The sequence below is a fragment of the Solea solea genome, chromosome 19 (assembly GCF_958295425.1).
Source record: "Solea solea chromosome 19, fSolSol10.1, whole genome shotgun sequence".
NCBI lineage: Eukaryota > Metazoa > Chordata > Actinopteri > Pleuronectiformes > Soleidae > Solea > Solea solea.
Genome location: NC_081152.1, coordinates 15544716 through 15666611, shown reverse-complemented (window position 1 = coordinate 15666611; position 121896 = coordinate 15544716). Strand labels below are relative to the sequence as shown.

Genomic DNA, 121896 nt, shown 5'->3' with positions numbered 1-121896 from the left:
CCCGCACTCTGTCAAGCCAGCGACCCCCTTAATTAGAGTTAAGCTCGGACACCAATGGGATCAGAGAAGAGGATCTGATTCCTCTGCTCAGCTTCCGTTCCCTCTTAAGGCGTGTGCGCGCCGCAACCCGACTTCCGCGTGCGGCCACGTTTCACGTTAGAGATAAGGAGTTGTTGCAGCAGCTGCGGTTAATCACTGGTCCTGTGCATCTACAAGGGCATTCCAAGGACGTTCCGTTGAGCAACTGCACTTATCTGTCCGCATTAAAGCGGTGGTATTCATCACTGCCCAAGGCTCTGCACTGAAAACTCTTCCGACGACATTTTACGGAGACATCAGGGTCTAATTCAAACTCTCAAAGAGGAAACCCACATATACATAAGTCGAGTGCACAGTCTTTATTCACAGTGGTCTTCGTAAACCGCTGCGCCGTACAAGCGTGTACAGAAGGTTTGAAGTGCAGATTGAGTCATACAAAGACTTGTGATGCATTTATTAACTTTTGATTATATTTCCATTTACAATGAATGTGTTTTTATTCTCTTTATCCTGCTGGCACCACACCAGAACGCAGCTTAACCTCTCGTAGGGATATTGATTGCTGTTAAAAAAAAAAACATGTACAAATTATTTTGTGGTGTGAGGACTTAAGGGCATTGTTCACTCTGTTCACCACTTTCTTGCAGACTTTAATATCTCAAGAACTGGTTGGATTTCAGTGAAATGTAATTTTCCTCAAGTGCAACCGTGATGTTGATAATCAAGGTCGAACTCGGGTGCATGGTTTAATCAACCGCTTTAAAAAGGAGAAAGAAAAATCCACTTCCACAATCCCAAACGATCGCAACTCTACTCAGATTTAGATTTCAGCGATAACATAGATAACACATTATGTATTCATTGTTTCATCAAATGTCAAAGTGTGCAGGATTCAGAGGTATTTACGGACAAAGATGCAGATTGAAAGTAAAGGAACATGCCTGTTCCAACACATGTTGCTTTAAATGTGTTTTATACTGTTCTAATTTCAAAACAATTTCCATTAAATTGTTAATACAAAATTTTAACATGCAATAAATTGTAAATAACTGCCAGAGGTTGACAGTTATTCTGGACAAATGGGCCAAAGCACTTAGTCACACAATTTTCTGGCACTTTTATGGTTAAAATAAGCAAAAAAGATCCAGACAGACATTTTGAGACTTAAAAAGAGAGACGATCTCAGAGATGATAAAGCAGGTATTGTTTTAGTCTTCATCAATTAGATTATTAAAATAATTAATTGGTCATGAGGGGACGGTCTACAGAAAAAAAAGTGGTGGGGGGGAAACAACTGTTCAGTAGCCTGTGAGCAATATCATCTCATAACTATAGCACAATATTCAATCATGATTTTACTTTTTACTTTTTTAAGATTTTCATGGTGTTATTCTTCACAGAATTTCAAAGTAAAAGTGCATGTTTTTGAGATGAACGGCGTGTAACTTCACAATAAAAACACGCTAATGATGCAAAAATAAATCAGTAATGATGACAGAGTGACAGATGTGTGAGTGAGACAGCTTCAAACAGGTTAGAATGTGATTGAAAACACAAAGACGTGAGAAGTGGATTCTACTGGTCCAAAAAAATCCTGGATTTTGACAGCTAAACTATTCTTGCTGCTGCTGAATTTACAGCATTAACGCTCCCTCTGTCAGGTCTGATAGTGTTGCTTGACAAAACCCTTTTTTTTTTACAAGACTGATGCAGTATATATACATATATATAAAGTGACATCACATCTGTTCACAGAGACATCAAAAACAAGAATCACCCTAACTTACATAATGCAGCTTTAAGGGTCTGACGTTAAACATTTTCTCGAGCTAAGGCCATAGTCCGACTACGACGTCAATTGGATAACTTGCGCAGTCCGAGTACGCATACGGTGGAGAAAATCGTTTTATTGGCCATGTACATCTGACTCCGCCTCTGTAAGTAGCGTTGTATCGCTCTATAAGCTTGTGTGTATTAAATCAGTTTCCTGTTGATCTTTACGTAACAGAAAAACAAACAGCGAATGGTGAGATCGTGCTGTAGTTCTGTAAGTTTCATATCTGTTGTACATGTCTATTCGTCAGTCCAAACGTGGGTTCTCTCCGTTACTTTCCCTCTCGCAGACGCCATTTTGTTGTTGTTGTTCTTTTCCGAGTACTTCAGTTTATACGTTGTCTCCTTCCACATCCGTGTTTAAAACCGGGGAAGAAATTTTGGTGCATGGACTCCAGTTCGACTAACCACATTCAGGAGTAATCGGACTATGACTCGCATTGTCCAGGTATGTTAGTCTGACTAAGACTAGCTCAACTTGAGTTGGACTAACGTGTTTACATGACATTAAGAAAGCCAAATCATTGTCTTAGTCCGACTAAAATCAGACTTTTAACAGATATATAAACACACTGACTGGCATCTAATGGTGAAATTTGATTTAAAAGCACTAAAACACTGCTACAAACATACTTAGGGGTAGTAGATTCACTTTCTGCCAATAAACCCTCCTGAATGGACCTTTAGAGAAGCCCCACAGGGCTCCTTGAGAGCACTGCAGCATATTACCCACTTCCATGTGTCTCTCCACTGCATTCCTGTGTCAACTTTAGACCTTTGGTACTGGCTTGCACACACTCCCAAACCCCCCAGGCTGTGTTAGAGTCTTAAACACCAGCATTTCACTACTGTCAGTCACTTGTATCTCTCTTCTCTGCAATGAATTGATCAATCTGCCCCAGCTTTTTTTTCCCTCCCCTCTGGCTCCTTTCACAAAGACGTGACTTTTACATATATATATATATATATATATATATATATATATATATATATACATATGTATATACATATATATATGTATATACATATATATATACGTATATATATGTAACTGATGACATCGAAAGTTCCGCAAATATCACATTTTGGAGACTATGTCCCTCTAGACCTGGTGCAATTATCCAATAGCAACGACGTTGATCTCGCTAATCAGGATGTTTTTTATTACCAGTTTAATCAATTAAGTCTAATTCCGCACTTCCACTCATTTAAAACGACTTCACCTGAAAGAATCATCTGAATTTCAAAGAGCACAGTTACAGCAAAATCCATGTATCCATCAAGATTATATTGGATTAGATTTGACTTTATTGATCCAACACTCTGGAAATCCACTAAAATAAAAAGCAATATCATTTCATTTCAATCAATTTCAATTGTAAATACACTATTTTGACATGCAGTAAATTGTAAATAACTGCCAGATATTGAAAGTTATTCTGGAAAAAAGGGCAAAAGCACTTTTTAATGGCCCTTTTAGGATTTAAATAAGTGTAAAAGTTTTATGAGAAAATATCTTTTTGAAAAAGTATTAAAAAAAAAAAAGGTTATTTAAATAATAGACAATATTGACTTTTACTTTTGGAGCATTAGCATATTAAAATGCAGCAGCACTGAATTATCACACAGGGTCTATTTCACAGTTTCCAATCGTGATACTATGCATGATAGAGATGTATAATATTTACCAGGATGTAAATGAATTAAAGCTCAGGGCGATCCATCAAACCCCAACCCTGTGAGGAATGTCATTTGCAGTCATTAGTCAGCTGGGACTTCAGTAATTACAAGGTGTTACAGGAGAGACAGAAATGTCCTGCGTGAGTTTTACAACTAATGAGGAACCCAAGGTTTCAGGATGGAATATTGTTTAAAATGTGGCATTAATGAATTATATGAATATATATGAAGACACATGTAAAGCCTTGTCATTTGCATGATGCATATATTGTTATTGGTAATTGCATTTTTTAAATTATTGTCAGTGTTTTCTGGATTTCTGCCAATAAAGTTTTGTCGAACTGTTCCCCCCCAGCGCAATAATAAACAATAAAGAATCTATTCGATTTTCTGGCTTTCTGGAGTTTTTCACCATGAATTTAACACCCATACCAATTAGCTTTAATCTGATTGCAGATGAAAGTTTTATGCCTCTTTGTCTGGCTTTGTCTGGTGGATCCAAGTGACTGCACAGGCTCGACCAGGACGGCAACATAAAACACCCCAGGGATCGTCCGAAAGGGATCAGCCAAGAGTAACAGGACAGTGGGTCATTACATACGACAGTTGTCTCATGGGCTGTGGAGCTTTAGTGGAGAAGAGCTCCACTTCAGCTCCAAGTCACTGCTTTTGTAAAAATTCTGCATGATAGTAGCATGTTAGCACTTTTTTTTGGTCATTACCCTAAAGTAATGGAATCTTATTTTGGCACGACTCAAATCTACTCAGTATCAGACAAGCCACTGCTCTAACCCTAACCCAGTGCTGTCGCTAAATACACCAGACTCCTCTGTTAAATAGTGATATATCAGAAACTTTCATTAAGGCTTAAGAAATTAAGCCGAGTTGAGCTGAGTAAAGTGAAAAAGCGCTAATAGTGTCAGATCTACCCACCATCAAGCCTTAAACTGAGTTAGTGACACTTTGCTGATCATGTAATTGATAAGTGGCACAGTGGATATATTGTAAGTAACAACGTGCAATGTGCAATAAATATCTATAACTACAAAACATGTTTCAATAATCAAAATAAACCAAATTTTAGAGATTTTAGAACATGACGTTTTTGGTGCCAGTCTTCCAGACTGGTCTGAGTAGTTCAGAAACTGCTGATCGACTGGGATTTTCCTACACAACCATCTCTACGGTTTACAGAGAATGGTCCAAAACAGAGGAAACATCCAGTGAGGAGAAGCTCTTTTGGTAAAAAAAAAAAACCTTGTTAACACCAGGAGAAAATGGTCAGACTAGTTGGAATTGATACAAAGGCTACAGTAACACAAATAACCACTTGTTACCACCAAGGTTTTGAAGACGACCATCTGTGCATAACACAAGTCCTGTGTACCTAATAAAGTGACCACTGAGTGTATAGATAAACATTTGTCAGGTACTATCAATATGAACAATGACATATACACTTTTATGGAGCATTTGCCATTGTAAGTGTAATACAAACATAGTTTTGAATGAAGTGCTTGCTAACTGCAAGCAATACAAATAAGGTGTTTGTATGAATTTTATATGAATTTTTTTATTTTGCAAACCACTGCTCACATACTGTAAATGTAATCAAATGAATGCAATATAATATTCAAAGAGTTTGAGTACAAGAACTGTTTTTCATGAAGAGAATTGATAAAAGCAGCATTTTTTTTATATTACTTAAACTTTGTAATCAACATCTGGATTTGATCTAAAAAAGACGTTTCACTCATATTTTAATGACTGAATGAAATGACATAAGGCTTCAGTTTCTGATTTGTTTGCCGTATAACTCACAGGACCACGATGATATTTTGCCTCACTTCATTGTTGACTCAATTTCAGGTTGACGTCGTCTCGGCCCCATGAATAAACAAACAAGCTACCAGATAGATATTTAACCTGAGCCGAACCCAGGAAACATGTACAGGAAACATCATCATCTCAGTCTGACCCTCTGACCCCCTGACAGTCTAAGCAGCGGGCTTACGGCCTTCGGCGTTGTTTAACAAGAAACACGAGCTGTTTCCTCTGCTCTGCCTCTCTAATTAAGTGCTGACACGGCTGTTAAAATCTCAGAGGTCCTTCTGTGAGAACCACAGCTGGTCACAGGCAGACTGAGACACGGCTCAACGTACGGTCATATTTTAACTGGACAACGCCGTGTATTTATACAATAACAGTAATATAGAAGGAGAACAGCGGGGTCAATGCAGCTGTCATCAGGCAGACAAGAAAACATAGAAAATCCATAATCTCTGAAGAAAACAAAGAGGGATTCAGTGTCATTGCTCTATAATTGCTTTGGTGGTGGAGGTTTTCTCTCTCTCACACACACACACACACACACGTGGTGGCTGGCAGGGAACTGAGAGGGGCCACCGTGCCTGCCAGTCAAATTGAAGCTCAGACAGGTTGCAACCTCACTCTGTTTTGAGTGAAGAGAAGCTGATGTGGAATATCCTCTGCTGTGTGAGACATATGATGATCAAAAATAGAGAGCATGACAAGGAGAGAGACAGAGAGTCATGGTACATTATTTTTGGTACACTTACAAGTTACTTAAAAAATGCTGTGAGATGACATAAAATAAAGTCATTTGCATGAATTGGGGAATAATGTGGACTGTTTTCTTACTTTTCACATTAGCATTTTGTGATTAAACTAATGAATGATCAGTACCAGAGGAAAAAATGACAGGTGAACGATGAGGACAGGTGAACGAAAAGGATAGGATGATGATAACAGGATGATGAGGACAGGTGAATTGGCGTTAATTAAGGTCCCTGAGTGAGTGAGAAAGTTACAGTGTTTGTGACGTTTGACCCATTTTGACTGATTTGTAATTTGTAATTTTTGCACGACACAAGAAAGAACCCCAGCCAAGTAAAAAGTACATTTTAAACCAACTAATTTTTACTTTAACTTGAGTACATTTTTAGACCAGTACTTTTTCTTGTACTTAAGTAAAATGTTAGCAAAATAGTGGTACTTTTACTTGAGTAGAATACTTCAGTACTCTTTCCACCTCTTCTATTTTGTGACTTCTGCACAATTACCACTACGCAGTTTTTTTTTTTTTAAGTCTTATATATCAAGGGTGCAGGGGTTTAATGAAAGACAAAGAAAAGAAGGTAACGCTTTACAACAAGGTATGCAATGATGACTCATCTTTAGATAATCATTCCCAAAAAAGGAATACATACGAAAGAGCAAAAACTCGACCACTTTAGGACATCCTTCAGGATTCAAAGATTTGAAAATATCAAGGTCCCGTTTGCAAACCGTCCCATCTGTCAGCATTCGCTTCATCCATTTGAAAATTTTCAAAAGCCTCACCTTGAAACTGACCTTGAATGAATTTGGTCCTAAAAAAGTAAAAGCTCCACTATCTGAAATCGATACAAGATTGCAATATATCACGCAGAAACAATGTGTCTGGTACACAAAAGGCCTTTGGAGTCGGAGGTCAGAAGGAGATGAATACATGCAGCCCACGTGCTCCTCAGTAATTCCTCGAGAGTAATAATGCTCATAATTAAGAGGCGTCAACTGCTTTCACCTCGTCAACAGGTTTGAACTCAACAGAAGGGAGCAACCACTCTGCTTTCATTATAGAAAATACAAGATGTGACTCAGCAGTGCCACGGTAAACTGTCCTTAACCACGTCTATTCATGAAGGACTATTTGATAAAATAAAATAAACTAAAACCCACGTGCAAGAAAGAAAGGGAAATAGGATGCTACAGTGAGAGGTGAATATGCTCCCAGTCAATAACAAGAATCCTCACATCCCAGCACATGCACAGACACAACGCCAAAATCCTTCAGCGGTAGAAAGACAAAACAAACTCCCAGGCTTCAGGCTCAGTGGCCCATGGTCAGGCATTCAGCCTCCTTCTCTGGAGATCTTTTCCAATTACAGGGGAACTGCCTGTGTCACAGTTTTTCAGGGGCCATTGTCCGCAGAGGTCTGTCCATGTTCCAGAGTTTTGGGCCCCCCGAGAGGACTGATAGGACGGTGTTTGTGTTTTAGGGGAACAATGGCTGCTCTGCACCGAGCGTGAGTGCTCAGAGAAGCAGGGTGATAGTCTCTGAGAACATGCCAGGAGACTGAAACAGACGGCAGGAGTGGAGAGGAGTGAGGAGCGTAAAATCCGTAAAACAGGAGCAGCACCTTTTGTTAGTGTTGTTGAAGCTGCACTCAGGCCTCCACTATGTGAGCATCCTTTCCCCCCTGGTTTTTGCTTCCACAGTTCAGTTTGAATGGCCATGTCGCATTGAAAAGGTAAAGAAGGGACACAAATGGAAGATAAATGGAAGATTAGCAAGATGACATGTTACTGGAATCGGCAAAACTGCTCTAAGATAAAAAAAAAAAAAAAAAACCCAAACAAGCCTGAGGAGAAAAACATGATAATGAATAACAGTTCAAAACACACACACACACACACAAAAGCGAATTTTGAAAAGAGGATCTCGGAACGCGACATGAGAGAAAAGTCCATTCCTAATGTGAGCTAAAAGTTCAAATGTGAGAGACCAAGTTGTGAGTGCTTTTAAAAGCACCAGGGAAGACGTCTCCCCCGCTGCGGCGCTCTGCTCCGCTCATGACAAACAGACGAAGCATGTACTTATATGCACTCAGCTGCGACAGAGATACTGAAGGGAAATGTAAAGGTACAAACGGGACATGGCACTGACTGCTCTCAGCTCAACTTACACGTGTTAAGTGTGTCACAGTGTGTGTTTGTGTGTGTGCTCAGGTACAACAGCGTCAGCGTTCGGTACGTTGACGACAGCGTCACACGTTCAACATGAGCCTGGATGAGGCTGAGCAGTGAGAGTGTCAGTTTTATTGATTTTTGTTGTTATTATTTTTCCTCTACAACATTTGGCGCTTTTCCATTGCACAGTTCTAGCACTACTTGGCTCTACTCTACTCGGTTTGGTATCAGACACGTCATTTTCCATGACCATAGTACTTCATCAAGTGGGCGAGGGGTCGTCATTGCACGGCTGCACAAAACCGCTGTGGCGTCGCTTTATACGCGACACAAACTAGTGACGAGCAAAGCAGTTGTTTTCAGTGTAACTCAATCATTAGTATCAGTTTATTATCAAAAAATAAACTGATATTATGTTTTATTATCTAAAACACAACTGGCAGTTTCTGATTCAGCTGACGATCGCCGGCTTTCAGCAGAGCTGTCCCTAAATACATCAGACTCCTCTGTTAAATATTGAGATTTTAGACATTTCCTTTGCTAAATGTTGGAGATTAACGCACGTTTCAGGGATTTTTTAATCTTTTTAACTGATCTACAGTTCGACATTGTTTGGTTTGATTCCCGTGTCGGACGTCACGCTCATGACTCATCCAGTGACGACACTCTCTGACACTCAATCAGTGGCCGACAGTCTGTCAACGTCACATTTCAGTATCGAAAAAGAGAAAAGAGTCAAGCAAAACTATCTGACCTGACTGAGGGAGCCGTCAGGACCTAGTGGGGACAAGACGCCTTTATCCAGTCAAACTGCTCAATGAGCGGGTTTTTTGAGCAGAAGAATTAACTTTTCGTGGACACTTCTCTGTGTATTTATTCACACTCTGATTAACTTATTTGCAGCCATCTTGCTTTACTTGCACAATGTCACTATCTTGACCTAAACTGAATCACTTCCTGTGTTTAGTGTGGGAATGTTACCATGATGTGACACGAGAACTAAACCGTCAGTACTACTATACTGACAACGACAGAAAGTTGTATTATATGAACTCAAATTTGGTTGTTGTTATCGATCAATAATTCATTTGTTACCTCCTTCTAGTGTCATTTTAAAACAACGCGATGTGAGTGAGCGTCTTCTGTAAATCCTCTTTCCTCCGTTATCAGGCTTCGGGAAATCTGACAAATCTGGCAAATCACTGGACCGTGCAGAGAAAGAAAAGACGGCTGTTCTGCTCAGCAGCAGCAGCAGCAGCAGCAGCATCAGCAGCAGCAGCAGCAGCACATGCACGTCTTTTAGGTGATAATGAAGCTGTTGCAACACCGACTCTATAACGCAGATGAAAAATTTTGGGGAAAAAAAACAACAAACACAATGTGTGTCAACATCTTTGGAGCAGTGAACGGCTATCTTATGAAGTGCTCATGTTTAGACTTAGAATACATTCTGCTGACTTCAGCTTTAAAATATGACTCCATAGTGATATTGTTATTACAAACCAACATTGATTTACTTCCTGCACAACCATCCCCTTTAAATCATAGTCGCCGCTTTATGTCCCACCAGTGGAACCACATGACCTGTGTCCTCATTATCTCAGTAATATCAGTTGCATCACCGCACTGTTAGTTTTCCCGCGTCTCGTTGTGCTTTTGTAGGATTCGACTCCTCTGCACATTGTTTACATGTTTTGAAATAAGAGACAGAGGCAGTTTATTTTTGCATCTGCCTCCCGAGCCGCGCTCTCGGGGTGCCTTGTTTTTGTGTGAACCCTGACACAAAGTGTTGTATGTCTGCAGGCAGCTGTGTCAACACCACTTCACTGTCGATACGTTCGCTGTGGTAATTTGGCAGCATGTGAGCAGGAGCGGGAAATAGAGCTGAGACGATTCAAAGTGAACGCAGGTGAAGATGCCAAGCCTTGGCAAAGGGGAAAGGGGGGGGGGGGTTCCACAGCGCAACTTTACACTGCGCTGTGGTTTCAAGGCTGCTTTAGTTAAGACATGTAAACCAAAATGTTGTTCAGAGGAAAAGGTAACACAGTCAAGGTCAAATCCACTGTGAGCTTCCACGCAGTAATTTTCTGAGGGTTTTTGGCAGAAATTGAACACAGTATACTGATAAGTATGTTTGTACTAACTGCTTAAAAATAAAAATGATTTCGTTTTAATAGCCTTAGAATAAGCCTTTTATATGTACTCTACGGAAGGGGCGTTGCTTTGCATAGATTACCATCTTGTACAACTGGGATTTTTCTAGCACTTTTGTGTTTTGAAGTGGATTTTTACTGCTTAAACAAAGAGGAACGGCTCCATCCTCGTAAACCCGCAGCGTAAATGAATATAAAAGAGGGAGGGAACAGCGGAGTGATGAAACCAAACGAGCTGGTGGAAGAAAATTATGTTGCAGTTGTCACTGTTTTTGTATATTTTACTTTCTCGTCTCTCTTAGACGATACACCTGGCGAAATAAACCATATTGAGGAGCAGTACTACTTTTTAAAAAAAGTAATGATCGATACAAACATTAAATGTAATGCCTATGCTAACAGCCAGAAGAGGAATACGTACTGTAACATTGAATATGGTGAATTACATGCAAAACTTGGAGTAGACAAAGAATAAATTTCTGTTTTCAACCCCCAAAGAACCCACATGCATTGCAGAGTTGTTTGATTTGGTAGTGAATGCCAATTAAACACAATCCCTCTGATAAAAAAAACGCTTTAAATCAGGGAATAAACAGGTATTTGAACCAGTGGGAATGATGTAACTCACTTTCAGTATTAATCTGGGCGTCTTAAATAATTTACTCCAGTCCAATTACAATATCACAGCAACAAATCCTTCTTGCAGAGTTCAGTTTACTCTGTTAATCCAAGGATTTCGTTCTTTGTGTTGTTGTGTTGGATTAGCGTTATGCTGCAAAATGTATAAATGCACACTAAAGCGTGAATGAAGCACTGCTGCTTTCTCCCTGGAAGCCTCGACTGACTCACTGACCTTAAGATTAACGTCACTGCGGCACTGACATCAAGACAAATCACTGTACTTTTGCTGGACATTAAGTTTCAGTGTATGAGCCAAACCCACAGCACTAATGAGGGATTTATTTTCCCTCTATGTCACACATCCCCCCTGTCCATCAATCCCATATCCATAGCCTCCATCTCTTTCTGGTTTTCAGAGCTTTCATATGATGCCACTCTGGATCACAATCAGGGATCCGTCCTGCAATTGGACAGAAAATTGACACTGGAATGAATCAAACTGATACTCTATTCTTTTCCATGCTGTTGAAAAGCATTGCAGTCACACAGTTAGGGGTTTCATTGTAAGCGGAGAAATCTTACAAAACAATACGAGTTCTGAAGTTATAATGTGGATATGTGCATAAATCAGAGTATATAGATCAGAGAGGTAGTCAAACACTGAAGTCTGCATGAATGTAAAGCACAAACCAAAGTAAATGACCTGTAATAACATCATTTCAATCACAGTCACAGCAAGGAAATAAGAACTCGACCGAACTGGATCCACTTTTACTTTACTATCCTCAACCTCCACATAGCAGACTTTAATGTAAAGTCATTACTGTCTTACCTGAAGCCTCTTCTGTTCATTGACAGCTTCCATCAACAGCAACGGGCAGCAGGAAGAGTAGACCATAATTTGCTTCCACTCTCTACCCCGTTTTCCATGCCGTTGCGAAAGCACAACAAGCTTCTCTGTTTTTACGTTGGTGTGGCAGATGGGGATCGATTGTTGACTAGCAGAGACAAAAATGTCTCGTATCTGTCTTCTAAGACTTGTTGCAGTGGTTATCACCGGTGCCCCACAGCAAGAGGAGCCTTGGTTCGACTAAGGCCTTTCTATAAGTAGTGTCCATTGGCGTGTTCTCCATGTGGAACACTTTTTCTAGCGGTGCGTGGGAGTGGGGCAGCCACCAAGCTGTCCTTAAAGGCCAGGATCCAATGCCATGGACACCAAGACAATTGGGGGCACCTCTCTTTGCTGCAGTCTTCTTCCGCCTTTGTGACCTTGGTGGAGGTCCTCAGCCACCACCATCATCCGCCCACTCTGCCGTTGAGGGTCTTCTTTGGATCGCTCTTAGTCTGGATCCTCCCCTTCGACCTTGCCGTCATGGGTGACCCTACCAGGAGCCGCGGCTCCAGACGGCATCGCTCTCAGGTTCATTGGAACACACAAGGCTCTCCACCACGGCAAGGTGGCGATCCAAGAGGAGAGCGGATGTGGAGGATAAAGTGGTAGATGACAAATGAAAGTGTTGGATGGATAACATGGAAGTCCAGTGTTTTATTGGCAGACGTTACCCAACTTGCTTGGGAAAGGGTTCATTATCATAGATGTCACTCATTCTTGGACACTGGACCTTTAAGACTCTATAACAGGTTGTTCCAGGACTCGTTTTTTATCAGGAGATAGAGTTGGTCCTGTAGAATTGGAGCTGCTCAAAATGTCCACTACTCTGAACACGTAGAAGTTGGGATTGAAAGTTCATTATATATATACTTTGAAAACATAGTCGGGGAAAGCAATCTCACCACAATTCAACTTTTCAACAATCCTAAACTTTTAGGATGCAGCTTCGCGGTCTGAAGGAGTAATGAGAGACCACACCAATCCTCTGGATACATAACGATAAAGAACATATTGAGATTTTGTTTCCGCAGGGATGAATTGTTTGAATTAATTGACGAGTTATCACCGCAGCAGCAACGTGTAGTGGATAGGTTATTAGAAAGCAGCGCAGGGATGATGCATAGCTACTGTTTATAGGCATACTAATGACTTTTTTTTTTTTTTTTGCTTGTGGATTATACTGCTTGTGCAGTGAAATTTAGCACGGGCCTGAGAGAGCATGCACCGTGATGTTGTGCAGCAGCTGTGCGACTCAACATTTGCATAACCAAGAGATTGCCTCTCCCAGTGGAGGACTTGGGGACCAGCAGAGGAAGAGGGTAGAATACACGACAAAACAAGATGTGGCCACTTGTCTTATCAGACGTTATGATTTGGCCACTGAATGTGAATAACAACAGCAGGCTTATTTTAGGCTATAGAATCATTCCCATTATTCAAATAACCATGCTGTTCTAATAGAAAACAACATCTGTATACAAAGCATCCATAGACAAGTACTTCTTTACCATGTTTAAAGCTCCAGTGCAGAAACTCTATTGCCCCCTGTGGACTTCTGAGTAATAACAAAAAGACTGCAGCCTCTAGAGGTGTTTCCATCATAGCACAGTTCGGTTTGGTACAGTATGGTAAGGTTTGGAACGGTAAAGCCATGGGTGAGGCTTGCGTTTTTTCTGACAACAGTACCTTGGTACTTGATAGGCGGGGTATGCGCTGTGCCCTGATGGCCGTGACAGCAAGATACGTAGTGTAAGCTTGTACCGCTGTGACATCGAACGCAACACAACGCATTGGATAACAAAGGAGGACATCCAGCGGCTCTTTTCTTTCAGCTCGGGTTTGTCTCAACAAGACGTCAAGCTTTGAAGAAACACCAGTCGCAAGGAAGTGGCGCTTTTCTGTCGGTCTAGCTGGAAGGGTACCGAAAAATGGAACGGTTGGGGCTGGTTATTATAGTACTACTCTAAATAGAATTGCAAAAAAATGTGTACCATAATGTGCCGAACTGTTTCGCTTGGTGGAAACCTAAGCCTTTTGCTTATTTCAACCATAAATGGGCCAGAAAAGTGCTTTTGCCCATTTTTCCACAACAACTTTCAATATCTGGCAGTTATTCACACAACTACAAGTTTTATTGTACAGTAGTTGTACATGAACACCAGATTTTCTGTGTTAAATTTTGAAATGTGAACAGTGTAAAAGATATTTAAAATAACATTTGTTTGATGCAGGCATTTTTCCAACCCTCTCCTCTCTGATGACAAAGACGCTGATTCGCTGGCTTCCTGCAACAGTGCGAGTAAAATTACCGTAACAACCACATGTTGATTTTTACTTGCAACTTCTGAGCTTTCAGAAACCGTTGGAGCTTTTCTGATAGCACAAAGCATTGCGTAATTACGGCAATGCAAAGTGTGCTTGCGCAAACGTGTCGTCTTCCATAGTCGCACATATGCACACACAGAAACATAGAAAGAGAAGAGAGAAAGATTGACATTAGCATTTTCTCCAGTACCTCAGTACTTTATTTGTTGTTCCTCTGTCTTCAGCTGTATTGTTTTGTGTCCAAACTGCATCCAGAAAACGTAGTGATGTGATGTGTAGACAGACTGACACATGCAGGCAGCCGGGCCTTTGTTTTTCTGACAGTAACATTCATGAGAACCTAAGATTTTGATGTGACTGTGAACTCCCACTTAGCATCCAGGGGTACCACTGCTGCACACACACACATGCTGATATGGGTTTAATCACCACTGTGTGAACTCTTGACAAACACTTTGAATGTGCCAGACATTTGTTTATGTTTAAACGTGACACACTACAGCTTTAACGTGCCCTTTTTAAAGTGTCACTTGCCTGCAATAAAACGGCACATTATAATTTGCCGTGCTCCCAAAATGCCGACGATGACACGCCGTTGGCGACGGCTCTAGCTTTACTTTGCCTGGTGGGAAGACAACACAAAGGGAGTTGTAACAACAGGAGTTGTCACTTCTGACAGAGTCTGCTAAACTGTACAGCACCAATGCAGCCAAGGTTAGATCGTACGACTCGCGATTTGAATGAACTCACAGTAATTAGGCGGTACAATCAAGTGTCAGTGATGACAGTCCTCTTTCCCAAACACAAGAGCGATTGTTGACTTAGATTCTTGGCAAACACTCGTTTATTTGTCCTCCACATCACAGTTTTTCCCGACCCTTCAATCTAAAAGGAAAACAAGAAAAGATGTGTTGACTGTTTGGATCCGAGTAACTATTATCTGGTTATTGTTACAGGGAGAAAGGGATACAAACAGATCGACAGGTGATTGTAATTGTTAGTCTCGCTGCTGCAGTGGAATACAAAAAATCTGTCTGTTGCTCCGCCGATCTGTGAGTGAGCCATTTCTAAACTCGTGTCATTTCATTTCTGACAAATTGGACCCAAAGTGGTCGATAAAGCGTGCAAAAGCAATTGCAGATGTTTGACTTTGCTGGTATTCTTATCGGGATGAGTTTTATTTATTAATTTGTTTGTTTGTGTTCACTTAAAAAGTGTCACAGTAACAAGAAAAGACAGGTCGAACAAAGATCTGTAGTCCGGACCGGAGGAAAAGGCGTAGCAGTTTGTCAACAGAAAGCGTCTGAAGGTACGTTTCATATGCCGTTTGTAAATTAGACCTTGACGCCAGCATCGTAAAAACACAAAATCAGGGGCTACACGTTAAATAACAAGGCGGTTTCTCTGCAGATCTGCAAGTTTCTCAATCCTCAATCAATCATAACAGAAAAAAACAACAAGCAAACAAACAAACAAACAAAGCTGGAGTGAAATTGAAAGAAGAAGGTGATGGACAGAAGAATTAGACTTGAAAGACCAAAATGCATATTTAGATCCTAATATCTGCCTTTAAAACGCAGGTGCAGAACTCACTCTTACATGCTCTCATGGACATGACGATTAAATTGGAAGATGAAATAAGTGAAGATGAAATAACCTTCTGTCAAATTAAGTAATAACCAATCTGACAAGATGCAAACACATGCCCAAAACACAGCCATAATTGAAAAAAGAGACTAAGCACAACCCCCTTGAACCATGGGTGGCTCTAAAACCCCAAACTATATAACTATACCTGTTGAAAACAGCAAAAAATGTTTCTGGATAAAAATGACTTACTTTTTTTTGCACTAAAAAAGTCAATGTTGGTGGAATGACATGGCACCCGTTGTGTTCTTCTTCTGTTGTAGCCCATCAAGACTTGAAGTGTGGTGCGTTGGGAGATGGTTTTCTGCAAACTATGTAAATAAAGAGCGTTTATTGGCGTTTCTGGTGCCATTTTCTAACCAACCTAGCATATTAAAAATCAGACATTTTTACGGTAAAGGTTTAATGAAATCTGGAACTAAATGTCTCACATTAGCACTGTTTTAATTGAAGAAATTCTCAAATTTGCAATAAAAACATTTTTCATTTCCGCAAGACTGACACGTTTGTGCTCAGGACATCTATGACTATTAGCATAGCATGGAAATAATACATTTTTACTGTACAGTTTTTGAGAAATTTCAAGTTAAAAGTCCCATATTGGCACTTTTTTATTGAAAGAATTGTGAAATTTGAGATGCAATAAAATCTAAACTTTCCATATGTTCTGGACAAGACTAACTAGGTTGGTTTCAGGACACCTATGCCTACTAACCTACTAGAAATTAGCCATTTTTACTAAACAGTTATGGAGAAATTTGAAAGTTAAAAGTCCCACATTGGAAGTGGCAATGTGTAAAAAGAACATTTCTCTAAAACTGTATGTTAAAAAATGTCTAATTTCCAGTATGCTAGTAGTCATAGGTATTAAATCACCACTTTGAACTTGAGCAGCTTGTCTCGACTGTCTCATCAGCAGCTATGCTCACCTCCAGGACTCCTCCTCTCGCCACATGTCGTAATTAGACCCGTGCATCTCTGTCTGTGTGTGTGGCCAAGGTGCCCCGAGTCCCCACGTGCAGCAGCAGCAGCAGCAGCTCCTGCTCCACGCGCCGGCAGTCCAACCACATCTATCAAAGCCACGGCAGCGCGCCATGAAACAAAGTGACACTGTGAACCTTGAATCCGTGAAAACACAAGTAGTATTTCTACATAAGGACACAAAAAAATGCACAAGGAGGTGGCGATCCCATGGTCGATCAGATGTCACGTTAAATGCTACATCATGGACTCCACGGTGCATACGCGTAACACTTACTCACAATAACATTAGTCTGAGGAGTTAATCATTTTAATGTTGTGCTATAAAGCCATAAAACTAAGGCCTTATTATTTTTAATAAACATGAATTGTGTCGTGGAATGGAACCCGTCCTCTTTATATGCCATTTCTTTCGTCCCGCCTCACATGTCTTGCTGAATTACGGCGCATTCAAGTCCCCGCAAACCAAACAAATCACTCCCCTGCCCTCATGTTTCTCTCTACCTACTTCCCTGAGTCACTTTCTGCTGCCCCACACACTCTCAGTGTCTCTGTGTCTCACTCACACACACAGACACACACACAATCTGTCCCTGCCAGCATGAGTTAATGAAATTGCAAATGCCAGGCAGCAATTTAGTCTGGAATCAATCAGTGCAGATGTGATGAGCTCGATTTGATTACATATAAAATTGTGATTTAATGTTTGGCTGGGGCCTTGAGGTTATTACAGCATCTATTGAAGGGGTGAGGGGGAGGGGGGTTATGGAAGTGGCCATTCACATGACATATTTGCTTTTTAATGACTCCTAGAACTAATAAGGGTTTATTGTATGCAGCATTTAAACTCCACCTTTGGGTGTTTTTCCCGTGTTTTGGTCCAACAACGCTTTCAAACTTCTAGTTACAAGATTAAATGTTTCGATATTGTGGCAGATTATGGATGTCAAGGCTCAAGTTTAACACAGAATGTCTGGATTCATTTCAGGTGTTTGATGTTTAATTGGCGTCAGGCTCACATGAGCAGTGAGTGAGTGAGTGAGTCTGGTGCTTTTGATGAATGCTTTCAGTATTTCAGTGTGTGATAAGTGTCTTTAAAAGAAAGAAAAAAGTAGATAAGGCAACACGTCACTCTCAGGACGTCACATTCAAATGCTCGCCTGACTTTTCTTCAATTAAATGGGTTCTTGTTTAACTTGAAGAGGTGATTTTTTTTGACTGAACATCATCATTTTCATATTTACACCTGGGATTTTCCTCCTCCTGTAACCAGTCACAAGCTACACAAACTACGTCTAGGCTTTAGACTTGTAGGTTTGCCATGGTTAGGTCTTAACAGTTGCTTATTTCCACATGCAACAGGAAGCATTGGCTCTCATCTGAAACAGTGTCTGGCCACGGATTGATGTGATTAAAAGACTATTTCAAGATAAGGCGAGAACAGTATATATTCACCAGTTTGTCCCGAACGTGCATTTTAAACCTGACATACAATCATTTTATCGATTGTCCTATGCTCTAAGTTAGGACTCTCTATTTATTTTTGGTTCACTGTTTCCATGACTTCTGACTTTTCCCATTACCTCATTGTCTGTCAATCTGTTTGCCCTGTGGGGATCAATAAAGTTGTCTGACTCTCTGAATCTGAACCTAAAGTTAGCAGAGCAGATTCAGTCCGCCATTGATAGGTACAAAAGCTCATTTTTGCAGTAGTGTAATATAGCCTTACTTCCTGATTACTTTCAACTGGCAAACTGAAAGACTTGGTCCACTTTGGTCTACAGCTTAAACACATAAATAAGATTTGATTGGCCAGTGCCTCTGCTGGGATATTTGCATAATGTGATTAGATTGGCCTGTGCTGGCGCCGCCTCCTAGAAGGAAACATTTCTCAACTTCTGCCAAACATGAGAGTAAAAGTGAAGCAGCAGACAACCAAATGCAGTCCGGAAACCTCCACCTTCAGAGTGAAAGGGGTTCAAAGTGGCTGCTGTTGTTAAAAAAAACAACGCTGAAAACTTGCTGCGGCTTTATCACCGTCACAGGATTTAAAGAAAACAGGTCAGGACGTCCTTGTTCGTCCATCACTCAGTGCTGCTCTCCTCACTTTCTACATCTTGGTGCCAACATATTACAATCAACTCTACAAGCATGTTTTTAACCTTGCGGGCCCTATGCGTGATTCATTGCGACAGTTACAAGAAAATAATCAGTGCTGCGCCATTTGGCAACTATGATGCTAAACATATAAAATGATTTAAAAGGTTGAGATATGCCGAGGCAAACAGCAGGCGACTGCACCAGCGACCTTTTTCGGGTCCTCTCCTTTTGACACCTGAAGTACAAGTACCCGGTCAGTGTGTGCCTGCTTTGTTACCTATAGCTCTCGCATTTCTTATCCTAATATCATCAAAGTCGGCACTGCACATGCTGGTGCCCTTAGTGAGTCATCTTCAAAGTTTGTGAAGGGATCTGTTGGACTTGGGTGCCATGATCGATGACCAGTTGACCTTGTTGCCCGGTCATGTCGCTTTGCACTATTCAGTGTAAGAGAAATCAGGACGTACCTAACCCAACAGGCTTTCCAGCTCCTAGCACAGGCTTTGGTCATCTCCCACCTCGACAACTGCAACGCCCTGCTAACAGGCCTCTCAACCTGTGCTGTGAAGCCGCTACAGATGGTCCAGGACGCGGTGGCACACCTGGTCAATCAGCCTTAAAGGCACATGTCACTCCTCTGTTCATTGAACTCCACTAGCTACCCTTAGCTGCCCGCATCAAATTCAAATCATGATGCTAGCCTACAAAGTGCTAGTGCTGGGTCTGCTCCCACCTACTTAAATGCTCTCATAAAGGCTTATGTTACCCCTCAACTACTCTGTTTTTTTAAAGCATCTGGCGGTGCTAATACCCCACTCTTTTCTGTGTCCACACTGGTAGAATGACCTATGGAGTGCTACCAGAACAGGGGCGTCCCTGTCTATCTTCAAGAAGCTCTTGAAGACCCAGCTTTTCCAAGAGCATCTTCTGTCCTAGTTACCTTACCCCGTCTCCTTCTGCACTCTCACCCTCTGTCAGTCCACTGTTCCCATCTAGTGGATTTCTTTCCAAGACTTCTTCCATGTAGCTTTTTCCTCTTTTGTAAGTGGCTTTGGATAAAATGTTGTGTGCGATTAACAGTCAGACAGATGCTCCGTGCATTTACAGATAGATTCAGCCAAAAGAAACTGAATTTCAAAGTATGATCTACTTTGCTAATCAAGGGACACAGAGCTAGGCTCATCCCCTTGTATAAATCTTCTTCCCGACACTGTTTGACTCACACTTATTTATTTCCTTAGTGGTAGCACACAATTTCCCAATGAAAAATGCTGCATAAGGCATCACTCGTCCGCCTTATCAAAGCCAGTGCAGCTGCACCGACAGATAAAGGGCAAAAGTAATAAAATAAGTGTCTTTGTGTTCACTCTACTCCGGCCTGATGAACCACTTGCATTTTGCATTTTTGACCTTTGTTTCGCAACGGTATCGGAGCAAGGCACTTGCAGATAAGAGGGAGAAATGCCAAAATATCTGATGTATTTTATTTATCAGTGCGTGAACAGATGATGCGTTTCCCTTGTCAAAGTCTGGACGCGGCCGTATACCACAAAAACCCTATTGTGCACCGCCGTACAGTTGAGACTCGACTGAACTCCAGACACTGTGGCTTAGTCTGACATTTTATAAATGAATGGATCAAAAATTCCTCATTTATCTGCACCCCTTTTGTCAAACGCGGAGCTCTTCATCATTTCTGTGATTGATGCCTTTCCACGTGCAGCAGGAATTAAAAGAAATGTATTATTCATGGTCTTTGCACAAGCGTATTAAAATGATCCATCTATGAAAAACGCGAGAACACTTATTAAATGACCACGTTGTGCAAAAGGAATTATTCACAGTCATGCAGGGAACCTTAACACAGAAAAGTCCAGGCTCCTCGGAGGAAGGCTCATTAAATGTGATAAAGAATGTGGGACAGTTCGCACGCTCGCTGCTTTATTCTCAGCTGAAATGTTCAAGGTTGTTGCATAATCATATCCATAATCTGTGATGATAAAGCAGATATTTTGCTCGCAGGATAACAACAACCTGCTTATGAATCTGGTATAATGTGGTCCTTGGAAAACCAACAGGTAAGCTGAAGGCTGTTTGCAGTACATTAGGAACAATGTTCCTTTTTTCCTGGCACCTCAATGAAAGACCAGGCGAAGCTTTGTACGCCCCTCAATCTCAGTGGTCTGTAAATTTGAATTCATAGGGTGATGCAAAAGCAACATTGCTGACAATGACTTACAACAGCGATCTTTAGCATTTTAAATGGTCTCTACTATCCAATACTTTTCAAGGCTGTCCAACGTTTCTCTGTCTGTACGTGTGTGATTGAATGATTGATATTCGTCTTGTTTGGGGATAACAAGTGAATTACTTGTAACTGCTACTCTATCTTGCACATCTTATTGTATGCGGTGGATTTTTTCTGCAGTAAATTGGTCTAAGCTAAGCCGAGACCCGGTCATGGACGAGTAAGTGGACATACAGGCTTGTTATACTACATGGTCCGACCTAATAAGTGAATATTTACATTGCGCAGAGTTTTGTTCCAATCACACCTTACCTCTTTTTGCCAATCGTGGAGGATTCAAATGTCCTCGTCATCACATCACCTGAAAATAAAATAAAACATGTGAATGGTTATACTTCAGGGAAGGGAAGACAGTAATCAATGTCTTCCCTACCTACAGCTATCTGTGCTCTAACAATGTTGGACAAGCTCAGAGCCGTAACTCAATTGTGTTGTTCTTTCAAATGAAATGTATGCATTTTTTTTTTTTTTTAATAAGAAATAGACCGTGTCTACATGGTTGGTAGTTACATGCAGTGGCGGCTGGTGACGTTTTATATTGAGGCGGGGCAATCGGCAAGTCAGTTTTTCAGATGGACTGTGGTAACATAGTCCAGTGGTGATATGCACTGACCGCATATCACCACTAAAACACACCAAAGCACCATTCTCAAGCCTGATACCGTCATTTTAAAAGATTCACTTAAATGAAACTAGAAATACACAACAAAAAGTTTTTTTTTCTGTTTTCAGGCATTTGAATTTTGCCTCCTCTATCACTCCTTTGTTAGCATAGCATTTATGTATCCTTGTCTGTTTGTGTTTATTATTATTATTATTCAGAGAAATGTTTTAAGTCTGTATTACCTGTCTGAATCTAGGCTTGTTCAGTGTCCAGCATCTGAAAGAGGAGGCAGGGAAAACAAAACATGGCACTGGTCTGAGTGCAACCAGTTAGCCACTCCTTCTTCTCATACCAGCTCCTGTCCTTCGTTTGCTGTTTTACGGCGACGTTCGGCTGGTCAGGTCCGAGTTATATAAGCCGAAGCTTTTATTCTATGAAAGGGCTTTTTTGTTTGCAGTGAGAGAAAGTTGTTTGTACTTTTTTCCATGATGAAATCGGCAATTAAGCGCTGGTAAAGTTAGCACAACTTACAGAGAAGCGAACGGAGGCATTTCCGTTTCCGCCGGCATTCGGCCATGTCCGCTCGGCCGTGGGAGGTACTGTGATGCATCAGTGCGTATGACGAAATCACGTTGGGGCGAGGCCTCCCGGAGCTTTTTGGGTGGGGGGTGAAACTCAGGATGCTGAACGTCACAGCAATATTCAGGCTGCTGATTGGACAATGTTATTAAGACTTAGACCAGCAAAATAAACTGTTTTTTCTCTCTTTCTTTCGTGTGGCTTAAGGAGGGCGGTGCACTGTCACCTACTATGGGCCAGTCGTCCCTGGTTACATGTTACCACATCTCATAAGAGAAAAAGTGGAGACTCGTATCTCCATCCATGACTCTGCTCCATTTCTGACTCTACTTGTTTACTTGGATCCAACACTTGAAAAACACACTGAAAAAGCTCTGCACTTATCTAACAGGCCAGTGTGTGGAATCAATAGTCTCAAAGGTCGCCCCTCAAAGAAACCAGGTGTAAATGAAAGTGCTGTCAGATGTGAGGCTGTTGTTGGCTTGCGCCAGCATTCCTATAACTCGCTATGCTATACCTTCCTATACCTTGCTTCCCCCCCCCCCCTCAGATTCAGCCCTTTTGCTCAAAAGGTAAGAAGAAGAAAGGAGGAGGAATGGAATAACAGAAAAAAAATCACTATTGTAGAGTGTGTCATGGGCTTCAGCAGGTCAGGCACTAAATGGCACAGAGCCTATTATCGTTCCTTGAGCCTGCAGTGCCTCAAACATGCTCCGCTGTGTGTTTTGGTCTTAACTACACCGATCAGCCAATCACATGGCAGCAACACTATGCATTCAGGCATGCAGAATGTGAAAGGAATGGTAAATGGTTTGTATTAAATGGTGGTTTTTAATGACTCAAAGCTGCTTTACACTACAATCTTACTTTGTATTCTCTCCTCTTTTATACCCATTCGCAGGCAGCCGTCAAGAACAACATGGGATTAAATGTAGACTAGCAGAGCCAGGAACTGAAACCACAACATTTGAGGTGAAAGATGACTCTTTCTACCGTCAAACGGAGACTTGGGATGGGTGATGGTTGTTGGTGCCAGACGAGCTTGTCTGATATTTTCAGAAACTGCTGATCGACTGTGATTTTCACACAAAACCATCTCTATTTACAGAGAATGGTCCAAAAAAAGAGAGAATATCCAGTGAGCGGCAGTTGCAGAGAACGTAAATGCCATCTCTGAACGCACTAAACATAGAAGGCTTCCTCTGTACCTAATAATCTAGAAGGTGAGTGCAAACCCTTTGACTTCTTTACCTTTAAATCAGCCAGTATTTCATTTAACATTTAACATGTTTCCTCGATTTCCAGTCATGTTCATTATATGTCCTAATACAATCACTTTGACCCAAAAAAAACGACCAGAATGTGTTTGCTGCCGTATGAACTCATATCTATAAGATGATACTGTGACTTTTGCCATATAGCTCATGAAGAGTGAGGCGATATATTGTTGGGAGAAATAAGAACAACATCAGCTGCAGCCAGTGTTTGTGTCAGCTGCTTATGTTTGTCAGAGGGAAAGAAATCTTCAGCATCGTCATGGCCCGAGGCTCGGAGCACTTCTTAACTCTGTTGATGTGTGCAATGTTCTCGCACAGTTTCCCTGATGGTGGAAAGGAGATCTGACTATTGCTGTAGTGAGAGGAGGTTCGGACCACGCTCCAGGTCAACAGAGCAGTCATGAGTGTTTTTGATGGTTTTTAAAACAAAAAAAACTAAAAGAAGACGGAGAAAAGACCACACTGGGCTTTTCATTACAGAGAATAAGCAGTTAGTACGTGTGTGAAGTCAGGTTGGCAAGGAGATTTCTTGACTGTCAGCCAGGTTTCCTCTCTCCATTTTGCCTGTATCTTAATTTCTCTTCTGCTTGCTTGTTTTTTGCTTCTCAGAAAAGAACTTTAGCGATTTGAATGAGCGTATTTCACCTACTTTAGAGTCTTCTTGTTTACTTCAGAATTGATTTTGACAATTTATTGATTGCTTAAAGGTTCTGTATGGCTTTAAAAGGGTTCTCTGTCTGAACATTTAATCTCTTATGAGCTTGTACTCTGCCTGAGGTCGACTTAACAATTTCTACACCTCGGTGAAGGAGCAGCAGCAGCAGACAACCGGAGGATATCAGCTGATCAAATGTTATATTTGTTGAGATTATCAGCAGTGCTGCTACTGGAACACTAAACCTGGCACAGTAAATGGAGGTGAAGGCTTGGGGGGGACGGTAAACAAAACTTCCTTCATCTTATCAGTGTACAGAAAATTAAGGACAGCGATGAGACGGGCAGACATATCGAGTGGTCGAGTCTGTTGTCGAGATTCAAACTTCATTACAACATACAGTCCATCGAGATGCAGAAAATAGTCGGGAAAAAACAAAATGTCCTTGATAAATGTAAAAGTCGTAACCACAAGTAAATCATAATTGAAATTTTATTTACCATTTTGGAGTAGAAAGTACTTCCACATTAGATCTATTACAGTACAAACCAGAGACGACAACAAAAAAGGCCACGCATTTAGAGTTTGAGGGGCAGAATAAAAATTTAAAATGGCTTTCCGAGCGGCTGCATGAGGCGCAGAAGAGAGGACGCGGGTGGGTGGAGGAAATAAAAAGGGAAGAAAACAGCAGACGGGGGGGGGGGGGGGGGGGGGAATTAAATGTTCAAAACAACGCAACCCTTCATAGAAGGGGAGAATACAGACCTCCGGCAGCTTTACGTAATGCTGAAGAGAACGGCTGTCGGCACGTGGGAGAGCGGCTCCAAACATGATGCAAAATATAATTGATTATTTAAGTCTCGCTGCACTAAAATACGTCGACGGGCTGACTCAATGTCTCAGGCCGGGTGTTCCTGCTTCGGGAGAGGTACCACGGCCAAACTGAACCTGTTGTTGTTCAAATGCAGATGAAAAGGTAGTCAATCAAATGACCACAGGAGGAAACGGGATCCAGAACACGTTACATCTCCAGGAAAATTGGAGAACGAGGCTCACTGATTGGCTGAGGCTGTCGTGACGAAGACAACACTGTGTCCTTTTTTTTTATGACTGGGGAGGCTGGAAGGTCTTGGAGGTGGCGAGCATGGCTCTCACTTTGGCCATAAGATCCTGAAAAGAGAGGAGAGACAGGTGATTAACCGGTATGAATGCACGGCATGAACAATTTAACTGAAAGCCTAGTCTTACCGATGCATTGTGGGTAAGGACTGATAACACTGGCAGGTTTGTTAAATGTCTAATGGTGTCAAACTTGCAAATTACAGGGGGAGAAAAGCAGCTGCCAACGTGACGAAGGTCTGAATCACTGCTAGTGTCACTACCCGACGAGACTTGCCTCACAGCACAGCTTTCAGAAAGGACAATTCTAGGTCCATATTTCAAATGTAATCTTTCAACATTCATATCTCACAACCTTGCTCATGTTTCAGTGAACGGGGATGAATTCCTTGACCCTAAAGTTCAATGTCTCACATGACGAGCGTAGCGGTCTCTCTGCGTCACCACAGACGCAAAAACAATGCTGCGTTACTGAGAAACAGGGAGTCAAGTGTGAACCCATTTGACAATAGTAACAGACATTTGTTTACACGCTGCAACTTTAGATTCAACTCCTCAAATAAAAAACTGCTACGAAAGAAAAAAAAGTCTGGTTGATCTAAAATCCACATCTGTGCCGGGGACTAACGCAGTGCATTAGAATTACTGAGGGGAAAAGCTACAAGCAAATGATTACTATTTTTTTTTAGGTAATTGCTGAAAGTGATTTGGTTAATGCTGTATTTTTTCTTATTCCCAGTTTGTCACAGCTTAATTAAACAGGACGTCTGTCACATTTAATCAAATTAAGAGTCTCAAACACCTGTTGGTAACCTTGCTTTGAATGTGATTTAATTTCATTACTGGATGCTTTTACTTTTGTTTTGTGCCATTTTGCTTTTCCCCCCAACGACTGCATGGCCGCCAAGGGAAAGTAAGGGTTATGTTTTTCATGTCCACAGAAAGAAAATTTGGCATCCGATCCATTCCAATATGTTGTTTGACCACTTGCAGGAAATGTTAGGAACACGCAGATGAGAAGTATCTACAGGTGGTGACTCCTTACTTTTACCCGCTGACCTGCTCAGTAGCAAATAAGATCTATTATGTAAGTAATTAATGATGAGGGGGAGAAAAGAAAGCTGAAGTGACAAAAAAAAGTGGAGTTCATAAAGAATATAATGGTGAGCTTCCAAAGTACAATTGTTAGCTCTCTCTCTCTCCCTCTCGCTCCCTCCTTCTCTGGGTAAAAATGCAGATGTTTGCTGACTAGGGGGCAAATGCTCGTATAGCTGAATGGGAAGCGTTGATTTGCATACCGAGAGTGATTCAAACGCACACGGACAAATACCCACCCCCTTGAGCTTTCCTGACAGATGAGACGAATTAACAGCGGTAATCACAGAGGGAAGGAGCCGTCACATCAAATCACTCAGAGGCCATTTTCCCCTTACACTGCGCGTACACTGAATGTGACAAATAACGCTTCAGATTATCGTCGACTCAGTGGAAAGAGGCTCAAATGCACTTGAATTATTGTCACAGAATTACAGCGCAGATTATATCACAAAGCCGTCACACCTGGAACAGTTGAAGAAAGTTATTTTAAGGCATGTTTCCGCCACAGGAACTAGCGTCTTTCCCAGGAGCTATGTGTGTTTCCAACTAGAAGCTAAACGGAGGAACAGGGCTGTTTTTAGGGCCCTGCTCTTGGTGCAGTACCTCCGGATAGTTGAGGAATAATTGGGGTGGAGCTTGCAGCCGTATATTACCGACAGGGTCAAAGCAATTGCTGCACTCACCATTTTTAAAAGTGCTGAAGATACCTGGTTGTGCTTCAGCATTTTATTTCTGCTGACTAATCTCCACAACAGCTCGTGAATTAAACGTCCAACCGTACTCGGGCTGCAACCAATTAATCTGCAAATATTTTCTCAATTAATCGAGTGAATGTTTGGTCCGTAAAATGCCAGAGAGTCAACAATCGGTGTTTTCCGAATGGAAATGACTCAAGTCTTAATGATGTCTTTGTTCAGGTAATATTCACTTTTAAGAAAGTAATCGATTAATCATTGCAGCCTTAAACGGTACATGAATCTCCTCGTGTTAACTGCTGCCGCTGTTGAGCGGCGTGTCCTCGTTTAATTTTGTCCTGACACAGTTTCATTATGATATCCCATCAGTTTTCCACACTTATAATAGTTTTCAAACTTCACAGGATCTCCGTTAGCTCTGCCGTTAGCACAAACACTCTATATTTATCTCTTTCGCTGTGACACAGTTGAAGCATCTGTCAGGTACAAACACACTGAACTCTCTATCTGGAACTACAAGGTAAAAACACTCAATTTATTAACTAATATAGACTTACAGCATATTATTCAACATATTGTAATAAAAACATAAAACCAAGCGACCTCTGCATTTAAATCTATTGTGGTGAACTTCACTGGTGGATTTCCTGTAATACTAATTGTGCTTAATGTTACGCCTCCATCTTAAAAGGACATTAAAATTCGAGGCTGTTTTACGGCAACTCTCAGTCCACCTCACTCTCCGCGACTACTTTAAGTCTGTTGCAACTGTTGCACTGAAGAGATGATACGCTGGAGAGTTTTTATTTTCTCAGAGAAGAGAAAAGATTCAGTGGGAAAAGAAAAAAAAAAACAAAGGCTTATCACAGAGACCCAGACAGCAGTGACGGCCTGAAAAGAAAACCCCAATTAACCCCATGATTGATTTGTGCCCTTTTCTTAACTGTTACATTTGACTTACGTTGTCAAAGCTAAAACTATCTAATATTACGGTTTCACACACCCACACTCAAACATTCAACAGTTATTAATGTGGCACCTTCAGGACCAGTGCTAATGCTGTTCTTCCAGGGCAATGACACACTACTTTAAAGTCTCTCAGATGTTTACATCACAAATCAATCATGCACACTTCATTTGCCCCAGAAAAACAACACTTTTGGAGCCGTTTTATTTGACTACTTAATCAATTAAAAGAATGTTTTTCCGGGTACACAACCCAGGTAATTATCTGCATCACACTATCTTATTTGCCGATAGGCTCTGGGGCGGTAAATAAGGTGAATATCAGCCGAGAGATTACACAACACGACAACATCCAACACCACCAGGAGCTTTATTTCCCCATCTAAAAACCGCACACATATTTGCTCACTTGTCTCTTTTTAAGACACCGTCACAGGTCTGAAATCTAATCTATCCCAGAGTGCACGGAGTACACACCAAACACTGCCAACTACTTCAAACGTATAAAGCGGAGGAGCGAAGGAGACAGATGACACAGGAACAAAGACAAACATTAGGAAAAAATAAGAGACAGGATGAGGCAAATAGCAACATAGCGCCCTCAGGAAAGATAAGAACATTAGGCAGATGAGGATGTGCTGAATTATTCACGATGTGTGCGTAAAACATCACAGATGGGGGGGTATAAATATTCAGAGGTGGTGAATCTGTGCGTGTTGCTAACAGAGTGTTTTCAGGACCCCACTTATGTTAACGTGTGGAGATGAAGGCAGGAAAAGAGCTGAGATAATGGGAAAGAAGACTGAGTTTTTGTTTCCTTGAGAGAAGCATCGAGACGTGTGTCGTAGAAACTCATTCTGAAGCGCACAGTCACACTCTCTCTCTCTCCCACACACACAGCTGCCAAAGGCCAAAGGAGAGAATAGGATCCAAACTCATTGAATCTCAGTATAAGTTGTACCACTGCTCACAGTAACAGCGAGTGTTGCTTCTGCATTCACACTCTGCTGACCTCCATTAGCTGCAGTCCCAGTTGCTTCTCACATTCTGGCTCACGCCGCAGCTTCTTCCGAAATCAAGTGTAACACTCGTTTTCTTGTAAAGATAACTGCTCCTACACTGCATTTTCTTTGAAGGATTTGTAGGATCTTTAAAACGAAAGCTTACACTTGCGTCCTAGTTCTAACAAAATAAAAGTTGTCAATACATCATTTAACGTATATATGTATATATGTATATATATATATATATACATATATGTATATATATATATATGTATATATATATATGTATATATATATATATATATGTATATATATATATATATACACATATATATATATATACACACACATATATATATATATATATATATATATATATATATATATATACATACATATAATCTACACTGAAAACACAAAGACAGAAGCATGTTGGTTACCGATTTTGAAACTTGTCTGGGATTGTTTCCAGTTGCAATCAGTAAAAAAATAACAAGGTAAAATTAAACATTTCTAATTATTTTTTACCTTAACAATTACTCATTCAAGATTCTTAGAAATGTATTTGTCCCTGAGAAGGCAATTTAAGGCACGTAGAGCCCATTCACAAGAGACAAAGAGAAGATGGCTTACTGCAAGAACAAAAAAATTAAACATAAATATAAAATAATAGAAATATAAGAACCAAATATATTTTCATAAGGTGCAGAGTTGAGATTGAGAACTCATTGAACTGCAGCGGAAAACACTATTTGGAGCTTTTTGTTGGTTTGTTCTTTGTTCTGTACTCTCACAAGGAACCCAGTGATCTAGTAATCTCACATGTTTCTCCTTTCATCAGTCCATTAAGTCTTCTCTCTTTTTTCTGTGTGCACTTTTCTTCCGGAATGCATACGTGTACGCGAGCAGGCATTAAAATGTAGTGCACTCCCGAAAGCGCCGTGATAAATTGCACATTACAGATGGTAAAGTGGCGAGTAAGTGTACCGAGGTTGTACTTTATTGGCGAGGTGCGAGAAAGGTTACATTGAGACTAATGAGTGTGTACCGTTTATTCAGACACTCTGTTCCCATCTGGTTGTTAGGAGCTCACGTTAAAAGGAATAAAGGGTTCCATACTTCCACGAAAAAGCACATTTAAATTGTCACACGCAACCTTGTGATTACACAAAAAAACAAAACACTATATAGGCAAAAAGTAGGTAGTTATATATATATTTTTTTTTATGACTGCTTCACAAGGTTTGGGCCATAATGAGCTCTTTGATACGCTCATTGTTACGCAACGACAATTGCTTAATCTAAATTATAGATTGATTGGCAGTATGTTCTGTGTGAACGTAAACACCATTTTTATGTCAGACCTTTGAAGGTTGAAGTGAGAGTTAAATCAGTGACGTACTTGACAGGCTGTTAAAGGTCAACAGAGGTCAAATCTGGGATAAAAGCGTAGAACAATACCTGAGTTATTTTGGACTGAACAGAGGATACTATGGATGAGGACACCGCCTTGTCTTTCTCCTGAGAACCGCCCCTGTGGAGATGAGCGAGAGAGAAGAGCCAGTCGTGTTAACATGAGTGAATACAGTATACAATATTTATACAATCTGAAAAGTTCAAAGCTGGACACGCATTAAGTGCAGGGGAGGACAGAGGAGGGGAGTGGGAAAAGACTGAGAAGAAATCTGAACTGTGAACATTTTTAACTGAACCAAAACATCCTGTCAAAAGCAGCCAAGTGTTTAATCATGCAGACAAACAAAAAAAGAGCAGGACTTAAATTCAACTCCCCGACGATGTATAAAGCTTTTAATGCCTCCTCCATGTTACATTTCATAATCTATCAAAGGACTTTTAAATTAGAAAGAAAGAAAACCAAAAAACGTTCATAAAGCTGATTGAACAGGTGAAAGGAAACATCGTGACAGAATGTTCAGGTTTCAGTCTACTGGGGGAAACGGGTGTGCCTCCGTAAGTCAGTAAATCTTGGGTGTCACACCTCGTTTATCGTGATAATTTGGGATTATTGTATAAAGCAAATGGAGCGTCACTGATCACATAACACAAAAAAACAAAACTGCCACGAACCAGCACTACTTAAGACCATAAATAGTACATGATGTGTTATATTCTGATTTAAGTAGCGCAGGTTTTCAGTCAGTTTATTGGAGGGCTGCCTGTGAAACAATGAAAAACCTCTTTTAATTACAGTAACAAAGTTAATCTCCACTGAGAATGATTCTCATTTTGTGGCTGATCGAAAAACAGCACGTCTAGAAATGTGAAAGATTGCAATTGTAGACTACTTCTTTTCTGAGTTTTGGCTCTGAATGATGGCCCCGACTTCACAGTGAAGTGAAAATTTGATACAAAATTATGACTTTTAAGCCATTTGACGTCCATCCAATCAGTAGTGTCACTACTCAAGGGACGACATGTTTAAGGCATCCTCGTCGACTTTCTTTCCTTTATTGATGGACTTTCTGTATTTTCTTGTAACCCGTTCCAACTAAATTCAATGTAGGTGTGAGTGAGAGACAGTTTTGCACCTGCCTCTCATCTAATATCAGCTGGGATTGGCTTTTGCCACAAATGAATTCCAGCTAATCTGGTTCAGTGAAGTACAGTAGGTGCTGCCGTAATGATGGCCCTTTATCTGTCGATAGGTACAAAGGAAAACTTTAAAAGGGGCTTGTCCCGCTTTAGCTACTGCGGTACAATAGACGTACATTTTATTTGAGGACAGATGGAGACGGGAGAGGTTCAGCTGCGAGTTCATTTCCATGCGACTCCACATTTTGCCCCGTAGCGTTCAACCGTAAACATATACCGCTTTGTTACTTTGTCAGATATCATTTTAAACTGCAACCGGCGACGGCCTGACACCGGAGGAGATTATGTTCTCGCTATGAATGCCATTTCCCTTCAAGACGCCGAAGCTGAAAGATATTGGCTCTGAGCCAATATATTATTGACTCTTTAGATTTAATGCCTTGTGTATTTTCCATTCATAGTGGATTTAGAATTCCTCAGACACCATGGGCAAGGCTCAAGCTTTGTTTTATCCACTTTCATATTAACAAAGCTGGTATTACGGCTGTTTCCTTGACAAGTTTTGGATGATACTGCAGTTTTTCCTCATGGCACACGGGCAACAATAACTGCCACTCTTTGATTTTCATTTAGTAACATAAATAGTATGTTTTCCAATCACTATATTTCACTTTAGGGGTTAATGCGACTGGGAAATATTACCATGTAGTACGTTTGGAGTTTAAACCAACCCCAAATCCCTTGGGGACCTAGAGTAAAATGGTATGGTACGACAAGAAAAATGTCACTCCCTTGCGAGTCATCGGGCACAGCCCACGCCACACCCACTAAGCAAAGGTATGGTTCACAGACGAAACGCAAGCCTGACGCAAGCCAAACTGTGCCGTAGCGTGATGGACACACAGCATACGACACAATGGCACCAAGAACTGACTTACATGAAGTGGGGTCATACTAAATAAAACAGAAAAATTATGTCATGACTCTAAAGTTTATAAAATAAACCAATGAAATGCTTCTTGGCTTTAGAAGTGATGTTCCATGTTGGGTTCACACTCTTTAGTTCTCTGTGAATTGCAAGCTTGACAGCTGGCACTCAAGTAAGAACAGACAAAAATATAATTTAAAAAAATGTTTACATGCTTTTTAATCTTATACTGGTGTTACTGCAGTCTCAAGAACACAGACTGCAATTTGGATCAATCAAAGGCTTAAGACCGGGTCACACTGGAGGCGTGTGTGATAACAAGTGACAGAGAGGGAGGGAGGAAAAGGAGAAAAGATGAGCTCCACTGAGTAAAAGCTCTTCTTTTTATTACTATATATTTAAAATAATGTACAACGACAGGTGGTTAGAGTATGGCAGCTGAGGAGGGGGTCTGTGTTCTGTCCCAATGACGGATAGTGTGAATTATTTACACTCCATGACAAAATAACGGAATAAACATGGTTTGATTTTGTCAGAAGCTTTCAAAAACAAGAAAGCAAGCGACAGGACATTGTTGTTTTCGTTTGAATCGGCTGCTGAAGCACTGAGCTATTAGATTAGTCTGTTTGGATACTGAAAGATGTAATATTTACAGGCTTTGGGGCAGAAATCTATTGCTGAAAATAAGACCCATCATTGTAAACTGTCTTGTCATTTGTCAAGTTTTATACCGAAGCTTTACTCGTGACTCTTTGTTACTTGAGGGAGGAGATTTTGCAGTTGTACCAGGGAACGCACTCTAAACCGTTTGTGGTGGGTTACCTGGAATGGGCCAGGCTGGAGGCAGGACTAGCTGATCGAGACAGAACTCTGCCGGGTGAAGAATACGGAGAGACAGAAGCACCAACAGTGTGCATCTGTCCTGAAGACAAGGCGCTCCTCTTTTTGTCTTTAGGAGACCTGGGAGTCAGAGGCAAAAGGGGAACAGAAGAAGTCTGAGATTTCCTACTCAGACAGTAACACTTCCGAGTAATATTCCGTGAAGGCCAGGGTTGTATGTTCAGCAAAACCCTAATTGAATTCAAATTTATGCAAGAAGCTGTCCATTACAGTTTCCCTCAGTGGTCATTTGGGGATTGAAGTGTGTTTCATATAGGTATGCTGACTAAAGGCAGAATTAATGGTAGTGTAAAACATGATTACATTAATATTAGATATACATAATATACTGTATGGTAGAAAAATATGAAAAAAAAATTCTCAGCACCCTACTGTGGCAGTGTGAGTGCTCTCTTTGTTGAACGGGTAATAATTGATGTTTTCACAGGTGAGATGAATGCAGTTGTACTATATGAAGACCCATGACTCCTTCCTCTGATCACAGGCTGCTGATGCCACCTGCTGTTAGATTTACCTGGATCTCGAATGCCCCCCGGGCGCACTGCTGCTGGGGTGATAACGGTCCCGCTCCCTCTCTCCGCGTCTCCTCTCTGATGAGCTACTCCTCCTGTCTCTTCTCCCCGGGGAGTGTGAGCGGGATCTGGTCAGACACGGGAAGACCGAGAGAAGTGTGAGGTGGGAAGAAGCCATTAAATTGCTGAATTGAAAGATGAGCCGATGCATTTGAAATGAACAACAAGAGCAGGGGAGTGTGAAAAGAGAGCGATAAGACAATGACGGAGAGCTAATGTGAAGGTGAGTGAGTGAGTCGTGGAGTTTCAGTTTAAAACAAAGAAAAGCCAATGAGGCCTTAAGCAAAGTCTGAAGAACGTCACATTAACCATAACAACCGAGAATGTCACATATTTTACATTAAGGCATACTATTAAAATAATACATAAGAGGGTATATATGTAGAGCCACAGGACTCAGTGATGAATCATCACTCTGTGAATTACTTTGAACATAACACCATATGGGCTTATAATGCATAAACACTGATTACATAAATGGCCCTAAATAGAAAGCAGCATAAAATATTAGTGATCATTTAGAAGTTAATGCACTCCTCAAATGTCTTTGTCACAAAGGGCTAAATTTGTTTTCTCACACTGGTTCCTATGCAGACCACGTGCAGTAATTTATAAACATGAAATAGACCCGGCAAGCAGGTGGCAAAGCAGAGATGTCTGGTCAATATTGTTTATTTCAGCCTGATGCAGTCAAATTTCAGCATTTGATTTTCTCATTTATTTTTACCTCTCCCAATATAATCTCACTTACCATTTTAAAAAAGGCAGGAAATGTTAGAGAAAACATAACTTATAGGCATAAATAGATGAATAAGCACATGTCCTTCTTATTATTTTCTTTTCATATCGGTAAAGTGCTTTTGTGCACTTTGAGTCTAATTAATCATTGCATTTTCAGCCTATCACATTATTTAACTAATACCTTTAACAGTAGCAGGCCATTTATATTGTTTGTGAAGAGAATGGGAGTTGAAATCTCAATTTCCATAAGTAATGGAACGACAACTATATCAAGTTAGTGAGTCAGCGGTGATGTTGAATAAAACAAGGTAAAGTTAGATTTACTTGCTACGCTGCCTGTAAGTCGTCATCTTCCTCATAACTTGCATAAATACAGACATGCACATTAAATGATCCCATAAAAGACCTGGAATGGTTTTATTTTTTCATAAAAAGCTAAATTGTTAATTGATGTACACGTGTCAAACAGGAGAAACTAACACTGTAGATTTTGTCTCTCTCATCTTTGTTATAAAATAGATTTACAACCCGCCGTCTTCATTTCACAGCTGTAGTTTGCTTTCACACACAAAAAAAGCACATGAATTAAAAATGACAGACGGGGAACAATAACTTACCGGGACCTGCGTGATCTCCTGTAGGCACTGGGAAGGGAGTGTTTGCTCTTTGACTTTGACTTTGACCTTGACCTGGACCTGGACCTCCTCTTGTGTTTTTTCTTCTTTTTCTCTTTGTCCCTTCCTTTGTTCCTATCTCTATCTTTATCTCTGTCTCTATCTCTGTCCCTATCTCTTTCTCTTTCCCTATCCCTGTCTCTATCTCTATCTCTATCCCTGTCTCTATCTCTATCCCTGTCTCTATCCCTATCTCTATCCCTGTCTCTATCCCTGTCTCTGTCCCTGTCCCTGTCTCTGTCTCGCTCTGCTCTTCTGTGAGAGGATGAGGAGGATGGGGCCTCCCTGCTGCGATAGGACCCTTGCTTCTCCGTGGAGGACTTTTGATCTTGAACATATGCCGGTGGTGCAGAGGACATCTGGGACGGCACAAGGTCAGAGAGAACAGAAAGGGCTTCTTGCATCTAGAGACAAAAGTATAATGAAGAGAACACAGAGGACACAAATCAGTGAATGCCACATTTTTTTACATTTGGTTGCAGGACACTTTCTTTTTGGAAGAAAATAAACTGAGCAGCTTTTTTAAACAGTCAAGTCTTGCTCTGACATCAGGAACGTTGCACAATTTCCCAAATACTAAATACATGCAAGTGCATTTTTGGACAATCAATAAGGAGAGGCAGCGGAGGCACAAGATTGACCGTGCAATAAATAAAAGCTACCCAAAATACCCAAAAATGAAATAATAATACCAATACTGAATTTGCTTGATGTGGTTGAAAGAATAAACAGCATGTGACTTGAATGTCCCAGTCAGCCCTTTCATGTGATGTAAATGTTGTCAATTGTCCCATTTACATACATTTACAGCAAAAAAAAGACAGCAAATATCTCTGGGTGGTTGCTTGAGTTTATACGAGGTTGTCTGCTGGTACACAAACATATACATGTACAACTCAGTGCTCAGAGAACACAAGGATATTCAAAAGAGAGCAAACTCCATGAGAGAAGTCATCACTACTGAACTACTCAGTACGAACAGAACCATAGGCAAGCGGAAGCAAAGCAGCACTGCGCCTAACAGGATAAGTGTGACCCGACCCTGCCCACTTTTGAAACCACAAACATTCATCATCTCATATTTCAGTTAATACACAAATGAACCATTATCCATATTTGATTCATTCTGGATATTAACAAAATAAAGATGTACCTCCAATTTGTGTTGGAACAACAGTAAATAAGAAGATCTTTTTCTTGTAAATTATAAGTAGATGGCTCAGGGAAAGTCCTTCAATCTCTTGGGAAATGATTACACATATTCTTCCCTTACTCAGCTGATTAGAAGATGGTGTGAGTTATACGACACAGTTCAGCCATCTGGCTACACACTGAGTTACAACTGTCAGCTGCAAAGTGCCTCTAATTACTCCAGTGAGGGTCTCTCTGCTTATATTAGATTGGTCTGCTGCTTGATTCACATTGAAAAGATGGAGCCCTGGTCCATCAATGGATTATATATGATGCTAAATCTTTCAAGGTCACATGCCATCTTCCAGGACTAGGCCTTAGCTTGCTCTCTGGGCCACACACGATGCATTATGTGTGTTGGCATTCACGGTACTTTGAGCAATCAAATGGCCTCACTTAAAAGCTAATATTGACATAAATGGTAATGGTGATGACCGGGGACAGCGTGGAAGGAAATGAGGGGTTTGTAACTGTCATAATCAAGTTCAAACTCAATTTACCTCTCCAACACTTTAGTGTCCGCCAATCAATAACTCCCACTCTCAAACGATCTGCTAAGGTTTATACAAAATGAGTGGAGCATAAAAGGAGAGATGGAAGGACACGATACTAATGAGTTTAAGTATGATGATGAAAGAAGGAGGCAGATGAAGTAAAGACTCAAGAGGCATGAAATGGGCAAGACAAAGTGCTCACAGGAGAAGACAATATGTTTGTTAAGACAGGCAGGGAAGTAGAAAAAGGAAGAATATTTATTACACCTTTCTGTTTGCACACTATCTGGTGTCTGGGCTCAGGCAGAGATAATGAAATGATGGGGAGAGAGGTTTGGATTAAAATTAGGACTGCCATATGGGAAGCTTTTCCAACAACGGGCCCAGAAAAGTGGTGCCCCCTCACACCTGTTCTGCTAAGATATGGAAGTCTGGACAGTGACAACAAAAAGTTACATTCCCAGGGTAAAGAGAGGAGGAGGAGGAGGAGGAAGAGGGGAGGGAGAAAAATCCATTGCAGTGATAAAGCTGCAAGCACAAAAGTGTTAGTCTAAAGCCCGAGCAGACTACTATATATACTATATAGAGTTTGTCGTCCTATAAATGTGATGAAATTCAACAGGCTGGTCTCAGGTTGTATGTCAACTTACTACATTGTGCAAAAGAACTGTATATACACACAGACAGAAGACATAACACTCCCCAAACACAAAGTCAAACATCTTTGCATTTCTGAAAGGGACATGGGGGGGAAAAAAAGGACTTAAGTGTCAATAATTATGATCAAAGAAAGGTCCCGTCTCTGTGTTTTCCAGTATGTTGAGACATTCTGGTGCGCAGGCAAGGTGGAAGAAGCACACAGCACGAGTAAAGCCCCCATGAAAAGTGTCAACGAAAAAGTATATTATACTGCTAAATATAAACCTGGACATTCAGCCGGATTTCACAATTGTATTTTTAAACACAATCACAGCAAGTGCCCCCTCAAGAGCTGCCTGACCAAGCGCCTGCACGTGCCAATCACCGCTGCTGCTGTTCCATACACCATGCAGCTCAAATGAAGTTTCCTGGAGGCAGTCCAACGCTGCATTAAATGTCTGATATAAAACACATAACTGGTGAGGCTGCCTCGTGCTCACAAGGATATTGATTACTGCTTCTACAGCAATGAATTTTTATAAAGTCCATCAGTGATGGCCTCTGTGAAAACACTCTTTTAAACTACTTCACATAATTACTACTCAGTCAACTGTTCCTCTCAGCAGTGGTTCTAACCACTCCTGAGCGCTGTAGCTCTCTCTGTAACTGTACTGCCATTTCCCTGAAAAATATTTATGTTAGAGACCCCAATGTCCGACAAATGTCAGCTCATTTTGACAACTCTACAAAGACGTATAGCTAGTATTCATGCCTGCACATCAAACAACTCTAAAAGTAGAATACCAGAATATTCACTAAAACTACACCAACAAAAATACAAAACCTTTTAATCAACGGGAGTCTTTTCTGAGCTCCCTTCACTCGCTTACAACTTCAGGTAACATGTGTTCTTCAAAGTGTTTCTTTGAAAGAACAAATCATTATACAGACTCGCACTGTCCTATTTATCTGACTTGTACTTTGATTCCATACCCCTTCATGCCCTCCGATAGCAGAATTCTCATTAAGTCACTACCCACTGAGCTTCTCATATCTCAACCTGACCTCTGGAAACTTTCAAACTAACTCAAAAAAATCGACTTATTTTAATTGCTATATGCAAATTTCTGGAAACATACACTCACAACTGTATGTTCTCTAACAGGTCAGATACACACATATTTATGTTATATTTGCAACCTAGCTGGTGGTGGGTGATATTGTGTTATAAAACTGAGCTAATCAAAAATTATTTTCCCAACCTCTTTGTCACAGTTCCCCAGTGTTAAAACTAATTTTGAGCTAACAACGTCCTACTTTACTTAAACTCCTATAAATATCTAGAGAAGAGCAACAGAACTGGTGCAATAATAAAGGAAGCCTGCCGACTGCAACCGAGCCCAACAGGCAGTAGTCCAGTTCCACATACTTTACATGAGGAGCATCTGATAAACAAGAGCCATCAAATGGCGATGAGATCTACATATCAAATGATCATGAAGTCTATACTTTTAGGTATTTCTGCATTGTTTGTTCTCAAGGGCTTTTAAAAAAATTGCATTATTACAACGGCTCCATGAGAAGAAGAATAGTAAAATTGGGAGAAACTGAATTATCTTCTGTGAACAATGGAGTTGGTGAGGTGAAAATCACATTTTTCTTCTGTGATTCAGTTTTTAACTGCCTTGATTACGCGGGTTGATTTGGCAGTTAGTTTACCAAGCCCACATTTCGCTCTGAGCATTTTACCGTGTAAATATAGTTGTCAAAATAGTCTGGGGGGGGTACACGGTATTGTATTATAAAAATCACTGAAAGGCAAAAGAAAATTTCAAATCCTATTAGGAAGATTGTCCTCTACCACCGCAAATTGCTTGGCTGGTCTTGTTGGAAACAGTTGTGTTAAGATACACAAACACTTAACTTCTTTGGGCTGAACTGAGCATTGCACAGAGTTAAATAAAGACAGCAGTAGCTCAATAATAATAACATATGCAAGTGAGGTGTCATCGTGGACTCATGTTAGTTCCAATATGCTTGCTTAGACTAATACATATGCTGGCTAAACAACAAAGTGTTTTCCTTGATTGAAACTACGCAGTCAAAGAATGCAAAGATGGGGTCCTTGTGAGGTGAACTTAAATTACATGGCACAAAATAGCACAATCATCGTCTCTACAATCCAGATAATGCGGTGGCATTTACATTATAATTTGCGCTTCGCCTGACCTTTGGCAAATGCACATCTTAAGGACACAATATCTTCCCTATGGTGTCAACTGCTAATTAAATTTGTATCCTTACAACACACGGGGGAAGGACTCTCGGGGACCTCATTTCAGATGACACAGAATCACAGCTGGACTTCAGTGATATTGGAGGCACATGATTTCACGGTCACATACACAAGAGCATGTATATCTAAATGTATTAATGATAATAAAGGAAAACTTTGCACCAACTTTGCGATGACAATTATCAACCAATCATTTACCTCAAGCTGCACAGACGGGTCCAGCTCAGGTCTCTTGGCCTCAGGGTCTTCTGCTAAGGGGCTACGAAGGGTCTGAAGGAATAGTGCCGCCTTCCTCTTTCTCTCAGCCTGTAGCTGTTTCTCTTTTGACTCCTTAGACGCCTGGGCCAGCTTCTCTCTGGCTGCAGCTGCTAGGCGATCCTCCAGTTTCTGCTTGGCTGGGGACAACAAGAAAGAGATGGTTGGATGAAGGGGAAATAAAGGGCACTCAATGTCGATTTCATAGTCAATGGAAGTCAGGAAGGAACAAAAAAAAGACATTTAGAGACAGAGGGACACAGAGGATTCAAGAGAAGAAAAAGGACAAAACGTGAAAAATAAGGAAGGATTACATGATGGTCACAGCCATTTCTGTACTCACTGTCACACCTAAATACGGTGATGACTGGTATTTTTCCTGTGTATCCACCTGCTACAATTTCATGCCCTAAATGTCAAGGCCTGAATGATTCTTTGCTACTACATGCAATTGAGAAAAAGCAAAGATGGAGGAAACATAGGTGGACAAAAAGAGACAGACAGTTTTGTGTCAGCGGGGGTGGAAGATTTGCAGAGTTTTTGAGCGATGAGAAAAAGATGTGACATGACAGAGATGGGTTGGAGTTGATGGGTTAGGAGAGCACAGGAATGCGTCAGGGCATAGAGAATAATAGAACAAGTGAGACAGCAAAAGAAAAGACAAGACAATAATAAAGCAAATGCTTCTGGAAAACATGCAAGTTTAAGTTATGCAACCACTAGGGATAGTGTTATCTTTTCAGGGATAAAAACTGCCCGGATCCCAAGGCAAATCATATTTGGGTAAAGTGAGGAGAACAGTCAAGTGGAGCAGAAGCAAATTGTATCCTAGACAGTGGGATAATACAGTCCTACACCGTCTGAGACCCAGTGTACAGACAGATTGGACATAGATCCATCTGTGTGGGACAATTCTAATGCAATTTTATGTCCTGTGGGTTTAAAGTTAACATTTTAAAAGAATGTGTTATTTTGTTTGTTTTAAGTGCAACCAGCTGGTTTGCATTTTTGCACAACAACAACAAGACACAGAGATAAACTGAAAATATTCATGATTAATCCAGCAAAAAAGTCCCACTAGATATCATCTCCACATATATAGAAACAGTCTTGATGCACTATTACTAAACTGCTACAATGAAATGTTTGCAGTCTCAACTATTCATGTACATATTGCCAAGTGTGGCTGTTTTGCAGCACATCAGTGCAGATTATGGCTCTGCTGTGTGCCACTGATTCTCCAGCTATCTGATCAGAGTAGGCCTGCTGACTGACAACCACTTAGCCACACAGCAAAGCCAATTCAGTCTGCTATTTATTAGGCCTTTTCAGCCTCTTTCTCTGGCCATTTCTTAAGGCTGAGAGACACCATTATACTCTGAGACGCTTCCACTGGACCTCAACCAAACCAGTCAGACTTCTTGTTGCTGGGGAGTAGCATATTTGTCATGTCTGTCTTGTCTGTCCATCTTTTTAGGCTCCAATTTAGAGCCAGCTTTCTGGACTTTAAATGAGAATACTGCACCTTTGATCTGTCCTTCAAGACCTCATCAAATACTGAAATTTAAATTATTTAAAAGCCTACGAGCTTAACCAAGAGCGACAAGCGTAGTCTCCTAACTACAAGTAGAAAACATCACAGCTTCAACCAAAAGCCGGAAGAAATTGGAGAGGAAACCTTTCAAAAACATGGCACAAACACCCCACTTTTAACTGTTATTAAAAATACATATTAATTTCTTATTCAAAGTCAAGACCTTGATTGCCATTACTTTCAAAACCACTGTCAAATGAGTTCACACAATGCTGATTACGTGGAGGGTTTAGCGGGGGTGGGGTATGGCTGAAAACACAAAGAAGTGCCCATGAGTAGTTTCAGAAGTTGATTCCATCCATCACACAGACCAAAGAGAGGCAGAATAACAACAACAACAACAAAAATGACCTAGGTTTAGACACTGCAGCTTTAATACAATTAGGGTGAATTTACTTAAATGTTCAGTTAAGCAGCTACTTCAGATAATTTCAGCAAAGTGAATCACATTTATGTAGTACACTACATGAGATCCATCAGACAAAGCAATCCACATGGAGTTTTTTCACAGATGTATGTGATACATCAACAATGTATTAATTTAAGAGCAAAATGGTTAAAATTATACTTAATTCATTTGTTTGTTTGTTTGTTTTTGTATTATGATGCCAAAGATAATTTCATCACCGAGTGAAAGGGAGCGTAATCAATGACTCATTAGCGCTGATCATTTCACAGACAGCGATAATTCTTTTAAGCAACGGAAGCAGATGACGAAAATAAAGCTATTGGTTTTCATTTATTCGATAAACAGCAGATGGATAATGTCTTGGGCAGAGTCCAGTGGAACTATTGGTATTTCCAAATTACAGTGGCATTTGCTTAATGTCGGTGAAGTGAAAAGAGATGTGGAAAAATGTCGCTCAAAGAGGCGTTGAAGAGGACGGTGGAGCTCTCCACGGGGAGCAGTTGCATGGTTTGGAGCATGTTGTACAACAAGATGCAATCAATCATCTTCAACTATAGAAGCTTCCAGCAAGTAGAAAAGAAAGCTTATTGGTTTTGAAATGAATAGCCAGTATTACAAAGGAATATATAAATAATTAAAAGTTTCTGACAAGTTTTTTCTCCATCTCTATAAAGGGATATTTGTGTCAGAATTGTTTAGTTTTTCCAATGGCATCACTGTGAATGGTAAACTTCTTGCAGGATGTGTAGATTTGTCTGTGTATGCATTTGTACTTTTTTTGGTTTTACTTGAAGAAAAACAAAAACAAAGACCCAGTGTGTAATATTCTATGTCCATGACAGGACAAAAGCAGGAGACAGAGAGAATACGTCTCCATTTGGCTTTGGAGAGATGTATGACTGTGGTTTATTGTACTACACTGCCTGAACATTTACTGCATGGTGGAGAAATGCATAATTCAGACTTATTTAGGATTTAGGATTTATTCATCTCATCTCTTCAGTCTTTTGTTTTTGCTCCATTTCCTGCCCTTTCACAAAGTAACAAAGTAACAGCAGCCAATAGGTGTGACAGATGATGTCTCATCCCGCACTTATTTGCTGATGCTGAGACACACAATGCAATTTTAGCCAACCTACATTAAAGCCACCCAAAAAAAAGACAGGAGGAAAAATAGAGCAGCTGGAACAGAGGGACAGAAATAGGCTCTGTCGTAACGATCGACAGATGTCAGGGCGCATTAACGTTCTGTCAATTTCAAAGCTTGAAAGGCAGATGAGTGACAGACGGAAATAGGGAGAGAAGAGTCTTAATATAGATAGTAGATCATGTAAGATAATAACGTAGTCATAGAAAGTATTACTAACAGGCATTTCGTATGATTTGATAATGTTACCTTGTTTTGCCTCCAACTCCTCCAAACTGAGGGTGGGTCTCTTCTCCTCTGGTGCACTGACTGACGGCAGATCCCTGTCAGTCAACTCAGCTCCACCCATCACAGCTTCCGGTCCTTCCCCCTCCAACACCTTTAATCAGATATATAAATAAGTGACTATGTTTGTTTGAGTGGTGATAAAATGTGTTACAGGTCAGTTTTATATCAACGCTAAAAAGAAACACGAACTAGACCTTGTCATCATCTGAGTCATCGTCTAACCGGACTCTGTTCTTCTCCAGTGGTAGCCAATCATTCTCCTTCGCCTTAATGGCAAAACAGATGGGGGCAAACGAGGCTGTAACGGAAGGAATAAACAAATGATGAAGATTCTTTGTTGTATAAAAAAGTATTCAAAAAAAACGGGTCAATCAGAAAAGGAAAGACTGAAGGAGGGGGTTGGAGAGGAATGGACAAAGACTTAGCAGAATATGGAAAACTTTGTGTAAAACAAATGTAGACATAAACACACTGGAAGACAAACAGACTGGACGTGATGCCAAATACAATATTGACAGAGAAACAGTCGGACAGACAGGCAAACAGAGAGCTGTCCGCACAAAGCTATTTGATATGAAGTGGCAATAGTGTTTCATATTGATTTCTGTTTTGTAATTAAATACACTGCCTCCAAAAGAGATGCAAGAGCTAACGCCGTGGCTTGTTACCTAAAGATAGAACCTTCATATACCTCGATTCTCACTGTGGAAGACTCTATAGTTTACTTGTGCACTGATTGTCAGTATCACAGGCGTGTTCCATGACCTGTTGCTTCCAGTCTGTGTGAATGCATGCCTATATTTGCATATATGCGCCCGTTTATGGCTCCCACCTGTGTGGTGGTAAACAGGCTCTCTCATCTCCACATAGATGTTTTCAGCCTGATCACAAAATGAAATTGCTAGCATAAATACCTACAGTACAGAGACTCGCAGGCAGCTGTGCACAAGGCCCAAATACGCTAAATGGCGCATACACAGACTCAGACACACATTAGAGTAAATATGTGCAATCATATTCCTATACACATGTTTTCCATCTCATTTAATGAGTCTATTAAAAGGAGAGGAAATGAAAGGAGCAATGTTTGCACCCTACCTTTGGCCAGCATTGATTGGTCGACTGAATTGTCTGACTGGAGCGCATCCTCATCGTCATCTTCATCATCATCTGCTGTCCCAATCTGGATGAAAGTGTGAATAGAGAGAGAAAAGGGGGAATGATGTTTTTAAAACGTATTTGATCCAATGTCCTAGTTGCAGGTAGAAACCAGTATAATTCTCACATGACTCGACATGTTGTGTAAAATTATGGTAAAACAGTAGGACATTGATAAAAGACATTGAAAATTAGTTTTGGAAATGCTGGCTGTGTATACGTCTGTAAATTAGATATAAATAAAGACATAGAGATAAAATGTTTGGATAAGTCGCCCCTTTAACTCGTCCGCATCACTGTCACATTCAATTAATGCAATTCCTCATCTGCACTGTGCCCTCCACGGTCAAAGTTTACATGTCTGATGATGGCTCCCTGTGGTGCTACAGAAAATGTTGTTACTTAACTAAAAAACCAAATATGCGGGGGCAAAACAAATCTGCAGTCTTTGGCCAAATGTATATTCCTCAATACTACTCTGCATTGGTGGCATGTGGATGTGATGAGCAGAAAAGGAAGGTTCATGAAAGGATTCACAGAAGTAGAGAAAACCTTTAAGGGTAGAGAGACAATATTATGAGATGGAAAAAAGCAGAGGAACATTCAACTCCTGTTATAATGGCACAGTGTGTAAAAGTAAGAGAATTCATTAACTGTGTAGCGGTTATCTCTTAAGGCAAGGTCATATTTCTGCTTTTATTACTTTGCATTTTAGGTTGGCTGTGCGACATACGATATTGCTGAAAGGTCAATTCAGGACACCGTTCACCAGATTGTTACTGGAAAAAACCCCCAACACATTTTAATAATATATTGTAAACGAATACGACATTTAGTTTGAACTAAAACTGCCAGTGTGCGGTTGAAAATAATAAGCATTGGCCATGCATTAGCAAAATAATTCTTATCCAAGTTGTAACAGATTTGAGATGTAATTTTAGCATATAAATAGGACCACTATTTCATTAAAGGGGATTTGGCAATGCTCAAGTATAATTAGCTGTTTAAATAGCTGTAAGTGTCTTAATTGACTTTCTAATATGCAACTAAATGGTCTGTTACTACTCACATCAGCAAAGGATCTTCACATAGCTGTTATTAGTGGCTCGTGTGCACGGGGCAGAAACCTTCTATAGTTCCAATCCCAAAAAAACAACAAAAAAAGCAAATAGACGTGTATTTCAAGATGCCACACACACTCTGTCTAACGTTCATTGATATTGATATTGCAATGTTTCCATACTGGACAAGATGATAGTTCCTATCCCAAAAATAAACCGCTGTCAGAATGAGAGGGAAACATAGTGATGGAGCCAATTCCACAAGAGGGGGAAAAAAAACCCTAACTCTCTTGAGGTTTCATTTTACCAAGCTTGAAGAATACTTCAAAGGCAGATTCCCACTATTCTGCTGCAACCGACGAGAGCTTTCAACAGCTTCGTTGAAAGGTCTTTACAGAGACCCCAGAGAATATAACTCCCCCAAACCTCCCAAAAACACTCATATCAAACTATTCTGGGAAGAACACAACAAAAAATATGCTGAAATTTGAAGGTGGCTATACATACGTTAGCTTAGTGTTTAGAATAATTGGAAAAGGCAATTCCCAAGTGATACATTAGCAAAGCCCAGAAGAGGTCAACTCTGAATGGGAACCTGCCACGTTCCATAGCAGGGTAGCACATAGCAGGGTAGGTACTCAAAGCACATACTACACTTTGCATATGAATTTATTCAAATAAATACGTTATTTAAAAAGACCCTAAAGTGCAACGGTCTACAAAGATTTTATCGTTACTTTAATACAAAAAACCAGTCGCACCCTGAACTGCTGTCTGGCGGATTTTAACAAACCTCTTCACGTTTTTTTTTTCACTGTGCACCTACAAATAAAAGCAGTGACTGAGAGCAATGATATCTGCGTCCCATTACGCATAGCAAACACCAAAAACAAAAAGGGCGGGGGGGTTGATAGAAAAACAGAGCAGCTGTTTGTTGGAGCAGCATCAGCTGTGTTATAATGGGCCACACTTCCCTGCACTGTGACAAGCTAATGGATTTGATTCGTCAGAAGACAGATTGCTCCTTGCAAAACTTTCTCTCGCGCACACACTTCTCACTTTTTCATATTTCATTTCGGCACCGGGCGAGCTCAACAAACCCAGAATATAAGTGCACATACGTCTAGTGCATTCAGACACTATTCAGAGCCCTTACTCAGAGCTTAGATGAAGCACATTCGACTTTGATAACATGCACAAATCTGCGGTTTGATTTGGATTTGGGGGATTTTCTATCATTTTTTTCTCTGCAAATCCTTTCAAGCTCTGTCAGCATGGATGGGGACCTTTGTTGGACCTTTAAGAGTCCAATCTTGAGAGGTTCGATTGGGTTCAAGTCGTGTCTTTTATAAATAGTTTTAAACATTAATAGTATCTGAATGCTTTCTGATTGGACACGTAAAAAACAAAAAAGCATTGCTCCACGTGTCAACTCCCCGAGCTATTTGACTTTTCATATCACATAATTCCCTTATCTGTGAGGGATGATGGCTTTATATTGGCTCCTGTGACTTTATAGGCACTACACATAAAACATGAATAACCACAAAAGTGCTGCTGTAAAAAAAAATAACAAATAAAAAAATACATGAATTAGAGAGAAAGAGCTCTGTATTTCTGCTTTTATTTCCAGAGATATTGAGCATCAATAAATGGTATATTTATTGATACTCAAGTAACCTTGGTTGTTGTTGGTTAATAACGTCCCGCAATTCAAAAAGCGAACTTCTGGGTGTCATCAAATCATATTCAAAAGGGACCATGGCAGGTTAGCAGGTCACAGTGATTGAGTGATTCAGCTCATAATTGCTTTCATTTCGTGCAGCATTCAAAATGTATTCCTAGTGCCGCGATTAGATAACTCTCTTGTCCTCTCTTGTAAAAGAAAAGACTCTGACACGAAGAAATGTACGTATATTTAAAGTGGATTTGGTTGCAAAACTGTAAATAGACACTTCCCAGATGTGATTTTAATGTAAGGGAAGGTGACAAACTTTTCCATGTGAGTGAGTGAGTGACAGTTACAAGTAAACCAGTAGTAATACAGCATCTATAGCATGTGTCACTATGGATACACGACAAGACTGAAGAACCAGTGAGACTGTAGGTAGAAAGACAGTGATGGATAGTAGATATAGAAGTATCCCACCTAAGTTAAATATCTGCAGAATAAGTTGTTTACGAATTGGGTTTTTCATAGTGCAGCCATTTGATTTGTTTCAAGATGGTAACACTTAGATAATAGAGGCAGTACTGGGAACAACGATATCAGTGGTGGAACTTTGAGCCTTGAAAGTATTGATGGTGGACAATAAAACTGTAGGATGATTTGAAACCATAAATGGGTGGATTTTCTGTCTTCAGTGCACTGTCCTCTGCAGGATATTGTTCCCGTAATAGAGCTGCATCTATCTATTGACAATACTGCAATTTAGTTGTTTTCACTCCATCTCCATTTTGATTTTAATATAATTTGATCCAGACAATCCAGACACACAAGGTCGATGCACATCGGCATCAAAAAAACACCTTATTTCAGGTTAGCTGCAAGTGTGACAATTGCTTATATACATCCTGTTTAAGGGGAAAACAGAGTTTGTTGACGCAAGGACACTGTTTTTCTCTTACTTGTATAGTAATGATTTTACTGATGTTTGCTCTCACTGCGGCACTTATTTGTGAAACAAACAATTCCTGCTGATTTTGTATACACTTGTTGGTTTTCCAACAACTGTGCCAACACAGTATGCACACGGTGCTCTATTTGCTACCATTTATTTTGTTCAGCTCAGTGTGTGTGGGTTGAAGCCTGCGAGTGTCATGGCAGGATTTAAGGTGTTCTCGCTTGACTGATATGAATATATTTGTAATAACAATAATAATGACCTTTCTTTCTTAAAGGTGATACAGTTCCCCTTTATCAGCATTCATAGTGGCAATGGTATTATTCATGTACCATTTGGCACAGCTTTATCTCGAGAGATTTAAGGATTAATGAGTTTTCTGATCATGGATGATTCTGTAGCAGATATAACTGTAAATTCACTGACAGTGCATAGTGAGTAAGCACCAAAAACAAAGTGATACTGAATGAAAAATGTATATTTTGTTGTTGATGTACACCACATGTTAAATGTTGCAGCTAAAACCTTACACAGGTGCCCGCCGGCAAACGGCAGCCTTTCATCTATCTGTACATGCTAATTCCCAGATGTTGTAAACAAGCAAGGAGGAAAGTGTAACAGATGGTGTCTCGTAAAAACCAGAGCATATTGGCAGTATTTTGTATGAAAAAAATAAAAGAAAAAGAAAAAAGGGTTGGCTGTAAGGTGTGAGGTGTGAGGTGAGTCAGAATAAACCAGCATATAATGACTTGAACAGAGCAATGAATAATCAAATTCAAAGGCACATGGTGATTAATCTAAAAAGAAAGAAGATTGCTGAAATTGCCAGCAATAGCCACACTCTGCAAACCAATATGCCATTATTTAACTGCAGACCCTGCGATACTTTAATTGTGCTCAATTCTGATAGTTTACTTCGGAACTAGTCGAGCAGTCTAACAGTCTTTTATCGACGGGTAAAAACCACACCAACCAGAAACAAATATATGAAGAATAAAAGTACCTCTAATATGCTTTTTCCTTCCTTCTGCAAGAAGTAATTCTTCTTAAACTCGTAATAGGGGTTGAACTGATTCCAGGTCTGAAGAAAGTCAAACCTTCAAGAGACAGAACACACACTGTATTAGATGACTGCAGATGATCATGAAAGAGTTTGTGCAGCATCCGAAGAGAAAAAAAAAATGCTGTTATGAGTTCATTAGCCTGAACCTTGACATAATGAACAGTTTTATTTCTGGCGAGGACACTTTACCGTGGATCATTCTTGGCACGGACACTGGCCTCAAACTTCAGACCGTTCCTTGCGACATACCCGGCCAGCTTGTCGATGACAGGCTGGATATCAGGTGGTGGCGGGATGATGGCTGGTGCTGCTGGTGTGGAAACTTGAGCTTTGTCTTTTGAGCTGTTGATGGAGGATATTTAACATTTTAAGTGTGGCCTCTTCAGTCAATTATTCCATAAAAAATAAAAAAAATCAATTAAAGTGATAAATCCTAATATACTACACCTTAGAAAACAATCAGAGAGATTCGACAAAAAAAAGGCACCTATAATTAATAAGCTTTTATAGTTTCATTATTTTCACTAGGCTAACGTGACAATAATATATTCATTGACACTTAATTAAATCTCTCGACTATAATTACACCATTAACACCTTTTCGATGAGAACACAATAAAATCTTGCCTGGTTTCTGGTGCACTTGCTGGAGCAGCAGAGCTGTTGGCCTGAGAGGGGGCTGAAGCTGGTGGTGCCATGGTGACAGTTTCAGGAGAGGTAAGTGTTGTTCCCACATTAGGCAAAGCCCCAGAAGACGTAGGGGGAGCCGTCGCTGCACTCGAGGGCACGCTGTTGTAGTAGGAGGTTGCATCTATCCCCGGGGGTGGCGGGGCCATGCAGTATGTTCCATCAGGAAGCATGTAGTACCCATAGTACATTGCTGAGGGATGACATGTAAACAAATGGAGGGGGGAAACGTGAATAAAATGGATTGCTATTCATAAATGCTTCCACTGAACCAGATGAAGGACAGAGATTTGTGTTATGTCATATGGGGTACACAGATGAATACACAGCTGTGCCTCTGGGAGATTTTAATAATTTTTTTTATCTTATGTCTCTTGTCATTCTCTCTCTTACACTTGATGACAAGCATCCAACACGGCAGGAAGAAAAATTCTACAACAGCAACCTTGTCAAAAGCACTTAGAGGTACTAAGTTGAGCCCAGTGTATTCCTTTTTTTACACAAACAGGAATACATCATCACATCGCAAGAGGAAACAAATCTTACTCGCACTGAGTTAATGTAGTTGTGTTCAATCGATGCCTTTAGATTTCCTGCTCTTACAAGCACTTTAGTCTGTGTCAATAACAGAAGTGTAGACAAAACGTAAGCCGCTGCATTCGAGTGTGAGCAGCAGGTGTTTATTATAAAGCTCTGACAGACCTTCTGTTTCTCCAAGGCTTGATTCATGTTTGAGCTGCATTGTGTACTGTGGCGTGACAAGCTTGCCTTAATGTTCTGTTTAAATGTTCACCGCAGTAATTCATTTGAATCGCGAAAAAGTCTAAATAAATTAACATTTGTCCAGAAAAAAATAAAATTAAATCATCTTCCCTTGTGAGTGAGGAGAGGAGCAAGCAGTACAGGGACAAGGACAAAATAAATAAATGGTTAGGTGAGTCACTGAGCTGGTTGACTTAATCAGCACATCTAGTCAACGTGACATTTAAAAACTTGACATGTGCCAGAGTTGAAACATAAGTGGAACGAACTGCCAAAAAGAATATTTTTTGGTTTTCAATTCAATGGATAAATGGATGTCAGATCACTTGATATAGCTCATAAATTAACTTTAAAGTTGAAGTTGGCTGATGAGTTAGTTCTTAAGCATACTTGTCTTTCACAGCATCCATTAAGGTCAGGGGCAATGACTACATACGAAAACCCTCGGGGCAGCAATCCAGCACAAAAGAGGAAATGAAGCAACTTATTATGCCAGCGCTACATCATTGGTAGCAGATAAAAAAAGTATTAAAAACAGAAGAGAAGGCTTCCTGAATGCACAAAGCCAAGCACGGCTTCATGGACGGACGTATTAATAGCCTGCTCTGAGCAACAGTGCTTATCGACTGCATTAAATAGCTTACTCATCCACAACCAATTTACTAACATAAACGGCTTCTTTACGTCGGCAGGAAGGATCAGATCAAAGGGCACCCTCCAATGCTGTCTCTCAGATGAATAAATTACAGTAATGGACAAGTAAACTCTCATGGGTCAATAGCGACCAGCAACCAGGGGTTTTATTTAAACTACCGTTTCAGGGGAATATGAACGCATACACGGTAGGGAGCAGCAGTGCAGTGACTAAATGTGAAGCAGGGGTGGATAGGACCTAGAATAATTGGATACCCAGATGACCTTGTATACAGCATATGCACATGAGAATTTTTTTTAATTAAACTGAAGCTTCTTTTTTTTTTTAAATGAATTCTTAAGATGCCATTTTCATCTGAACGCAAACATTTCATCCAGGACTTTCCATCCTTATAATAAATGCTTCATTTATATCATTTATATCACATTAGCATCAATGATGTTAGTCACACTGAGTGATTTTTCATTTTTTAAGTCGCTCATAATAAAACAGATTATCTGTGTCACAATAGCAGCAAACAGGTACATGTGGATCAAATGCTTGTTTAGGTAAGTTATTAAGTTGAGGCACATTTTCTGTCATTATCCAATTAAGAAAAAAATGGGTGCCCTTAGACATGGAAAGCTTTCAAAAGAATTGCTTTACAAATATGATTTTTTATTTTATTTTTTTTTCCAATATGACTTCAACAGAGATGATGGGAGAAAGGTGCATCAGTATTTTCAGTGAAGATAGAAATTATAAATAAATATATTTAAACTACACAAAAGGGTGATATCTGCCTTGTAAGTTTTTTGTCGGGAGCACTTGTTTTGCTTAACACGCCTCTACGATTTGGTGCATCTTTACTGTTCACATTTGTCAAAACAGGTGAGAGTGCAATTTTGCAAAATTGTCTCTCTCTCCATATCTATACGTCTAGAACAGGTCATTAGTTCTGCTAGTTTTCCAGTCTGTTCCAGAACACTAAGCTCAAAATTACTTTACAGAAAGACTTAGGAAATGCTTTCAATTCAAGTGCATACTGTATTGAGCTTTAAGTAGTGGGGGAGATCAACTGAACAACAAGCAGTGGCAGGACGATCAAACCATTTCTGTACTCAGTGGTAGACAAACAAAAAGAAATGTACTGGGCTGACAGAAAAATAAACGGTCAAGATGGGAATGACTGTGTTGACTCTCATGCATGCTCTCGTGCATGCTGGTCAGTGAAGATGCCGACCGGACATGGGATGAAAAATTATCAAAAGATTTAATGGTGTGCTGTTACTCACGGTCCGCTGTGTAGTGCACTTGCGTACTGGATGCAGCCGGATCTGGTACTTCCTCTGGTTTGGTTGGGACTGGTGCAGTTGCAGTACCATTTCTTTCTTGTTGAGCTTTTCGCACGAGGGCGGCCAGCGGATGGTCTGGGTCCATTACTTTAAGAGGCTGCAAAGCAACAAGGCAGGTTTTGTTGTAGGCGACAAAAACAGCTTTACAGTTTTATCTCCACAATAATGATATGCGATAATACCAATAATATCACGATACAATGATTCCGTGATAATCAATATATTAAAGACAATCATAGCGATACATCATTTATTTACAACAAAGAAAACAAAGTGCATAAAGTCTGAATGAGGCATCTCTTAGCGTAGCTTTCTCTGCCATTATACCGCTGTAAATTCCATCTTCTTCGGCCAGGTAACTTCCACCCAACTTTCCCTCATTCATTTGAGCAGCGTGAGACATGAGGTAGTGACGTCCAACAAGTGAAACTGGCAGGGACTGTTTACTTTAGAATGCCTTAATTTGTTATTAAAATATCCAATACATATACCTATACATAAGTCATTGGAGGATAATAGGAGACTAACATGGAAAGGAGAATGGTGAGATGGTTTTCCATTAAAAAGAGCTCATTAAGATGTGCTTTCAATCAAAAAAGGACCTCTTAACACACCTGTAACAACTGTAAACAAGGTATATAATTATTACAGCAGGTATACACAAGCAGCACAAAACTGTGTAACTGTGATTTTGATAAAAGGCGCTGGTTGCCTGGTGATTACAGCTGCAGCGTGCACACACATCCTTATAATGAAATGTGACTTTTTCAAGACATGCCATTTTTAGAGCACAGTGATGCAAAGCAGCAACAGTGTCAGGTAAAAATATAAATCAGGTGGCACATTCTTTCACAATTACCTTAACAAGCTCATCCAGGCGAGAGCACTTCTGAGGAGCAAACAGGCTGGGATGGAGGTAGCTTCCATCCCCATCTTCATCCGAGTCATCGGACTGTGACTCTACAGAAACATTTTACAAAAAAACATCATTAATGTGACCAACTGTAGCCTTGCTCGTGCATTACAGATTCTATATCTACACAGTAGTTACTGTACTTGAGTTACTTGAGTCAAGTAGAGCTATGAACTTATCAACTGCTTCCTACAACTCACCCTGCAACTCTTCTTTCTTGTTGGCCGAGACAAGGTTGTATCGACCTTCCTTCATGGCCCGCAAGATGTGTTTGTAATAAGGGTTGAGGTAATGGTCAAAACGAAGAAAGTCAAACTGGGAGTTACGAGACTGCTTAGCTTTCAGCACAATCTCAAACTGAATGCCCTGCTGACACACAAACTTGGCCGTCCTCTCGATGATGTTATTGGTCTTAATTGTTGCCGGCTACACACAAAAAAGAAAGAAAAAAAGGTCAAGAATTTCAGATATTTTACAGTGACGTTTAAAAGAAACCCAAAAAAATGGAAATATGTCATTGAAATGAGCAGATAACTGCTTGCCGTACATAACAAAATGATAAAATCCACAGTTTATAAATAGCTACTTCCCCGAATAGAATCTTGTTTGTGTCCCAAAAGCATTTGTATGCCAAGGACTCTTATGTTGTGGTGACATTAATTCTAAAGATACACATGGGGTGCAAATCAGTGGAACAAAATATGGTCTATTATTCATTCATTATTGTTCCCCTCATGTGCTTTCCGTGATTAATCCTCCACTGTGACCCCAAGAGTCCAAAGAAGTGCAGCAATCTCCAAAGGAACGCGCATATCTCATTGGGATGAAAGTCGTAATAAATACAAACTTTCGAGACACTGGCCAAAAAGATGCCAGCTTCCAACCCTAACAGGCCATTATTGTAATCTAATCTGCCAAGGACTTCCTGACACACACATAAGGACTCCCGAGTCTGTTTTAAGAACTTAGCCATTAGGGGAAAGTGGCTTTGCAGTACTCATTTTATATTGATGTGATATACACAAAGAAAACCACCTAACTAAGTTATAACGTGTAACATTTTTCACAGCTATTTGATTACTGTTTACAGTACAGACAAATGCCATAACAATGATCTTAACTGAATTAAAAATGATATCATGACCCAGCTAGATTCTGGATAAAGACCTTCAAAAGTCATTTTCCTGCTTTAACAAAAGAAAAAATTGAATTAAATAAAAGCAAAATTCAACTAAAAAAACGGAAATCTATAAAATGAAAGGGGATATAGTGAGTAGAGAGTGCTGTAATATGCCTATCATGTTCTACAGGCTTTGTATGCCACAAGGTTTTTTTTGACTGTTTCACACACAGCATGGCATATACTGAATATTCACACACACACCACATAAAAGCTAGTCTTTCAACTCATGATTAAAAATTGCCAGCTGAAGGGAGGGAGGGTGGTGGTGGTGGTGGTGGTTTAGGGTTCTGTTTGTGGACTGGCTTGATCCTGAGGGAAGACCATCACTAACACAGAACAAAGCAACAGCAATGCATTTTTAATATTTCAATCTACGACTACTTGCTTGTTGTCATCAGATGTTCAGCCAGTGTAAAGCATTGCCTTTCACACACAACAAACGTGTGCTTCTTTTTAATTCAGAGGTGGGCTAACGTTATCAAAAAGAAATTCACCTTACGGAAATAAAGAGAACATATCGTAGATGGTGAAATGGTGCAACAGTAATGCACCGTTCTGTATTAATCATGAGAAAATGTAGCAGCGTGTGCCCTACCACTGCCGCCCTCAGAGAAAAAAAGAATCGTCAAAATCATCATATTTAATAAGGTTGTATAAGTCCTCTACAACAGAAAACTAAATACCTGTGTACTGTTGGTCAGACAAAACAATCACCTGTATCAATACAAATATCACACTTTCTAACCAGCTGCACTTGATCAGTGAAACTGGTTTCAAAATCCATTTCCTCATTATGAAGATTAACATAAAACCCAAAGAAGAGAAGGTGTTTAACTGCACATGGAGGTATCTGTTGTCAACCAACTGTACTGCATGGATGAAAAGACTTTAAATACTCACCAGTTCCACATCAGGGGGGATAGCCAGCCCTGCAGGAGCAACAAATGGTTCCTCATTCTCCTCAGGCTCTGCCTCCTCTATGAATTTGATCAGACATTGGGACAAAAAAAAAAGAAAAAGGATGTAATAAACTGTCTTTTAGCCATTTGAAACATAAAAAGTTAACAAACCCTGCTGGATAAACACCCAGCTGAGCAGTGACTAATTTTTAATTCATAAATAATTTGAAATGAGGGAGAAAAAAACACCCACAAATGCTAATTATTTCCCCCCATAAATACATCACAGTGAGTGAATGCTACATTATTCTCAATCCACACTGTGGAAAAGCAAATTAAAATGTATTAATCAATGTTAATATTGTACTATAGGAACTTTGCGCAGTAATGGCGGGGCAGAGACCTCAATTAAAAACCCAGTGTCTATGGAGGGAAAAAGAACATTTTTTACATTTCTCCACTTCTTAGTTTACACTCTGACACGTTAAGTTAAACTTCAAATACGTGTCATACATTCACAATTTCTAAGACATGCTCTTAATGCTTACAGTTATTTATTAGCATTAGTGCCAACGCAGGCTAATTTAAAGCATTATATGATGTAAACCCAGGTGTCAACCCGTTATGGCGACAACCTTCACGATTGTTTGCGAAGGTCAACCAATAGTTCAGGTGCCTTGCTTTATGCTCTATTTATATATATTCAAAATTAACCCCATGTGCTATTGAAAAACACCTGAAACTAGAAATTGAGTCCATTAAACTCCTCAGGGTTTTTTTTTTAATGACAATATAAATTAAGTGGGAAATCAGTTCATTTTCTCATCGTCTTAATTTTCCATCGACTACGTAACAGTGACAGCCAATAGATTGGTATTGTGATAGTTTGCTCCCGTGTGCATTGTTCTGGGGTATTTGTGATAATGTCAAAGCCTAGAGGACAGGAGGGACAGGGCAAGATAAAGGCAGACGATTCGCTGTGGTGACCCCTAAAGGGTGAAGCCGAAAGAAGAAGAAGGAGATAATGTCAAAGCCTTCAAAGTAGGGACAGTAAAGACCCTAAACTTTAGCAGGGATTCAGTTGAAATTGGCTAAAAATGTTACTCACTCACTTTTGGCATTTGAAAGGTTTGACAAATATATACATGGCTCAGTTCTACAATGTACCTAGAAACAATGTCTACATCAAATCTTTAAATATTATATTATTATATTTAACGGTGTTCTGGTATGAAGTACAATTTCAAACATAGCTGACAGGTTCAATGTGTGCCCCCCTACAGACAGAAATTCCACTCGAGTAACCCACTGGAGCGTGTGTATCTGCAGATGGTTGCATGGATTAGTTTAAAAGGGAAGAAATGGATTAGACACAGAAGACTGCAGCAGTAAAAAAAAAGTCAAAGACCAGCACAAGCAGTGTGTCAAAGACAGAAGGGGGTATGTCAAGGACTTCCGATTTAAGGGTTACCCTAAATTTACCTAACAATGACTTACAGTGCTGCTGAAACGTGACTGAATAGATTTTTTTTTTGCCTCAAAGAGGACAGAATAATGTGAGGAAAAAAATGCCAGGAAATAAAAGAGAGGAAGATTCCATTCCATTCACTCAATTTAAATTGTGAATAAAACGACATGTTTTGTTTTCAGTGAAGCCAGAATTTTAATCCCCGATGACAAAACATGGTCACTTTATGACTTAATACATTAAAATTCCTTACAAATGGTGCTATGTGTTTTGTCATGCTGTATTTTCATTAATATCCAATGTACTGACAAAAACATGTACGAGACTCAGTAAAGTACTCTGCACAGTTTGTAAAGAGCTGTGAATGCTCACCAAGTTCCCGGTTAGCTTCCTCCTCCTCCGTAGGCTGAGACGGGTCATAGTAGTCTGCACAGTATTTGTAGCCTACTGCAGTGTAGGAGCCTTCATCGGCCAGAGCTTCACTCAGACGTTTGTACTCCTCCTCTGTGCAAAACAAGAAAACACAACAGAACAATTAAACAGTGTTGAGGATCATTTTTGCAGTAGTGGATAAGTTACAGCAGTTCATCAAAGTACAATATATAAAGGAAGAAATTTAATAAACCAACTATGTATGGCCACAAATTGGCACTCAGTGCTCGATTACATTCTATAATCACTTGTATTACTTCCACTTATTAATAGAACAGACATAAACAGAACTTGCCGGATGCAAATATACATAGTGACTTGGCATCAGACACCACCAATATTCCATTGAAATTCATAGCAAACTGCAGTGTATATTTATTAAAGAGGCAAGGACAAAATTTCCACTGTAACTCTCAATATTCCTAATGCTCCCCTGCTGTGCCTTCATTGGACAGATGGGTAATAGCTTCAGTGAATGGGGTCAGGCCCTAAAATTCAAGGGCAAACCGGGGTGGGGGATGAACCCTCTGCAGTGTGTGTATGACACATCATTAGCTGGCTCATTCTGTGCTGTCAGTTTGGGCACAAGTCACCATATTTCACTTAAAATGCTGGCAATTAATTCAATTAAAGCCATTAAGTCTGTCTCTCTGAAGGGTGCTTTGTCATCAAAACAGCCCGTTTCATTACAGAGTAAAATGACTGAGATGCAGCTACACTATATGAGTCAATGCCAGTCCTTTTCACAACGGTCGGAGGCTGAAAATTAGCAGGTGTCTCTCTGGAAAATCCGATTTTGTGATGAAGCCAAGCTTTAAGTGCAGTGACTGCTAAAGTTGCAGCTTTGCTATTTGTACTGGTGCACTTCGGATAGTAGTCCATGTATTAAAACAGGATGCACATCTTATATTAAAAACTATATGAACAATAATTCAAACACTGACAGCCTGAGAACATTGTGACATTAAAACAGCAAGACAAAGGCTGAAATTATGACTTGAGGAATTAACCTAATTAGTTTAATGAGACATCAGTAATAAAGGTAATAAACTCAACAATGTCAGAGGTTTGAGAGGAGTTCAATTTGACAGCAGATTCGTTAAGGAGCATTACTGGTGGTCTGTATGTTTAGTCATGGCTTGCCCTGAAACCCTGGCTACCACAAAGTGTAACTTGGATAATTCAAATAATTAGTGTAATGAAACCTCAGTAATAAAGACAGTGATAAACTTCATGAAATAAACATTGGAAGGATTCCATTTTGAAAGCAGCAATGCGTCTATACCATGCTGACAGCCCTGCAACCTGTAACAATTGTAAGGGAGAGCTGCATTAAAGGACCAGTACGACATTAAATAATGAGGTTTTTCATCCAACAAATACTTTATGTACTCATGAGTGGATAAGGGCTTTACTGATACCCATCCAAGACGAACCAATTCTTTTTGTTGACTACAAGTCATTTAGGACATTTGTTTTATATGAAATTGATTGAAGAGCTGTTACGATTTCAGTTTACATAAGTACAAAAGCTTTAGTTCAACATCAATCTGCATGACCCATTATGGGCAAATTCACATAAAGATGTCCCATATGAATTAATTTTGAATATTTTCATTGCTAAGAGTGAGAACTGACACCCTGCCCACCTTGTCTGGCCTCTTCTTCCAACAGGTCCGAGCGCAGAGCAAGGTACCTCTCCTCGTCGCACAGAGCCTCAATCCTGGCCTCTTCTTCCGACAGCTGGTAGGATGTATTCCATGATCCGCTGTCATACTCTGAAAGGTCATGTAAGTGACCCCGCCCATCATATCTGTTGAATGATAAAAAGGATTAGAGAGAAGGGAATTTGACAAAGCTTCTTATTAGACACAACAAGGACCTACTTACCAAATGAAAGGGAACCTACAACCCAAAATGTAAAACAATTAAAAGTTCTACCTCTAGTCTAGTCACGAGGGAATATATTTCTAAAGCTAAAAGTTGTGAGAATTTCTCAAAATACTGAAAAAACAATATAACCCTAAATAAGTCACTGGGCTTACTTGTCAAACGTCCTCTTAAATACCTAGCAAACTCTCTCTTGTTCTTATAAACCAACAAACCTTGAAAGAAAAACAAACAAAGCAACTCACTTCTTACCTTACAGGGTTCAAATGACCCCACCTGTACACTGATCATTACTTCTACATCTGCAAAGATAGTTACATTCACACAAACCCGAGCACATAAATACCTATCCGCAAGAACCCAAATGGACGACATTTTCCAAGGTTCATCCCTCTACGCCACATCCCAGTTGCAGTTTCTTCATGAAGACAAAGAAATGGGGAGCTGTGGTGGGCATTCGGGGTTTGGCAGGACCCCTTAGCCTACCTTGCTGGGGAAAACTGGGTTATGTGATAAAGACAAACATACAAAAGCTGTACAGATTTAACACAAGGTAGGTCACTGCAGATCAGGGTGATTCAAAAAGGATAAATGTCCTTTTTTTTAAGTGTGTGTCATTTGGTACATACAAGCTGTGTGGGTATTGGCAATAAAAGATCACTCAATCACCAACAGCAATACTTTGCAGAAAGGCTGAAAACACCTTTAAGGTTTTAATAGACCAGATTGAATTTGACATCAACATGGTGATGGGGTGACATTACTATATTATGAATCACTGTGACCAAAGTAACTTTCGTCGTGGTTAGAATTTCCTCTGGACGTCACACAGCATTACAACATCCCAGGTCATTCATAAATAATACGTCACAATCAGGTTTTACAGCCATATTTTCAACCACAAAGTGAGCATGGAGTAAAAACTTCCAGAGGAAATTCTGCAAACATGCAAAGATGCAAAGCCACCTCAAAGCTAACTATTGACCATAATTTGTCACATACATTCAGATACCAGTTTAAATGGCCTCCATCACAAAATAATGCATTTTAATACAGCAGGTTAAACCCCTGATTTTCAGCATGTGTGGCAAATTGTTACGCTGCATTGGTTTGTAAATACGATGATTAGCATCGTGGCTACTGTTAGCTAGGACTGGCGCGGATTTGCATGTTCGCATGTTACACTAGAAACTTCAAATACCATTTGTTATCATTTCAGAACGTCCAAAGACAAACTGGAAGACATAGATTAAACATTTGTCGACAGTTGCAGGTATTCCCAAGCTTCTGCAAGACAAACTCCAAAGTGGTCCCTTGCATTTTTGAAAGGGGCTAACGGATAGCATAGATGGTTAACATAATGCTTCGGTCTAAGTTAGTTCAACCGACCTATCGATCATGATGCTCTTGTCCCCCATCCATGGAATGAGGTGTTTTCCATGTTCGTGGTAAAGAGCCCTTTCGTCGTCTCGGAACACTTTGCAGGCATAGCCGAACACCAAGAGGTCGGCGTATTTATCACTGTCACTCAGCTCCTTCTTCACAGGCTTCTTTTTCTTTGGCGCTCCGCGACGATACATCTTCAGGATATTCGCGTCACCAGGTTATCTTAAAACATCTAACGTTTATGTTGGTACAGGCCCGGTTCTGAAAGCCCAAACTGCTCGCAGAAGGTCCAAACGTTGCAATAATCCGTTATGTTGTCCTCAAACACAACATTCTACGTGCAACCCGCCGCCATGTTGGAGAGTAGGTAAATGCTGTTGTGTTTTCCGGTGCGCATTTTCGACAGATTTTCTTTCCCACCACAAAGTGTAAATTGTATTTAAAATTATATATACATTGTATTTAACACTATAGTGTAATTTTGGTTGAATTTATTTGAACAAAGTGTAAAAGTAGAAAATAAGAATTATAGTTTGGCCAAGCGTTGATTGTGTGGAATGTGCTGGTGGGGAATTGACCCTACTTGACGTTATGCTGTTACTGTAGCATGAAAGGTGAGTAGGCTGTAACATTTAGGACAGTTTAATGGCAGAAACTGAATATAATATCCATAAGCATGCTCATATAAGTTACTTTTTTGTTTTCAAACAACTTTGGTGTATTATTCACATGTATTTTTACTCACTTTGGGGGCAGCTCATCATACTGTATAAAGTCCCCTACAGATACAGATCTTTAGTAGATAATTGATAAACATGTACAAATGTCTACGACATAGTTTATTTGTGGTAATGAAGGGACAATATTAGGCGAGTTGATGGTTAAAGAAAGTGATAAGATTAATTCAGATTATGAATATGTGTTCGACTTTTTCTGGTTCTTTTTCATTGCATGCAAGCCAGGCTTTTCTTTTGTAATCATTTAATTACACAGCCTTTGTTCTAAGCTGCGGTATATAACCAAATTAAAAGATTTTAAAGAAAGAAGTCTGCTAGGAGGATTTTTCAGCTTTTTACATGTGAATATTTTCTGATTTCTTTGCTCCACATAACAAAGAAATCATTAAAAGTAAATAACTTGGGTTTGTGGACAAAATAAGACATTTGAGAATATCATCATTTGAGTGTGAGAGTGGACAGTTTTTTTTGTCTCTATATGTGGCCCCAGGGTGGACCCTGTCTTTCATCCTATGTCAGCTGGGATTGGCACCTGCAACCCTCACATGGAGGAAAAAGTGGTAGAAGATGCATGGATGAATGGTTAGTCATGCAAAAAGTTTATCATGGGCAACCGATTCAAATGTAAAGTGAAAGTGGAATTCAGCAGTATCTCTACACATACAACACTTATTATTCAGGGACAATTTAATCAGGCAAACATATTTACAGTAACATCCAAGCTGTTTTCATTAGATCAGATATGCATGCTATGAATATTGAATGGACGTCAGATATTTATGGCACATTAAATGGCAATACAATGGATTGCGAAACTATATCATTAAATGGGACTCTGTAAGAAGCGGTGTTTTCATGCCAGGTACGAATAATGAAGTAGCCTGTCTGAAAATGTTTTTGAGATAATAAAGAGCACTCTTTTATCTATTGTTTTTGGAGGAGATTATTTAAGCATATTGGAGGAAAAAAGACATGAGTGGGTGATGAAGCAGTGAAGAAAAGGTAATCAGTGTCGACAAGCACTTTCTCTGACTGAACAGCAAGATTTGAAGGTGATAAGGACTGAAAATGCAGACCCAATGTTTTGGATGAAAGCAGCCACAATTATACTCACAAATACTGTCAAAACTCAAGAACAGATAAGAGCATCGAGATGATTGTATTTCAGTAAATAATTGAGTCCCATTTCCAGGTTTATATGTTTATATGTATATGTACATTCTTTCAGTCTTACCAGTTGTGCTTCTCTTCACCTCTGTACCACTATTCTCTTAAATTTGGATCACAGATGGTGGAATAGAACCAGAGAAGAGTTGTGCAGGCCAGGCTCTCATATGATTTTCATGCAATTACTGATTAATTATGCATTTTTCCTCCTTTAATTGTTATTAAAAGATTTTTCTCTGCAATGTTCACCTCATACTATCACATATTTATACAATACGTATGCAGACTCAGTCCTGCTTAATTTAGTTTTAATTTCTCTTGTGCAATAAAGCTTAGCTTGTACTTTGAACACGAAGCGTGTTAAAGCGGAGCGCCCATTTAATTGTTGTAATGCTTCAAAAAGCACACCAGGACACTCACTCTAAAGAATTATGTACTTTCCTTGTCAAGGTCACCAACCGACATCTCATTTTCAGTGTCAGAGTGTGTATGAATCATAAGAGGGGAAGCAGTTTAGTATATTTCCCATGCTCGGCGTGGCACTTCAGACACAGAGTGATAATATATTTGACATCTTCAGCCAAATTATGAGCACCATGCCAGTTAAAAAACATTCTGTTTAGATGCACACATTTCTAATGAGACTTTATTTTCTGTTTGTTCACACACAGTGACAGTACAGGTTCCAAGTCATTTTTAGCACAAGCCTCACACCAGTTAACCAGTAAAATAAAAAATAAAGAGAGGTAAGAAAGAGATTAAGTAAAATGGAACAAAGTAAAGCTGTAAAACCTGTACACATAATAAAATGACATAAAATACAATTAAAAAAGTACCCTGATTGAAATCATATGACTCAAAATCATGTTTAGACATTATTCAAGGTTTTTGCTCTGCTTGAGAGGTTTATGTTGCATAGTTTTGCTTTTCAAGTGATTATACTGTACTGTCAGGACAATGGACACCTATTATTATTTTTACTGTATAAGTGAACTTCACCACACTTTTTTGACTAGAAAAATCTTTAAATATGAAAAATGCTCTAGCTATTGTAAAATTATCAGTCTGAACAAACACTGGATGTGGACTCAAAAGCACAACTTAACAACAGTCTCAGCCTTCAGGGAAAAAAACCACCTTTTACTGGGTCTCTAACATACCAGGTTTCCAAAAACACAAGGCAACAAAAGACACAAAACTGCAAAAGAGGTCAGAAGGCTACTAGTAACTAATCTTTAGGTACGGGTAAGGACCTAACTGGTCGGCAGACAAGAAGATCTGGCAGCATACACACTCAGGCTAAATACACAGGTGGAGGGATAACGATAAACAGGTGAAACACATCAGCTAATCACAGAGGAGGGAAACTTTACAGGAAGCAGATGGCAATGGTAATCATTTCAAAATAAAACAGGAAACAGAACACAAGACTACTCAGGATGTTACAAAAATGTCCTTATATCATAGGTCAAGAATTGAACATTGACTGCAGCCATTTCATACCAATACCACTTTATACTACTGTATATATACTGCATTTATGACTTTTTTAAAGGCCGATGTTAGGATATAGACTTTGTGAGTACAGTACATACAATGTGTATTTGTGTTTGATGTCTTTATGGTGCAAACAAACACCATGTTAATTTATTCATCACAAAAAATGAATGAGAATGAGAAATGAGAGCAATCTTTAAGCCTAATGAAACACAGCGCTGACTACAGTGAAACAAAAAGGGGTTCAGAAGAACGGCTTTGTAGCCCGTTGCCTCAAAGCTGCTCTCTCCCCCTTTTATTATTTACAAACCCTGGATGTGTTTTATTAAAAAAATAAAAATAAATAGTCTCCAAAGATTCAAAGTCGAACACACTCATGAAAGAAGAGCGTGTACCAAGTGGGTCAGAGATGAAATAGCTGTAACGACACCATCTTATATTAAGTGTAAGGAGAGTGTTGTGTTGTGCTTTTTCCTGTTGTTGCACATTCATTTTGGGGGTTTATTTGTTCAATGCAACCATGCAGTACTAAACAGAGAGGGTTAGGGTTTTGCAACAAATACAACAACATACATATATATATATATATATATATATATATATATATATATATATATATATATATATATATATACATTAAATGCACTGTAGCCATCAGAAAGAGTCTGATTCTCAATGTAAATAGTCACCAGAGAAGTTGAGATGTTAACATGCACAGGGATAAAGAAATCAAATATGCAGGACATTAGTGTGCTGCACTACAGGCTGCCGCTAAATAAAACATGAAAGTCATGAAATGAGTGGGGAAAATGTTCACAGAAAATATGCAAGCGAAAGCATAAACAGACTTAACGAAGATTAATCACTGTGGTGTAATAAAAAATAAGCCAAAATTAAAGATGTGCATGAAGCTACACGACAACAAACTGTCTGATGACGGCGAGGAATGACTGATTTATCGTGCTGTCGGCGCTGACTGCTAATTAACAATCTCTTTTAATGATGTCTTCATAAATTATGTGTCCAGCGCAGTAAAACGTCCTGGGATGGAGAGAGCAGACCAATGACTATGTTCTGCTACTAAGTCTTTAAAAAAAAAAAAAAAAGACAAAAAAAACCAAAACACCGATCATTATTAATAGTATACTTTGTTTATGGTAGTTTATGACAGTTGGGAGGAGCAGTGAATGGTAAAAGGCCATAAGAGAAAAGTGACAGACATCACAAATTGTGATAACAGGTGGTTTAATGGCACAACTCATTAGCTTTACTTGTTGTTGGTTCATTCATAATTCATTTGGACATTAAAAAGAATGACAGTGGGTCATTGTTGGCACATAAAAAAAAGGTTTCGAGTCATTCACTCTTTTTATTACTTGTAATTCATGGGAACATTTCAGCCGGTCAAAGCCTCAATGACGAGGATTTGAAAGGTTGAAAACGGTCAATAAAAAGGGTTGCTCTATTATTATTCTTCACTAAAGAGTGAAAGAGGGTCAAGAAGACAGTATTCTTCCTCCTACTTATTCTTATTTTCTCATAAAGAGCTTTTGCATGAAATAAAAGAAGCGTTAACGTCTTTTGAGTAACATTTAAAGGCTCAATCAGCTCTCACAATCAGGACATGAAGAAAAAACTTTGAAAGCTCCAAATCGTTGCTTTGATGTTTGATGTTGATGCGAATATTTCTCTGTGAGGATTAAACTGTCACGTTAGATAGATTTGTTTCTGTGAGAATAACATAAATCTTTCACTTCCCTTTTTTCTCAAGCGACTATACACAGCAGCATGGATGAAAAATGCAAATCTATCCACATTTAGATGCTTATTTTTTTTCCTGTTATGCTTCGCACAACATTTCAAAACTCACAAGGGTGGCAGTAAGGAAAAATCAACGTCGCCGCTGCCTAAATATGAAAATTGAATTTACTGCTGCAAAGTGAAACCAGCAGTGTACTGAACAAATCCTTATGACTGAGCATGGGTTGTTTTTGTTTTTTTTAGATATAATGATTGACTGCTGTTAGAAAAAAGCCTCTTTATCACCTACAGTATGCACTACCTGCGTCTCATGGGCCTTTCATGACAAGGCTTGTGGATTTAATCCAGGAGATCCTTCCCGTGACTGACAGGCTGGACAGGACAACAGCCAACAAGGAGAAATGTTCCTTTGTTGCAGCTGTCACTGTTATTTGGGAGCGAGACAAGTACTGCAGAGGCAAGTAGATTTATTGAGATTAGTCAGCGGCTCAACGGGACCCCCTGGGCTTATTTCATTATTTCACATAGAGGAAACATTTCAGGTGAGGTTAAACAAAGTGTAAAATTAATTTATGAATATTTATGGCCCTCTCTCGCATCGGGGCTGAGCTAATCCGCTGGGAATTTGTGGGGTATTTTGAGTGTTACACCTTTTAAAGGCTGTTTATCTATTTGCTTCACAATAATAATGCCGCAATTGTCTAAACCAAAGACAGGATATAGCTTTTATTTCCTCAAGGTGTGATTTGTGATTTTTGTCCTCAAGCAATTAACTCAAACACATAAGAAGATTGTTGAGATTATTATGTCAATATTTATAAAAGATTAAGTGCATGTGTTCTCACAGTAAGTCCCATGCACACGCCGCTGTTTTTAAACATCACCTTATTTACAGTACATAATCAAGAATTTACATTCAGTGGCTGCACAGGGTGACATGAAGTCTCACTGCAGCCATGAAACTGAAATGAGTTTCCAGTGATGAGTCATCGGTAGACTGACGTGAATTAGGTCATCACCAGGTCGAGGCATGAAACACTGTTTAATCTAGTTTAATATGTTCCACACGTGGCTTCTGTTGCCTTCAGGTTAATGTGGCTTGAAGGGAACATTTGACTGTTTGAATCATTTTCCCCATGTTCTGCCACAATTGTCACATTTAGACGTAGGATGTGTGAAAATGGCTATTCAATATTCGTATATACTATAAAATGACATGTTTCTTCTAATGTGTTTTTTTCCCTATTTCATTTTAATATCATTATAATCATACCTTTCCTACATGCTTGGACCACTGTTTCAATTTTATGTGACTAGCTGTGTTTGTTTTCTCCCTTTCAACTCTAACTTTGCAGCCGACAGAAGACACAACTTTATATTTGTTATTTTTAATGAGTAAAGTATGTTTGCTTATAAATCACCGCAATGGTTTGTTAAATTGTTAATGAACTGATGTTTCTGTCACCTAATTGGATTCTCAGTCCTGCCCGTCTGAGGCTATAGAATCTGCAAGGGCACAATTATCATACAGTTATTTTAATTTTTATGAGCCAATATTTGCCCTTCAATGAAGTTATGGAAAGCAATGGCCATTAGTTTGAGCAAGGACACTTAAGCTATGTTAATGATCTTCATCCTACAATGTCATATTTTCTTATTTGATTAAAATTACACTCTTAGAGAATTATAGAGAGCTATAAAAGAGTTATCATTTCCTTGAGGACGTCTGGTGTTTGTGTCCCTGGCCCGAGTGTGGAATTATCATGTCTCACACAGTCCCCACAGTCAAAGTCATCCAAATACAATGACTTAATCCACACAAGTAGTTTGGCATCTACTTAAATCACACCAGACAGCAGGTGTTAAGGTTAAGTAATTTGTAATATGAAAAATGGACTGAAGACTGACAGGATGTGGTTCCAGGTTTGACTGATTCAGGCCCAGAAGGACAATGAAGTCTACACTGGATGTCACGAGTTGCTTCATATCCAAAACAGCAGGTCAACATCATCAACTCTAAAGTTCATCTTGGGTGAGGACAGATCAAATATTGTAATCAAGAGAGGCCTCTTCTCGTAAATTGACCTTTGTCCATGGCCTTTTCCGATGAGTAATTGAAATGCTGCATGACAGCAGCGCTTGGATTGAATTAGTCCAGGGCTAAACCTATTTTATCCTGACCAGTGTTTCAGAATAAAGATGACTTCCACGACGCCTTGAAGACTTGGCATTTAACTCACTGAGCTGGAGGCATGAGATATTTAATCATGTAAAATATCTGTGACTGAACAGAACAGCAAACACTGCACGCTCAGTGACGCTAATGACAGACACAGAGTCAATATTTGCTGTGTAATGTTTGGTTCATCAGATAGCACATTTGTGGTTTTGAGTTAAATAACTGAACAAATACATAATGTGGCTGTTGGTGAGGACCAGGTAAGGACAGCAGTAGTGTCAGTAAGAACACCAATGAAGTAGTTCTTCCTTTAATGTCACTCTGATTGGAATGTACTTCCAATCAGAGCAGCAACTTACAACTCAGCATGTGTGTATACACCATAAATATGGTCTGAAAATAACAGCTGGCCTGTTAGACTTGACACCAAACAGCATAAACACACCATAATATTCCACATGTCAGCTAACCAACATAATATAACACAAGTTGTGTATTATCTGTTGTGTTACACAACAGAAAATTACATGTTAGCCAGCCGCTGGTTAGCATGCTAACCGCTAGCGCGAACATGCTAATCGGTCGCCTCTGGTGATTGGTGACTTTCTTTCTAGTAGAGTACTGCTATAGTTTATGTAATGTATTATATGATATATAATATATATATATATATATATATATATATATATATGTATACACACATATATAATATGCTTCACATTCATGTAATGGGCCCTGCGATGGACTGGCGAACTGTCCAGGCCTATCGCCCGATGTAGCTGAGATTGGCACAGCAACCCCCGCGACCTTCTGGTGGAGGATAAAGCGATAGATGGTGACTGACATTCATGTAATGACAGGAAAACACCTGTTGTAAATGGCAACTTTAGCACCCGTTAGCACACTAGTGTGCTAAATTAAATTGATACAAGTTGAGAATTGTATGGCCTTCGTTTATTTTATTTAGTGCCAACTATTAACATGTAGAATATTGATTATTCGCCTTCAGTAAATATATGGAAAAATAGTTTCTTCTTTTGAATTATAGAAAGATGAAGGAGAAAATAAACTTTATAGCCTTGCTTTATCTGCATGCAAGGAAAAATGGGACAAACCAATAAATGGATGAAGCAAAAAAGCAGTGGACAGATACTGGTGAAATTCCGCCTCGTTCAGGATTTCCAGAGGAAACTGCAAGCCTCCGTGCAAAAGATGAATAGGATGACTCAGTGGCAGTGACTGAGCTGTGGTCATGGCACGGCAAAGAGCTCATACCTCATTTTGGCCTGTTTGGAATCTAATGGAATGGCGGACTGACAGTCTGTGACAGCGAGAGCGGCGGAGGGGTTGGAGGTTGGCATTTTTCAAACACTGGACATCACAGACGGTAATCCATTCACTCTCTTTACATCTCAATTTACGTGTTTTTAGTTGTGGCGACAGCTATGGATCACGGCGCGTGTGCGTGGCCCTCGCAAGTGGCGCTTGAAAGGAGGCAACATGTTTGTTGTATCTTTATTCTGACACCTTTATGATTGCAATAATCCCTTTTCTTTGTGTTCTGAAACCACATATGCTGAGACGTCAATCCGATGAATGAAAGAAACAGTTATTAAGTGATTGAGGAGAAGTCTGCAACAGCCAGTGAAAGAGAGAACAGGAGAGGATGCGTCACCATTCATTTGTATGCTGCAAACTTGTGCACAGAGCCAACACATTGCTGCCTACAGCATAATAAGAGCGTTGTCTTGAAAGTAAGGTGGACAGTAGAGAAGGTCAGACTTGTTTAAGTCATGTTGTCTTGCTTTATTTTTAAATTCAGTTAAGTTTCACAGGAAGTGTGAGTTCAAAACAGCTGTGCCAGTCTCATTTGTTGACACTTTCAGCATACATTGTCCTATCAGACAAACACTGAATGACTGATTCCCCCCCCAATTTATGTGTGTTTTTTTGGCAGAAATTGGAGATGCATATGTTGTATTAATGTATAATTCTTTTGAAATAAAAAAAAGGTTTTTTCGATTAGAATTAACTTTAATCGGCACTTCAGGCAAAGGGTCTTGCTTTTTTTTCTTTCTTTTATTTTACTGCAGCCCATATGGACAAACCAGCCAGAGCATGTGAGCTTACATGTAAACTAAAACATCAGCTGAAGGACAACTTTTGGTTTATTCAAAGACCACTAATGCACTTGAATATGAATATAGAAAGATCTTGCACAGTCCACCACTAAACTCAACTAATTACAGTCAAACATGGGTAACATCCACCAGTGAATTTACTTGAGATTTTGCTAATTGAGCTTTACAGTGTAAGGCACCAGAACAATTCGATCTCCTATACTGAACAAAATATACGGACGAAAAGAAGAAACCGCCTCAAATGACTCTGGATAACCTACCTGTGGAAAGTGACAAAATGATTTATCTTCTACCCACACTCTATTACACTGTTTGTATTAAGCAGTCAGCATATGGTGTCTTCGCACAGCTGCTACTGCAGGGAGTATTTAGCTGAAGAATTAATTTGGTTCAACTCCCCGTGACAGGCCTGAGAGCTTGTTTTGTACTTTGGCGTAAAAGATTCTAAAAGGAAACAATTGGATGGATGCAATGTATCTCTCACACATTGATCATATACTTTAAATGTAATGAGGTCCCCGTCCCGAGCCAATCAATTGAAAAGCAAATTGCTCTGTTTCCCCTTTCTCCTTACATTTTGTCTTCTTCCAGCTTGGTGTCTCTCTCCAGTCTGTCTGGCAATCATACTTTATTATATACACGATGATGTCTTTATTTGGTCACTATAATGTGTTTGTCCCTTAGATGGATTTGTCCGGGGACTACGATTTAATCTGTTTTCATTCATTCATTTGTTTGTACATCCATCATATGCACGCAGCAGAAATCGCTGATTGGATTTTGAATAACCGTGGAGGTTTGGCTGGCACACCCAGTAACATTCTGATCGAGCGAACAGTCATTAATGCTATTGTAAAATAAGAAGCTGCCCTGTTTTATTATTTCTGTCCTATTTGCTAAATGTCGTTTTTTTATACATGGGATTTCATAATTCCGTCAACTGCAGGGAATCTGCCACCAACTGATGGCAGTAATTAGGCTAATTGCAAAAGGTTTTATTTATTCCCCAATAAAGAAAAGATATGAAACCACTGCTAAAACAATTGAAACGGATAAACACAACAGAAAACCAAACCTATAAGTTTAAATTGTATTTCTTTAGATGCAGCAAAAGTTTTACTTTTTAAATGACATGGAGAGCAACTATGTTTGAACGTCTGACTGTTGAGCTACTTTGCGATTGCTTTCCCCGCTACTAAAACTTTTTCACTTCAGTTCCGACAGGCATGCATTCTCAAGCTCAGATCACTGCCTTGCTCCCGGTTCCCTCTCTTTTTCCATCCTTACACAGTGTATGGGTAATTATCAGCCGCGATGCGACAAGGCATCGCATATAAACTGGTCAGCAATGTGGATATGATTATACTCGTCCTCCAGATGAGACTTGGAAGAGAGGAGAGAAGGGGAACGGGGAAATGCAAGGGTGCTTGAGGGAATCCAAACATTCTCTCCGGGCTCTATCTGGATGTATTATCTGGTCCCAGGCAGCAGGAGTAACATCTGCTCTGGGCTACACGAGGTGCAAGGAGCAGCCAGATTTTTTCCCCCGCATCATCTATTTGCTACAGTCAGGGTGATAAACACACAATTTGCTGTATGCTATAAAAATGTACCAGTTACCATTGAAACGGCAATGGATAATCAGTGCTGCCTATGGGGAGTCAATCAGTAAGCAAATCCCTGCACAGTGAACAGCAGTGGCAGAATTAATCACCTGGAATAAAAACAAGGTTCTGCCTTTTTTCCATTTATCTGTCAAAACGAAAAAAGAAAACAAGACATGGCCGCGATGATTAAGCAACGCGGTATGTGACACCTCATTAGAATGAGATCTGATAGATGAGCCCAGAGAGAGAGAAGAGAAATGTTCCTATCTGAGTGTTGAGCTTTATAGCTTTTGCCCTCAGGGTCTACTAATGGTGACAGAACGCACTTATGTGGAGATTACATGGTAAAAAATGTAATCTTCCTTTTTTTCTCTCTAGCTGCCTCTCACTTGTCATTTCTCTCGTAACATGATGACATATATACAAATGTGCACTGTTGTTTCATTATCTTCCTTTAAGCCAGACACATCAGACCTCCGACAAACAGTAGATGAATTATGAGTCAATTTGCTCCTTCTGTTGTCATTAATGAACTCATGGAAGGCACACACACCTCTCCTTGCTGGAGATGGAGAGCAGAATTTTAATTGGTTATGATCAAGTAATTAAGCCTCATAAGCAGTTTCATAAACAGCTCCGTCTTGTCAGGCGTTATGGAAATGTTATTTACTGCTACACATTTAGTTTTTTTCAGACAAAAGTTGAAAGACTTAATAATTTACCGCTTTAAATTACAGCTTTTCTAAATGAGGGCACGGGAACGCGTGCACCCACGCTAACGAAATCAGATCATCATCTAAAGAGAGACATGAGCAAATGTGTGAGAAACATCTGTATAACACATATTGCATTAGGGTAATTGTAGAAAATGTGGAAAAACAGCCTGAAACCATGCAGATAATGAATATGTTTCTTTAAGTTTTGGAAGCCCTCGAGATGTTCAATATACCAAACGCTCCTTTAAATGTATAAAAGAAAATTGGACATTGCACGAACACTTTGAATTATTAATACATATCAAATACTTGTTATTAGGCTTGCCAGCTGTTTACATTTACATTGCTTTAACCACAGATCTCCAAATATGTGTGTGTTGTCTTTGTCGTCATCGCGTTGTGTGTGTGTCTTCGAAAGGGTAGAATTGATCAAAACTGCACACTTTCTACATGAAAGCCCATCCTTCCTAAATTAAGAGTGGCAAAATTTCAAAGTGAAATATTCCAGCAAGGCTGCTCCCATGGAAACAGAATAACACACACACACTGATGTGCTACTACATCTGCTCATGTGTGCACTGGTATACCAAGAAAAGTTTTGCTCATGCTGTGATTTCAAGTGTCACTGCGAGTGACACGGTTCATCTAATTCTCCTTTCAATGCATGTCACCACTGTGAGGCTTTAATTACCACAAGATAAATATCCCCATTCACATAAAAGCCCTTAAAATGATTTGGTGACAGAACATTCATTCAACTTGTTGTTGCTCACAGCAATTACTCACCTGCTCAGGCAATTCAAGGCCTGACTCTGCAGCTGTACTGCTGTATAAACACGTTTATTAAGTTGTCTAATAAACACATTCAGTTTCCCTCTTCTTTTTTTTTATGAATGGGAGTCACACATGTTTGTATTTTGCAGTAGGACGGCGGCAGCAGCAAGAATGGCGACATGGCCTATGTTTATTCCAGATATTGAAAGGGAAATGTGTTGCTATTAAAATTCTCTAAAAAATCATGCACCTGCCTAATTACAGAGATTGTAATTACTGTCCCTGTAAGAGCCAAATCTCACGGTGCTTGTGAAGCCAAGAGGCGACCGTGTGGAAGCCAGAGACCCAGAGAGACGAGACCGCAGCAGCAGGTGTTGATCAGCCAGAGGAACAAGTGTTTGTGGGATCTGTAACTATAATAGCACACGGTCTCTAAAGACGCACTACAGTTGTTTGATTTTCGTGTCTGCTTCTCTGCGTTGTCACAGGCTGAAAGTAAATGTTGCAGCTTAAGGTGTTCCATCTACTCTCCTCTACTCACACATAGATTATGCATCCCACACACTTTTTCAAAATTGGGTAACAAAGCGAATGAACAAGAAACATCAATTTCAGTGGAGCAATGGACTGATGTTGTGGGGATTTAGGAGGAATCCATATGTATAATACTAGAGTATTCCATCTATGACAGATATAGACTTGGAGAGGCAGCAAAGCATCATTAGTGACGCCCCTCAGGTCCTCTTGCTTGGTCGCATGCTGTAACTTTCAAGTTACACTGAAGGAATAGAAAGTCAGCTCAAGGCGGAAAGAGAAAAATGAAGAGAAATGACGGCTGTCAACTCGTGAAAATGTCAGACTTTGAGTCACCGTGCACAGCAATGGGAATCTCGGTGCGGTTGCTATTGAGACGACGCGGAAATACTCGACGACTCAAATAAAAGACCATTAACACCAGCTGGTCTTTAAATAACCCCCCCTCTGCTCATCTCTTTTGCAAACGTCAAAGTTGCAACATGGTACAAGATATATTGAAAAGAGAAAAACAGTTTACTTCATACCTTGTTATATAGCATGAGTTATGGGTGGGCTGATATGTGTGGTAATAGGCCAAAAAAAAAAAATTCTCCTTCATTAAAATCTGGATGCAGCCACCCGTGCCTTTTTCAAATCGATGCTCACAGACACTTTTCTGAATTCATGTCACACACAGAACCGACACCGTCAACTCTGCCCGGCGCTACCTCTAAACCACTTAACCCCCTCTGCACAACTTCTAAATCCCATAACCCATGCCAAACTATACTTGAGGCTAAAACGTAAGCAGTCACACCCCAACCCACGCGGCGGCCACTGTTATTGGAATGGAAGGGTGGGGGAATACTCGCATATGTGTGAGAGAAGGTTAGATAGCAGCATCTGCTGGACTCACTTTCCCTAGCAGACAAGGGTGAGTGGCAGCTCTGCATAGATTTAGAAATTCGTGACAGGAGCTGCAAAATAATAATCTTTATGTTTTTTTTCCCACCTGTCCACGCCTACTTCCTGTCCTTACCCTTGCCTGATTTGTTCCTGACTACCTTGCTGTGTATGACTTTGCCTGCCCTCTTGATTAGTGTCTGGATTTTGGACAGGACCTTCTCTGCAGTTACCTGTCTCCTAGTGTATTATACAGTTATCACCTAATGAAGTAAACAAAATAAAATGCAGGCATTTCACTTTGGAAAGAAATGGAAAGTCTGACTCTAAATACGGGGAACATCCATGTATAACTGGTTACAATACGTGTGAACATCGAGTGCAATATCAACTGAAAACTGGCATACACAATGTTTCAATCAACATAGACTATAGTGAAGAGAAAAAAAAAACAAATTTATTAACGATTTAAACAGGATAAGAGTATTTTTAGCACCAAGCAGCTGATAGAAAAATCCCCCAAAAGTTGAGACACTGGTGGTGATATAATTAGACTTTGAAGACTTGGTGATGGAGATGGGAGAACAATAGGACAGAAACATGTTAAAAAGACAACAAGGAGTTGATTTGCTAATGAGGCAAACGTGTTGCAGGCCACTGGGACAGATGAGACAGGCCGACGAACAGCTGACTGCATTATCGACACCCCTAGGACATGACTAGTGCGAGAAACTGAGAGCATGTAGTCCTTCAGACTGAACTTCTCCCTCAGCTTCATTGTACATCATAAACAGCAGCAAACAGCCAAAATGGTTAGTTCTGGAATAGCAGTGGTGTCATACTGGCATAAGGCTTTAGCGGCTTTAGCTCTTTCACCAGCTGTTAGGCTACACACTCACCACTGCATTCTTTGAGATTCATCTGGACTGCAATGGTGTTTTAACTCATTCACTGAAATGGCTAAACAGCAGTAACAACACCGGTGGTGGTAAGACGCCATCTGTGTCACAATGTGGAATCTAAAAGCTGAGGAGAGTCTCACAGTCCCAATGTAAGATTAAACCAGAGGAGAACTATTCTCCTGGAACTCTGGGAAAGTGTGGAGATGGTAAAAATAATGGACAAATAGCAGTTAATAAAAAGCCAGCACTTTTTTAATCAACCCATGTTGAATTTGTTGTGCTGATCGCGCTGTTCACAACTGAATCGCAAGGCCGTTGTTGTGCTGTCATAAGCGGTTTATTAAGGCACTGGATGTTTTTATATTGGTAGGTTCAGACATTACAGTGTGTTTATTGGCCCACAAATCATTTCTTTTAGAGACAAGGGTATACTCCAGTTTATTTAATCCAAATTGTGTTTATGTACACACAATGAATCAATCAATCCATCAATTGATCATTTTAAAACATAGGGAATGCTCAATTCCCTATCAGCAACCAACCAACCAAAAAAAGTATTTTAAACAGCACAGCACAAACCAAAACATTAATATTGTACTGTATGTATTCAAAAGTTGCAGTAAATGATGTTTACAAGGTAAGGACAAGGACACCACACAACTTTATCCTTTGACAGTTTCAACCATACACATCCTAGACAACAGACTCTTTTGATTTGTAGTTGCACACACTTGTGGTTTTCTGACTGGAACACTGAATGCAGAAATACATCCAAAGGAACATTCAAACAGTTATCTGTCAACTGGCTTCAAGCTGGATAAATCTAGTAGGAATAGACGTCTCTTTGTCCCATACAGGATGTAAGTGCAATGGCATTAAACATTCAAAACAGGTTTGCTTGCTTTGTGGGGGATTTTTAAAAAGGCCACTTAGGACAGTAAAAGTCAATATTTGTACTTAGAAGGCCTTCAATGTTGACTTTCAAAATGAGGCAGAATGTGTGTCATTAAAAATAAGGACAACAAAGAAATCTCTGAGTAACAGTGTCTTGCCTGTTAAGTGTGATCTGTTTGCAAAGCATCAGTATCACCTTCTGGTGTTTGAGCCATTGTTTATCCTTGTCCCATGCTTCCAAAATGATGGTGCTTGTTTGGGTGTCGGTCTGTTCTAGATTGCATGCAATCTGCTCCGTCAGGCTTACTTTCTATCTATTGTTTTAGTGTGGCAACTGCAAGTACTAAACCTAGCCATCATTTTTGAAGGTGACATCGAATGCTGGTATCGCACATATATGTTAGTTATGGAGGTCTACTTACATATATTAGCTTGTTTTCATGGTCAAAAACCTCCTAGTCGCTGCAAACGAGCCGATCGAAATATCTTCTCACTGACGTGATGTTTCAGACCAAAATCACACCCCCAGAACGTGTACTGTGTTGTGATTGGCCAGCCAACGAGAGCTTTCCCACTGTCCTGTGATTGGCCAGGTACCTGGAAGTGACGTAATTGGTAGGCCAGCTCTCAGATACACAGCTCCCCCTCTGGCACGGTGGATGCTCTGCATCTCAGCACTTACAACGAGAGTAGTTCTTCTTCTTCTTCTGCGGTTGAATGTACGCAACCGGATGTGCCCGGACTAGTGCACGCACCAGGAGGCGGTGAGAGGAGTGGTGAGGTTTCCTGATGACATCATCAACATACGGAAGTGCCGTTCACGAGCTCAGGAAAACAATAAAACCCTATTTTCTCAGCAGTGGCTGAACTGTTTGTTCTTAAACTTTAGGGTTTCATAAACGAGGTAATGACGCAGATACACACACACAAAAGCAGCGTTAATTGGAGCTTCCGGTCTATGACGCCTTTAAAAAGAATGCTTGTTTTGGGACCATTTCTCGTAGGACTACAATGAGGACACTGATTGTGTATTTACAGTTTCTTGTGAGTCGTATGCTGCAAAGCCTACATGTTGCTTGCCCACATATAAGAAGTGATTCTTGGAGACTGTCCCCCAATGAAACGTAACTATGGGTCATATGAAGGAACAGTCCTAGCGATAGTATAAGCAACCACAATCTGGTACCTTGGGTGTGTCGTCATCAAAAGGTTTCCACCAGCAATTCACTTAAAACACTTAAAGCATTGTACTTTTCGTTTCGACTCCCATGTTAGACATTAACTCACGCAAACTTACTGGGTAAGCTACACGCCAGGACCACTGAGCAAACTACTTCTGCCAACACAGGGGTTGGCCAAAAGACCCCTAGCTACATTTCAGTTGGAGGACTCATAGCATTCTTGCTAATTGCTGCAATGACGGCCAGGAAGCTACATGATAGCATGCAGAGAAACAACCCGAGCTCTCATGCTAGGCTATCTGAAAACTACATTGAAGAGTCTGCCAATCACAGCATTTTGTTAGCTTACAAGAGGACCTGGATAGGGGTAGGGCGGGTTTGAAGTGTTCAACAAACAACAAAGCTGTGGCAAGACAATGGCCAAAAACATAGTTCTGGCCAAAAACAGCCAAGGGGATCGCGGGTGGAAATAAATTAAACATAATTAACTTAGACTAATTTGTAAATTACCTTTGGCCAGCGCTTAATTATTGGGCCTACTATCAAGCAACAATCATTAAGTCCCTTCCGTGACTTAAGTATTAAACCATGATTTACCACTTCAGAGGACCAATCTTGCCAAGCTGTGCCAGCAAAGGTCTGGCACAGCTTTAATTTTTTAATAGAAGTACATGGACTACAGTTAATTACCACTGATACAGTATGTATTCAAGAAGAAAACGATGCAATAGAATAGAATTTAACATACCAATAGTGTGGGTAAAAGAACAAAGCAACAGATATAGGAATGGTTTCAAAATAAAAACTTGTACTAATAGCATTAAAGTATTTCACTAAAAATGAATAGGAAAAGACTTAGCTAAGGTGCAATTGTAAGATGAACTTTAAAAGTCTACTTCAAGTGAAGTTGCCTAAAGTGAGGCTAACCATAAATCACTCTGTAGGCTATGGTCAACAATTTAGGGTATGTGTAAGTGGCTTTAAAAAGTTGAACCAATTTAGAAACGGCCAAGAATTTGAGACAAAAATAGGATACATACATTATTTTTCTCCAAGAATCGAAGCATTGCACAGTAGTTGCTGCTCTTAGAGAGTAGTACAGAGATCTGACAAATTTGTAACCAGAACTGATGAAAGTCAATAAATTATTCTTATGGCTGACTGCCATTTCTTAAATGACAGAATTGTAATAGAGGTTTCTATATTTTTGGCAAGAGTACTAAAGGAATAAATATTGTGTGTTTCTGGAGACAATATTACACAAGATTGAGATGAGACAAGATCATGACCTGGAGTTTTATGACCCTTAAATTGCGTGAAGTTTTCAGATACTCTGCTCTTAATGGCTGTCAAACAATTAATCATCAGAAGTGGTTGGATTTGAACGTAAAATGGTATGTCATCAGCGTAACTGTGGAAGGATATGCAATCATTCACAGATGCAGCAAAGAAAAAGAATCTGTGAATGACCACAATTTACAAATACTGAACACAAGACACAGCGAACATGATGCAAAGTTCACAGACGCAAAGACCCTTGGGTTTAACTGTTGTGAATAATTGTGAGCTTATAATACACCACTCTGTGATAATCTCTAGAGTTAAAGCCAGACGGACAGATTAATAGGGTAACTGTTGTTTTGGATAATTTACAGTGGTTGTTTCAGTCCTTGCGCAGACAATTGTTTATGAGAGACTTTTAACAAGGCATTTTTTACATCAGTGACATGTCAGTATAATTTAAAATGCCAAACACTTCAGAGGAGGTCAGTATTAATTGGGGAGACTGGTCTCAAACTCTTTGTTTAGTGACTTCTTTATGACATCTGATATCTTAGAGAAGTACTCTAACAGACTCCCCTATGTAATCCAACCTTTTGTTCTGATACTGCTCCTGCTTTTTTATTTACCTGAGGAGAATATCTCTTGTGTTTTGCTTTGTTTGTATGGGTAGGATGTCAGGAAAGATGTTACTTTGAAGCTACTTTAAGTCCACTGAGGAAGAACTGGGGCTATGGACAGAACAAAAACTGTCTCGAAATAAAAATCAAGTGACTCCAAATCAATGAATAGTGAAAAATGAATTTATCATGATCTTGGTTAGATGCATATATTTTTAAATGCATAAACTCGATGTGTCAATTAGTGTGACCATACATTTTACACTGAGGATTTCAAATAAGATGAAACGTCTGGTTCCATGAAATCTAGTGCATTGGTTTTGCCGCCACTGAATATGTGTCATTTGCAAATGGGGTGCTTTGATTTGTCTTCCAAGTAATTAAAATGTCACACCATGTTGACTTCATAAATCTGCAATGAAGAGGATTTACCTTTCAATCTGACTGCTCCACCACCTCTGCTTTTTATTGAAGTCGGCATCCTCAAAAGCTTTTTTGCTAATAAACACTTGAGATCACAATAAAGCCTGGAACAGCAAAGGGATAACCAAGCAGAGACTGAGTTTTCCATATTTAATCTCAAAGGGAGCCACAAAGGAGAGACAGACGGAGCAACGAGGAGGTAGAAGACAAACATGCAACTGAGAGAGAAGATAAATTAACCATCCAAAACTCAAACTAGCCACAATAGTAGCACACCCCCTCTTGAAACATTGAAACATCAACTTTAAGATAAACTGGCAAAAACACTTTACAGGTTTTTGACCAATGAGAATGTTTTTAATCTGCATTCACTCCTGGGTCAAATGACTCTGCAATGCACATGGGTTTTTATCTGCTTTGGCTCTGATCATCATTAGTGAGAATACAAGGGGGTGGTGAAAATGCAACTTATTTTTTGTTGCACTGCATTGACGCGCATTTATTTCCCAGCCATTAACATAGCTACTGTCACAACCGAACAAGGACTTGAACCCAATAGCACGACTCAGAGACAACTTCCAAAAATATTCCAATTTATTGGACAAAGTAACAAATAAAAATCACTCTCAAAGGGAGGAAAAGTATCAACAGAAAATCACTCGATCGAGGAATCACTAGATAAGCAAAAGGCCAAAGTAACAAATTATAATCACTCACTGGGAGGAGACAAAAGGTCTGGGCAAGGTGCCAAATCAAAATCACTCTTCACGAGGAAAAAACTCTGATGGCTCAAATAGGGACAAAACAAAGTAGCAACTAAGAAAAGCAAAAACCTTACAAACAATTGACGTGGCATGGATTGGCGTGGGTTCTCTGGCATGACAGACAAGACGAACTGACGCAGGGCAGAGGGAAGCACAGGCTATATGTAACTCAAAGTAAATGGGGAACAGGTGGAAACAATCAGGGCGGGGAAGATAATCAGACTGGCGGGAAAACTACAGGGGAAGGGCAAGTTATCTGAAACAAGAGGAAAGAGAGATTTCAAAATAAAACAGGAAGTCACAAAACAAATAGAAGGCAAAACTAAACATAACTTAACACAACTTTCTGGATATGACAGTACCCCCCCCTCTAGGGACGGCACCTGACGGCCCAGATAACTGAGGGTGGCGTCTGTAAAAGTCTGTGATGAGGTCAGGATCCACAATAAAGCTAGCAGGAACCCATGATCGTTCCTCTGGACCGTAGCCCTCCCAATCCACCAGGAACTGCCTGCCCCGGCCCCTGTTGCGCACAGCCAGCAGAGCCTTGACTGAGTAGACAGGGCCGCCGTCGACCATCTGGGGAGGTGGAGGGGGTGCGGCTGCGGGCACCATGAGGCTTTCCTTAACCGGTTTCACCCGGCTGACGTGGAAGGTGGGGTGGACTCTCATGGACCGGGGCAAACGCAGACGGACAGCGGAAGGACCGATGACCTTGGACACTGGGAAAGGCCCCACGAACCGTGGAGCCAACTTCCTGGAGGCGACTTGGAGAGGCAAATCCCGCGTAGAGAGCCAGACCTTCTGGCCAGGCTTGTATACAGGAGCAGGTAGGCGCCTCCGATCAGCAGCCCTCTTCATGCGGTCCACACTGCGTAGGAGTGCCTTACGGGCGGCTGCCCAGATGCGGTGGCATCGCCGGACCATGGCATGGGCCGACGGGACGATGATCTCCTTTTCTGTCTCGGAGAAGACAGGGGGCTGGTAGCCGAAGACGCACTGGAATGGAGACATGCCAGTTGCCGAGGTGAGAAGAGAGTTGTGGGCATATTCCACCCACACCAGCTTCTTGCTCCAGGAAGCCGGATTCTGCGACACCAGGCATCGAAGACAGGTCTCTAACTCCTGGTTGAGACGTTCCGTCTGGCCGTTGGCTTCTGGGTGATAACCAGAGGTGAGGCTGACGGTGGCTCCGATGAGCTTGCAGAACTCTTTCCAGAACCTGGATATGAACTGGGGCCCCCGGTCTGAAACAATGTCTTTGGGAAAACCATGAATACGAAATACTTGAGTCATCATAATCTCTGCCGTTCTTTTGGCAGATGGAAGCTTGGGTAATGCTATGAAATGAGTCATTTTCGAAAACCTGTCTACCACTGTGAGCACAGTGGTGTTTCCTTCAGAGACCGGGAGCCCCGTGACGAAGTCGAGTGAGATCTCAGCCCATGGACGAGTGGGAACAGGGAGTGGCTGCAGCAACCCCATCTGCGCTCTGGAGGAGGTCTTGTTGCGGGCACAGATGGAACACGCCTCCACATACTCCCGAACCTCCCTCTCCATGGAGGGCCACCAAAACCTCTGGGAAATGACGTACATGGTCCTCTTAACTCCTGGATGGCAGGTGAGCAGTCCGGTGTGAGCCCAATGGATCACCTGTGGACGCATAACAACAGGGACAAACAAGCGATTCTCCGGACAACCACTAGGTGTCGGATTCTCACCATTAGCCTGCTTCACCTGAGATTCTATCTGCCAACTCACCGCTCCTACCACACGGTTCAGTGGTAGGATGGGCTCCGGTTCCTTGGCAGTAGGCTCGGGGTCAAACAGACGGGACAAGGCATCGGGCTTGGTGTTCTGGGACCCCGGCCTATAAGACAAAACAAAGTTAAATCTGTTAAAAAAAAATGTCCATCTGGCTTGGCGAGAGTTCAGTCTCTTTGCTTTGCGAATATATTCCAGATTCTTATGATCTGTCCATACAATGAATGGGTGCTGTGCGCCCTCTAACCAATGTCTCCACTCTTCCAAAGCTTTTTTCACTGCTAATAACTCACGGTTCCCAACATCGTAGTTTCTCTCTGCCGGCGAGAGTTTATGAGACAGGAAGGCGCAGGGATGAAGCTTGTTGTCCTTCTCAGAGTGCTGGGAGAGTACTGCCCCCACTCCATTATTGGAGGCATCCACCTCCACCACAAACTGCCGGCTGGGATCAGGAACTGTGAGAATGGGGGCAGTAGTGAATCGCACTTTGAGCTGCTGGAAGGCCTCCTCAGCTTGAGGGGACCACAAAAAGGGAGACTGAGGAGAGGTAAGTGCATGTAGAGGTGCAGCTGTGGCACTGAAGTTTCGGATAAACCTCCTGTAAAAGTTAGCAAATCCTAAGAATTGTTGAACCTTTTTGCGGCTATCAGGTGTTGGCCACTGAGCCACAGCGCTAACTTTAGCCGGATCCATTTGCACCTTTCCAGGGGCTATGATAAAGCCAAGGAAAGATACAGTGTCGGCATGGAATTCGCTCTTTTCTGTCTTGACATATAATTGGTTCTCCAGCAGTCGCTGGAGAACCTGCCGTACATGATGCACATGAGAGTCTAAATCTGGGGAGAAGATCAATATGTCATCTAAATACACGAACACAAAGTGGTTCAGGAAGTCTCTCAGTACATCGTTGATCATTGCTTGGAAGACAGCAGGAGCATTGGTCAACCCAAACGGCATGACTAGGTACTCGTAATGACCACTAGGAGTGTTAAAGCCTGTTTTCCATTCATCCCCCTCTCTGATCCTAACCAGATGATAGGCGTTTCTGAGGTCTAATTTAGTGAAAACCTTAGCTTGCTGAAGCTGATCAAAAGCTGATGACATTAGTGGCAGAGGGTACCGATTCTTAACAGTTATGTCATTAAGTGGTGCATAGTCTATACATGGTCGGAGTGTCCCATCTTTCTTTCCCACAAAAAAGAACCCTGCCCCCGCTGGAGATGAAGAGGGGCGGATAAGACCAGCCTTTAACGAGGACTCAATATACTCGGTCATAGCCTTCTTTTCGGGGCCAGAGATGGAATATAGTCTACCCTTAGGAATAGGGGACCCCGGGATCAAATCAATGGGGCAATCATAAGGCCTGTGGGGAGGAAGGGAGGTTGCCTTCTTTTTACTAAATACCTCACTCAACTCGTGGTAACATCTTGGGACTGAAGTCAGGTCAGGAGTTTCAGAGTCTGTGACATGAACAGAGGCAATGTTATCACTAGTTTTCACATTATGACAAGACTTTAAACACTTGGTTTTACATTCTTCTGCCCAGTTCAAGACCCTCCCAGTACTCCAGTCAATGTGCGGGTTATGTTTCTTCAGCCAGGGAAAACCCAAAATGAGAGGATACTGGGCAGAGTTATATAAATGAAATTGCATAAGTTCATAGTGGTTATCAATGATAACTGTGAGCAGTTCAGTCTTGTGCGTCACTCGAAAAATCAGACTGCCATCGAGAGCGCTGGCCTCTATAGGCTGAGATAATTGTTCTGTTTTTAGCTTGAGTCTCATGGCAAAATCCCAGTCCATGAGACTTTCATCAGCCCCCGAGTCAATGAGAGTCTCCAAACTAAGTGTGGTGTTGTGATGCCTCACCTTAGTCTGGGTTAAAGCTCGAGGAGGGAATTCCGTGGAGGAGAAACGTCTCCCCAGTACCCCCCTGTCGACTGGTGAGCCTGTGCCTTTTGCCGGACACGCTGCTAGTAGATGCCCTTGCTGTCCGCAATAGAAGCACCTGCCTTCCTGCAGGCGACGACGGCGCTCCTCTGTGGACAGTTTGGTTCGCCCCAACTGCATGGGCTCCTCCACCTCCTCGGATGGCCTCTCCCTCCGGGTAATGGGTGATGGAGCACGTGAGGAGCTCCGCCAACTGGGTGTAGTGACAGCAGCGCGACCCTGATGACGACCAGCTGCAGAGGCCATTCGGCTTCGTTGTAGCTCCTGTAAGCGGTTGTCTGTTCTTATGGCCAGAGTCATTACTGAGTCTAGATCAGAAGGCAAATCTAGGGGCACTAACAAGTCTTGAATTTGATCTGAAAGTCCCTTGAGAAAAACATCATACAGGGCCGTGGTATTCCATCCGCTATCCGTGGCTAGGGTGCGAAAGCGGATAGCATAGTCACAAACAGAGTCTCTATTTTGTTTGATGTTGCTCAACTCACGTGCTTTCTCTCGGTCGGATGAGAGGGGATCGAAAGCCTTCCGCAGAGCCTGTTTAAACTCCTTGAGGGATCCGCAGATCATTGAATCCCGAGACCATTCAGCCGTAGCCCATGCCCTCGCCCTCCCGGTGAGGTGGGAGATCATGAATGCCACCTTCGATCGTTCCGTAGGAAAGGCTGAGGGCAAGTGTTCATAATGCATATCACAGTCCACAATAAACGCCCGACATCCTCCTGACTCACCAGAAAACTTTTCTGGGGGGGAAAGGCGAAGAGTCGTGGCATGGGGAGCTGAGATCAATGAAGCTCTGGTATCCGCCGGAGATGGTGTGGTCATGGTGTCTGAGGGAGAGGGATCCCTTGTGAGATGAGCAAGGACTTGATGTACTTGGTTTGCCAGGAGGTTAACTTGGGCTGTCATAGAGGCTTTGAACTCCTCCTGACTTTTAGCCATCCCCTTCACGCCACTGTGCAGAGAGGCCATGTGCTCCTCCTGCTGAGTCAGACGGGTGTTCTGGGAGCGAACGGCCGCTGTCAGTTGTTCTGAGTCGGCTGGGTTCATGCTGGTCAGTTCGTAATGTCACAACCGAACAAGGACTTGAACCCAATAGCACGACTCAGAGACAACTTCCAAAAATATTCCAATTTATTGGACAAAGTAACAAATAAAAATCACTCTCAAAGGGAGGAAAAGTATCAACAGAAAATCACTCGATCGAGGAATCACTAGATAAGCAAAAGGCCAAAGTAACAAATTATAATCACTCACTGGGAGGAGACAAAAGGTCTGGGCAAGGTGCCAAATCAAAATCACTCTTCACGAGGAAAAAACTCTGATGGCTCAAATAGGGACAAAACAAAGTAGCAACTAAGAAAAGCAAAAACCTTACAAACAATTGACGTGGCATGGATTGGCGTGGGTTCTCTGGCATGACAGACAAGACGAACTGACGCAGGGCAGAGGGAAGCACAGGCTATATGTAACTCAAAGTAAATGGGGAACAGGTGGAAACAATCAGGGCGGGGAAGATAATCAGACTGGCGGGAAAACTACAGGGGAAGGGCAAGTTATCTGAAACAAGAGGAAAGAGAGATTTCAAAATAAAACAGGAAGTCACAAAACAAATAGAAGGCAAAACTAAACATAACTTAACACAACTTTCTGGATATGACAGCTACTAGCCCAGCCGTTATCCATGGAAATCAAAACACTGGTAAATAGCCTTCAGTATGTTAATCAATGCCTTTATATTGACACCATTTGGTGTGCACTAAATGACAATGGAGTCCCCTAAGACTTATCAACCCTAATAGCTCATTTCCACCAAGTGGAACGGTTGGGTAGGGTACGGTATAAGTATTTTTTAGTGTTTCCATTAGGAATAGACCTAAATAACTGGCCCCAAACATTCAATTTTTTGGAACTTACTTCAGTACCACGTCCTTCCCTTTGCGTACCAGAGTAATGGTATCGTATGGTACGGGAGAAGTTGTTGTTGTGTTGTTGTTTGCTGTGTTGCGTTCAATGCCGTTGTCGGCGCACCAGTGCGTTGACATGCTATCGGGCACAGCGCGCACCCCGCCGACCAAGTAAAGGTACTGTTCTCAGTCGAAACGCAAGCCTGACCGAGGGCTTTACTGTTCCAAAGTGCACCATACTATACCAAACTGAACTGTATGATGATGGAAACACGACTTAAGACTACTAGAGTAGGCCATTTATCATTCTGCCTGTTTTCTCTTTCCCTCGCTCCAATCTCTCTCTCTTCCTCCCCACAATCGCTCCGTCTACACATGAGATGTTATCTCAGACCTCTTAATCAGGTTACCTGTCACAGCTGTTTATGCCCCTGAGAGGACGGAGTCTTGTCGACTGTCAGGACACATGGTTCCACCAGTAAAGAAGAGAAGATGAAGAGATTACAGGGAGCACTTGCAGCATCATGGAGCCCTCTGAATACACAGAGAGATAAAGGGGAAAAGGGGAGGTGGGGGAAGACGAGAAATGAGAAAATGTGTGCGTCAAAGCCCAAAATCCGCCAGCTGCCACGTCTGTGATCTCAGCGTGGCCAAATGTGACTCTCGGGCCACAGTTTTTACATCAGTTACTTTAAGTGGACGCTCCCTTGACGACAACACCATCAGTCTCTGCTCTGTTGTTTCAGAAACCGTCAGTTACACAGCAGCAGCCCGCTAGATCGTGAATCTGTAATCGTTCTTCTTGATGAACATCATTAGTATATTGGTTTTCCAGTGGCATCATTGTTTGCGCTCTATTATCCCCCCCGTTTCTCTTTCTAGCCTCAGCCTTTCATCCCATCACCCGCTCCTCTATATTGTGGACGACTGACGGCAGTGGTATTATTGAGTTGTCCGTCAAACAGGACTTTGGTCTTTAATATGAGTCTTTCAGTGCTGTGAGGGAACCGTTGCCGTAGAGAATGTTGCTGATACTGTTCTTTCTCATACTGTTCTCTCAACATCTCGTCATTGCTTTTGTGTCACTTGTCATCATATATATGTGGTTTCACAAAAGCAAACTTTGTGATTTTTCTTTTTCTTTTTTTTTTAAAGGTGGTAATTAGGTTGCTGTCAACCTTGCGTTTCCTGTCGGTGAGCGCAAAAGCAATTTGACATGTGGCAAAATAACTCAGTTCATAGAAAATATGTTACACTATGGTAAGGATTCATGATAACAATGTGGTAATAAGAAGATAATATTACAGTAACGCCAGGTTATGTCCAAAGTCATATCCAGGTAATAACTTAGCAATAACAATAGCATTTCATAAAACAGTTCAAATTTGAATGCCACACACATTTTTCATTAATATTACCAGCATATTACTTTGTGTTTAGTATAAAACAAGATGGTATTACCTTTAACATTTACATTTTGTATGCAAGTTAGTTCCAGAACCATGAAAAATGAATACATTTTGTGATGTCAGAAATGTAAATATGGAAGTGAATATGTGTAAATGTGCATGGTACTGTGGAATTAGGCAGAACAATTTAAGGCTTAATTTACTCATTTATCATTTCACATACACAGACATAGGGAAGGAAGGAACCGTATACTGCGCGGGGTTAATTTAATCCATCAGGAAGAAGTGTGGGGTCCAATTGTCCAAGGACACTGCTGAAGATCAAACTCTCAAACTTGCATTCAATAACCACTGGCATAACATTTTTGATACTCGGTAAGTGCAGGAATAAAAGTTGACGTTTACTGTTCAAAGAAGTGGAATGAATGATCATGCCAATTCTAGGCAAATAGGAAATAAAGCAAAATACTATTACTGATTCTTATGAAAGTGCATTCACAAACCCTTTTAACATATTGTGATTGATTTAATCTTCTATTCAGCGTGCAATGTAATTGATTGTATTCAATTAGAGGCTTGGCCACAAGACTCAACAGTTGATTCTTCCCCTTATTGCCCACAATAAAAAAACAACCGAAAAACACTGCAGAACTACTATTTCATCTGTCTGCCACAGTCTGTCAGTTTGACCTTTCAGTCCTTTTGTCACGCTCGATTACGATCTTACCACAGAAAAGTGGCCACACAGAAATGTCAAGCAGGTACATTAATAATGAAGAAATACGCCGCACACGCTGACAAATTTATACTCCAGCAGACGGGGATTTGAGTTTATGATCGCCATTGTAAAGCTCCCGCAAAGCTGTCAGAAATTAATCTGCTGTGCTTCTCTGCCTCACAAAGCCAGAGAACAGTAAGTGCGGAAACAAGAGAAATTATTTAGCAGTTTTGACCTTTGTGAAGTGTCACTGACACAGGTTATGCCTTTTTTCTGCAGGAATCTCTGGTGGCAGGGATTTTGTTCTTATCACAAAAACTCTTTCTCCCAACTGTAGACATTTTGATAAGTTCCAACTTTGATGTCCCCCTCAGTCATAGAATCAAAGCAGAAACCATGGCAACCTAATATTATAAATCCACTCTAATAACACAGAACAAAAGAAAGCCGGAGGTGTTTGCTAATAGATACAAACAGCTGAGAAATGCACATTATTCCCTGAGGTTTGAGGACTTTATTTTACCAACATAAAGAGAATTTGAGGGACTAGAATGAAGGGATCTAGAGTGTGTGATGATTTCTGAGATCTATAAGAGAGAATCAAACACAAAGATAGTAGTAATAGCAAAATTTGTGCCAAAAAAACCGAGTGCTAGTTTAAAAATTGCCAAAACCCTGTTGGGTTGGGAGCTTTGCACCAAGATCCTTTTTTGTGTGTCGCATGTACAGCGAAGTCACGGCGGTTTCATGCAGCCGTGCTATGATGACTCCGCCCACGTTGAGGAGTAGAGGTGAGGCGAAGCGAGTGGAAACACGGCATTTGTCTCAGCACATAGGCAGAAAAGGGAGTGTTGTGAGTTTGACAATAAAGTTTTTAACACCAAGTTGCTATGAAATTGTCACCAAAAATGATTTTTTTAACCACACATGTGCAAAAGTCAAGTGTCAGATATGAATATGAGCTATTCTCCCAAGAAGTTGGTTGAATTATTGAATTAATTTAGTAGAATGCTACTGTACAGCAGAAGTAAAATACAGCCCAACAATTACCTTCACTGATATGACTGCATGACAGGCTGGTGTGTGTTTAATAACAGAATAAATCCCTGAGAATAATTGCATTAGGGATAATGGAAGGTCAAAGAAGAAAATAAAATGCTGAGCGAGGAGTGGGATTTTTGTGTGCGCGTCTGTCAGGTGATGCTTATTTAGCCCGGGCTTTGCTCTGCTCTTAATTTGAAAGCCAGTGATGCAATTTTTCTGTTGCGCTGATTTGAGGTGATAGTCTTTCTGTGGCACAGGAAATATTCATTATCTGCAATGAATGGCAATGACGGTTATTATCAACAGTGACTCTCTGCAGAGCTCAGCGAGTGTGAAGCGGTGGTGGCCTGCAGGCTGTGCTGGATACATTTATATTCAGGGCCCTGCTTGATTTCCTAAAATGTAAACAAATTTTTTTTGAACAGTTGCCTTTGTTGTGTTTTGTCCCTTTATCCCCAAAGATAAGAGTTAGACGAGATATAATTGAAACCAAAGGAAGACATTGCCGACAGTCGGCCGGAAATTATTAGACCGAGAAGACGAAGGATGAGACTGAGGAGATCTGTGATAAATAACTTTGAACTGTGAAAGGGCGGCATTGTACCTCTGCGCGTGTAGAGCCTGCCACAAATTATTATTAGAAGAAAAAGATGTCACCCATTATAACTATGTGAATTGAACTGAGTGCTGATGAAAGTACAATTACATCTAAAGTGCACAGCGGTGGGGGAGTTGCGCGCGAGAGAGTAAACAACAGGAAGAAATATGAAGCAATACAAGGAAATAAATATGAGAGAGACCAAGTGGGTGGGCAGAAAGAGGGGGGGAAAAAAGAGTGGTGGTAGTAAAGTAAATGTAGTAGGTGGCGGCTCCAATAATGAATAAAACAAATCCGTGCATGCTTTGATTGTATTGCTTTTCCATCTTCACTGGGGGAAAACAACTGAATAATTGATACGGATCTAAATGGGAGGGAGCTTTTAATTAATTTCCTCTCTTTTGCCGTTGAAATATTACATTTTTCGACGAGTGCATAAGGTATACGCCATTATTACAGTGGTAACCGAATAATCAATAACAGTAATTTTACTCAGCCTGTTACAAAAAATGCAATAAAGTTGACGACTGTAATTTCCCCTCAAAGAGCTTGCTGTGGAAGTAGAATGAGCGCTTATGTTTAAATTTGACTCCGAATAACTACTCCTTTCTTGGTGTTTCTTGGCGAGGCCAATGCAGAAATACACAATTTAGTGCACTCACACCAGGGACCATTAAAACTGAACTCACAAATTCAGCAGAATAGGTTGGAGTGTGTGTGTGTTTTACAGCATTTTCTTTACAAATTTGTGTACATTTATGTGTTTTACACTCTCTGTCTGGAGTGACAAGATGATTGAGGAAATCAGTGACAATGTGTGTGTGATAATTGATGTATAATAGAACGGTGCTGCACAAGAACTGTCATGTAAACAATGGATGTAAAAAAAATTGATTAGATGTTTAAAGAATTAGAAGCAAAACTACAACTTACAATAGAAGACTGAACTGGGAAAAATCTTTTAGAGTGGACATTGTCACATGTCAAAAGGCACAATCCAATATGACTGTTAATCACCAAAGGAACTCATTTGTGTTACAGCAACAAAATAAATAATCAATCAATCAAAAATAGCACTTTACAATATCTGCAAGATACTCAAAGTGCTTCACATAAAAAGAAAGAATAACCCTCAATAAGTTAGCAGGAGAAAAATACACAATAAAACAGCCAGGAAAACCAATAAATCAACAAAAAAAAGAATGAATAAAATTAGAAAATGTACAATTAACACTGTGTTATTGAATTTTAGATAGACAGCTAGATAGATAGCTGATAGTTAGCTATTTAGCATAGATAGATAGATAGATAGAGAGATAGATAGATAGATAGATAGATAGATGATAGTTAGCTATTTAGCATAGATAGATAGATTATAGTTAGCTATTTAGCATAGATAGACAGATGATAGTTAGCTATTTAGCATAGATAGATAGATGATAGTTAGATTTTTAGCATAGATAGGTAGATAGATAGAGATAGATAGATAGATGATAGTTAGCTATTTAGCATAGATAGAGAGAGATAGATAGATGATAGTTAGCTATTTAGCATAGATGGATAGATGATAGTTAGCTATTTAGCATAGATAGAGAGATAGATAGATAGATGATAGTTAGCTATTTAGCATAGATAGATGGATAGATGATAGTTAGCTATTTAGCACAGATAGATAGATGGATAGATGATAGTTAGCTATTTAGCATAGATAGATAGATAGATAGATCGATAGATAGATAGATAGTTAGCTATTTAGCATAGATAGATAGATAGATGATAGTTAGCTATTTAGCATAGAAAGATAGATGATAGTTAGCTATTTAGCATAGATAGATAGATAGACAGATAGATAGATAGATAGATAGATAGATAGATAGACAGATAGATAGATAGATAGATAGATAGATAGATAGACCCCACTAACCACTAACACATCCCTCATCTCTCTCTGTCACCCTCATTGGTGAGTGTTGATTTTGATTTGCCGACCACGATTTCACACTACAAAGAATAAAAGTGAATGAGAGCGTTGTTCACTTTCAATCCTGGTCTCAGTGTCTCTCAGATGGAAACCATCGCGGCGCTGCTGATGTTGATGATGTCTTGGTCTTTCCTTAAGTGGTAAACTGTCGTTTGAATGAAAGGTGTTCTCATGGATCATGAAGCTTAAACTGTGTGTGAAAGAAAATGGTAGATCAACATTTGCCTCTTAAGAGCTTAAGTACACAGTAATATGTTTGGGTTTTTTGAATGGCTCTGTGCAGGAGCACCTTGACTGCGTGCGTGGGAAGCTGTGAAACGAGGCAGAAAGGGCAGGACACTGATGCTGTACCTTCATTTGTTTCTATTGTATTTTAACTGAGAACCAGAGAGTGCAGAGTATCGTGTCATTTGTGGAGTGGCAATTTAAAAGAAAGCAAGTTAAATGTGCACTGCAATTGAACAAGTTACAGCGATTCAAAACACGTGTTTGGATTCCACTAATGCGTATCAATTTTTAATAAGTTATCATGCATCAGTTCCCTTTCATTAGGACATTAGAGAGGCCTAAGATGCAGATGAGATGCCTGAATTATGTTTCTTTTCCCATTTCATACATTCTGTAGCATGACAAAAATATAAATTACATCAATTAAAAAAAGAAATCAGTTATAAATGAGTTTGGAAAGTTGTTAGAAATCAGCCTGCAAACATGGTTTTTGAGCCTCAAACTGCCCTTTCGCTAGAGGCTGGCTGAACACGATGATGACAGAGAAGCAATGTCTAGCTGCTATTTTAAACATCTAACATGGCGGTGACCCAAAGAACAACAGCTGTCTTTTAGTCCGGCTTTTGCTTCTGTTGTAAGCGACTTGCTTCACAGAGCTCCCACAGTTCAGTTAGACGCCATAACAAGATAGCCATCGCTACGAGAAAACAAAAAGGCATTTTGATCTACTTTGGTCACAACTCTTGGATGTGGGAGGTCACCGCATCCTTTCCAGACCCGAGGGACTCGATTCGATTGAGCGGTGAATGTCGAAAAAATTCACACCTTCGGACCAAACCACCTGGACAAGGTCAAGTGGTTACAACAGCTGCTCATTCGGGGCGGTATTGCCCAAAACAAGCACTGACCACGGGGAAAAACATGCGTGAGGAAGAAGAAAATCCAGCTCATCGATTAGCCAGGACCGAAAACGGAAATCCATCCCCTTCTTTGCAAACGAGGGGTTTCTGTTTTTACTTTGGCGTTCAAACCTATTTGGTTTGTCACAAGAAGCTGCCCAGTATGAGCAGCAGGTGAGGCGGCGAGCTAACCTCGCTACCTCTCTTTGGTTTGCTGGATAGTCCGTTTTGAATTTCCCACCAGGGTTCGCACACTTGCAAGCAACCCGAGACCTACGTGTTCAGGCGGACCACAGTTTTGTCTTATTTGGTCCGCACCAGAGTTTGGATGAGCTCTCACCTAAAGTGGACCAAACACTTTAGGTGTGAAAGCGCCCTCACTCTCAAGTATGATATGATCACAATGTAAAAGTAAAAAAAAATAAGGAACGCTCCACCTCAACTGGCAACAGGTTGTGACATCACTGTCATCTATTTTCCTCTAAATTGGAACATAATTTACAAAACTGACATAATGTTCCATAAAAAAAAAAACCTTAACGAGCAATTGAGACATTAACTCCTCAGGAAAATCTTTAACGACGTTGTAAATAAAGTACAAACTGGGTTGTCTCATAGACTTGCATTCAAATGAAGCTCTTTTTGCCCCCTGGTGACTAGTCAATGTACTTTTTACTTCCCCACTGGTATCCCGCAGGAAACATCCTGTTTTTATGTACAGTCTATGCCCCAAAAAAAAACACAGAGCAGATGTTCAATATATCATGGTAACATTATGGCTTTGAATTTTACATTAAACTGAAGAGTTCACACTGGAATATGAAGCTGCCAGACATTTCTAATAATGTTATTACCAGACTAATACTTGTGAAAGTTGTAGAGTCTCTAATATTGTACCGTCTTTAATCCTGAATTGGAACAAGGACAAGGTGTGTGTGTGTGTGAGAGGGGGAGCAAACAATTTAACAGTTGCTCGCAGACTTATAAGTGATCTCTTATATGTTTAATAAATGATGTGCATTGGGTCTTTTAGCGAGCCCTAAATCCTGCCGCACAATGTGCACACCAGCCTTCTAAATCTGCACATAATTTCCTCGGTTAGACAACAGAAAAGACTCCTGGAGTCATAGGAAGAGGCGGGGCAGCAGAAATCATCAAGGACAAGTACACAGGAAGAGGCAGGAGGATGTTAGGATGTTAGGAAGACGAAACAGGGCAAAGGAAGTGGCAGTGGAGGAACAGGGAGGTGTCATTTTTATGGAACAAGGTCTATAAATAAATATTAAAGAGGTGTAAAACAACCCAACACTGTTCATAGAAAACATCACTGATTGCGAATTAAGCTTCTTTAATGTTCCCCGGATCATGTCACCACATCTGAAGGGAGAAAAACATCATTTTAGCCAGTCTGACTATTTTCTTCAGGGAAATATGGACGAGTTGGCATTTTAGCATATAAGTGTATTCATATTTATAGCAAAAGTGTTAACAGCATAAAATAGCACATGACATGCAGTGTTTAGTAATAGTATAGTATAATAATAATATTATATTGTCAACACTCATACATAATATGAATGACATGTGGAAAAAAAAAATTACATTTGTGAGATTTTGTGCAATATGCAAAATGGACTTGATAACAATCATGAATATTTTTTGCCATTTAATCCTTCAAGTTTACAAAAGGAGATATGACGCCTTGCAGCTGACAGTTTTCTCTTCCGTGTCCTATGAAATGGAAAAAACATTGTTTGATCTTTGGAGCAAACACAATTCTTTAAGCTGAATGTATACCTGGAGTGCTCAAAATAGGGCCCATGGACCAAAGTTGGCCCACCAAAGAGTTTAATTTGTCCCACCAGACTAAATAAAAAATAAACATTGATATTCTAAACAAATTAAATAATAATATCACTGTCTATGCTATTGTCTTTCTTTTTGTGAGATGGAAATGTTCCTTAAAATATCATTGAAATTTAAACACATTTTCAGAACATGGACAGATTTCAGAAAGGTAAAGACAAGTTCCACGTGGTCACTGATGCTACATGCATTAGAGACACCAATAATAAAGCAGTAACTGACATGATGCATGTAACTGTTGTTATTGGCTTTAATCTTACATGGTAAATAAAACAAATACATATCAGAAGAAAGGTTTTGCATACTAAAAGGTGAATATGGTGTCAACCTAATGAAAAGTAACAAAATAAAATACAACATGCTTTTTTTGTCAATTACCATAACTTCCAGTAGTTAATTCAGGTTAAATAAAAATAAACAAACACCTAACTAATAAGTAAAGACATGGAACTGTAACAAGAAAAAAAGAAATGTTTTATTAAGAACAAACAAAAATGTTTGTCTAAAAACTATTTTAAACGCTAAAGACTCAAGCTGTGATAGTCATGCACAAACAATAATATAATGAAATAAAACTAATATAACTGGGCAGAGCTTGAATACGACTTGAATGTCACCTCATCAAGAACATTTCTAAAAAGATATGCAACCCATTTTTTAAAAGTGCGTGTTCATTATTAATCTCCGGGCCTTTACTTTGAAAGTTTAGCAACAAATAAATACAGTTATTCTTAATCCATCCATCCAGATCTGCCTATATTTACTGTGTGAAAAGTTGAGATGTGCAAAACAGGGGGGACAAAGAGAGAGAGACACTGTTTTAACAGCTTAAATGAACGGTTATTTATAATGGATAAAAAGTAAATAACTGAAATAAGTGGGTGGCAGGTGGCATTAACCCCTATTAATGAAACCAAGTCATTTGGAGACAAAATTAACTTTTCAGTCACGAGTCAGGAGCTGCAATCATATTTTTTTTTTGGCAAGTGAAACACTTGCCAGCATTTCACTGATTCTGTTGGCCTTTTTTTCCCTCCAGATATTAATAATGTGTAAAAACTAATCTGTGTGCTACAATCTGTAAAATACAACAACCATCAACATAATTAAGTTATTTCAAGACAAGAGCTACAATCACTGTGTTGAAAGCTATATTTAAATGCTTGTTTTGGACCTTTGTTTACTACAAAATGTATGTGTGGACAGAGGCTACAGTGTCTCATTGTAAGTGTTAAAATTGCTAAAAAAATAAAGAAAAAAAAGCAATTTTATTTATTTATTTTATTTAAATTTGTCAGCAAACACATTTTCTACAGAAACGAGCAAACAAAACGAGACAGTTACAGATGCGCACATTAAAAAAACAGACACACAAACAAAAACAACCTTTTTGTTACTCTCCATTTTCATTTCACAATCAAAATAGTGACATATTTTATTTACTTTTAAAAAAAGGTGAAGTATGAGGGTTTACAGTTGAAATGAAATTGAACATAACGTTCATGAAGTGACGTGGCATCTATTTACGATTTTGGAGCCAGATTTACCTGCAGGCTGTAAACATTGAGCATTGGTATGTGTTTATGACAGCATATTATTATTATTGTTGACAATCATGGTTTTTTTTTCCCTCTGACAACATGTCACGTCTTAATGTTCACACTGCTGACATATGCACAACTGACAGGCGGATGCTAATTTTCTGCAAAGAGAAAAGAAGAAAGAAAAAAGAAAGAAATAGAGATTTTAACTTTCCACATCCTTGTAAGAGTCTTGGAGAAGTTAAACAATAAAGTGCACTTTCACAATATCTCTCTTTACATCTTCCAACGTAGGGAATTAGATTTGCACTCCCTCACTTGTTCTTTGCGTTCCCTGATTTGTACTTTGCACTCCCTCACTTGTTCTTTGCGTTCCCTGATTTGTACTTTGCACTCCCTGATTTGTTCTTTGCACTCGCTCACTTGTACTTTGCACTCCCTAATTTGTTCTTTGCACTCGCTCACTTGTACTTTGCACTCCCTGATTTGTTCTTTGCGCTCGCTCACTTGTACTTTGCACTCCCTGATTTGTTCTTTGTGCTCGCTCACTTGTACTTTGCACTCCTTCACTTGTACTTTGCGCTCCCTGATTTGTTCTTTGCGCTCGCCCACTTGTACTTTGCGCTCCCTGATTTGTTCTTTGTGCTCGCTCACTTGTACGTTGCACTACCTGATTTGTTCTTTGCGCTCGCTCACTTGTACTTTGCGCTCCCTGATTTGTACTTTGCGCTCTCTGATTTGTACTTTGCGCTCGATCACTTTTTCTTTGCGCTCCCTGATATGTTTTTTGCGCCCGCTCACTTTTTCTTTGTTCTCCCTGATTTTTTGATTGGCTACTAAGGTTTGGAGTGACAGTTCAATGGACCGTACAGCCACTCCAAGCCCGTGGCTTCTTCTGGTCCATTGAGCCGTCATTCCAAAACTCAAGTTTTGGATACACAAGTGTAAAAGTGTATTTTCAAACAATAAAATGCAATATTTTTGAATGATTAAATCGATATTTTATTTGCTGCGTAAAAAATGTTGTTTGAGAATATTGACACAAATCTTAATTCCATACCAACGTTCCTGTGTATGAGCCGGAAGAATAAATGAGCAGATCGAGCTGCATAAAGACTTGGAAGTTGTTTGTTCAAACACTGAATAAATGATTCTCTTTTTCACATAACTGCGTTTTCAATGCAGAATTTCTGCAATTATGTTTTGTTTTTTTCTTCCCTTTGTGTTGACAAGGTTTCTAAATCTATTTAGAAATGTGAGAGAGAGAGCATAACGCTCTGTGTTAAAGGGACTTTTAACCTGTTGTTTTTTTTGTGTTTGTCTATATGTAGTTTTCTGAGGGGCTGAGCTTGTGTGTTTATTCTGTCTTTCTTGGAAATGTTGTATTTTTTTGGTTATAATTGTGGGTTATTGATTTGTTTTTGTGTGTATTGTATAGATTTTTAAAGAAAGCACAGCAAACTAAGCACTTATATATGTAATAGGAAATAAACCAAGTAAAATGATGTGCTGAAAGTCTGCTGCAGAGTTTGTTTTGTGACCCAAAAGTGACAACAGCGAGGCGAACGACCGGTCACCCCGACTTTCAAAAGGCACTGTAGAAAATGTCCAGATAACAGCACTGCTGCTGGGAGCACATCAGCGACTCAATCCAGTGAATTAATCAGGGAGAGAGAGGACATAAAAGGAAAATTAAAAAAAAGACCAGAAGAAAGTGAGGAAGACAGACAAGAGTGTTTGAAAGGGAAGTGCACCGAGGTCTTTCATGCTGTTTTTACGGAGTACGACTGAGGCGGATTCTTTTAATGTCACATTTTAATGTGACGGCCCGTCTGATCCCGCCGGTAATATGTGAGGTGGAAAAATGGAGCTCACCTCTGTCCTGGTAGTCATCATTTATTTTAAATTCATGGCCATGACTAATTGGACTATCTGAAATTCAGTCAAGCCCGCGCGGTCTTCATGATCTCATGGTTTAAAAATAGCACACAAAAAAGTATTACACGGACAGAATGTCCTCACTTCCTCCCATTGTTCAAAAACCTCAGCTGTTTATAAAATTGACATTATGTTCTGTTGAAGGAGACCAGAAACTAGCGATGGAGACAATTAACTCTTCAAGAAAATGTTTACTGACATCATAAATCAAGTGAGAAGAAGATGTAGTAGTTAGTCTTGCATTCAGTGGAGTTGTCCCCTGCTGGCTAACTAATGCTTCTGTCTTCTGGTTCTGGTTCTGGTTGTCGCATAATTTTATTTGTCAGCGCACACAAAACTAAGAGCTAAAAGACTGTAAAGACATACTCAGTGTAATTAACAGAAGTCCATGGTTTACAATAGGAATGGGACGATGGCTCATTTTAGACCATTTATGAACTATGAAGCTGTTAGCAACATATTTGTGCTGAGTCATTTCAAAGACCTAATCATATAATCTGTGGAACAAATATTGTTCTCCCAAGGAGAAGAAATAAACAGCCCAAACATGAATTAATTAAAACATTTGCTGATTTTTATTTACATATTTACAGTCCGTGCATACTTGCAATATGAGATATTTTGATTGGAACGAAGTTAACATTTTTATCTGTCCTTCATCCAATCCAGTGATTTTGAACGACACTGATTTCCATCCCATGACAAATGTCCTACATTCCTACAGGTAGTCCTACATTCAGTTAAAAAATAAACTTTCGTTTTGAAGCACTTGTCACTCACAATAGTGACGTGGTCTTTTAAAGCACCAGTGTTTATTTAGGAGGGTTTAATGGCAGACATTTAATTACTTATACTGTACTTACCCATGAGTATGTTTATAAAAATCACTTGTACTTGTGGTTTCCGTAGCCTCAGAATGTACTTCAGGCAGCGAGGGCCTTGCTTCATGGAGGCCGGTCATCTTGGACAGACATTTCTACAGCAGTCCAAACACACTTTGCAGTATACAAGGGCTCAAGGGAGTGTTACGAAACAGTTTAGGACCCAAGTGCAGGCAGGCGAGGAGAGGTGGCAGTTTTTGACAGGTTATTCAAAAGGTTCAACAACCTGAGGGAGGTAGTTGCCGGTAGTCGAGGTGGCAATTGGAGTGTCAAAGGTCGCATGGAGAGCACGAGGGTTAGCAAAAAAAGGGGGGGGGGGACAACAAGCAGCGAGTAAGCTCTTGCGTAAATGACGTTTTTCAGGAGAGCCGCGTCGTTACCACAGAGTAGTCTGTTACGATCCGGCGATGAGTGACTACAGGAGCAGGAAATATGAAGGCTGGGCTAATGAGTGAACTGAGAGCAGGTGTGCTCCCGCCGCAGGTGAGCTGATTGCATGCTGGAGGTGCAAGCAACAGTGAGGGGAGGAGACGAAGGCGGAGCAAGACAGGGAGGGGCGAGTAAAAGAGTTGTAAGTCTCACCATTAGATGTCACTGTTTCTTACACACTGGACCTTTAGCCCAAAAGGTTTAAGGGAGAGTGAGTTGACGAGGACATTCTGAAGTATGTTGCGATAAGAGTTTGGTGGATTCCAGATCTCTTTTTATATTTATTTTAAAGATGCTTTTATGTAACTCTAATTAGAGCAATCACTTTGTGATTCTGTAAACGTAATAAGCCACTAAGTACAAATACAAGAATGAAAAAGTAATTTCCACGACTAATTAAAGAAACTAAAAAGGGGGGGAAGTGGTATGCATTTAACATATTTAAGATCTTTTCTTTTCTTTTCCCTGCTGCCACTCCACTATTAAACACTACATGTTCTTTCTTTTTGCATTTCACTCTACTGTATTTTTGGCCGATAATTGGACAGGCAATAAATACCAAAATTTAGAGCTTATCTGAGCAGATAATTGGCCAGAAGTCCACAGTCTGTTTCCAATACTGCGTTTGGCTTTAAACAGAAGTATGAAGGATATAAAAGTAAAAGCAAATTGCACAAAAATGGATGGGGAGAAACAAAGGGAACAGCATGAGAAGAGGGATGTTAGGAAGTATTTTGCAACAGAAGTGCAGAGTAGAGTGGGAAGCTTCTCTCTCGTGGCCTCTGTCTTTGTTGCGGGCCGGTTAATTAGCTCCGGTCTGCTTTTTTGATTGGGATATTCACAAACATACACACAAACAGAGATCCTGTTTAATCTGGGCCAAATGATACATCCAGACCAAAAGAGAAGATGCCGTAAATGGTGCCCATCCTTTCTACCGCCATATGTGATGCATTACTGCTTTTAGTCAAGGACGTGTTCTGGCCGATCGCCTCCTTCGGCAGAGCGACGTCTTGCCAACAGAACAACAAAAGGAAGGCAAGCGGCCACTGACAAATGACGCTTTAAAAGATGGGTAACTTTTCAGCTCTGAATAAGCGCCCTTTCCTTGCGTTATTTCCCTGCAAATCTGTCATGAGAATCTCAAAGAAATACTGCAGCGTGTATTAAAAAGTGTAATTTGTTATCTCTTTGAAGGTAAACCCTCTGAATGAAGCTGTTCTACATGAAAGCCATAATCATGGCGCTGTTGGGAAAGATGTGGGTGGATGTGCTGTCAGAAACGCTGTTTATTCCACTGCTAATTACAGTCATGGACAACACACATGTCTTCACTGACACGTGGGCCGCTCGTTTCCCAGCGCACACTATTTTATCTCGTCTTTAAATTCTCATTCAGCACTTTGTTGCTCTCTCCTCTCGGCTGTGTGTATGTTGGTGTTCTTGTGTGTACGTAGATTTGTGGATAAAATGGATCTTTTTGGTAGCATACAGTCCAAATAATGTATGTTTGTAATGTATGTAGTCGAAATAAGTACGTGTGGTCCAAGATAACACAGTGTCCAGAAAAGCCATTCCAAACTTGGCAAGTGCACTTTGCATTACTGTAATTACACAATGGTTTATGCCATCGCCTGCTTTGACATTATTACAGTAATTTCACTCGCGCTGTTGCAGGAAGCTGGCAAATCAGCGTCTTTGTCACCAGGGAGGAGAGGGTTGGGAAAGCACCTGTGCATAGTTTCCATTATTTGGCCTATTTTTGTACATTGAGACAAAGTGTTCAAATATTATTTAAAATATGTTTTATACTGTTCAAATTTCAGATTTAACACGCAAAATCTGGTGTTTGTGTACAACTATGTTGTTTTTCTTAATTTTAAATTGTTAATACACTATTTAACATGCAGTAAATTGTAAATAATTACTATTGTGAGTGATAATTTGGAAAAATGGGCAAAAGCACTTAGTTGCAGGACATTTTCTGGCCCTTTTTAATGAGCAAAAAAAAGACTGCATTTTAATTTCGCCAAAACCGTAAATTATATATTATTCATTTTATTAAACTGAAAAAAATGTTTTTAATAAATAATCCACCTAAACTTTGTCTACTCGTGAGGTGGAATCTACTTAGTTGAATATACTTAATTTTCTGATGGTGGAATCTCACAAGTAGCGAGGCTGGTTTTTCTAAAACACTATTGTCCAGATTTGTCCACATGAACTCTGTAAAGAAAAAATTGTGAGGAAGTTTGTAAGGAAAAAAAAGAAAAAGAAAAATTTCAATAAAGGAAAGGAAAACATCAACCCAGCAAGAATCCAGGAGGAAGAAAAATCCACGATAAGCAATAATGCAACATCACGGATGCCAAATATCATTAAACACAACTATAAACCACCAACCAGAATAAATAAAGTGCCTAATAATTGGCATCAGAAAAGAGCAAATAAATTTGGTAGTTGTTACTGACGCTTGTTATCAAAAAGTATGTAAATTCATTTAGCAATTTAACGGTTTAAATAAGCACTGTTACGAAGCTACCAGTTTATTGAGGTTTTGGGGAAGAACATACAACTTTTGTCACGTGTGATACTGTGTGTGCAATTTGATGCAGTTTTGGTTCGAATTGTGTCTTTTTTTTATGTCTTCTCATAAAGTTCCTTTATCTGTCAGACACAGAGGAATTGGTGTTGGACCTTTGCCCCGCAGACTTAATTTATGTCTTAATTTCATGCGTGTTACACCCATGAAATGGAGGATGGAGGGAAAAAGTATAGATCCAGTGCATCAATTTGCCCACACTGCGTCACACACTCAATTTTGTTTGGCCCTGCACTTCCACCTCCCATCCCTCATTCCCCCTCTGAGCAAGCATTTCATTAGGAGCTGAACTCCAATTCTTTTCTTTTCCTTTTTTTAACCCCCACCCCTTCATAGTGTGTGGAGTGACTGCTGCTCCACATTTAATAATTCATGAAATGCAGAAGTTAGAGACTTAATTAAATTGTTTATCTCAATGCTGTTGGTACCTGTGCACAAATGTTGAAATGCCACGTGAAGCAAAACTCTTCCAGTTGCATTTTCTTCCCACATACCAGTGTCAGGGTATAAAGAAGTGGGGTTTTGACAAAGAGACCTTGATGTAAGAATATGTAGAAGAAAAAAAAAAATGACCGCAGCACAAATGACACCAAGGATTGGCCAATCAGTACTTTCTTGAAAGAACATCGTCAGGTTTTAGCATTTCACAGATAATAATAAGGACTGTGAACATATTGCACGGACTCAGCAGACATATGTTTCGCGGAATAAAAGACTTTTTGATTTGTGCCCAACTAAAAATAACAGTCTTTGAAGGAAAAAGTGAGCAAACGCTTAGAAAATACAGCCTCACTGATGTACGCCTCTGCCAAGCAGTCAAGTCGCTCCCTTTATATCCATATCTCTCCACATTCATGTGATGTGCTGGATGTAAGTCTTTGTAGGAGATAGTAAAATGCACAGCATTCCCAGTCATTGTCAACCTGGCAGCACAAAACCCCCCTCAAAAAATCTGTTTTATGGTGGGCGTCCGAGATTAGTGTCACCAATTCAGGATGCAACTGATGTGAAATGTGAAATAAAGCCACCATCTCCACTTCTGTGTTCTGGATTATAGTCAAGACGTTTAAAGAATCTGGAGTCGCGTATGTTGTCGCTTTGGAAACAGAAGTTCAAAAAGCGTCGCCTGCATGCAGCTGTCAATCACACTCATATGTGCCAGAGTTTATTTGTAACATAATTTACAAATTCTACATCATGTGCAATTGTAGCCTTAAAAACCTCCACAAAACTCAAGAAAAACAGCCACAGAACGGCTGAACTAATTAAGCATTTTCATTTACAGGTAATAAAGAAGAAGACCAAATAGCATCAGGATGGGCAAAGGCCAAAATAACAAACCAACAAATCCAACTAGAATATAAACACGTCTTACCTGTCAATTGACAAAATCATAGAACAACAAATTCCCTCCCGGATAAAACATAAACAGGAGAAAACTGTAGTCAAAATAATTGGATAACCGTCCCTCCAATATCTTCAATGTCTTGCCCTACAGTATTTGACCGACCTGCTTCAGCCGTACAATCCCTCAGGCTCTCTCAGGTCGGCAGATGTTAGTCGTCCCTGAGACAGAGAGGAAGCCTAGAGGTGATTGTCAGTCGCTGCCCTGGAACTGTGGACAGGCCGACACACTTCCTTCCTCTTTGGCTTTTACGGTTTTTATTGTTTTTACTTTTGTATTCGTCCTCATGTCTGTGTTCACCACTTTGGCCAACTGTGTTGCTTTTAAGTGCTTTAATAATGTTGGATTGGATTTAAATCAAGTGGAAATTTGTAGACATAAACTTCCAATCAAACTTGTTTTTTGCAGCCAAAAGCAAAGTAGGCCCCGAGTGGCTCCTTCAACATATTACTGTTTCCTGGTTGGCTTCAGGAAGAAACCGATAACACTTTGTCCACTCTATGCTGATGGTGCTCAGTCATATTTTTTGGTAGCCTTTGACATGTTGGTTCTAAAATGTCCCCACTATGTCACTGTACCCCATGAGACATTTGAATTTAAAAGTCAAACAATAGCACAAGGTGTTTCTGAGATTCATTGGCACAGGATTAGAGCTGCAACTAACGATTATTTTCATGATTAAAAGATTAATCGATTAATCGTTTGGTGTTCAGAATATCAGAAAACCTTAAAAAATGTTGATCGGTGTTCGGTAAACCTGGAAATGATGATGTTCTCAAATGTCTTGTTTTGTCCACAAACCAAAATCATTGACTTTTCATGATTTCTTTGTTATCCAGAGCAAAGAAATTAAGAAAATATTCAATTCATTCATATTTAAGAAGCTTAAACAATCGGAAATCTTGTTTTAATCATGAAAAAAGCTTCAAACCGATTATCCGATTATCAAAATAGTTGTCGATTAACTTAGTAATCGATTAATAATCGATTAATCGTTTCAGCTCTACACAGGATGTATGGCAGTAACGGGACATTACGTCTAAAAACTTTGCTAAAAGACACATTCAAATGACATGCAGCCATCATTTATCTAGAATTACACCAGTGTGAATAATGTGAGAAAAGGGTCTTTCCACTCAGCAAGCACTGCATTGTCTCTGTGCAGAACCTCACATTATTTCTCTTCTCATTGCTTGACCTGGAAATCGATCAGCGCCGCCCACCATCGCAGAGGAGGTAATTATTCTCATTCTGCTGCTCAATGGAGTGAGAAGAAGCAAGTGAAGGAAAAGAGCAGCCGAAATAAGACAGACTTAAAGAGTTCCCGAGGTTAATGTTCACTTTAACGTTAGGTTCACAGCGTGCTGCCGTTGCCGTGATCGCTATGTTTTATGACTCTGTGTGTATGTTTTTATTGGATCCACTTAGTTTCTCAAGAAATATTGAAAATGTGACATGCGGTTTTAATACTGTTGTCTGACTAGTTTTCATTTATCTATCTTGTCGTGCAGCTCGCTGTTGGACCTGTTTTCCCTTCAAGTCTTTTTCTGTAATGAGCTGTGGAGGAGTTGGTAAAGCAAAACACGATGCATTATTAATTTCAGCCGTGAAAACGCTTGCGTTGTTAATGGCCGTGATGCTTGGCGATGCATTAAAGCTGTAGATCATAGTCAAAGAGGATGCAAAAGACCAGTGAGGGCCTTGTCAAGAGTAAAGATGGCAGATGGGAGTTTATGATTGAACATTATTCCAAAAGCAAACAGGATGACATTAAAGAATTATCTACAGGCTTGGCAGCTACTTCATCTGGATTGATTCCAATACAGAGAGAAACATACATTTTTTATTAGCCCGTTGTTGAACTGTGTTGTTTTTCGGAATGGGACACAGTTCTGGAGCGGAGTTGTAAATCATGTTTATATTGGGAACATCAGGGATTGTTTTCATTCAGAAAACCTGGATTCAGTTTTTCAGACTTATTCAAGTTTAAATAAAATGCGCTCTATGAAAGTACAAAACAAGTCAAAAAATAAGTAACATTTTTTAAATGGGTGAATGGGAGACTAAAGATTTACGCAACAAATATTTTCTCACATTTTCAACCGCTACAGCCACTCATTATCATTGGTAAAGGTAATGATTTGTATGTTTTCAGTCAGATTCCAAGCTGTTTGCAGTTGTCTTGCTGTACTAATGAAATGTCGCTGTTAATGGATCACTTCCTGTGTGCAGCGACACAAGAACATCATCAGGCCGAAACACAACTATACAGAGAAACACAGAGAGAGCTGTGTGGATCTCAGAGGCTTAATCATTTGCATGAAGTTATTTGACAATAGTTTGGATGTAACGGAAATTTGTCTGTACTTTAAAGTTATGCAGTTTTAACCCTAACCCTCAAAATGTCTATCTGTACTTTTTTTTGTTATTATTTTATCCATAAAAGGGCCAAAGAATGTCCTGTAACTAAGGGCGTTTGCCCATTTTTCCAGAATCCAATATCTGGCACTTTATGTACAATGTGAATGTTAAAATACTGTTTTAACAATTTAAAATGAAAAAAACCCAAAAAGGTTTACTTGGGCAGCAGTTGTGCGTGTTCAATTTGAAATTTGAACAGTATAACACAAAAACAGATCAAAAAATGGAAACTATGTACAGGTCTTCTTCACTCTCTCTTCTCTGGTGACAAAGACGCCGATTCGCCGGCTTCCTGAAACGCCGCAAGTGAAATTACCGTAATAATCACGTGTTGACATTTTTCCGATAGCACAAACTGTGCAAAGTGTGCTTGTGCAAACGTCACATCAGTGATACGATTGGTGTTAAAGGGTTAAGAAATAATACATTTTTGAGAACGGTAACAATGCAAATATCCCCTTGGTCTATAGGCTACTCAATTTTTCCACTGTAAGATATTCCACTTCAAATATCACACAATAACACAGTTTTGCAGGAAGAAGAATATGTTTGAAAGGGTAAAGAGGGGCTAAAACAGTGACTAACCACTGACAGTTCAACAGCAAAAGATATATAAAAAAAAAGTACTTTCCAAGAGTCTTTCTCAACCTTTGGAAATAAATTCTGTTTCGTAGAACATAAAGAGGCACAAAATGTCACCAAGACCAATGCAGTCTGCCTCTGATGGAGTCAAACACGTACCGGGTTACATCTGCTGATTGTTAGGCCCCTTTTGCTCACTTACTCACTCTGTCCCTTTGATTTATGTCCTTGCCATGATGTCATACGGTCACAGTGTACGGATGAAAAAGCCAGAAAATTAAACTTAAGACCTGCAGGTGCAATTTCATTGTCACCAAATTCCACACCAAAAAAAAAAAAAAATCCAGCTCCCCAGGGGGGGGCTCCATTTTAGGCCGAGCACAGCATGCTTTGCAATCCAGACTGGAAACAATTGCAAAAAAAGCTCCAGCAGGGATAGAGGCCCAATAACCATTAAGGTCACTCTATTACTTAAATCGATTGGAGGAGCATTGAGATATAATGGATGCTCTGTGGGCCGCAAATCGCTCAGGAACTGATTAACAGTTTGCGGGGGGGGGGGGGGGGGGGGAACCGGCGCTAAAGCCACAGTCAGAGTTTATGCAGTGAAGTAAATGAAGAAAGGTGTAACTTTTCAAAAACATATGTTTTAGCATGTCATGCTAAATGTTTCTCATTTTCACTTTGTCTCACCAGTGAAATGTGAAGCAGATATGTGTTGTTGTTGTTTTTCCAGCGGCTTAGATCTAATTTAAGAGGACGAGTGGGACTGCCTGAGTTTTGACGGAGGTGAAATCAAAGCACAAGCTCCATGACGGAGGGTTCCTCAAATTCAGCCCGCGTGTCCACCAGTGACTCGTAACCAGCTAGTCCTGCTTCCCTCTGCAGCTACGTTGATGTATCGTCGAGTGTTTTAGGTATTGATTTTTGCACAGAGTGTGGGTACTGGTGTACTGGTGCTGTGGGAGCACGGGATATTGAGATTTTAAAACTTGGCTCTCTGTAACTTCTGTGATCCACTGTCTACGTGTCAGTTGGAATTCTTTCCCCCATCCAAGACCGATCACACACAGTGAAAGGAAAGTGTGCGCGCAGGGACTCTTACAAGAATGTTCGGTGTAAATCTACTAACCGAAACTGGAACGTGCATGTTTTTGGCTTTATGTTTTGCAATTTATGCCAAAATAAATTGGCTTTCTGTAAAGTACATGCATTTTTACACGATCATTAACATAACCTGTGTATTTTATTATAATATTTTTTATTATTATGCATGTATTCAGTCACGGCAGACATTTTGACATGATTTAGCAGGGTAATCATGTGTGTTACAGGCTCTATTCACTGTGACATGTCACAGACTTACATGGAATGTCATTCCATTTATAAATGTCAGATTTCTTTGGTGTTGCCTCCGTTTTCCCCCATGAGTTCACGTGAGGTTTTCTAAACACTCACTCCCCCATTTCAAAACACATGCAGATTGGGATTATGTTAATTGCAGACTCAAAATAACTCATAGCTAGGATTGTTTCTCCCTGTATTTTTGCCCCTTGATAAGCTGGTTACCTTTCAAGCCCGAGTCTTATCTCACGCAAGCTGACTCTAGCTCCTTCCACGTACCCTCACAGGTAGAGAATTTATAATAAATAAATCCCGATTTCAATATTTACAGACACTCAAAGCGTCAATTAAAATGCTCGGCCTGGAGTGCTCGAAGGTCAGGTGCTACAGTCAGATGAAGAGCACTCGAAAGACAGTTAACGTTGCTGAAGTTCATCAGGCAGCAAAGCTTTTAAGCCCAATAATGGCCACATATGAAGGAGCGACAATCCTGCAGACTGACCTCTGACTTGCTGCCATAATCAGAATGGATCTGCACAACCACAGTCCACTCACAAGTGATTGGATGAATTTAATGTAACAGGAGGAAGGAAGCTGCGAGGAGAAGTCACTCGCTTCCCAATTCTTCAGAGAGATAGATAGATAGACAGAAAGACAGACATGACAGTTCATGAGTACCAACTGTGTTTATTCTGTCTTTTCTGACTATAAGGGCAAGATTTTATCAGGCTGAACAAACACTGGATGTGGATTCAAAAGCACAACTCAACAACTGCCTCAGTGTGAAGAAAAACCACCCCTTACTTGTCAAAAACAAGTTCCCAAAAGCACAAGGCAACAAAACAATACTTAAGAGGTTAAAAGGATACTAGTAACTAATCTTTAGATAATGACAAGGACACTTACTGGTCAGCAGACACAGGAAACACGCAGGCTAACTACACAGGGGGAGGGATAACGATACACAGGTGAAACACATCAGGGTGGGGCAGCTAATCACAGAGGCGGGAAACTTTACAGGAAGCAGACTCGGAAACGAGGGGCAACGGTAATTATGTCAAAATAAAACAGGAAATGGAACACAAGACTAATTGGGATGTTAAAGATTTAAACATGGATATTTCTGCTGAGAGGGAACAAAAGGAGGCAGGAGCAGAGGAAGCGTGTGACAAAAGGTCTGATGAAATTAAATGATAAAATGTCGCTGATATATATTACACAAACAAAGGAGTAAGCAGAAAGCAGTGTTAGAAAGCAGCCTTAGAGTGCACTGCATACAGTATAGAGCTTCTAAAGTCTCAACTTTGCTGTCTACACATTTTTGAGTTGCACACTTAAACTTCCTTCCCCACTATTTGTGCATGAGACATAATTAGGCAGCTGGGATGGGAATAATGAGGCTGCACTTTGAGATTGAGTTTAGAGTGTGGGCTGTTGGAAAATAATTTATGCAATTTGCACATCCCTTTCATTGTTTAGCACCGAAACGCAACATGACTGATTGCCGCAATGTAACATGGCACAATCACGACATCAAAAAAAAAGATGCTTAACAATTCAAAGGGCCATTGTGCAATGTGTATTGCAATCATAACCAGCCTGTGAATGTGTGTAACTTCATCAGGAGGTGAATTTGTTCAGGTCACACCAGCCGTTTAATTATTAAGCAAGTGAATTTAACGCACAATATGTCAGAGTGATGCCACAAATCTGTTGAGCTTGTATCATTAGATCCATAAGTTTACCAAAAAAGGGGGCACATACACCTTTTACCCTATTTCTCCATCTGCTCATTTGTTCTCTTTTATAATAGTTTAAATACTTGGGAAGAAAGTATGTTCCAGATTAAATTTGTGGCCGTACCGATCACATCACATTGATATTACCATTCAGTTTAGCCGTGACATGATCACAGAGCAGTCTGTTACGATCTGGCGATGAGTGACTGCAGCACCAGGAAATATGAAGGCTGGGTTGATGAGTTCATTGAGAGCAGGTGTGCTCCTGCCGCAGGTGAGCTGATTGCATGCTGGAGGTGAAAGCAGGAGAGAAGGGAGGAGACGAAGGCGGAGCATGACAGGGAGGAGCAAGTAAAAGAGTTGCAATCTGTAGTCTCTCCATTAGATGTCACTATTTGTGACACACTGGACCTTTAGCTCAAATGGTTTTGAGAGAGACTGAGTTGCACTTTTGAAGTATATTGTGATAAGAGTTTGGTGGAGTCCAGATCTGTTTGCAGCTTTTTACATCTAATGTTTATTGACACGATTATATTACTCCACCTAATTAGAGCAATCGCTTTGTGATTCTGTAAACGTAATAAGCCACCAAGTACAAATACGAGACTGAAAAAGTCATTTCCACCACTAATTGAAGCAAGAAAGACTTAAAAGGGGGAAAAAAAAGTGTTATGAAGTTAATGGGCGTAACAATTGGCCTGATTTGCAAAAGCTGCCAAATTAGCAACTGGGGTGTGTGACACTCTTTGCCTTTGCAGCAAGAAGACGAGGGTTTGCGACCTGGTCGAAACGAGGGCCTTTCTGCATGAGTTTGCATGTTCTCCCTGGGGTTTCTGGTTCCCTCCCACAGTCCAAAAACATGCATGATTTGGGGATTAGGCAAGAGGACACTCTAAATTGACTGTGAATGGTTATTTCTCTCTATGTAGCCCTGTGATGGACTAGCGACCTTTCCAGGGTTGCCTTATGTCAGCTGGGATTGGCACCAGTGCCCCTTGCAACCCTTATATGGAGAATAAAGTGGTAGATGATGATAAATGGATTGGTGTGTGAGACCAGACCAATTCTGACTTTGAAAGCAATTAGAATTCCCATCCTCTGTTTGATTAAATCTCTTTAATTAAATGTCATATGTTATAGACCTTGAGCTCCCTAGTGATAAATAACTAGGTTAAAAAAAAAGAGCATATTTTTATGTATAACAGGAGTAAAACCATATGAACACAGCTGTATCTCACTCTGCATTACCGTCAGAAACCTTCCCTTTATTACGTCAGCGTTCACTTCTCCTGTTTTCCCCTTCGGCAAAAGATAAACTTTCAGATTTACACTTCACTGACTTACAATATTCCTCTGACATTCAAAGTGTTTAATACAAAATCACCAGTCGGAAGGTTTACATGACTGATTTTCCAGCCAAGAACCGGCTTCTGGAGCTGCAGCTCGTCGCAGGTGTGTAGGCGTATGTAATTTGTATATTGCCAGAGTGGATCTGTAACTAAAAAAACTAGCTCTGCAAAACTTGACAGGTCCCCCCGGTTATTAAATAGGATTATACACAGATGAAGGTGAACAGCAGGGAATGTGACACGGACAATGCTGGAAGCTTTCTGTGACCAGTCCTGCTTTTAGCTGATTGACTGGACGTTAGAGAAGCGAGCCCGTCCCTAAATCACTGTTCCCCTCACAGATGTCCGTAGCTCTTAAAATGCAACCGACATATCACCATGGCCCCCTTTCCTCACTTGCCGGGAATCATTTCTGTAATTGCCATTGCCTGTACTCTTCTTTTATTTTACCCCCCCTTTAATTTCTCCAAGTGCATCCACTGGACTCGCTCATGGCAGGTCTCCCATGGATCTTTCCCACCCCCCCCACCCGAGCTTGGAAAGCAACTTAATCAAGCATCCCAATATCAATAAGGTTGTGTAAATCAGAGCGAGGCAGCACTCTCATCAGTCACATGGCTTTACTTTTACAGGGCCAGTGCAACCCTGGAGATTAGAAAGCCAATATTTTCACCGCGGCATTTTACTGGTCTTAAATGATTTTTGGTAGTTACATTATTGAGCAGATGTTTTCACTTAGGAGTCTGTCCTTCAGGGGTCTTTAATTGATCGTCTTCCCTTGTCCGACACAATGGAATTTCAGTTTTATTTCCGCGGGGAAGTGTTGCAAACGAGCATTTTATTGTAGGTGTTGGTACTGCGCTGTGCCATCTTTGTTTAGCTTCTCTGTGAAAAAAGAATGAATCACTAATCTCATTAGGAAAATCTTTGCAGTTGATAATTAGATCCACTCCAACAATACACCAACTTCTGAATGAGCTGAAACTTCCCACACTCTGAATATCTGATTAAATGAAGTCATAATGGTGATAAACAATCAAATGGGTTTGGGTTTTTTTTTGTGTGTGTGTGTATTCCAATGTCAATAATTCCCCATTTGTTTACCTTCTATTTCATTTTCATTAACAAAGGATCGGCCTCGTGATTACAACTCCATTTAGTGAGAGAAGGCTTCTCTCAGGGGGGAAGAAAATGACATTAAGGAGAGAGAGTGCAAAACGCCTTTTAATGGTTTGGAATACGGCTGGGAAGCCAGCAGCTATGCAATATCTATTTCTGCCAGAACCCGTCCTGCCCCCTGATCCATGACCAATCTGATCTGTGCAGCTTACAGGGGAAATAATATGCAAAATGTAATAATCGGTTTAAGCCCGGTCCTTGATTCACATGCTGAAAACTGAGAAGAAAATGTCAGGGAAGCAGCAGACACATCTATTTAATGCAATCCGGGGGGGGTTCTTCTTGTATGACTTGTAAAAAAATATGTAAGAAAAGCTACTTGCCCTATGTCCTATCTTTTCTGGGTTTTTTTTTTTCCCGACATTTGTTCTCTGTCAAACTCACTCAACTGTGTCTAACATTACTTCATGCTCAGTTGGTTGTCCTCCACTGTCTGTGGTCCTATTTCCTCTTTTCTCGTGATGTCTCTCTCTGTGGAGTCAGAAGGGACGGACACTAAAAATGTTAGTGCATTGTACATTTGTGCCCACACGTATTTAAAATTTGATAAATAAGCGTGAATGTGGCGACGGCGAAAGGAAGCCTCTGCCGGGGGGGTTGTTTACTTTTCCACAGAGTCATTGCACTCGCGCCAATTTTGCAGTCTATGTTATGGATAACAAGTGCTTTAAAATGAATCCTGATCCAGATCCAAAACAACACCAAACTTGAATAATGTGTCCCTTGGCTCATAATCGAGATCCCCCCATAAAATTCCATCCAAATCTGTCCTTTTACGTTTTTAAATTATGCTGCTCACACACACACACACAGAGTGACAAACGCGTGCAGCCAAAAACAGAACGTCCTTCATGGCAAAGGTATAATTGCAATTTCATGCCCAATCTGACGCTTCTGAACCTAAAATCTGTACATGGACCCATCAATCTGGAAAGTTACAGTGTAGCTCTTATGGATTACTGACATCTGAGAGGCTTTTTAATGTCAGGTGTTTGGTCTTGAAATGCTTTGGTTATCAGAGTCTGTGTGTTGCCGCTGCCACCGCTCAGTTCTGTCTAACAAGGCTTCGCCAAAACCAAGGTCAATATATCAATACTCCGTCTGGTGCTGAGCTCACACGTCCCTTAAATTGAACCCAGCGAGAGAGAGGGTAACAGCGCTTGTTGTTTTGTGCCCTGATAACTGCTGGACCTTGGCGAGGGTGTAAGCACTTCTTTTAAAAAAAGTTGGGAGGCTTCACTCACATTACAGATTGGAGATTGGCTTAAAGAATAGTCTGACACTTTAGGAAATCCTTTTTTATGTTTTTGTTATCTTGTCCACTTTGAAACAAAGCTGCCATTGACGGTGGATTTTTATTTTACGCCACACGCCGCTAAATCCAGCAGGAGAGAGAGAGAGAGAGAGTGGTATCAGACTTCACATCAGAGTTGTTGATAAGGAGGCATATAATCATTTTACCCGAAATGTAAAAAGCCATTTGGTCTTCAGTCGATAGAAACTACATTTTGCTCTATGCATATATTTTCATCCAATTTCAAAGCCTAAAGATAATTATATCAGTTTTAGATGGAACTGAAAAAAACACCATTGTCTTATATATTGTTTTTTGTAATATCTGCTTATGACACTAACATACTGTAAATAAGATTCAGGTCAAGCAGCTAGTACACCACTACTACAGCACTGTTGAGTGAGCAGTCACCGAAATACACTGACCTTTAGAGGCTTTTAAACTGCACTTGTGTTTGATCAAACACATACTTTGCTCAAAGACCATTTAAATTGGAATCAAGTTGATTCCTGCTCAGTAGGAAAGTGCAATACAGGGCGTCACTGTCTCTGTGTATAAGTTCATGGCAGCAATGTTTTTAAAGCTGCAGCGCTCAACTTTTGTCGTTGTTGATGTCATTACTTTGCCTCTGTTTGGTCTTCATGAACAGAGAGACGATGTAACATTGTTTGTACTCAACTCAACTCAAATGTTATAAAAATAAAAAGCACATTTAAAAACATCCCAGGTTGACCAGAGTGCTGTACAGAATGACGTCAATAAAAATCGCTAAATGGAAAACATAAAAACAAGGTGAAGGAGTCCAGCTCACCCTGAATTAAACGCCAAGGAGAAAAAGTCGGTTTTTCAAAGAAGATTTTAAGGTCTCAAGAGTCTGAGCACATCTGATGTGTGGGGGCAGGACACTCCAAAGCCGAGGAGCTGCCACTGCGAAGGCTCGGTCCCCTCTGGTCTTTAGCTTAGTTTTTGGGACTTCCAGTAGCAGCTGGTTAGCCGACCTAAGTGCTCTGACTGGAGCATGGTATGTGCAGCAGTTCAGTCAGGTACTGCAGTGCTGGCCCATTTAATGATTTAAAAACAAATGACAGGTTTTTAAAACATACTGGTGGTGTGATATGATCTTACAAAAGACGATGCATCAATGAGTGGTCAAAGCCAAAAAAGTAGTAATCCAACTGTGAGGTTATAAAAACATGGATTAACCTCTCCAGGTCTTTTGTGGGAAGGTAACCTTTGACCTTTGCTAAAACCCTAAGTTGATCAAAACTGAATTCACTTGTTTATCGAATTTAAACCTTTGACCTTTGATAGTATCTTTTGATTGTATGTTGAGTCCTTGATCTGAAAACAGGCTCTGTCAAGCAATACTACCTGAGGGAGTGTTTGTGTGTATACACCAGCAGTGCCAAGGGGGGCGGGGACATTAAGTCACTAACATATCAAACTGCTGCACAACCAGGATTTCTGAGCAGTAGAATTCACTTCTGAACATTCTTCCTTCACTCATCCAAACCGCGTCTCGCGCAGTGCAGCAAATCATACGTTTTCTGAAGCTGTCATTTCTGTCAGAGCTTTCTACAGAATCTTGCAGGTCACAACATTCGTGCCACACGAGTGAAGGCAAGCGAGTGAAGAGAAAACACAAAAACAAAGAGACAAATGGAGCAACGTAGAATAAATGAGGAAGTGGCATGACTGAGAGAACAGTGTGAGGGAAGAGAGAGCGAAATAAAATGAGGGAGCCAACCAGATCATGACTATCCATCAGTGTGGGTACTCCCAGTGCATTACAGGGTGACATGAGCGATGACTGAGCATGTTTGAATGCTGTAGACCAAACCTCAGTGTCTCCCCTCACTGCTCAAGCCATGAATGATGTGTGCCGCCTGCCACTGCGTGGCTGCAGGGGCCTTGGAGATGTCGATAGATAAGTCTGACCTGCCGCTAAGTCTTGAGGTCTACAACATCGATCCATCAAACACGCATGATGCACGGAGATGGAAGCTCCAGGACTGAGAGATGTAGAGCTGCTTTCTTTACACGCATTGTTATTTATTCAGTCGTGATCGTAGTTTTCCACGATGATGAGAGGGAACTGCAGCAACAGCAATAGCAGAATATGCAATTGGAAACCATGTTTCTTTGTCAGTAACCCTTTCGTTCTTTAAGTTTTAACGGGTTGTTGCACAGCTTTTCCAAACTTCAGAGGTTCAGGGCACCAAAACAAAAGCCCAGATTTGTACATTGGGAAGAATGTGGCACAAGAATGAAGTCATCAGTGACTATGTCCTTGTTTAGACTGCAGCCCAAATCTGATTTTTAAGTATAGCTAGATTGGATTGATGACGGAACACAGCGATTCAATTCAGCAGAATTCAACACGAGCGGGACAGATTAACACAGATACAACATTAGGCGAATTTCAGAATAAAAGCCCCCCTGTAATAACAGAATATCATATTTACACAGATGAGATGCAACGGGAACTTTTAATAGACTGAGGCCCACCTGCAATACCCCCAATGCCTGCACTTTGGGAAACACTAGTCTGTTGTAAGCTCTTTTACGCAATAATTCTCCTTGAGACAACTGGCAGGTGTCTGGTTGAGGTGCACGGAGAACAATGTAAAGACATGGTAGACGCAGTTAACATGACCTCAATACAACATTCTCAAGCAGAGATCTATTTCTGTCAAACCACAAACCTCAGACTTTTTTTTAACTCCAAACCATCCTTAACCAAAATTCTACTATTTCTGCCTCTGAATCCACTGTGAGGCAAAATCAAGCTCCTACAAAGAGACTTTATTGTGCACATATGGTGGAGTTCCTCTCCAAATGTTTTTGATGATCTTCAAATAGTATGACATTTGCAGTGTCCCAAATTAGTCGTGTCGACTAAGACCGAGGCCTGATGTGAACCCTCAGATACGGCGTGAGAGCGCTTTACGCGCTCACTCCAGCTGTGCCTCCGTGCTCTGTTGACACGCGTGTCTCAGAGAGAAATACGGAGAGAAACAAATTCCTTTTTCTTTTTGCCATGTGCACATCGAGATAGTGACGTTCTCTAATTATGTCATTGTTTACCCTCTGAGCTCCCTGATTAATTCGTAATCTAGCCTGTGGAATGGTTGTGGATAAATCAGCGAGCTGGGGCAGTTAGCACCCATTAACCCAGCCGAGTGAGCGTGGTGGGATGCATCAGACGAGAAACACTGCAGCATGGGAGGAAGCTTTTCACCTTGGGATAAGAAATGCGTGTGTGTTTTGTCGGCGAGTTTAATTTATAATCGGAGTTTAGACCGTGGCCGTAGTGTGTGTGTGTCTATTAAAGTCTGATGTGATGTCACACCAGACTGCAGGTTTATGTTTGGAGTGGTTTTTTTTGTGGGTTCTTTTGATGCCTATCTTGTCCATGTGCCAAGCTGCCGTGAGCCGCGCAGTGGCAGCCACAAAAATGAAAGATAAGGAATGATGAAGAGGGGACACACTGTGGCGTGGCAGAGCAAAATTAGGGTGAAAATAAGGTTAGCAGAGTTTCAGCCGCCCTCGCTACAGTATCGCGGTGACTTGATCTGACTATTTTCCGTATACTCGATCTAATCATTAATGAATTCTTTAAAGGGACACAAGGTTTGCAGGGTAAGATTAACAAAGTCAGGTAATGGTGGCCTCTTACGCGGTGTGAAATTTGAATGTGAAAAGTATCATGGTTTTTTGATTAAAATTCTGCCACAATGCGAGTTCATTTCTTTTCTATTTCTGCTTAATTCTCTTATCTCTGCTGTGTGCAATGGGGGTGATTTACAAGGAACATGCAGACACTTAACAGAATATATTATATAAAAAAAAGATGATTTTAATAAACTTTAAAATACAAGAATTAAAAAAGGGAAATAGTGATCTACTTGGCTTTACACCTCTTTCACCTTCCCTCTGGTCAATAAAGGCTGCATATTTGAGGATTCAATTCCTAAAAAAAAAGGAATTTAATCATTTCTTTTTCTTGCTTTCTCCATTGCTGTGGTGAGTATAACACATCATCCCCTTTTTTGTCAACTGAGCTCTGCCTGTTCTCATCTCTCCACAGGACAAAGGAAGGAATGAACAACATGCAATATTGCAAGTGATCAGATTTTAATGTCTTGGAATAATCTAGTGTATCTTGGAAGTAAGTGGACCCTGAAAGTAACCCACACACGCACACAAAAGGGTAGCCAATACCATGACAGATGGAAAACTATTTTTTGGTGCCCGGTCTAAACCTGGCTTACCACTTTGCTACAAGCACTGTGTGTGTGTGTGTGTGTGTGTGTGTTCTCGTCCACTCTGTCAAACTTTCTGCCACCGTGATCGGCCTCCAATAAAACTCTCCACACCCAGGAGATGGGACGACCATCTAAACTCACACTGCGCTGCCAACAGCTTGAAGCTGACTATGCAAAAAACAACACACACCAAAAAAAAACTGTAGCTGAGTGTTGTAATCCTGTAGAGTACATCATTTCCAGCAACTTTAAGCGAGGCAGGACCATCTGTTTAAACACAAAAGCCAAACAATGCATGTTCCTCACACAAAATAAACTCAACAACATATTTAGACTTCTGCGCTGGACCAGCCATTAAAATTTGGATATCCAGTGCCATCACTGTGAAAGTAGAGAGGAGTTGGTTTGTGACTAAAATACCCCTGCTCGTAGGCCAAAGACAATACATTGCATGTTCCACAGCGTGGATAATTGGCTGTCAGCCGCCTCCTGAAATTAAATGTGCACAGCGAGAAGGAAATCAGACGAGGCTGACATTAATACAATACAAACTAATAAGAAAGCACCTAATAATAATAATGATAATAATAATAAATGCAAATGAGATGTGTAAGTATGTTCCTTAACCAGGGTTACTCTCCTGTGCTAATAGGAAGTCAACTGATGATTACTAATTACTGAATAGTGGATAAGAAGTTGGATTAAATAAGCTTTTGCTTCAACTTCAACAAAACATACAATGGGAAAGCCTTTACTTTGTAAACGGGAGTTCAGATAGCATCACATTACTAAACCAAAACACAAAACAAACACTAAACCATCTTATAAACACAAAATTTACCACACGCCACTGTATATATATAACAGGAGCTGAACCAAACAGACACCAAGATGAGCCTTAAAATGAGAAATCAAGTTCAATAACGACATACAGCGTGAGCAACGAGTTAAGCTAGCTCACATTACTCTAGCATTAGTATTTGTTGATTTACAGCTCTCAAAATAAACAAAGGACAGTTCCCGACAAAATTAGTGCCATGCGGCATTCACCTTCACTTGGTAATGAAACAGTTCTGGCCTTAAATGTGTCATTTTTAACAGTTACTAACCTGTAAAGAACAGAGAAAGGATAAGACAGGCAACGTGCTTTCTTCCGTCGCTTCCGTCATTAAGCCGTCTCACTGAGGAGGTTATGCCCCCTAGTGGCAAAAGTTGGAATGTCTCCCAACAAATAAGGCTCTTGTTCAACAATAAAACACATGAGAACAATACTGACATGTGTTGTGTCACGCTAATAAGAAGGCCTTGTTTAAACTGCACCCCAAATCCGATTTTGAATCATATCCAGATTCTCTCTAGTTAGATTTTTTGGGCAGTCTGGACAGCTAAAGTAACACATGAGATCTGATTTTTCGTGTGTGGGTGGTTTCAAATCTGATTCTGATCGGATTTTTTAAGACATCTGATTCAATCTGAACGTCTCAGTCACTCAGATAGAGTTTCAAAGTGTCTCCTTTGTCACTTCTACTGACATAGATCCGGCGAGACGGAGATAATTGTAGACGCGTTAAACAATCGACACAGTGGAAGATAATAGTTTTTTTTTTAAGAAAATGGGATAAAAGCATGGAAGACAACGGCATTTCATCATCAAACGTCTCCACCACGGGATTCCACCAGACGTTCAGACGCTAGTCTGTCTGCACCGCACGCCCCGCTCTACTGCCATTCCAGCGGGGATGGCATCATGAAAGGCGGCACAACTCGGCAGTCTCCTCTGTTTCTGTCGCTTCCTTGCAATTGGGAGAAAGTTTGGGCACAGATTTCTGTCGCCTATTCAATTTATTTTGTTTAGACCTCCGAGGCAAGGCCTGTAACTATAGAAATCCCATGTGGAAGACTAGACTAGACAATGTCAATATGGACACATGCAGATCAGATCACAAATCTGATTTGGGCTGCAGTCGCTGACAGGATTTGGCATGCGTAGCCTACTTCTCATTACCATAACTCCTAGACCGTTTTTGATGTCTAGAAAATTCAAAAACTATGGACTGGCGCCCTGCCTTTCACCCTATGTCAGCTGAGATTGTCATGGCATACATAAAGTGGTAGAAGATGGATGGATGGATACCGGAAGGCAGAGAAATAGAGCTTTGCACCAATATACTTGTCATTACGGCACATGTTTGTGACGTCAGCTTCTCTCTAGGGTAATTCCTAAACGCTTTAATAACTGCCAGATATCGAAAGTGAAAGTTATCTTGGTAAAAGGGGCAGAATGAAGCGCTCTCTCATTCATTGAACATTTCTTGACAATTATACAGCCATAAAATCTAAATAAATCCAGGTGGCCTGAATAGCACAATGGTAAGAGGGTTAACGCCTTCATATCCATCCTGTTTACATTATATATACACAGTATACTTTATCTACTCGCTGCTCCTTGTCTTCACACATTATTGCTCTTTTGTTTCTATGTATCTACTGAGACAACTTTAATGAGCTGCTGCATTGGAGATACATTGTGAGTACATGTGAAGGGGGCTGAAACTTTTCCATGGCTCTAGATTTAGTTGCATGAAATCTATTGAATTTCAGGCCGTTCGCGTGTGAGTCTAGGAATGAAGTGAACTTCTCATCTCTGCTGGAGGCGATCAGCTCACAGATATCATTTAATATGTTTACTGGCGTCTGCGGCGAACATGTTAGTGGTTAAGCCGTATCATGTTGACACCAGGTTTTAACAAGGAAAAAAAGAAATAAATAAGTGGTTTGATTTTGCTGTATTGATTGTGTTTTTTTTTTTTTTTTTTTATGATTTATTGAAGTGTTTTTGGTGAAGGAAAAACTCTTTTGAGTGACTCCTTGATTGGCTGTAGCTTCGTATTTACCACGGCTTCAGTATCGATCTCCCCATTTGTACTCTTGACATGAAAGCGAGTAGGCGTGTTCACTGAGGTTGGACAAGTCTTT

The 121896-nt window shown here is 40.3% G+C and overlaps 1 protein-coding gene and 1 long non-coding RNA gene across 4 annotated transcripts; both read right to left on the bottom strand.

The window, feature by feature from the left end:
• Positions 1–15073: 15073 nt before the first annotated feature.
• On the bottom strand, positions 15074–17004 carry LOC131445895 (uncharacterized). The gene is made up of 3 exons (XR_009233865.1): positions 16872–17004; positions 16135–16253; positions 15074–15180 (listed from the first exon to the last, which is right to left on the bottom strand). It is a non-coding gene; the product is annotated as an uncharacterized LOC131445895 (long non-coding RNA).
• Positions 17005–24920: 7916 nt separating this feature from the next.
• On the bottom strand, positions 24921–61891 carry sfswap (splicing factor SWAP). 3 transcript variants are annotated; one of them, XM_058617336.1, is made up of 19 exons: positions 61528–61891; positions 59898–60061; positions 58189–58320; positions 56350–56426; positions 54467–54692; positions 54213–54313; positions 53294–53450; positions 50543–50795; positions 50105–50257; positions 49856–49949; positions 45108–45192; positions 44204–44307; positions 43971–44100; positions 40515–40711; positions 35640–36100; positions 34224–34349; positions 33632–33769; positions 30790–30862; positions 24921–25616 (listed from the first exon to the last, which is right to left on the bottom strand). In XM_058617336.1, the coding sequence occupies exons 1-19, from the start codon at positions 61716–61718 to the stop codon at positions 25551–25553; spliced, it is 2928 nt and encodes a 975-aa protein (XP_058473319.1). In that variant the 5' UTR covers positions 61719–61891; the 3' UTR covers positions 24921–25550. The 3 variants fall into 3 exon arrangements, with proteins under 3 accessions (XP_058473319.1, XP_058473321.1, XP_058473320.1); XM_058617338.1 differs by having other exon boundaries at positions 60485–61671; XM_058617337.1 differs by lacking the exon at positions 33632–33769.
• Between the last annotated feature and the right edge of the window lie 60005 nt (positions 61892–121896).

Coding starts and splice junctions, on each gene's coding strand:
- sfswap (XM_058617336.1), bottom strand. CDS start 61,718: ATGTATCGTCGCGGAGCGCCAAAGAAAAAGAAGCCTGTGAAGAAGGAG. Junction 54,314..54,466: donor CAAGAAAGAAGAGTTGCAGG/GTGAGTTGTAGG, acceptor ATGTTTCTGTAG/AGTCACAGTCCGATGACTCG. Junction 30,863..33,631: donor TCCAGCCTGGCCCATTCCAG/GTAACCCACCAC, acceptor TCATCTCCACAG/GGGCGGTTCTCAGGAGAAAG.